The 144179-nt window shown below is 44.3% G+C and overlaps 3 protein-coding genes and 2 long non-coding RNA genes across 7 annotated transcripts in view; 3 read left to right on the top strand and 2 right to left on the bottom strand.

Annotated features, from left to right (window-relative positions):
* The window catches only part of LOC138755044 (uncharacterized), a 16789-nt gene extending 13336 nt beyond the window's left edge, over positions 1–3453 (top strand). Inside the window, exon 3 of the long non-coding RNA XR_011352007.1 lies at positions 2374–3453. This is a non-coding gene — a long non-coding RNA (uncharacterized lncRNA). The remainder of the gene's footprint in view (positions 1–2373) is intronic.
* Positions 3454–24943: 21490 nt separating this feature from the next.
* LOC138755024 (zinc finger protein 229-like) lies at positions 24944–38799 on the top strand. 3 transcript variants are annotated; one of them, XR_011351995.1, is made up of 3 exons: positions 24944–25035; positions 29952–30065; positions 36836–38799. XR_011351995.1 is itself a non-coding variant. In XM_069920174.1 (3 exons), the coding sequence occupies exon 3, from the start codon at positions 31808–31810 to the stop codon at positions 33320–33322; it is 1515 nt and encodes a 504-aa protein (XP_069776275.1). In that variant the 5' UTR covers positions 24944–25035; positions 29952–30065; positions 31293–31807; the 3' UTR covers positions 33323–33424. The 3 variants fall into 3 exon arrangements, 2 of the variants coding, with proteins under 2 accessions (XP_069776275.1, XP_069776276.1); XM_069920174.1 differs by lacking the exon at positions 36836–38799 and adding an exon at positions 31293–33424; XM_069920175.1 differs by lacking the exons at positions 29952–30065; positions 36836–38799 and adding an exon at positions 31293–33424.
* Positions 38800–61791: 22992 nt separating this feature from the next.
* Positions 61792–95904, bottom strand: LOC138755034 (zinc finger protein 678-like). The gene is made up of 2 exons (XM_069920207.1): positions 95791–95904; positions 61792–63385 (listed from the first exon to the last, which is right to left on the bottom strand). The coding sequence occupies exon 2, from the start codon at positions 62959–62961 to the stop codon at positions 62035–62037; it is 927 nt and encodes a 308-aa protein (XP_069776308.1). The 5' UTR covers positions 62962–63385; positions 95791–95904; the 3' UTR covers positions 61792–62034.
* On the top strand, positions 95895–99617 carry LOC138755042 (uncharacterized). Its single transcript, XR_011352005.1, has 2 exons — positions 95895–97623; positions 98655–99617. It is a non-coding gene; the product is annotated as an uncharacterized lncRNA (long non-coding RNA).
* A 30342-nt stretch (positions 99618–129959) lies between these two features.
* Positions 129960–135312, bottom strand: LOC138755032 (zinc finger protein 135-like). The gene is made up of 2 exons (XM_069920201.1): positions 135204–135312; positions 129960–131175 (listed from the first exon to the last, which is right to left on the bottom strand). Exon 2 carries the CDS (start codon positions 131051–131053, stop codon positions 130043–130045), a length of 1011 nt encoding a protein of 336 aa, XP_069776302.1. The 5' UTR covers positions 131054–131175; positions 135204–135312; the 3' UTR covers positions 129960–130042.
* Between the last annotated feature and the right edge of the window lie 8867 nt (positions 135313–144179).

Below are 144179 nucleotides of genomic sequence, written 5' to 3'. Positions count from 1 at the left end.
TATCACTGACCATTAATTTCAGTTCCCAATTATATAACAATTTTTCTGCTTTTCTCTCTCCTATATTATTCAATTCTATTTTCACCCATGCCGGTTTTTCCCTTTCAAAAAAAAAGAAGCAAGAAATCTCATTTCTGCTGATCAATAATAATTTTTAAATTAGAAAGTTGGAGGCCTCCCAATTCATATTTCTATGTTAACTTCTCTATAGAAGCTTTTGACATTTTACCTTTCCAGAGGAAAACATTTTGAGGCATTAAAACAAGTAATGTTTGGAAAAGATATTGTATTCTTGGGAATATATTCATCTTAATACAGTTAAACCTTCCCACTAAAGTTGTAGGTAAATTAATCCATGTTTTCAAATCTTCAATCTTTTTTAGTAATGGCAAATAATTCAGTTTGTATATATTTTTTTGAATTATTATCCATATGAATACCTAAATATTTAATGCCTTAATGGCAACATTTATCCCAATTTATTTTATAACCCAAAAGCTTGGCATATTCTTCAAATTAGCATACAGTTTTTGTAAAGATGTCTCAGGTTGAGTCAAATATATTAAAATGCCATCTGCAAATAAGCTCATTTTATGTTCTTGATCTACCCTAAATCCCTTAATTTCCAACACACTCCGGCTTGAGCAAATGGATCAAGAGTTAAAATAAACAAAGCTGGAGATAATGGGCATCCTTGTCCACTTGATCTGGCTAATTGGAACAGTGCAGATATTTGTCCATTGGCCACTATTTTAGTTTCAGTGCCCTAATCCAATTTACAAAATTCAATCCAAATCCAAATTTTTCCAACATCCTAAACAAATAAAAAACTCATTCCAATCTATCCAACCCTTTTTCTGCATCGAAAGCCACTGCAATCCTCAAATCTCTGTGATGATTTAAAATATTTGGCAGTATACCATTACATATCTCCCTGCTGTGTCTATCAAAACATTTTGAATTTTAATTGGAAGATTCTTTTTTATCAAAATTACCACACGTCTTGTCTCAGAGTTAAATGAAGATACTATGTATCCAAGCCAATTCCTTTATAATACAGATGTTCTTCTTCAGTTAAATGTGTTTCTTGAAGAAAAGCCACATCTACTATCATTTTCTTAATATATATTAAGACTATCTCCCTTTTTACAGGTTAGTTTAACCCATTAACATTAAAATTTACATATGTCATTACCTTACTCATCTTGTTAAGATATAAACAATTCCCCACTATTACCACTTCTCTCATGTCTCGTATAATTCCAGTAAGTAATATTTCATGTGCCAGTACAATCCAAATAGAGGAAAAGGCAGAAATAAAAATAGAATCGACTTATACCATACTTATAACTGTATTCATATAAAAGAAAACACTCGCCTTAAGTGTTGTCTAAATGTACAACACTACCCTCTATTTTATGGGTTGTGACTAAAGGTAAATATGATGTTGATGGAGCTCAGGTACTGCCTTTAACATGTTCATGGCAACCATTTCCCTTCGTTGCCATATGGCAGCTCAACATTCCCAGAAACCTCTCCACAAAGAAAGCACCCTATCGGGGCTGAGGAATGAAGGACACATGCACCACATGCTGGCAGCAATGTCAAAATGTGGGGCAGAGCGGGGAGTGGGGTCACCTCCCTCAGGTACTGTCGCTTTATTGGTTGGAAATGGAGGCTGCGGTCGCCTTCTAACATCGGCCAGTTTGGGCCTCACTTCCCAATGGAAATTGGCCACTGCACCAGGAGTTGGGAGTCCCAGCTGGGGGAACGGCTCGCTGGAGTGGAGGTGACCCTTCAAGACCCTGGACACCTAGTCTTGGCCCGATAGAGCGCGTTCAGGAACGCAGGGCATTCCTGCACCTTTTACTGCACAAATATGCAGTAAAAGGGCAAGCAGACATCAATTATTATTGATCACACAGAAATACTGGAAAACTCAGCCGGTCTTGCAGTGTCCAAAGGAGGTACAGATATATTATCAACGTTTTGGACCTGAGCCCCCCTTAGAAACACAGAAGAAACAAAGAAACCCTACAGCACAATACAAGCCCTTTGGCCCACAGAGTTGAACCAAACATGTCCCTCCCTAGAAATTACTAGGCTTTCCCTCTATTTTTCAAAGCTCCATGTATGTTTCCAAAAGTCTTTTATAAGACCCTATCATATCTGCCTTCACTACCATTGCCTGCAGCCCATTCCACACACCCACCACTCTCTGCAGAAAAAAAAACATACCCCTGACGTCTCCTCTCTACCTACTCACCAGCACCTTAAACCCATGTCCTCTTGTGGCAATCATTTCAGCCCTGGGAAAAAGCCTCTGACGATTCACATGATCAATGTCTCTCATCATCTTATTTCTTCTTCAAGGAATAAGCAAAGAACAGGAAGGCGTCAAAATGAAGGCTGAAGAATGGCAGAGGGAGGATTCCATCAACAAAAGGTTTTAACTGGATATTGTTACGAGCCCAGAGGACCCCAAAACCCAGCAGCAATAGATATTCACCAAGTCCAATGGTTACTTAAACAAAAGTTGCTTTTAATTGTCTTTAAACATGAAAACAGGACCAAACTTTAGCTAATAAGTTCAGAAAAGTTCTTTGATTCACAGTCCAATCTCATTTCTCATTCTTCCAAGTTTACTGGTTGCAGGCAATTCTTATACTGTGAACAGAATTTAATATTTATAAAGTTCACCAGGCTTTGGTGCTTGAAAGGTAAATGGTTGCTGCTCAGGAAGGTTCTTGTCGGTTTTCAGAGAGAGAGATATTTGTTGTTCGCTGGACACCCACAACTGATTCCTTGTAACCAGCCTTGTGAAGAAAGGTTTATGTTTTATGTTTTCTGGGTTTTCCAGAGGATAATCTCTTTCTTTCAGGTCACCACAGAGTTCCTTTTTGTTTCTTTTATTTCAAATGAAACATTAGGCAGCCAGTCCTCTCCTCAGGCTGAACTAAGAACTCACAACCCGTCTTCCAAATGGGATTTTCCACAAACTTGCCAGCTTGTCCTGTTCCAGTCCCAGCTTCTGCTGAACTGTAAAATTGCAGAATTGAATCCTCTCTTTCTCTCTTAGAGAAAAGCCTGCTTTACTCTCTCTGCTTGCAAAACCACATGACCCTCTTAGAACAGCAAGTTCCACTCCAGACAGCCTGTGACTCAGGTGAATTCTTTCCTCCTTTGCCTTTTTGTAAACAACAATAGTGAAGTCTCTTGGACACTCTCCATAGTTTTTGCAAAGGCTCTTGGAGCCGGCCTGTCTAGCATGAGCAGAGCTCCAGTACTTTATATAAAATCTATTTTGAAGTGCTTGAATGTGACCCTCACCAAAAAACAACCTCCACACTATCTCCCAAAATCATATCTATTTACAATATAAAAATAAACATATTCTGTCACAATAAGAGAGGTGATCATTGGTTTTACCTCTGTGGAAAGAGATGGGGAAAAGGGGAGAGCAAGAGACAGAGTGGGGGAAGGCAACAGGGGGAAGAAGAATGGGGTAACAGAAACTGGAGAAGCCAATGTTAATACCTTCTGGTTGGAGAGTGCCCAGATGGAAAATGAGGTGTCGATCCTCCAGTTTGTGGGTGGCCTTAGTCTGGCTGTGCATGAAACCATTGACAAACATGTAAGTGAGGGAGTGGGACTGGGAATTGAAATGGGTGGCTACTGGGAGATCTATGTTATTGCAGTAGACAGAGCCAAGGTGCTCAACAAAGCGATCTCCCAGTCTGCATCGAGTGACTCTGATGTAGAGGAGACCACAGCGGGAGCACCAGATGTAGTCGACAATCCCTGCAGGTGAAATGTTGCTTCACTTGGAAGGACTGTTTGGGGGACCGAATGGTGATGAGGGGTGTGAGCGCAGGTGAAGCATCTCCTGTGGTCACAGGGGTAGGTAAAAAGGGGATGATTGATGGGGAGAGAGGAGTGGACAAGGGGGTCGCAGAGAGAGTGTTTCCTGCGAAAGGCGGTGAGGGGAGGAGAGGGGAAAACAGTTTGTGTCTAATGGTGGGATCACATAGTAGGTGGCGGGAAATGGCAGAGGGGATACAAGTGGACACAGGTGGGAGGGTAGGAGAGAGAAACCACTGAGGTGTGTAGTATGAATAAAAGCTCTCACAACTGAAGGGAGAATAAACGCTTTATTAGCTTATAACGATGGGGAGAGTTTCACAGTTGTTTTGGAAGGGTTCTGGGTTTAGGTGGGAAACTAGGGTTATATGTGAGCAGTTGAGGGTGGATGCAGGAGGTGGGGCCAGCCTCCACACCCTACCAGTGAACCTCAGTTCACTGCATTCACCCCTTCCTACAGAATTTAGGGTCTGTTAATGAAGACAGAGAACATGGATTCAGGAAAATAATTGAAAAATATACAGATATTTACAAATTTACAGATTTAAGTGGTCTGGGGGTCTGGAGATCCTGGTGGAGTGCCTTAGCACCAGGGGACCTTGGACTCCTTGGGCCTCTTATGAGGAGAGGCGGTCTCGGTCTCTGACTCTACGGTGGAGGGGGATGCACTTTCCTCCTGAACCGGATCCCCCAAGGACCTAACAGGGGGTGGTGAGAATGAGCTCCTTAGCTCCAGAGGCAATTAACCCTCTGTTCCAGTGAGTGCCAGGTCCCTGATGGAGAACGATGTCCTCCCTGCAATCCTTATACTCCACATAGGTGTACGTGGGATTGGTATGGAGCACCAGGTGGGTCGGTCTTGCTTCTCCAAATGAGCTTCCTGAGAAGGACTGGATCAGGAGTGGTGAGCCAGGTTGGGAGTGTAGTTCCCAATGCCGACCTTTTTTCGAAATTAAACAGGAGCTCGTGAGGAGTAGCAATGGTTAGTGTACATAGTTGTGACTGGATGGAATGGAATGCCATAGGAAGCACTTCGTGCAAATGTGAGTCTGGAAGCCCTTTTGACTTCAGAGCCATTTTGACAGCTATCAAGACTGTGGCATTCTCCTTTTCAACCTGCCCATTCCCCCAGGGGTTGGAGATAGTAGTCCTGCTGGGTGCGATGCCCCTCACCACCAGGTACTGACGTAGCTCATCACTCAAAGAATGAGCCCTAGTCACTATAAATATAGCCAGGATATCTGAACAGGGCAAAAATCTAGAGCCTTTATGACTGACGAAGTGAATGTGCCTGGACATGGGATGGTGAATGGGAAGCGGGAGAACTCATCAATGATAGAGAGGAAGAACATGTTTCCATTCGTGGAATGGTGTAATGGAAGATTAAAACCGTGTTTCTTACATTGGCAGCTTTTGCTTCTGCAAGGCTGAGAACCTGCTTGTTTTTTTAGAATCAGCAGATATAATCTAATTTACACCATGAGGCCCAGGATGCATATTTAGTAGACACACCTAAATTCCACCATGAGACCCAGAGATGCAGTTTTCTTTTGTTGGTTGCAGACTGTCAGGAGACCTTGAAGATAATTAAATCATTTGTTCAAAGAGATAAGATCTGAAGTAAACATTGTTTGGGTAATATAAGCCATGGTCCCACTGCTGAAGTTTGAGACTCTCCAAGAGGTGGCAACATCTCTCAGCAAGAAGAAGAACTTCAAGAGTCCAGCTAACGTCCCGGTCAAGGGAGGTAGAGAAGCTGCTACCAGCGCCCCGACAACCTACTACAAGTGTGCAGTCGTTGCCTCACTTCGGCAGTTGGGATCAGTCCAGGCGTTGATAAATATAATTGGGAAGGGCTTGCATATTGTAGTATGAATTCAGCTTTAGATTTAGTAATAAAGACTTGTATAAACTGAACTGCTGTCAGTGTGTGTGTGTCTATTTTCTTTCGGTCGCTCGAACACTGTGACCAATCTAAAACGAACAAAGTGAGAGGTACAAGTTTACCCAAGACAAATGGAGAGGTCCCATAAAATTGACACTGAGCCATTCGAAGGGCCTAGATGACTTGATCAGGTGTGCCTTTGCAGGGCAGTAGAAGTGCGGCTTACACTCCGCGCAGACCTGGCAAGACTTGGTCATTTCCCTGACGTCTTCCACAGAGTAGGGCAGATTGCGGATTTGACAAAATGAACCACGCGAGTAACCCCTGGATGGCAGAGCTCATTATGCAGAGACCACAGTTGACCAGTGTGTGCAGAGGCACAGCTTCCTTTGGATAAGGCATCTGGAGGGTCATTATGGGCTCCTGCCCAATAGGCAATGTCATAATTGTAGGTGGAGAGCTCGATCCTCTGCCTAGCAATTCTGCCATTTTTGACTTTTCCCCTCTTGACATTATTGAAAATGAATGCAACTGAGTGCTGGCCAGTGAGGAGCGTAAATTTCCTACCAGCCAGGTAGTATCTCCAGTGCCTCATGGCTTCTACAATGGCCTGACCCTCCTTTTCCACTGATGGGTTCTGGAGCTCGTGGCCTTGGAATGTTCAAGGAAAAATGCAACCGGCCTGCCCGCTTGGTTGAAGCTAGCGACCAGGGCTACGTCTGAAGCATCACTTTCCACTTGGAAAGGTACATTCTCCTCCACCATGTGCATGGCGGCTTTTGCAATGTGATTTTGGAGGTAGTTAAAAGCCATTTGGGCTTCAGCCGAGAGGGAGAAATTAGTGGCTTTTAAGAGAGGGCAAACCCTATCAGCATATTGAGGTATCCACTGGGCATAATATATGAAAAACCCCAAGCATCTCCTCAAAGCCTTTGTAGTCTGGGAATGGGGAGCTCTAACAAGGGGCACATCCTATCGGGTTTGGGGCCAATTATGCCATTCTCCACCATGTAGCCAAGGATAGCCAGACATTTAGTCCTGAACACTCACTTGTCAGAGTTATAAGTGAGGATCAGGGCTTTCTCCATATGAAGAAAACTCTGGAGGTTGAGGTCATGGTCTTCTAAGGTATAGCCACAGATGGTGACATTATCGAGGTAAGGGAAGGTAGCCTTCAATCCATACTCATCCACCATTCTGTCCATCTGTCTCTGAAAGATAGAAACTCTGTTAGTGATACCGGAAAGGACCCTCTGGAATTGATAGAGATGACCGTTAGCTTCAAATGCCATATATGGACGGTCCTCAGAATGGATTGGCAGCTGGTGATAAGCAGCTTTCAAGTCAATGGTTGAATAGACCCGATACTGTGCAATTTCATTCACCATATCCAAAATTCAAGGGAGGTGGCATGCGTCCAGGAATGTGTACTGATTAATGGTTTGGCTATAGTCAATTATTAGCCTGAACTTGTTTTCCCATTTTACCACTAGCGTTCTCCATGGGCTGGTGCTAGGTTTGATGATACCTTCCTCGAGTAGATGTTGCGTCTCAGACTTTATGAAATCTCGGTCTGCTGCGCTGTACCTCCTGCTCTTGGTAGCAATAGGTTTGCAGTCCAAGGACAGATTCTGGAAGAGAGGTGGGAGAGGGGGGATCGATATTCAGTGTGGAGAGGTTGCATGTGGGTTCTGATTTAGGGGCCCTCTGTTCTGAACCGCTACAGGGGGGAGAGGACCAGAATACTCCAAGGTCATTCTTTTAAGGTGACACAGGAAGTCCAGACCCAACAGCATCGGAGCACACAATTCATCAAGTGTATACAGGTGAATCTTACAGAAATCCACACCCCCAATGAAAAATGTACTATACAATGTTGCTGAACATGCGTAGAATACGAATGAGACACAAGGAATATGCAGTATTTGGAAGGATGCATCTTTAGGCTGTATTTCTGCACAGTCCGTGAGTCTATGAAGCTGTCGGTAGAGCCTGTGTCAATTAGGCATTTAGTGGAATGTCCATTTATCTTCACAGACACTATGGAGTTTCTGAGCTGGTGAGGTCTGTCCTGATTGAGAACCATCAAGGCCAGGACTCCGGAGACTCCATACTCCTCACTCAAGTGGCCCCCACCATCCTGGGTTGACATGGGCAAGATAGCATTGACCTTGTGGCATGGCAAGATGGCTGCCCTCATTTCTCCTCTGATGATGGTGGCAGCAAGTTTGAATTTGAATCACGGTAAGATGGCTGCTGAGCTTTTTTGAGCTGTTTCCTCACTGCCCCCCTCTGTCAGTATGTTGTGCAGCAAGTGGGTTCGGGTGAATTCAGGGTAGACGGCTTGGGGTTGGAATCGGATCCAGGAGTGGTGCAGGCTGTGGACTTCCCCCAGGCTTCCCTTCATGCAGCAAACCTTCCCACAGCTGAAACACACTGAGTCTTTAGCCGGGTAACGAGATTGGGGATGCTGGCTCACAGCAGTAAAAGCACTCCCTAGCACAGGATAGCATGGGAAGTGGCAGCCATTAGGGCTGGGATAGCAGGAGTAGCTGGTTCTTGGAAGGGGTCACCTGGGTGAATGAGCTTGCTGGTTTCGAGGTCATAGTCCTTGAGCTTGGCCTGTTCCTATGATTTGGTCAGTTCAATATGGCTAGCCAGGTCCTTCTAACCCGACTTGAGCAGTTGCTGCCTCATATATCTCAAGCGGATTCCCGCAACTAGAGTGTCCCAGATCTGATCTTCCTCACGAACAAGGCTCGTAGCCACTTCATACCTGCACTTCTTGGCAAGCGTCCACAGATCCAGCAGGTAGTCATCAGTGGTCCCTCCTGGCCATTGGTGATGTAGAGCAAGTTGGTGCCTCGCTTGCGACCTCAGGTACTGAGCCTTCAATGCCTCGATGGCAGCATCACATGAAGAGCAGTCCCTAATGACTGAATACCCTTTCATTCCTACCCTCAAATGAGTGTGGACCTGCTGAGTTCATCAGTGTGGAAGACGTCTCTGGTCAAGCTCAGGTGGGCCTGGAAGCAGTCTAGCCAGTACATGAACTTCTCAACCACGTCGGGGACAAAGGGTCTATCAGCAGCATCCCTGGCTTGAGTAGTGCTTCCATCATTTAGGGAATCCCAGGGTCAGGGATGCCTCTGATCAAGTTCATAGGATTCTGGAAGGGGAGCAGCTGGATACTGTGGACTTTGTGGGGACCAATGACATACAGTAGATAGGAGTGGGGATGGGGTCCTGAAGAGGGAATATGGGGAGTTAGGAAGGAAGTTAAAAAGCTGGACTTCAAGAATGGTAATCTCAGGATTGTTGCATGGCACACACGCCAGAGAGGGTAGGAACAGGAAGTTGTGGCAGATGAATGTGTGGCTGAGGAGTTGGTGTAGGGTGCAGGGGCTCAGATATATGGATCAGTGGGATCTCTTCTGGGGAAGGTCTGACCTGAACTGAAGGAGGTTTGCTAGAACTGTTGGGGAGGGTTTAAAGTCGTTTGATGTTGGGGAGGGGATGGGAATCCAGGATGTGAGTGCAGAGATTAGGGTAGAAGGACAAAAGCATGATGCTATGTGCTCTGAGTTGGTGAGGACGGACAGGCAAGGGACAAAACATAAAGGTAGACACTTAGAGGGGTTGAAATGTGTCTATTTCAATGCTAGGAGTAAAGGGGATGAACTTAGAGCTTGGGTCAGTACATGGAACTGATGACTGTTACTGAAACTTGGCTGGAGGAAGGGCAAGATTGGCTGATACAGGTTTAGATGTTTTAAAAAGAATAGGTTGGGAGGTAGAAAACGGGGAGGGGACTAGCATTACTGGCCAGGGATATTATCACAGCTGTAGAAAGGGAGGACACTGAGTCAGTGTGGGTGGAAGTCAGAAACAGGAAAGGAGCTATCACTGTGCTGGGAATAGTCTATAGGCCCCCAAATAGCCCTGGAGATACCAAGGAACAGATAAGAAGGCAGATTTTGGAATGGTGTGGGAAATATTGGGTTGTAGTTATGGGTGATTTCAACTTCCCTAATATTGACTGGCACCTACTGACAGCAAGAGGCTGAATTTGGCAGGTGTGTACAAGAAGGATTCCTGACCCAGTATGTGGATCGGTCGACTAGAGGAGAGGCCAGACTGGATCTGGTTATGGGGAATGAACCTGGTCAGGTGGCAGATCTCTCGGTGGGAGAGCATTTTGGTGAGAGTGACCACAGCTCCCTTAGCTTCAACGTAGCTATGGAAAAGGATAAGTATAGTCAAAATGGGGAAGTGCTTAATTAGGGAAGGACTAATTATAAAGGGATGAGGCAGGAAATAGTTTGAATAAATTGGAAACAGATGTTTGAGGGTGAAAGCATAGACAGAAGTAATGTGGAGAAAATTTAGGGACCACTTGGGCAGCGTTCAAGCATCCCACTGGGACAAGGAAAAAAAATGGAGGAAAAGGGGACCATGGCTGACGAAAAAGTTCAAGCAGGAAACACGAAGGGCTCATGAGAATTACTTAGGAGGAAGATCTCTGGGTTTTTTGGTATATTGCTTTTTGTGATTTTATTTAGTATCTGGTTTAGATCTTCCCAAAATTTTTTCACTTTCTCACATGTCCAGTTTGCATGAACTGTTGTTCCCGTTTCCTTATTACAGCAAAAACATCTGTCTGATACTGTTGGGTCCCATTTATTTAACTTTTGAGGTGTAATGTATAATCTGTGTATCCAGTTATATTGTATCATACGTAACCTCGTGTTTATTGTATTTCTCATGGTTCCGGAGCATAGTTTCTCCCATGTTTCATTCTTTATCTTTATGCTTAGATCTTGTTCCCATTTTTGTTTGGTTTTACCATTTGTTTCCTCGTTCTCCTTTTCTTGTAGTTTAATATACATGTTTGTTATAAATTTTTTGATTATCATTGTATCTGTAAGCACATATTCAAAATTACTTCCCTCTGGTAACCTCAGACTGTTTCCCAATTTGTCCTTCAAGTAGGATTTCAGTTGGTAGTATGCCAACCTTGTATTGTCAGTTATATTATATTTATCTTTCAATTGTTCAAAGGATAATAGTTTATTTCCTGAAAAACAATTCTCTATTCTTTTGATCCCTTTTTTCTCCCATTCTCTAAAGGAAAGGTTATCTATTGTAAAAGGGATTAGCTGATTTTGCGTCAGTATTAGTTTTGGTAGTTGGTAATTTGTTTTATTCCTTTCTACATGAATCTTCTTCCAAATGTTGAGCAGGTGATGCAATACCGGAGAATTTCTATGTAGTACCAATTTTTCATCCCATTTATATAATATATGTTCAGGTATCTTCTCCCCTATTTTATCTAGTTCTAATCTAGTCCAATCTGGCTTTTCTCTTGTTTGATAAAAATGTGATAGGTATCTTAATTGTGTGGCTCAATAATAATTTTTAAAGTTTGGTAGTTGTAAGCCTCCTTGTTGATACCATTCTGTTAATTTATCTAGTGCTATCCTCAGTTTCCCCCCTTTCCATAAAAAATTCCTTATTATTTTCTTTAAATCCTTGAAAAATTTCTCTGTTAATCGAATTGGTAATGTCTGAAATAAATATTGTATCCTTGGGAAAATGTTCATTTTAATACAGTTTATCCTTCCTATCAGTGTTAGTGGTAAATCTTTCCAATGCTCTAAGTCGTCTTGTAATTTTTTCATTAGTGGATAATAATTGAGTTTATATAGATGGCTGAGGTTTTTATTTATTTGTATACCTAGATATTGCATTGCTTGCATTTGCCATCTGAATGGTGATTCTTTCTCAAATTTTGAGAAATCCCCATTATTCATTGGCATTGCTTCACTTTTATTTGCGTTAATGTTGTACCCCGACACATCTCCATATTCCTTCAATTTCCTATTGATATTTCTGGTTCTACTAAGTATATTATAGCATCATCTGCAAATAGACTGATTTTATATTCCTTGTCTTTTATTTTTATCCCTTTTATTTTATTTTCTGTTCTTATCAGTTCTGCCAGTGGTTCTATGGCTAATGCGAACAATAAAGGAGATAGTGGGCATCCCTGCCTTGTTGATTTGCTTAAGTTAAATTGTTTTGATATATATCCGTTTACTGTCACTTTCGCCAATGGCTCCTTATTCAATTTAATTCAATTAATATATTTCTCTGGTAAACTGAATTTTTGTAGTACTTTGAATAAATAATTCCATTCTACTCTGTCAAAGGCCTTCTCTGCATCTAAAGCAACCACTACTGTTGGAGTTTTATTTCCTTCTACTGCATGAATTAAGTTAATAAATTTACAGATATTGTCTGTTGTTCGTCTTTTTTTAATAAATCCAGTTTGGTCTAGATTTACTATTTTTGGTACATACTCGGCTAATCTGTTTGCTAATAGTTTAGCTATTATCTTGTAATCTGTGTTAAGTAAAGATATTGGTCTATATGACGCTGGTATAAGTGGATCTTTCCCTGTCTTTGGTATTACTGTAATTATTGCATTTTTACATGACTCTGGTGAGCTTTGTGTTTTATAAATCTGGTTGACTACTTCCAGAAGGGGAGGAATTAATAAATCTTTAAATGTTTTATAGAATTCTATTGGGAATCCATCCTCTCGTGGTGTTTTATTGTTCAGTAGTTTTTTTATTATCTCCTGTATTTCTTCTATTTCAAATGGTTTTGTTAATTTATTTTGTTCCTCTGTTTGTAATTTCGGTAGTTCAATTTTAGTTAAAAATTCATCTATTTTATCTCCTTTCCCTTCATTTTCAGTTTGATATAGTTGTTCGTAGAATTCTCTAAAGTTTTTATTAATCTCTGTTGGATTATATGTGATTTGCTTGTCTTTTTTCCTTAATGCCAATACCATTCTCTTAGTTTGTTCTGTCTTGAGCTGCCACGCTAGAATTTTGTGCGTTTTTTCTCCTAGTTCATAATATTTCTGTTTTGCCTTCATTATGTTCTTTTCCACCTTATATGTTTGTAGTGTTTCATATTTTATTTTTTTATCTGCCAATTCTCTTCTTTTAGTTGCTAATTCTTTTTCTATATTTGCTATTTCCCTTTCCAACTGTTCTGTTTCCTGGTTGTAGTCCTTCTTCATCTTGGTTACATAACTTATTATTTGCCCTCTGATGAACGCTTTCATTGCGTCCCATAGTATAAACTTATCTTTCACTGATTCCGTATTTATTTCAAAGTACATTTTAATTTGTCATTCAATGACTTCTCTAAAATCCTGCCTTTTAAGTAGCATGGAGTTTAATCTCCATCTATACATTCTTGGTGGGATGTCCTCTCACTCTATTGTCAATAACAGGGGTAAGTGGTCTGATAATATTCTAGCTTCATATTCCGTTTTCCTAACTCTCTCTTGCATGTGAGCTGATAACAGGAATAGGTCTATTCTTGAGTATGTTTTATGTCTGCCCGAATAATATGAATATTCCTTTTCCTTTGGGTGTTGTTTCCTCCATATATCCAAAAGTTGCATTTCTTGCATCGATTTAATTATAAATTTGGTTACTTTGTTCTTTCTATTAATTTTTTTCCAATTTTATCCATGTTTGAATCCAAATTAAGATTGAAATCCCCTCCTATTAGTATGTTCCCTTGCATATCTGCTATCTTCAAAAAGATATCTTGCATAAATTTTTGATCTTCTTCATTAGGTGAATATACATTGAGTAAATTCCAAAACTCCGAATATATCTGACATTTTATCATTACATATCTCCCTGCTGGATCTATTATTTCCTTTTCTATTTTGATTGGTACATGTTTACTGATTAATATAGCTACTCCTCTAGCTTTTGAATTATATGATGCTGCTGTTACATGTCCTATCCAATCTCTCTTTAATTTCTTGTGTTCCACTTCGGTTAAGTGTGTCTCTTGTATGAATGCTATATCAATTTTTTTCTTTTTTCAGTAAATTTAGCAGTTTCTTCCTTTTGATTTGGTTATGTATTCCGTTAATATTTAAAGTCATATAGTTCAACATAGTCATTTCATACTTTGTTTATCTTTCCTTTCCGTTTCCTCATCATCACCTTTCCTTCTTATCCATTTCTGCTTTCTTGTTTTGAACACTTTATAAGACAACATTTCTAAAACATCAAACATTTCCCTTATTCTCCTATCTAAAATTTCTTTAACCCCACTATCCCCTCCCCTTCCTGAGTTGCCCTTTATCCCTTGTCGGGCAACCACATCTCCCCTCTCCATTTGGATTTGCGAATTCACTCGAAAGCGTCAACTGATTACGCAGTGACTGTAATTCTTCCCCACCCAGCCCCCCCCAGAAAAGATTTTGATCTTCATATATAACAAAGGTCACTCTCTTAATTCCCTCCTTACTTCCTCTCTTCCCTTACTTTCCCTTATTAATTCTTATCTATACTCTATATATTTTCTTTTAAATATACATACACACATGTACACACATATATACATACACACACAAATATATATATATATATATATATATATATATATACCCATATACACACATACGTATAGTTTGTGGTCATTTTTGCTCTCGTTACATGTCTTCATGTCTAAGCTCAGACGGCAAAGTCCTCCTCAGCGACAAGATCTCCATCCTCAACCGATGGTCAGAACACTTCCAATCTCTTTTCAGTGCCAACCGCTCAGTCCAAGATTCCGCCCTGCTCCAGCTTCCTCAACAGCCCCTAAGGCTAGAGCTGGATGAGGTTCTCACCCTGGATGAGACATATAAGGCAATCGAACAACTGAAAAGTGGCAAAGCAGCAGGTATGGATGGAATCCCCCCAGAGGTCTGGAAGGCTGGCGGCAAAACTCTGCATGCCAAACTGCATGAGTTTTTCAAGCTTTGTTGGGACCAAGGAAAACTGCCTCAGGATCTTCGTGATGCCACCATCATCACCCTGTACAAAAACAAAGGCGAGAAATCAGACTGCTCAAACTACAGGGGAATCACGTTGCTCTCCATTGCAGGCAAAATCTTCGCTAGGATTCTACTAAATAGAATAATACCTAGTGTCGCCGAGAATATTCTCCCAGAATCACAGTGCGGCTTTCGCGCCAACAGAGGAACTACTGACATGGTCTTTGCCCTCAGACAGCTCCAAGAAAAGTGCAGAGAACAAAACAAAGGACTCTACATCACCTTTGTTGACCTCACCAAAGCCTTCGACACCGTGAGCAGGAAAGGGCTTTGGCAAATACTAGAGCGCATCGGATGTCCCCCAAAGTTCCTCAACATGATTATCCAACTGCACGAAAACCAACAAGGTCGGGTCAGATACAGCAATGAGCTCTCTGAACCCTTCTCCATTAACAATGGCGTGAAGCAAGGCTGTGTTCTCGCACCAACCCTCTTTTCAATCTTCTTCAGCATGATGCTGAACCAAGCCATGAAAGACCCCAACAATGAAGACGCTGTTTACATCCGGTACCGCACGGATGGCAGTCTCTTCAATCTGAGGCGCTTGCAAGCTCACACCAAGACACAAGAGAAACTTGTCCGTGAACTACTCTTTGCAGACGATGCCGCTTTAGTTGCCCATTCAGAGCCAGCTCTTCAGCGCTTGACGTCCTGCTTTGCGGAAACTGCCAAAATGTTTGGCCTGGAAGTCAGCCTGAAGAAAACTGAGGTCCTCCATCAGCCAGCTCCCCACCATGACTACCAGCCCCCCCACATCTCCATCGGGCACACAAAACTCAAAACGGTCAACCAGTTTACCTATCTCGGCTGCACCATTTCATCAGATGCAAGGATCGACAATGAGATAGACAACAGACTCGCCAAGGCAAATAGCGCCTTTGGAAGACTACACAAAAGAGTCTGGAAAAACAACCAACTGAAAAACCTCACAAAGATAAGCATATACAGAGCCGTTGACATACCCACACTCCTGTTCGGCTCCGAATCATGGGTCCTCTACTGGCACCACTTACGGCTCCTAGAACGCTTCCACCAGCGTTGTCTCCGCTCCATCCTCAACATCCATTGGAGCGCTTTCATCCCTAATGTCGAAGTACTCGAGATGGCAGAGGTCGACAGCATCGAGTCCACGCTGCTGAAGATCCAGCTGCGCTGGATGGGTCACGTCTCCAGAATGGAGGACCATCGCCTTCCCAAGATCGTGTTATATGGCGAGCTCTCCACTGGCCACCGTGACAGAGGTGCACCAAAGAAAAGGTACAAGGACTGCCTAAAGAAATCTCTTGGTGCCTGCCACATTGACCACCGCCAGTGGGCTGATAACGCCTCAAACCGTGCATCTTGGCGCCTCACAGTTTGGCGGGCAGCAACCTCCTTTGAAGAAGACCGCAGAGCCCACCTCACTGACAAAAGGCAAAGGAGGAAAAACCCAACACCCAACCCCAACCAACCAATTTTCCCTTGCAACCGCTGCAACCGTGTCTGCCTGTCCCGCATCGGACTTGTCAGCCACAAACGAGCCTGCAGCTGACGTGGACTTTTTACCCCCTCCATAAATCTTCGTCCGCGAAGCCAAGCCAAAGAGAGAAGACATGTCTTCATCTCTCTGTCTGTTTTGTAGTTGTTCTGCAAATTTTCGTGCCTCCTCCGGATCCGACAATAGTCTGTTTTGCTGCCCTGGAATAACTATTTTAAGTACCGCTGGGTACTTTAGCATAAATTTATATCCTTTTTTCCATAGGATCGCTTTTGCTGTATTAAACTCCTTCCTCTTCTTCAGGAGTTCAAAACTTATATCTGGATAGAAAAAAATGTTTTGACTTTTGTATTCTAGTGGCTTTTTGTCTTCTCTTATTTTCTTCATTGCTTTCTCCAATATATTTTCTCTTGTATATCTTAGGAATTTTACTAAAATGGATCTTGGTTTTTGTTGTGGTTGTGGTTTAGGGGCTAATGTTCTATGTGCCCTTTCTATTTCCATTTCTTCCTGTAATTCTGGTCTTCCTAGGACCCTGGGGACCCAATCTTTTATAAATTCTCTCATATTCTTGCTTTCTTCATCTTCCTTAAGGCCCACTATCTTTATATTATTTCTTCTATTATAATTTTCCATTATATCTATCTTCTGAGCTAACAGCTCTTGTGTCTCTTTAACTTTTTATTAGGTTCTTCTAATTTATTTTTTAAGTCCTCTACTTCCATTTCTATGGCTGTTTCTCGTTCTTCCACCATGTCCACTCTTTTTTCTATATCTGACATGACCATCTCTAATCTATTCATTTTTTCTTCTGCACTTTTAATTCTTTTTATTTCACTAAATTCTTGTAATTGCCATTCTTTCACTGATTCCATATATTCTTTAAAAATATATATATCCATTGTCTTGCCTTTCCCTTCTTCTTCCATTTCTCTATGTTCTTCTTCTTCTTCTTCCTCTGAGTTGGTCATCTGTTGTTTCCTTGTTTTCTTTTTACTCTCTTCTTTCTTGTTCTCGTTGTTTTCTATGTTCTCTTCCTGTTGTTGTGTTGCAGCTGTCATTCTTAGCTGTGGAGATCGACTCCTCAGCTGGTCCCCCCTCCCGCCAGTGTTTTTTTTCATGCGCATCGCGCATGCATGACTCCGCACGCATGCGCGGTTGCGCACTTTTACTTGGCTCCGTGAGCCATTTTTGTAGTCCCGAGCTTGGGACTTCAACTGACCTTAGGGAGCGGGCTTCTCTCTCTGTGGCGGGCCTCCTCGGACAGGTAAGGCCTTCACCTTCTTCTTCCGACGTTCTTTCCTCTTCTCTTCTTCCCGTTGCTTTCGACTTTTCTTTCTTCGCTGCCATTTTCTTCCCTCCTTTACTTTCACTTTGTTTTAATTTTTATGTTTGTGCCTTTGTGTTTTGTGTGTTTTTTTAAAACTTTTCCGGAGTGGGCTGGAGTTCCCCGACCGGCCACTACTCCATCACGTGACTCCTCCGAGAGGATTCTTAAGGATGGGATCTATGAATATTTGGAGAAGTTCAGTCCACTCAAGGATAGTCAGCATGACTTTGTGAAGGGAAGGTCGTGCCTAACAAGTCTAATCGAGTTTTCTGAGGAGGCAACAAAAATAATTGATGAGGGTAGCGTGGTGCCTTAGCAAGGCATTTGATAAGGTCCCCCATGAGAAACTCATCCAGAAAGTCACAAGTCATGGGATCAGTGAAAAATTAGCTGTGTGGATGAAAATTGGCTTGTTGGAAAATAGCGGAGATTAGTAATGGGATAAAAGTATTCTGCCTGGAGGTTGGTGACTAGTGAAGTGCCACAGGGATCTGGAATAAGTGTGTGTTGATGCATTTTGGAAGGACAAACCAGAAGGCTGAGTACAGGGTTAATGGTCGGTTACTTAAGTGTGTGGATGAACAGTGGGATCTTGGGATTCAAATCCATACATTCCTCAAGGTCACCACACAGGTTGATAAAGTAGTTAGAAGGCCTATGGGATACTTGGATTCATTAATAGGGATTGAATTCAGGAATGGAGAGGTCATGTTACAACTCTACATATCTTTGGTCAGATCACACTTTTTGTGTTCAGTTCTGGTCACATTATAAGAAGGCTGTGGAAGCTATGGAGAGAGTGCAGAGGAGCCTGGATTTGTAAATAATTCTTATGAAGTAAGGTTAGCAGAGCTGGGATTCATCTCTTTGGAGCGTAGAAGGATAAGAGGAGACTTGATAGATTGAGAGGCATAGATAGGGTTGGCAGCCAGCGCCTGTTTCCTAGGGTAGGATCAGGAAACATCGGACATATGTACAAAGTTAAGGGAGAAGTTGAGGGGAGACATCAGGGATAAGCTGCTTTTTTAAAATATAAACACAGGTGCCTGGAATGCCTTGCCAGGGATGGTGGTGGAGACTGAAACATGAGGGGGGGGGGGTCAAAAGCATGATAGTCGGTGGTCTGAATGTGTGAGGAAGGACAGGCAGGGGAGGAAGCATAAATGTCAACATTTGGAGGGTCATGGGTGCACAGGTGAATCTGCAGTGGCAGCAAGACAATGGAAGCTGCAGCAGCTGGACTAGCCATCAGTATCAACCTGGCATCGAGGGCTGCTGTTTGGAGTTGACTACCAGAAGCAGAAGGAAGGCAAGTCAGCAACTGCCATCATCATTTGAAGGCTATTCACCTGCTAACAGTTTGCAGGAAAGATGCTTTCTTTTCTCTAATTAATAGTTTAGCTTCTTCATGATTTCTCAGCTTGTTTGGTTGGAATTCATTTGTGCTCTTTCTGACACAGTTGACAATGGATAATTACTACACGAAAGTTGCAATCAGGAAATCAATAATCCAATTTAGATTCTGCAGTTGTACCTTTTTAATCTTTCTATTGTTTAACATTCCCAAATCAACTCACCGACCACCATTTTATGTTACTGCAATCACTCCACTGTAGCGGCGGCTACACTGCTCCTGCAATAACACACTCAACCAGACGGGTTGAGCTCAGTGAGCAGACTGGTTTATTGCAGGCTGCTGGGCTGCACTTATACTCCCAGCCCGGACCTGGCTGAGAACCACGCTGGAGGATGCTGACATCACCCAGGTGTCACGTGGTCCCCAAGTGCGGGTTTCTGAGCCCCGAGCTGGAAGGAAGGTAAACCCCTGATGGCGCCATTTTGGCCAGCTGCCCCGCCGCATGGCTTACAAGCGGGGCCGGTTCACCTGCCTTGTGGTGAGCCACCACACAGCCCACACCACAAGATCCGGCGCCAACGTCCTTTTTTGCCGGGCGGCCTCACTTATTGGGGTGGGCAATGACCACGGGCTCAGTGGGATCGAGGTGCACTGGCTTCAGCCTGTCCACGATAAACAGCTCATGCCTGCCGCCCAAATCCAGCGTGAACTTTGAGCCGGAATGCTGTATAACCCTATACGGCCCCTCGTACAGTCGTTGCAGAGGTGCTGCGGTCGGCACCCACCAAACGAAACTGAATTCCACAGAAAGCACCTCACCAGGAATGTGAGTCAGGCAGGTGCCATGCCTGGGCGGCAGTGGGGGTTCAAAGGAGACCAAGTGTGCCCTGAGGTGAGGAAGTAGTTCATGCAGTGACCGCTGGGGATTGTGAGGTGCATTCACGAACTCACCAGGTAGTGCCAGCGGTGCACCATAGACCACCTCAGCTGATGACACCTGCAGATCTTCCTTAGGAGTGGAGCGGATGCCCAGGAACACCCAAGGCAGTTTTTCTATCCAGTCGGGACCAGTGAGGCAGGCCATGAGCGCCAACTTAAGGTGGTGGTCAGATGTTCGACCAGTCCATTGGCCTGCAGGTGGTAGGGCGTGGTGTGATGTAGATGTATCCCCAACCTGTTGATGAACTGTGCCCAGAGCGCAGATGTGAACTGAGTGCCCCGATCACCGGTGAGGTGAGCCGGGACACCGAACCGGGTAACCCAACCATGCAACAGGGCTCGGGAGCAGGAGTCGGTGGAGGCGTCTGGCATCAGGATCGCCTCGGGTCAGTGAGTGATGCGGTCCACCACCGTAAACAGGTAACGGTTGCCCCAGGAAATGGGTAAGGGCCTGACGATGTCCACGTGAAAGTGGCTGAACCATTCCCGGACATGCTCGAAATCCTGTATGGGCGCCCTGGTCTGCCTGTGCACCTTGAATGTCTGGCAATGGGTGCATGTTCTGGCCCAGCCCACGATTTGCTTCCGCAGCCCATGCCATACAAACTGCTCGGCCACCATCCGGACTGTGGACCTGATGGATGGAAGTGAAAGGTCGTGGATGTGATGGAAGACCTACCTGCACAGACATCACACAGGATGGTGCCTTCGCCGCTCAGAATCGTGATGTCTCGGAACGGTAGGCCGGTGATGGCAGTCTTGAAGGCCCTCGTCTCTTCATCAGCTTCCTGGTCCTGGGTGAGCTGGTCGAAGTAGAGGCCGGGCGTCAGCGCGCAGATGGCCGGTCGCGAGAGTGCATCGGCAACCACATTGTCCTTCCCTGCCTTGTGCCGAATGTCAGTGGTAAACTCTGACATGAAGGAGAGGTGATGCTGCTGGCAGGCTGTCCAGGGATCCTTTGACATCACGAGCACCTGGGTGAGGCGTTTGTGGTCGGTGAAGATGGTAAAAGTCCTCATCTCCAAACAATAGCAGAAATGCCGCACCACCAGGTACATGCCCAGTAACTCATGGCCAAAGGCACTATACTTGTGTTCCGGCGGGTGGAGCAGGCGGCTGAAGAATGCCAGCGGCTTCCAATGCCCATTCACCTGCTGCTCCAGGATGGCACTGATGGCTGTGGCAGAGGCATCAACAGAGAGTGCCATATGCAGGTCGGTATGCGGGTGGGCGAACATGGTGGCCTTCACGAGGGCATCCTTGGTGGCCTCGAATGCGATGCAGGCTTCTGGGTTCCAAGCAAGCATCTTGTGCTTGGCTACAATGAGGTCGAACAGCGGCTGCATGATGCACACAGTTCCTGGGATGAAGCGGTTGTAAATGTTGACCATACCTGCGAACTCCTGCAGCCCCTTGAGGCGGTTCGGGCTTGGGAACTCCCTGATAGCGGCAACCTTCGCAGCGGCGGGCGTGGATCCTTTGGCCGTGATGTTATGGCCCAGGAACTGCATGGACTCTTTTCCGAACTGGCACTTGGCCGGGTTGATGGTAAAGCTGAAGTCGGCTAGCTGGGAGAAAAGGGCATGTAGGTGGGCCTTGTGTTGCGCTCAGTCCTTGCTGGCAACAAGGATGTCATCCAAATAAATAAAGATGAAGTCCAAGTCCCTGCCCACAGAGTCCATGAGGCGATGGAAGGTCTGAGCAGCGTTCTTGAGTCCGAATGGCATGCGCAGGAATTCAAACAGGCCAAAGGGGATGATGATGGCCGTCTTGGGTATGTCCTCAAGGTGCACCAGGATTTGGTGATATCCGCGCACCAGGTCAACCTTGGAGAAGACCTTCGCGCCATGCAGGTTGGCCATAAAGCCCTGGATGTGAGGGATGGGGTAACAGTCAGGAATGGTGGCCTCATTGAGCCGTCGATAGTCTCCACAGGGACGCCAGCCTCTGGAGGCTTTCGGGACCAAGTGGAGCAGCGAGGCCCACGGGCTGCACTTATACTCCCAGCCCGGACCTGGCTGAGAACCGCGCTGGAGGGCGCTGACGTCACCCAGGTGTCACGTGGTCCCCAAATGCGGGTTTCTGAGCCCCGAGCTGGAAGGAAGGGAAACCCCCAACGGCATCATTTTGACCGGCTGCCCAGCTGCATGGCTTAAAAGCAGGGCCGGATCGCCTACCTTGTGGTGAGCCCCCACACCACATCCGTTATATGGTGAAACATCCACCAGCCGACTGCAGGGGGTGATCTCTGTACCTGCAGGAAGACCACCTAAGGGGCTGACTCCGCCTGGCTAGCTGTCAATCAGCCGGCCTGACTATAAACCTGAGCCAGTCACACGGGGAGCCACCAAGGCTTGAACTGGTGTTCAGATGTTTACTGGAATAAAGCTTTTTGTACAGTCTTTTGAGTTTTGTGCTTGCTTGCTGCTAGCTCAGCACATCACAATTTATTCCAGTAAAAATTTTAAAGAGAGACCATGGAGAAGTTTCTGATGATTGACCCCCCCCCAACACCGGTATGCCCAGACATGCTTCAAGTTCTGGAAGCACGCGATTGAGGCGATCATCCTAACACAGACTGAGGTGATCAACACCAACCAGAAATGGCCCACACCAAGCTGGGCCCATGAGCTTTCCAGGCCATCAAGGACTGCACAGACTACAAACCTGCGATGGCCATCCTGGAGAGCATGTACAAGCCCCTGACAAATGTGGTCTATGCCCAGTACCTGCTCAGCATCAGGCCCCAGCAGCCAGGTGAGATGACAGATGCCTATCTGATGGCCTTGCATGAGCTGGCCTGCCTGTGCTTGGCTGAGACCGGGATGACTGAAGGGGAAATGAGGTACTGATCTGGGACACCTGCGTGCGAGGAGTGCCTGACAAAAGCTGCTGGAGGAAAACATTGCCTCATTTACCAGGAGAATGGAGGTAGTCCGCTCCCTGGAGGCTGCAGCTCATCATGCAGAGGTCTTCAATGCCTGACTGCCCCCAACCTTTAGCCTGGCAGATGCAAATGACCGCCGTTACCGAAGGGCCCTACGTGGAGGCACCACCGCCAGTGCAGCTTGCCTCTGTAAGTATTGAGGGTCCCAGTGTGGGTCAGACAGATGACCCTGCAAAGGCTGCCTGACGAGGAACTCGCATTGCTTCTGATGTGGGAAGAAAAGCCACTTAGCTAAGGTATGCCCTTCCAGGCCCGTCGGAAGCACTGCGGCCCTCTGTGACCAGCTGGGAGCCCTCCTGAATGCCACCACATGTGAGGATCGGGCAACGCCATTACTCGCCCCGCCATTTCCGCCCTCACCGTTGATGTCACTTCTGGCCCAGCGTGGTGATGTTACTGCCAGTGTGGGGTGGAGCTCATGCTGGCCCTTAAAGGGCGCATGCAAAAATTCAAATAAAGCAGTTCAACTGAAACCTGTGATGTGTTTCAGTTGTTGTAGCTACTGCTACACCTGGGGTTTTACTCGTACGATGCCCAGTGGATCCCTAATTATGCCAACGAGGCCCAACCCCTGGTGAAAACCATCACTTTTCCCCTGTTAGAGGAGGCCTGTAAGGATTTCAAGAGCATTAGGATGAGATTGTCAAGACACCAATGCATGCCATTGATGAATCCGTCCCATTCCAAGTGGAGAGTGAGGCCACTGACTTTGTCCAAGCAGGTAGGCCAATGGAATTTTTCTCCCGAACCCTCCACCATTGAAAAGGAGGCACAGGCTATAGTGGAGGCCGTGTATCACTGAAGGCACTATATGGCTGGTAGACTGTTCACCCTGCTGATGGACAAGAGAGCCATCATTTTCATGTTTAATAATAAAGTGGGAGAAAATCAAAAATTCATGAGATGGAGAATTGAGCTCTCCTATAATTATGAAATCTCGTATCAGCCAGGCAAGCTCAATGAGTCACCTGATACCCTGTCCAGGGGAACCTGCGCCAGGGCACAAGTAGATTGCCCCCATGCTCTCCACGATAGCCTCTGCTACCCCAGGGTTACAAGACTCTACCATTTTGTGAGGGCCCATAACCTCCCCTATTCAGTAGGGGAGTTGACTCGCAATTGCTCCATCTGTGCAGAATGCAAACCAGTTTTACTGACTCAAAGCCATCAAGGCCATTCGCCCCTTTGAATGTCTCAGTATGGACTCCAAGGGGCCCATCCCCTCCCAAATCGCAATGTGTACTCCCTGAATATCTTGGATGAGTACTCCCACTTCCCATTCTCCAACCCCTGCCCAGACATGACCATGCCAATGGTCATTAAAGCCCTCCGCACCATCTTTACCCTGTTTGGATACCCCAGCTACATCCACATTAATTGGGGGTCCTCATTCATGAATGAGGAGTTGCGGCAATATTTCCTGTCCAAGGGCATAGCCAGGATTGGAACTATCAGCTTCAACCCCTGTGAGAATGGGCAGGTGGAGAGGGTAAATGGCATGATCTGGAGGGCTCCTCGTCTACAGGGATGCCCATCTCCCAATGACCAGGTCCCGACTCTGCACTGTGACTAATGCCACCCCACATGAAAAATTTCTCCCCTTCCCTAGGAGGCTGGTGTCGGGAACCACGCTGCCGGCCAGTGCTTCACCCAAAGCACGTTAGAACCCACAAGGCTGGTTAAGGAAATACACCTCCTGTATGCTAACCCACAGTATGCTCTGGACGGATGGGTTGACACAGTGTCCATCCGAGCTGGAGCCCTGGCATGGGAGGTGCACTCAGTAGCTCCCGTCAGCGATCAGTCGGTCCCTGGGATCACCCTGACAGGTGACGAAGTGAATCCACCACCACGGCCCCTCAGGGTTCCACCCCCCTCAGAACCGGTAGACACAGACACAGTTCTCCCCTCCAACACCAAGCCCGCCGAACAAGCCACAGGAACCGACACACAGCCAGGATAAAACCACCGATCAGCTGAATCTCTGGACAACACGACAAGTGTCAATGGGACACCGCCCTGCGTCACCCCGCCAGACTTCATCCAAATAAAGGAGGGGTGAATGTGGTGAGGCATGACCTCGCTGGGCTGGTCCCTGTAATATCCCTAATAAAGGCTGAGAGGCCTCGTCTCCCCTCCAGACTTGGCGTGGACATGCTCTGGACAGGTGGCTGCAAACTGACGTCATGAGGTGACGTCATTTCCCTCCTCTCGGTGCAGCGTCTCCCAGTGTCGTTGCCATAGCAACGGCCTGGCCCTGGACGGGAGTCTCGGCAGCTGGTTCATGGAGGAGGCAGCGGCTTGTGTCCAGGCCCGGAGGTGAGATGCGGTGAGGGCCCCGTGTGTTCGGTTCCCGGAGCCGGGCCTCGGTGGAGCGGGACTGCCCGGGGGGGAAGGAGGGCGGGCAGCACCACGGGCAAGGGCGGGGCTTCACTCCCCACAGTCGGCCCGTTTATCACCTGGAAGTCGTCATGAGAGGAGTTGTTGGCCTTCATGGTGCCCAGTGTTGTAGGGACACTGAGGCCAAGATTGGGGTAGGGGGGATGGTGAACACTATCACTGAGGCCAAGGTTGGGGATGGGGGTATCACTAAGGGCAAGGGTGGGGAGTGAGGTGGGTATCACGAGGCCAAGGGATTCCAGGCACCAATTACTCTTGGTTTTTCTTTAAAAAAAAATTACCCCTGATATCTACAAAATGTAGATGCCACCCCACAAGAAAATGCCAAACTTGCAAATACCAGAAAATTTGAGTTTTGTGTAAGTTGCATTTAGTAAGAAACAGAAACTGCTCAGATGATGCAAAATATCGATCAATGAACAAGAAGCTCCAACACTTTCACTTCTTTAAACTCCATATTTTCCAGCACATAGGCCTGTTCATTTTCAACCTCACCGTGATTATGGTCCTTTTGTGAATACTGACACAAAGTGTTCATTTAGGACCTTCCCAACTTCCTCTGCCTCCAGGCACCTGTTGCCTCCTTTATCCTTTCACAGCCCCACCTTCATTCTCATCATCCTTCTGTTCTTCACATATGCACAGAACTCCTTAGGGGTTCTCCTTAATACTAAGACATTCTCATGCCACCTTTGAGCTATCCTAAGCTCCTTCCTGACTACCATATACTTCTCATTAGCCCTTCTGGTTTCCTGGTTCCTATATGTAATGTATGTTTCCTTCTTCCTCTTGACTAGTTGCTTCACCTGTTTCATCAGCCAAGCTTCTCTTTTTTCTGCCATCTTTTCCTTGTCCCAGTGGGACAAACCGAACTTGAACTCTGACCAAGTGGTCCCTAAACTTACTCCACATTACTTCTGTGCTTTCACCCTTAAACATTGGTTTCCAATTTATTCTCTCCAGTTCCTGCCTCATCCCTTCATAATTAGCCCTTCCCCAGTTAAATTGTCCCATTTTGACTATTCTTATCCTTTTCCATAGCTATGTTGAAGGTAAGGGAGTTGTGGTTGCTCTCACCAAAATGCACCCCCACCAAGAGATCTGCCACCTGACCAGGTTCATTCCCCACAACCAGATCCAGTCTGGCCTCTCCACATACTGTGTGGATTCAGTAATCCTTCTTGTACACACCTGACAAATTCAGCCCCATCTACCCCTCTTGCAGTCAGTAGGTGCCAGTCAATATTAGGGAAGTAGAAATCACTCAAAACTACAACCCTGTATTTTCCACACCATTCCAAAATCCTCCTGCTTATCTGCTCCTTGGTATCCTGAGGGCTATTTGGGGCAGATAGACAATTAGCTCCCTTCCTGTTTCTAACTTCCACCCACACTGACTCAGTGGACGCTCCCTCTGCAGGGTCCTCACTTTCTATAGCCATGATAGTATCCCTGACCAGTAATGCCAGTCCCTCTCCCTTTTCTACTCCCATCCTTTTTTTAAAATTACCTAAACCCTGGAACCTGCATCAGCCAATCTTGCCCTTCCTCCAGCCAAGTTTCAGTAATGGCCACAACATCATAGTTCCATTACTGATCCAAGCTAAGTTCATCCCCTCTATTCCTAGTGTTGAAATAGACACATTTCAACCCCTCAAACTGTCTACCTTTATGTTTTGTCCCCTGCCTGTCCTTCCTCACCAATTCAGAGCACATAGCATCATGCTTTTGTCCTTCCACCCTAATTTCTGCCCTCTCATTCTGATTCCCACCGCTTTCCCTCCTTCCGATTTCCCTCTCCCCCCCCCCCCCCACATCAAACTAGTTTAAACCCTCCACTATGGTTCCAGGAAACCTGCCCACCAGGATATTGGTCCCCCTCCAGTTCAGGTGCAGCCTGTCTTTTTTGTACAGGTCAGACCTTCCCCAGAAGAGATCCCAATGATCCACAGATCTGAACTCCTGCCACCTGTTCCAACTCTTCATCCATGCATTCATTTGCCACAACTTCCTGTTCCTGCCCTGTCTGGCACGTGGCAAAGGCAGCAATCCTGAGATTACCACCCTTGATGTCCTGCTTTTTAATTTCTTACCATAGCTCTCCCCTTCTGAGCCGGGGGGGTAAGCGCATCTCTATGCCAGAGACATGACCACCACAACTTGTCCCTGGTAAATCATTTCTCTCTTCACCCCCCTCCCCCAACCAAACAGTTTGTTGTTGAGGAGGATGGCCACAGGGGTGCTCTGCTCTTTCTGCCTCTTCCCATTACCTCTCCTGATAGTCACCCAGTTGCCTGTCTCCTGACCTTTTAGGGGTGACTGCCTCCCTGAAACTCCTGTCTATCACTACCTCTGCCTCCCTTAAAATCTGCAGTTTATCCAGCTCCAGTTCCCTAACTCAGTTTGTCTGGAACTGCAGCTGGATGCAGCTTTTGCTGGTGTGGTCATCAGGAATAAATGTGCTGTCCCTGACTTCCCACATTTTACAGCCGGAGCTCTGGACTTCCCTAACTACTGCCTCCATACCCTACTCCAAAGTTAATTAAATTTATTTTAAAAACTTACTGGCCCTTCCTCTCTGGAGCAATCTCTTCCTCAGCCTCTGCTTGCCGAAGCCTCTCGAGCCAAACCCTCAGATCTCCACTTCTCCCCTGAGCCACACATACTATGCCACTCCTCTTTAGCTACCCCTCTTATTTGTCCCTGCAATCTCAATTACTCACTCCCACAAATCAACACTCTGCTAAACCCTTTGCCCTCTGTACCCTTTTTAAACAACCTCTCTAGCACTCATCACTTCGCCAAGACTTTTGTTCCTCCTCCAACGTTCCCACTATCCATAAAGACAGAAATTAGATCCCTTTGTACGTGACAAACGTGCTGGAAGTAAAAAGGCGAGCAATTTTTCGGGCCTGTTCAAGGGACAAGGAAAAGCAGGCAGACCCCTGAGTCAAAAGATTTTGGGAGTTGTGTTGGGATGGTGGAGGAGCTCAGGCTAACAGGTCACAAGTAAAAAAAACCCACAGAAGTACTGGAGGAACTCAGCCGGTCTTGTAGCGTCTAAAGGAGATACAGATATATTACTGACGTTTCGGGCCTGAGCCCTTAGAAATATAGAAAACCTACAGCACAATGCAGGCCCTTCGGGCCACAAAGTTATGCTAAACATGTCCCTCCCCACAGCCCTCTATTTTTCTAAGCTCCATGAACGTTTCCAGAAGTCTCTTAAAATATCTTATCGGATCTGCCTCCACTACCGTTAATGGCAGCCCATTCCACACACCCACCACTCTCTGCATAAACAAATGTACCCCTAACATCTCCTCTGTATCTACTCCCAGCACCTTAAACCCTTGTCCTCTTGTGGTAACCATTTCAGCCATGGGAAAAAGTCTCTGACACAATAGCCTCTCATCATCTTATTCTTTTTTCAAGGAATAAGCAAAGAACAGGAAGATGTCAAAATAAAGGCTGACGAATGGCAGGGGGAGGATTCCATCAAAAAAAGTCTTAATTGGATATGATAAGAGGAAACGGGATAGTTGGTTTTGGCTGTGGGGAAGGAGATGGGGAAAAGGGGAAACAGAGCTGGGGGAAGGCAACAGGGGGAAGAAGAGGGTGGGGAGGTTAATGGAAACTGGAGAAGTTGATGTTAATACCATCTTGTTTGAGGATGCCCAGACGGAAGATGAGGTGTTCCTCCAATTTGCGGGTGGTCTCAGTCCGGCCATGCATGAGTCCATTGGCAGACGTCAGCAAGGGAATGGGACTGGGAATTGAAATGGGTGGCCACTGGGAGATCCATGCTATTGCAACAGACAGAGCCGAGGTGCTCAACAAAATGATCTGAGTCTGTGTCCATTCCTTAATGTAGAGGAGTCCACAGTGGGAGCACCAGATGCCCCCTACAGATTCACAAGTGAAATGTTGTTTCACTTGAAAGGACTATTTGGGGCCTGAATGGTGGTGAAGGATGAGGTGTGGGTGCAAGTGGAGCATCTCCTGTGGGCACGGGGATAAATGGTGGGGAGGGAGGAGTGGACAGTGGAGTCACAGAGGGATTGGTCCCTACGGAAGCCAGTGAGGGGAGCAGAGGGGAATTCAGTATGTGTCTAGTGGTGGGATCACGTAGCACAGGGGTGTCAAACTCTAATTCACGGAGGGCCAAAATTAAAAACTTGGACTAAGTCGAGGGCCGAACTAAATATTTATTGAAAATTTTCAACAACATCTGCATGTTTTCTCTTCTTTCAACATATGTAATGTTAAACTTTAGGATATAACTTTAGGAGGATAATGTTATAGGTCAGGAGTAGGTAGCTCAAGTTCACCCTTTGCTTGACCTGAGGGAAACCTATTTGGTCCCTGTGGAGATGTAGTCAGCATTCACAGGCTGTGTCCATTTTGGCCTGTATCAGGACTCAACATTTCCTGCTCACTCCTCAGGCTCTAGGCCTCTATTCACCCTCGACCCACCATCCCTCTACCTGACCAGGCCTTTACCCAACCTCACTCCACTCGCTCTGCCTCTACCCACCCCATCCTATACACGCCCCTCTACTGCCTCTCCCCTCAACCTGTTTCTCCCTCTACCCGTCTCTCACCCTCTAATCACCCCTCCCCTACTCGCCCTGCCCCTCCCCTTTTACCTCTTCCCTATCCACCCCTCCTTCTACTCATCCCTCCCTCTAACTGCCCCTCGCACCACCATAACTTCCCCTGCCCATTACTCCTCACCTACACCCTCTGCCCACCCCTGCTTACCCACCCACTCAGGTCCAGCGCGCTGCCGATCAGCCTTTACGGACAGCCACCATCTCTCTCTTCACATGCAGGGCCGAACCAGTCGCACGGGGCTCGCGCTGCCCGGGGGCCGTGTGCAGCCTGCCATGCCCGTCACGCCGACAGGAAATCACAGGCGCTCGCCAATCCGCTGTACCGCTCGACAGGTGGGAGAAGTGACTGGTTGTGCGGGGAGCCTTCCAATGGCTTGCCGGCTGATGACATCGACAGACTTCTCGTTACAATTTCTCGTGTTACAATGGGGAAGGATGTGCAATGAAGGGGGAGGATGGTGGGGGTGACATTACCAAAAAACAGCATCGGCTCTCGCTGCAGGGCGGGCCACCTCTAATACATTTTTGAAATGATCTTGCAGGCCAAATATAATTATATCGCGGGCCAAATTTGGCCCGCGGGCCAGAGTTTGACATGTGTGACGTAGCAGATGGTGGAAATAGTGGAGGTGGACACAGGTGGGAGGGTAAAAGAGAAAAAGAACTGAGGTGATCTGGGAAAGAGTAATTCTTCGATTGGAGCGGGAATGCTATCTGATTGGAAAGGGCCCAGACAGAATACAAGATGTTGTTCCAACAATTTATGGGTGGCCTTGTTTGGCACCTTCCCCCACCCCCACCTTTTTATTCTGATGCCTACCTGATTTTGCTTATAACTGAGCAAGGGCGTAGGCCAGAAAAGTTAACGATTTAAAAACACACAGAAATGATGGAGGAACTCAGCCGGTATTGCAGTGGTCATAGGAGGTAAAGATTATTACTGTCGTTTTTGGCCTGGCCCCTTTATTTCCCATGGATGCTGCATGACCTGCTGAGTTTCTCCATCAGGTTTGTGTGTTGCACTCAACCTCAGCATCTGCAGACTTCCTCGTTTAACTCCATTGGTTCCACACGCCAGTCGCACTCTCCCTGTCAGTCAGCCGAGCGAATTGAAAAGTACATGCAGATGGATTTAAAGATGATTGGCTTTCCAGACCTTGCTGATATCTATATTGTTGAGGGAACAACTTCAGTTGAGACTGAACTTAAAAGCAGTCAGTGTTAAATTTAATTCCCAGTAAATAAAACTGTGGAAGAACACAAAAACTGCAGATGCTGGAATTTTGAGGGAACAATGGAAAACCGCAGGGAGTTAGTGGGTCGGGTCACATCCAAGGCATTTCAGGTTGGGACCCTTTACAAAACTCTTATTACCTTTATGACTCAATTAACTTCTTGGCTCAATTAATGCCTGTAAAGCCCCAACTTTCTGACTGAGATGGGAATACAGCCTGTATTAGCTGTATTCACAGAGAGAATAGCTGACCACTGAGACCAAAGTGACTTGTTCTACCTTGCCATGTTTCTCTGAATAATGACATGGTTACACTTGTTTTGCAGGGTAATAAAAGCAGAGGAGTTGTGGATGGGAATCAAGGGCAAAATTTAGCACCAGTCACTTCAGCGAAGCTTGTGTGTTTTATTTCTGAGAGAGATTACAAGCCACAGTGTGACTGGCAACACCCTGAATAAGAGTGTTAAGGACCACTGACTCTGTAAGGAATTTTGGCCAGTTGCACAGAACGAATCACCGAGGAAAACACAAGCACATCCTCTGAGGGGCTTTGATGAGCTAAACAGGAGTGAAGCCAAATAATTTATTTTTCACATCGCTGAAGGAATGAGCAAATATTTACCTGTTTAAAAATGATCAATCGCTGTTGATGCTTGAAAAACAATTTTCTGTCCCAGACTAAAATTTGTGCTTCAGAATTAGCTGGACTTTACCTGGAAGTAGTTGGGTGAACCTGGAGAAAATACCATGTTCTTTCCACCGATGATTTGGGGCATTGAGAGAACATCCTAACCGAAGCCTGGTCCCTCAGCTGTTGTGAGTGAAGGGATCCACTTCCGAAATGAGTGCCCACCAGCGGACCCGCAGCGGAAAGCGGCTGTTCACCTGCCCTGAGTGCAGGAAGGGCTTCACTCACTCCTCTAGCCTAAAGATCCACCGGCGTCTCCACACTGGAGAGAGGCCATTCACCTGCCCTGAGTGTGGCAAGGGGTTCACCCAGTCCTCTAACCTGAAGACCCACGAGCGGATCCACATCAGGGAGAGGCCCTTCACCTGCCCCGAGTGTAGCAAAGGGTTCCGTCGATCATCAGACTTGCTGATCCACCAGCAGGTTCACACTGGCGAGTGGCCCTTCACCTGCCCTGAGTGTGGTAAGGGCTTCACTCAGTCCTCTAACCTGAAGTCCCACCAGCGGATCCACACTGGGGAGAGGCCCTTCATCTGCCCTGAGTGCAGCAAGGGCTTCACCCAGTTCTCTAGCCTGAAGACCCACCGGCGGATCCACACTGGGGAGAGGCCCTTCATCTGCCCTGAGTGCGGCAATGGATTCAATGTGTTCTCTAGTCTGAAGACCCACCAGCGGATTCACACCAAGGAGAGGCCCTTCACCTGTTCTGAGTGCGGAAAGGGGTTCACCCAGTCCTCTAGTCTGAACACACACTGGCGAATTCACACTGGGGAGAGGCCTTTCACCTGCCCCGAGTGTGGCAAGGGGTTCAGTCGATCATCAGACTTGCTGACCCACCGGCAGGTTCACACTGGTGAGTGGCCCTTCACTTGCCCCGAGTGCGGTAAGGGCTTCACCCAGTCCTCTAACCTGAAGTCCCATCAGTGGATCCACACCGGGGAGAGGCCCTTCACTTGCCCTGAGTGTGGCAGGGGCTTCACCCAGTTCTCTAGCCTGAAGTCCCACCGGCGAATCCACACTGGGGAGAGGCCCTTCACCTGCCCTGAGTGCGGCAATGGGTTCAATGTGTTCTCCAGCCTGAAGACCCATCAGCGGATCCACACCAGGGAGAGGCCCTTCACCTGCGCTGAGTGCGACAAGGGATTCACCCAGTCCACTCACATGAAGGCACACCAGCAGATTCACACCAGGGAGAGGTCATTCACCTGCCCTGAGTGTGGAAGGGGGTTCAGTCGATCATCAGACTTGCTGACCCACAGGCTTGTTCACAGTGGTGAGTGGCCCTTCACCTGTTCCGAGTGTGGCAAGGGCTTCAGTCAGTCCTCTAACATGAAGTCTCACCAGCAGATCCATACCAGGGAGAGGCTGTTTACTTGCCGCAAGTGTGGCAAGGGCTTCACCCAGTCCTTTAACCTGAAGTCCCACCGACATATCCATGCTGGGGAGAAGCACTTCACCTGCCCAGATTGTGGCAAAGGGTTCAGTCGATCATCAGACTTGCTGACCCATCGGCTGATCCACACTGGGGAGAAGCCCTTCACCTGCCCTGAATGCGGCAAGGGGTTCAATCAGTCCTCTAACTTGAAGACCCACCAGCGGATCCACACCGTGATAGGTTCTTCACCTGTGGAGTGTGTGGGAAAGGATTCTCTCGGTCATCATACTTGATGAACCACCAGTGGAGAAATGTTTAAATCTGTCATATATTAAACATTTAAGTGTGTTTACATTTTTAAACAAATTAAATTTAGCAACGTGGGTTTGAACTCACTGCTGTTTGTCAGGAGTTTGTATGTTCTCCCCGTGACATATTTGGGTTTCCTCTGGGGGCTCTGGTTTCCTCCCACTCTCCAATAATGTACATGGATTGTAGGTTAATTGGGTGTATTTGGGCGGCATGGGGTCGTGGACCAAAAGGGCCTGTTACCGTGCTGTATCTCTAAAGTTAAAAGAAATGTATTTTAATAATTAAAACCTCTGGAATTTCATGCTCCATTGGATAGTGGAGGCCAGATCATTAGGTCGAATTAAGGTGAAGATAAAAATGCATTTACCAGATTGAAGAGTTAAAAGGTGTCACAGAAGAGAAGAGGATATACAAGTTTACAGCAGGATGCAGATCAGTTAGGAAGATGGGCCAAAACTGGCGGAATTTAACTCTTCACATGAAGGTTGGAGGTATTGTGGACAGTTTAGAACAGGGTGGGCGACCTTTTAATTTTGATATATAGCACGGTAACAGGCCATTTCGGCCCACAAATCTGTGCCATCCAATTAACCTACACCCGATATGTACTAGTGGGCCAAAATGGCCTGATAAAAGGTTGGCCGACCTTGGTGTAGGGCATTGTCATAGCTTTCAATGGCATATCAACGGATGCAGAGTTGGGTGGAAAAGTGCCAGATGGAGTTCAATCCAGATCAATGTGAGATGATGCATTTTGAAGGTCAAATGTACATGGTTAATGGCAGGATTTGAAATGTGGAAGAACAGAAGGACCTAGGGGTCCAAATCCATACATTACTCAAGGTTGCTGCGCGGGGGGAGGAGTCACGTAATGGAGTAGTGGCCGGTAGGAGAATACCACCCCTCTCCAGAAAAGAAGAAATAAAGTGAAGAAAACACAAAGTTCAAGAAACACAAAACACAGCAAATAAAGGATAAAGTTGTGGAGAAAAGAAAGAAAATGGCACCCAAGAAGGAAAAATTAAAAACAATGGGGGGAAAAAAAAGAAAAGATGCCGGAAGAGAAAGGAGAAGGCCTTATCTGTATGAATAAACAGAGAGCAGTCGTGGAGAAAAGAGCCCGTTCCCCAAGGTTGGTGACGACCCTGCAGAGTCGCAACCCCCCCACCCGACCGCTGGCCTGCAAAAATGGATCTCTGAGCCAAACAGAAGTGCGCAATGCACACACTAAGGAAAAATAAAACACCGACAGGAGGGGGGCCCAGCTGAGGAGTGAACTAACACATCAGGGCTCTCAGCTGGAAGAAGAGGAAAGTGACAGGAAAGGGAGTGATATGAAACCAGCAACAGGAGGCCCAACGGATAACTAGCCCAGAAGAAGAGGACCAACAGCAAGAAGCCATGCAAAAAAAGCCCAGCAAAGTGAGGCAAGCAGCTCAACAAGAAAGTCAGAAGAGACACAGATACAAGGAAGAGAAATAGAAGACACAAACACAGGTGCAGACACAGAAGAAGAGGAAGAAGAAGACCAATCTCTTCACAGAGGAATAAAGGTAAAACAGATGGACAATATATAGATAAAAAAATATTTTCAAGAACAAATGAGAGCAAATGGTTGACATTAGAATTTAGTGAAATTAAAAGTACAGAAGAAAAAATTAGGACAGAAATAGTGAAAAGATTAGAAAATGTGGAAGAACGAGAAATGGCTGTAGAAATGGAAGTGAATGACTTAAGAAGAAGATTGGAAGACAGTGACAAAATGTTAAGAGTCACAAGAGTTAGCTCAGAAGATGGATATAATGGAAAACTATAGTAGGCGAAACAACATAAAGATAGTGGGCCTAAAGGAAGATGAAGAAGGCACAAATATGAAGGAATTTATAAAAGAATGGATCCCAAAGGTCCTGGGAATGCCAGAAATACAGGAAGGAATGGAAATAGAAAGGGCACACAGAACACTAGCCGCGAAACTACAGTCACAACAAAAACCAAGATCCATTTTAGTAAAATTTCTGAGATACACAAGAGAAAATATACTGGAGAAGGCAAGGAATAAACTTAGAGAAGATTTAAAAAAAAACCATTGGAATACGAGGGTCAACATTTTTTTTTACCCAGACATAAGTTTTGAACACCTAAAGAACACCTAAGCAAAATCGATCCTATGGAAAAAAGGCTATACATTTATGTTAAGATATCCAACTGTGCTTAAAATATTTATCCCGGGGGAGCAAAACAGACTGTTCTCGGATCTGGAGAAAGCACGAGAATTTGCAGAATGCCTGCAGGACAGAAGGAGAGATGAAGAGATGTAACAAGAACAAAGAACGACAAACTACATATAAAGATGTAAAAATAATGTATAAGTAAGAACTAAAGAAGGGAAAGAAAAGGGAAGGGGGGAAAAAAGAGGGTGAGCTTTGTTATATGTGAAAAAAGTTCTGGAGGGGTTTGGGTGGGAGAGAATAACAGTCACTGCGAAATCAGTTGACGCTTGTGAGCAGGTTCGCAATCCAAATGGAGAGGGGAGTTGTGGTTGCACTGCAAGGGAAAAGGGGCAACTCGGGGGGGGGGGGTGTCATTTGGGGTTAAGGAAATTTTAGATGTGGGAGTTGCAGTATTTTATGTTTTAAAAGTGTTGTCATACATTGAGTTCAAAAAGAAAACTGAGAGATGAAAATGGAGAAAAGGGGGAAGATGGTGGTGAGGAAGCAGAAATGAGGTGTAAACAGAATATGAGATGGCCATGTTGAACTATATGACTATAAATATTAATGGAATACATAACAAAATTAAACAAAAAAGGCTATTAAATTTCCTGGAAAAAAATAGACATAGCATTTTGCAGGAAATGCATCTAACTGAAGTGGAACATAATAAATTAAGGAGAGACTGGGTAGGGCATGTAACAGCAGCATCATATAATTCAAAAGCCAGAGGTGTAGCTATATTAATAAATAAAAATGTACCAATCAAAATAGAAGAGGAAATAATAAATCCAGCAGGGAGGTATATAATGAAAAGTGTCAGATCTATTCAGAACTCTGGAATTCGATCAATATATATGCACCTAATGAAGAGGATCAAAAGTTTATGAAAGATATTTTTTTGAAGATTGTAGATACGCAGGAGGGGATTTTAACCTTAATTTGGACAAAACAGGACGAAAGACTAGCAAAAAGAAAGTGGCCAAATTTATGGTTAAATCAATGCAGCAAATGAAACTTACAGATATATGGAGGAGGCAGCATTCAAGGGCATAAAACATACTCAAGGATTGATATGTTTTTGTTGTCAGCCCATATTCAAGGGAGAGTTAGGAAAACTGAATATAAAGCTAGATTGCTATCTGATCACTCACCCCTGTTATTAGCAATAGAAGTGGAGGACATCCCACCAAGAACATAGATGGAGATTAAAAGATGGGGATTTAGAGAATTTATTGAATGCTGTCCTGGGTAAACTTGTACCTCTCACTTTGTTCGTTTTAGATTGGTCACAGTGTTCGAGCTACCGAAAGAAAATAGACATCCACACCGAGAGCAGTTCAGTTTATATAAATGTTTATTACAAATTCAAAAGCTGATTTCAAACTACAATATGCAAGCCCTTCCCAATTATACTTATAAACGCCTGGACTGGTCCCAACTACAGAAGTGAGGCAATGACCGCACACTTGTAGTAGGTTGTCGGGGCGCCAGTAGCAGCTTCTCCACCTCACCCGACTGGGACGTTAGCTGGACTCGAGAAGTTCTTCTTGCTGAGAGACGTTTCCACCCCTCTGAGAGTCTCCACTTCAGCAGTGGGACCATGACTTATATTACCCAAAAAATTGTTTACTCATAGCTTTTCTCTTTGATTAAATTATTTAATTATCATCAGGGTCTCCTGACAGTCTGCGACCAACGAAAGGTAACTGCATCTCTGGGCCTCATAGTGTAAATAAGATTATGTCTACTGATGCAACTGCATCCCTTCTTGCACGAGCTGGTCTAAATCCTCCATTACATTCCACCCCTTGGTCGCAGCCTGTCACTTACATACCTTACAAGCATTTGAGAAGAGGAGCGAAAAAGAGAAATTAAAACTATAATAATCACAAAAATATGCAATAATGTGAGCAACCAACGGAGAATATTGTAGTCCAATCCCCCAAATGTACCATCTAACCATGAAAAAGGATTCCAATCAAGGTTCAAACTATCCTTGTGGGCCACAATACCCAGACACTGAAGCTCACAAACAGATTTTGAAACATGCTGAACAATATCAGATATATTAGTGGATACATCGGGCCGTGACCCCCATGGGCAACTCCCTCGGAATGTCCTCGACATTACAAATCCAATTGCTGGCATCAAAGCAGCTGTTAAACCAGATCAGCAGGAGCACAAGATGGAGGACCTGGAAAAAGAAGCCTGACATGTCTCTCACGATGCCGTAAGCGTTCAGAATTTGTTTCCAGGCTCCAAAGGCAAACAAATAATGTTTTAACCCTTTGCACTAACAAGTTCTCATGATGAGCTACTCTTTAAAGCAGAGGAGTGTTTCTGAGCATTGGATAAAATTTAAACAGAAAGCCAGTCATGGTCCCTCAGTGTGTGGGTGGTGCTGCCTGCCACATTTGGTCAGGAACCACTATTTAAATGACATGCTTTTACCTGAAAATGCCTGGACATTTTGCAGAATAGATTTTTTTAATAGCATCGACACATTTACATGGAAGAGTATTACAGGCAAAATATAAAGGTAGGATTATATTGGACTATTCTTTACTTTTTCTCTTATGTAAGTTATATGGTTAGGAGCAAAGAATGGTGTTGATATATAGTAGACATCATAAACTTTTAATTTATTTGTATGTGTGTAATCTGAAAAGGGCACTGATCACACACACAGGCACAGAATCTCACAACACTTAATTTTAAGACTCATCCTTTAACTCCCTTGTTTGCTACTGTTAGAGAGAGTGGCATAACTTTAATGGCAACTGGCTTGCATATACTAGCCTTCATTTCTCTTATGGCTAGGCAGGCAGTGATGCTCAAATGGAAGGATGTTGCTCTGCCTTCTCCTACTCAATGGTTATGTGACGTTGTGTCATGTTGAAATTTAGAGAAGGTTAGATGCTCAATTTCCAATTTGAATTTAAAATTTCAAACACTTGCAGGACCCATTTTGAATTACTTACAAAATGTTTGATTTGGTATTAATGCAGAGATGTTGACTAGTAACATAACTTATTACCCTGATAAGGAATTTTTTCCCCCCTCTCTGTCAAACAGCTTCGTTTTTGATAGTGGGCTTAGATTTTCTTTTTATCGTAAAATTAAAAATTATTACTATAATATAATTTGTTTGATTGAGAATGCAGGATACCTTGGATGAAATGGTGTGATCTATTGAATTGTTTTTTGACTTTTAATATGTATCTTTATGTACTCTGTATTTTTCGATGTAGAATTTCAATAAAAATAGTGAAAAGGAAAGCGTTCAGTATTTAAACGAACTAAACCATCCTGTCCCTACCGAGTATTACCCTGGGCAGGTGTCACTATTTCCCCTTTTATAGGAGGGCCACTACCTGGTAGTGCCACCCATACCTTTTGTCTGGCATTCTCTGGCTCGGGAATGGGGGGCAATGACTGTTTTTCCTATGGAATAGGCTATAGTTCAGAAGCTTGAAGAAGTAGATGGAAAGGTGTACCTCCCTTTAAAGAGCGATGATTCAAATTGTTGACTGCATGCTGCAGCATATGACTCCACCCCTTCAGGGTACCCAGTGGTGTTAACAAATGAATTTGTTCCATCAGTAAGCCATTCATTTGTTCAACCGGCAGCCTGCGTGCAAGTAATAAGGAATATGGTGGACCCATAAAATACTGTTGTCAGCTGCCCAATCACAGATTGCCTTCCCAGAGAAGTGCGAGCCATTATCAGACTGAATCACCTCTTCTCCTCTGGTACATCATAGCAAGAAATTAAATGGTTTAGTCCTTGGATAGTGCTAGCTTGGTCAGCCATCTTGGTGGGAAAAGAAAAAACCAGGCCCGAAAAGGTGTCAACCATTACTAGGACGTTTATCCATACAGGTTGGCAGAGGACCTATGTAATCAATTTGCCAGACCGCAGCTGAGCGAGCTCCCCGTCTTATTCGGCCATGCGGACCAGGAGGAATGGTGCGGGACTTCACAAGCTGGCATCCTGGGCATGTATGCACAACCATATGGACATCATCCTGATGGATGGGTAAGGCATGTGTATGGGCCCACATAGCTGATCCCTTCTCCCCCAAATTGCCACTCTGTTCATGTACCCATCGATCCAAGGGGATGGTATCAGCATGGCTGATAGTGGCAAGCTGATCTGCTACTGCATTATGTTGTGCCATGTACGTCGTTGCATTGGTATGGGCATCCTTGGCTAGTATTAAGGGCCGTACCGGGCAACATATTAATACCCAGGCTACACTTGTCAGTAGCAGCCACCAGGGCATGTAACCATATAGGGGAAGGGCCATCACCCACCGCTGCATGGACTTTTATTTCCTTCGCCAAGGTGTACACTCCTCCCATCCCCTGTATTCGAAATGTCAGTCTAGTCCAGAGGTCGGGGTTACCTGGAATAACCAAGTGCTCCGCACCGGTATCGAATAAGACCAAATATTGGCGGTCATTACCCCCACCCCAATGGACTGTTAATAGTATGTCGGGCCATGGGTTCCTGTGTATCCGCCATATCTCAATGGAGTAGACGTGGGGGCCCTGCCCACACCCTCACGCTTTAGTAGGGTTTGGGGGCTTCCAGGCCCACATGCCACTATTATCCATGAGACTTTTTAACCATTTGTTGTATCTCATACGTTTGTAATGTTTCATATTTTTTTGTCTGCCAATTCTCTTTTTGTTATATCTTCTCTTGTTGCTAGTTCTTTCTCTGTACTTACTATCTCCCTTTCCAACTGATCAATTTCCTGATTGTAGTCCTTTTTCATCTTAGTTACATAACTTATTATCTGCCCTCTAATGAAGGCTTTCATTGCATCCCATAATATAAATTTGTCTTTCACTAATTATAGCAAAAGTTTTATGAGCTAGGAGAAAAAAAGTGCAAAATATTAGCCTGGCAACTTAAAACAGAACAAGCTAAAAGAAACTGGCATTACAGAAAAAGGACAAACAAATTACATATAATCCAATGGAGATTAATAAGAACTTTAAGGAATTTTATGAACAATTATACCAAACTGAGAATGAGGGGAAAGAAGACAAAATAGAAGAGTTTTTAGCTAAAATTGAACTGCTGAAATTGCAAGAGGAGCAAAACAAGCTGATAAAACCATTTGAAATAGAGGAAATACAGGATATATTAAAAAAGCTGCTGAACAATAAAACACCTGGAGAGGATGGATTCCCAATAGAATTCTATAAAACATTTAAAGAGTTATTAATTCCTCCTCTCCTGGAAGTATTGAACCAGATAGAAGAAACACAAAACTTACCAGATTCATGTAAGACAGCAATAATTACAGTAATACCAAAGATGGGGAAGGATCCACTAAGACCAGCATCCTATAGACCAATATCTCTAATTAATTCAGATTTTAAGATAATAGGAAAATTATTAGTAAATAGATTGGCCAACTGTGTACCAAAAATAGTAAAACAAGATCAAACTGGATTTATTAAGAAGAGACGAACAACAGATAATGTCTGTAAATTTATTAATTTAATTCATGCAGTTCAAGGAAATAAGATACCAACAGTGGCGGTTGCTTTAGACGCAGAAAAAGCCTTTGACAGGGTAGAATGGAATTATTTATTCAAAGTATTAGAGGTTCAACCTACGAGAAAAATATATTAATTGGATTAAAGCATTATATAATGGACCGTTGGTGAAGGTGGCAGTAAATGGATATGTATCAAACCAATTTAAATTAAGTAGGTAAACTAGGAGGGATGTCCACTATGTCCCTCACTCTTCGCTTTAGCAATAGAACCAATGGCAGAAGTGATAAGAACAGAAAATAAAATAAAAGGATAAAAAATAAAGGAGTAGGAGTATAAAATCAGTTTATTTGCAGATGACGTCATAGTATACTTAACAGAACCAGAAATATCAATAAAAGAACTACATAGGAAATTGAAGGAATATGGAGAAATATTGGGGTACAAGATCAAGACAAATAAAAGTGAAATGATGCCAATGAGTAATGCGGATTATACAGAATTTTAAAAATAATCACCATTTAAATGGCAAACACAAGCAATCTGATACCTAGGTATTAGATTAGATAATAATTTAAGCCACCTGTACAAATTAAATTATCAGCCATTAATAACGAAATTACAGGAAGACTTAGAACATTGGAAAGAATTGCCACTAACATTGATAGGGAGGGTAAATTGCATTAAAATGAATGTCTTCCCAAGGATACAATACTTATTTCAATCGTTACCAATTCCCTTAACAGAGAAATTCTTCAATGAACTAAAGAGAATAATAAGGAAATTCTTATGGAAAGGGGGAAAACCAAGGATAGCATTGGATAAATTAAAGAGTGGTACAAACAAGATGTTCTGCAGTTACCAAACTTTAAAAATTATTATAGAGCAGCACAATTAAGGTATTTATCAGATTTTTATCAGACAAGGGAAAAACCAGATGTCACTTAGAAAGAAAAAAAAACAAATTGCCAACTTCCAAAATTATTATTGATGCAAAATCAACTAATCCCTTTTTCAATATATAGCCTTTCCTTTGAGAATGGGAGAGAAAAGGAATTAAAAGAATAGAAAATTGGTTTTTGGGAAATAATTTATTAACTTTTGAACAAATGAAGTACAAATATGGAATAACTCATGGTACAATGTTTGCAATACCATCAACGGAAAGCCTACTTAAAGGACAAATTGGGAAGCAGACTGAGATTACCAGAAGGAAGCAGCTTTGAATATGTGATTACAGAAACAATGATAATAAAAAGATTTATAACGAACATGTACATCAAGCTGCAAGAGAAGGAAAATGATGAAATAAGCTATAAACCCAAACAAAAGTGGGAAAAAGATTTAAACATAAAGATAAAAAATGAAAAATGGGAAAAGTTATGCTCTGGAACTATGAAGAATATAATAAACACAAGGTTATGCATGATACAGTATAATTGGTTACACAGGTTATATATCATGCCCCAAAAGTTTAAAAAATGGGATCCAACAGTATCAGATATATGTTTTTGCTGTAAGAAGGAAATGGGAACAACAGTTCATGCAATTTGAGAATGTGAGGAAGTGAAAAAGTTTTGGGAAGATCTAAATCAGGTATTAAATAAAATCACAAAAAGCAACATACCAAAAAATCCAGAGATCTTTCTTCTAAGTAATATAAGAAGCAAAGAATTAGGCCTCAAACTGGATAAAGCACAAAAAAGTTTTATGATGATAGTCTTAGCTGTAGCAAAAAAATGTATAATGTCAACTTGGAAATCAGAAGAGAGCCTGAGAGTACAACAATGGTAGGTACATGGAAATGAATAAATGTATTCCATTGGAAAAAATATATAATTTAAAAAATAAAGACACATTATTTGAACAAATTTGGGAACCATTCATTGAACACAACATGGTGACCAGCTGGCTAGGTCCAAATGTGGTTTGAGATGGTCGATCATGAACATCTCCTCCCTGCCTCCGATGTCTACCCCATAAGTGGTCCCATTGTGCCTGAGCACCCGTTAGAGTCCTTCGTTAGGCCATTAAAGCAGCACTCAGAGAGCTCCTTGTCTCACAAAGACAAGTCTGCAGTCCTTTAAGTCTTTAGGGATGATGTTTTTGGTTGGTTGTGCTGGGACCAACATGTCAAGTTGTTCTCTTTGGCGAGTCAAAGTCACTGCTGGCGGTTCATCCATTTTTGGAATTTGCTAGGGATAACCAGGATCATCTCTGCTGCTGATACATCAAAATCCGCTTTGGGAGTGGTGTGAATACCCAGGAGGACCCATGGGAGTTCATTGGCCCAGTTAGGGCCTATGAGGTGGGCCATGAGTGCTGCCTTGAGGTGCCTGTGGACTCTTTCCATCAACCCATTGGCCTGAGGGTGGTACGGTATGATATGGTGGAATTGTGTTGTCAGGGTGTTGGCTAAGGGGCTGAGGTGAACTGAGCCCCTCTGAGGTCAGATGCTCTGGGATCCCAAACCATGCCACCCAGTAGGGCTCTGGCACATGCTTCTGTGGAAAAGTTCTGCCAGGGGAGCTGCTTCCAGCCATCTAGTTAGGCAGTCCATCATTGTCAAGAGGTATTGTGCTCCTTTTGATATCGGTAGGGGGCCCACAATGTCAATGTGCATATGGCTGAACCTCTGTCCAGTCTAATTGAAAGATGGGGGGGGGGGGAAGTGAGGGGCTTTGATGTGTGTCTGCATTTTTTATGCCTGGCTCACTGACTGACCTCTTTGCAGAGACCATGCATATCTGTTGGCCACCATCTTGACTGAAGTTCTGATGGCTGGGTGTGGAGGTTGTGGACTGCATTGAATACCTGTTTCCTCCATGCTGCCGGCTCCATAGGTCAAGGTGTTGCACAGAAGTCTGTTCCCCTGGGCTGATGCATATGTCCTCTAGCTGGAGACTGGTTATTGAAAGTCCTGTATGCGGGCATGTCGGGGTCTGATTGTTGTGTCTCTTCCAGTGCTTGTATTTCCAGTGTGGATGGCCGTGATAGTTCATCGGTTACCACATTTGTTATCCTGGTGATGTATTTGATGTCTGTGGAAAACTCAGATATGTAGGACAGGTACCTTTATTGCTTGGCTGACTGTGGGTCCGACACTTGGCTGAAAGTGAGCAGCTTGTGGTCCGTAAACATCAGGAACTGTCTTCCCTCCAGCAAGTACCCGGTGTTGGACCACCAGGTATAACACCAGGAGCTCTCCATCAAAGGCTCAGGTGGTCAGAAGTGCCTGCTGAAGAAAGTTAGAGGCTGCATTGTCCTTCGACAAGTTGCTCAAGTACTTCCCCCAGCCGCAGTATTGGAGGTGTCCACAGTGAGGGCGGTTGGACGTCTGTTCTTGGATGCACCAGGAGGGAGGCATTGTTCAGGGTGTCTTTGGTTTTCTGGAAAGCCTCTGATGCTTTCGGAGTCCATTCAATTTCTCTCTTTTGACTTGCCATAAGGGAGAATAAAGGTTGCATGATGTGGGCTGCCGCTGGTATGAAGCAGTGATAAAAGTTAACTATACCAGCGAACTCTTGAAGGCCTTTGTAAAAGACCGGATGGCCTCCACCTTTTTGGGCAAAGGCCTGGCCCCATATTTAATTATTCTGTGCCTCAGGAAATTGATTTCCTCTTGCCCAAATTGGCACTTGTTTGGGTTGATTGTCAAACCAAATATACTCAGGCAGTGCACAATTGCCTTAAGTGGGCAGCATGCTCGGCACAGTGGAGGCTAGCTGTCAGAATATCATCCAAGTATATGAATGTAAACGAGATCCTGGCCCACAGTGTCCATCAGTATTTGGAAGGTTTGAGCAGTATTTTTCAGACCGAAAGGCATTCTGATAAACTCAGTCTGAAAGGGCTGATAATTGCAGATTTGGCAATGTCCTCTGGGTGGACTGGAATCTGGTAATAGCCCCTGATGAGGTCAATCTTTGAGAAGATTCATGTCCCTTGCAGGTTGGCGATGAAGTCCTAGATATGAGGCACTGGATATCTGTCCAGCATGGAGGCCTCATTGAGTCGGCAGTAATCCCTGCAAGGTCTTCAACCCCCTGTGCCATGGGCATCATGGGGGGTGGGAGGCCCAAGAACTGTCAGAGCACTGCACAATTCTAAGCTTTTCCATTTTTCAAAACATCTTTGTGAGGATAAGTTTTTCAGGGGGAAGGCAGTGTGCCCTGTTGTGAAGGGGCGGGCCCTCCATGAGGATGCGGTGCTGCACCCTGTGCTTAGGTTCTGCGGAGGTAAAGTGAGGGATTGTAACGGAAGTGAATTCGGTCACAATCTGAATGAACTCATTAGTGTTCTTCGTTACTGAGTGTAGGTGGGGGGTGGTAAGCTTAGTTCCCGAGAGAGAGAGAGAGAGAGAGAGAGAGAGAGGGTGTGAAAAGTTTTGGCATGCACCAGTCTATGCCCCTTGACATCCACAAACAGGGAGTGCGCCCTGAGGAAATCCGCCCCTAAGAGTTCATAGTTCTTTGAAGCCCACATACTTTCCTTGCTCTGGAGCAGGGGTGGCCAAACCATGGCTCGCGAGCCACATGCGGCTCTTTGACCATTAATATGCGGTCTGCCCAGCTCATGCTGCCGGTCTCCCCCCTTGCCTGCCTGGCTCACGCTGCTGGTCTCCCCCTTGCCCACCTCGTACTGCTAGTCTCTCGCCCACTGCCCGAGTCGCACTGCCAGTCTCTCGCCTGCCCAACTAATTTTGTACAGTGGAAATCTGATTAAAATATCTCTAATTTTTTGGTTTACCTTTTACATATTTGTGTCTTTGTGATTACTGAAATTAATACAAGTTAACAGTTTTAAAACTGCATGCATGAATAAATATTGCATTTAATATGCATTTCTTAAAATTTATATAAATTTTTTGTAACAAAATGTGCATGTAACAATAAAAACATGTGTGAATTTTGTTCCTGTCCTGTGGCTCTCAAGCATCTGAGCTTTATAGTTTGTGGCTCTTATATTAAGCAAGCTTTTCATACCTCTCCCATTCCTCTACCCATCCAAATTTCTCTTCAATGTTTAAATTGAGTAGCATTCACCACTTCAGCTGCCAGCTCATTCCACACTCCCACCACTCTCTACGTGAAAATTTTCCCGACTCTTCGTAACTATATCACCTTTAATCTCTATCCCCTCATTTTTGTCTCACCTAACCTCTCCTTAGAGTTGTCCCATCGATAGACCCCTCATAATCTTTTACTAGAAGCTCTCCTCATTCTGATTCTCCAGGGAATAAAGTCCCAACCCATTCAACCTATTAAAGAGTTTGGCACGTCGCTTATTGAAGTTGAGAAGAATGTTGACATTGGTAACAAGCTGAGCGAATGTTTCCTCTAACTCGGGGTGGCCAAAATTGCTTAACACAAGACGATACACTTCAGATGTTTGAGAATGGCAACAATCACACAAGCCACGTCCGCTAACAGTCTCAATGTGAGCAGCAGATCGAACCATTCCTGTCGCAGTCAACAAGTTGTATGTGCAGTTGTACAGGACGACCTGGAATTTCCACCTAAAATGTTGGTTTTCAACAAAACCCTTTGTATAAGACACTCCATCCCCACAAAAAATCTGGCACTGACCACTACTGTTAAAAGCAAATCACAATATTTAATAACAAATGATTATTTAAACCAATGGGTTTCAAACATTTTCTTTCCACTCACATGTCACCTTAAGTAATCCCTATGCCATAAGTGTTCTGTGGTTAGTAAGGGATTGCTTAAGGTGAGATGTGAGTGGGAAGAAAACATTTAAAAACCATTGTTTTAGTTGTACCTAATTGTTTCATTATTTGCACAGTTTCATAACTCCAAGGGGAATGGGCCAATGACAATTTTTCTCAAGCCAAATATTTCAGAAACAATTGGGTCAAGGCTTGTGGTTCTTAAGCATTTTTCCCCATTCACCGACCACCTTAAGTAATCCCTTACTAATCACAGAGCACCTACGGCCTAGGGGTTACTTAAGGTGGTCGGTGAATGGAAAGAAAACGTTTGAAAACTACTGATTTAAAGGCTTAAATTTTATTTGAATATTTTAAAATAAATGACTGTTTAAGCCATTTAAGCCTGAACAGAGCTGACAGCAGTCCGACAGGGTGGGTGGACCCCACGGGGGAGTGCTGAACTTCACAAATAATTAACAGGGCATGTGTGAAATGGTGTCGGAGCCAACAGGAAGATGGTGGCAGTGTTAGGACTTTGTCTTCAAGGTCAGGACGACGATGATTTTAAGGTGAAGATTTTACTGATTGTCCTGTCAAACAGCATATACGGTATTTTGACAAAACAAACATTACACGTCAAAGAGCCATGTGTGGCTTGCGAGCCGCAGTTTGGTCGCCTCTGCTCTAACTGGAGGTGGACAAATCATGGGAGGAAAAGACAGGAATGACCAGAGGACTTGTGTACAGAGTGAAAGGTGGGCAGTTTAGGGGAGACATCAGGGGTATGTTTTTTTACACAGAGTTATGGGTACCTGGAATGCTTTGCCAGGGATGGTGGAACGATAGGGGCACTTAAAGGAACTTTTAGCAGCCACATGGATAGAATAAATAGAGGGTTATGAGGTTGGGATGGTTTAGTTATTTGGGTGGATATTTATGGGTTGGAACAATATTGTGGACTAAAGGGCCTGTAATGTGGTGTATTGTGCTATATTCTTTTGCCCAGTGTAAGGGAATCAGTAGCCAGGGACATAGGATTAAGGTGGGGTGGGGGGGGGGGGGGGCTGGGGAACCTGCAACAGGAACCTGAGGGGTAATTTTATTCTTACACAGAGGGTGGTAGGTGTATGGAATGGACGCCAGAGGAAGTGGTTGGCACAGGCACTATTGCAATGATTCAGTAAAGGATTGGTTGGCTCCATGGATAAGGCTTGTTTAGAGGGGACTGTGCACAATGCAGGCAGGTGGGACTTATGCAGGGGCATTTGGGACAGGGTGGGTGATGGGCTAAAGCGTCTGTTTCACAGCTGTATGACTAACTAGAGGATGTGATTTAAGAATAAACAGGGCATTCCATTAGAATCAGCATCGGAATTTATTGTCATGAACAAGCCATGAAATTTGTTGTTTTATGGCATCACAGGGCAAATATTCATATAAATCACCTCACAAAATGAAATTAAAATAGTGCATGAAAAGTCAGAGTAAGGTAGTGTCTTTGGTTCATTGATTATTCAGGAATCTGATGGCAGCGGGGAAGAATCTGTCCTTGTGCTGCTGAGTGCTCATCTTCAGGCTCCTGTACCTTTTCCCCTGATGGTAGCAGAGTGAAGAGGGCATGGCCTGGGTGGTGAGGGTGTTTGAGGATTGTTATGTACTAAACCAGCAGTGATGGAAATTCTCCAAGATGATGGTATTTTCAAAAACAATTATTATGAATAACACCACACTTCTTACTTAACTCTAAACTTAACCCCATTATGCACAAATGTGTGTGTGTGGCAAAAAAATCAAAACCATTCGTTTAACCTTAATTCTGGAGATGATTTTAAATTTCAGTCAAAGGAAACTTTTATGTTGAATCTCAATGTCTTTACTGTTGTTCAAATGCAATTTGAACAAGTGTGAAGCATTAGACCTCAAAACTCACAAATATCTTGTTGAGTTGTTTTCAGAGAATTCTTTCGTCATACGAATGTTTCCCCCTCTTGCATGGAGGTTTCAGAATTTGTTTTCCTTCCACGGTGATTTCACAAATCCAGGAATGGTTCCACAAAGTGCCATGTGGAAATGGATACAGCAAAACAGCCCTCTTTTGCAGAGACAGTGAAGTGACTTACTTGTTGCCACTGATTTTGTCTATCTCCCATGATATGGAGAATACAATATAGAACAGCACCTCTCTCTCTCTCTCTCTCGTACAGGCTGGCCAAGCAACTGCTTTAATCCTTTATTACCTACAGGATGGGCCAGAAATCTTCTGGCTTCAATTTGAAATTAGTTCTTTCATATTCAAAAATGCTTTTTGTTTTGAAATGTTTTTACCACATGACATGACATCATGGCTTTAGCTCTTCCAAAATTTTGAGTCGATCTGGCTCTGAATTGTCTGTTAATCATCCGGCAGAATGGCTGTGTGTGTAAACAGATGTTTCTGAGCAAACACCAATTGGTTTGAGTTCTCAATGAAGAACAGTTGTGAGACTTTTTATGACTGCAGTTTTGAATTACCAGTCCCTTAAGCTAACAGACTTCCAGAAAAACAATGGCTAAGCAGACTATTCAACTTCCAAAATGGATTTTCTCTGAGTGTAATTGTGTCTCTGTAAGTGTGCTCTGTCCACCCTAAAACTAACTTTACTAAGAAATATCGATAATAGCTAAAGATTCTGTCACATCTCTTTCCAACAAGGAAATTTTTGAGCTTTTTAAAGGTCAAAAATTTAAACTGCAATCTACCATTTATCTGGTAGGTTTTACATACAATGCAAAGATAACATTTTTTCAACATTGCAAATTCAACATTTAGAAATGCAATCAGCAATCTCATTATCCTTGCCTTTAATATGAGTCATAATTAAATCATATTCTTGCAAAATTAAACTCCAATTTAACAATCATCTATTTTAAGTTCCTTTTTACTCTAAAGCACTAATGGATTATTCTCAGTGTAAATCATAATTGGTCCCATAGCTTTGCAAATGTAAATCTCAAAATGCTGCAAAGCCCATAAAAGTGACAATATTTTTTTCAACAATAAAATAATTATTTTGATGTTGATTGAATTTCTTAGATACATAATCCACTGGATGTTCACAGTGAATGTTTTTGGTAATAAAACAGCTCCTGTAGCTTCATCACGAGCATCTACTGCTAAAGAAATCTCCTGATTTAAGCACAGGTTTGTGACATGAAATGACTTTCAGTTTGTCAAATCCTTCCAATCTGAAATAGAACATCTAATAATATCATTTTGTAACAATTTCTTGATCTATCAGTTTACACTATGGATGCTCTTTGATAGGTTTTGCATCTCCCACATCAGCATCATGACAAGCTCTGTGGGACATCTAGAAACAAATTCCTAAATTTTAAAATTAACCTTTTCAGTTGTTCCTTTTTCTGGATCTTAACATGAGCCAAATTAGAGAGATGAACTGAAACAATATTCACAAGAATCAGCTTGTAATGTTTCATGATCCTTAAACTGTTCAGTTTTCTCCATAACCAATCCCTCTGGTGAAAAATGCTTCTTGTTAACATCCAAATTCTCAAAATAAGGTTTTAACATGTTGACATGGCAACTCTGTTTTATATCTCCAATCAGGTGTTTTAACCATGTAATTGACTTAATTCACCTTGGATTGTATTTCATATGGTCCTGAATTTTTTTCCTCTGAGGATTAGAATTTATTGGGTACAAAATTAACACTTTATCCCCTGATTTAAAAATTCTCTCGCATGCCTTTTTATCATACCAGACCATAATTTTGTCTTGAGCTGTTTTCAAATTCTCTTCAGCTATCTTATACACTTTTTTTCCAAACAATCTTGAAGCTTTGAAACTTAACGTAACAAATTTAACTGCACATCCTTATTAACCCATTTTTCCTTTAACAATATTAAAGGGCCCCTAACTTCATTTCCAATAGGACTAAAATCTAATGATTCTTGTACAGACTCTCACTGCAAACAAAAGCAAATGTACACCCTCATCCCAGTCCTTCTCATTCTCGAGACAATAGGTCCTCATCATGGTGTTTAGGGTTGAATGGAATCTCCTTCAGATTCTGGATGATATGCAGATGATATGATCTGTTTATCTCTCAATTTATAAACTAACTGCTGAAAACATTCCTGACAAAGTTACTCTTTAGACAAACCAACTAAAGTGAAAATTTCATAAGACCACTTGACACAGTCTTAGCTTTAATATGTTGAGTGGCATGGCTTCTGGAAACCTGGAACTTGTATACATGATAGTTAACAAATATTAATTTCCCGTTTTTGTCTAATTGGCCAACACAGTCCACAATAACTTTTAAAAAGGGTTCTCCACAAACAGGAATAGGTTTTGAAGGGGCCACTGTGGGACCTTGGTTTGGTTTCCCTACAACCTGACAAGTGTGACAGGTCCAACAAAATGTCACAATATCGTTTCTTAAACAAGGCCAATAAAATGGTTTCATAGTTTTATAGATAGTTTTCTTTACCCCAGGATGCCCACCTTAGGGCTAAGGTTAAAACCTCATTCCTTTAGGCTTTAGGAACTACAACCTGATGAACTACTTCATTGGCAAGAATATCAGGTAATCTCATAAACAAACCTTATTTAAAATAATATCCAACTGGTACATTCTTAATTTTGTCAGCAGAGAGAACCTTGTCTTTATCATCAGCAAGATCAGGATCTGTGTCTTGCCTCTCTATAAACTTCGTGGATAATGACAAATCCTTTTGCAGCTGCTGTGCACTGTCACAGACGGCTGATCCTTTTCACTCATTTTGTACAGCTCTGTTTTCACTGGCAAGCTTTTTCACCATTGCTCTCATTACTGCACAAGCTGGGTATATAATCCAAATCTGTCTCTGTTTCATCAATGACTAGCATATCTGTGAACTTCACTGCAGGGACAACTTTACCCTCTGCCACAAAAGGTGTGAATTCTTTCTTAATTTTACCAGAAGAACTGGTCCTTTGTTTACATCCATATGTTTCATCTCTTTAATAAAAGCATCTGATGCTGCCTCCTTTTCCTTTTTCTTTAACAAGGGACTGTGTACTTTTTTCTGACCAGGTTTCTTACAATATTTGCACAGTGAAGCTAAAGGTTTTTTATTTTTCTTGTCTCCCTTCTTCTTTACCTCCCATTTATTTTCCACCTTAATTGGGCACTCCATACTGCCTTTTGAAAAGGTCTATTGGGCACAAATCTCACGAGTTCAAACAAGCTCATCTGCAAATGTAGCAGAATCTTGCCAAGTTTTCCTTTCTCTCTCAAATTCCCTTTGTCTCTCTTGTCTCTGCTGTCTGTTTCTCTAATTCTAGCTCAAACTGCTGTTACAAGTCCAGAGGACCCCAAAACCCAGCAGCAATAGATATGCACTCCTCAATATAAAGGGTTACTTAAACAAAAGTTGCTTTTAATTATCTTTGAACATGAAAACAGAATCAAACTTTAACATCTCCGCAGGTGTATATAATGTGTGTGTAAGGCAATTCTTGTACTGTGCACAGAAGTTAACATTAATAAAGTTCACAGGCTTTGGTGCTTAACAGGTAAATGGTTACCACTCAGGAGGATTCTTGTTGGTTTTCAGAGAGAGAGCTTTCTCATTCCAGGACAGCCACTCGCGTCTTGCTGACAAAACTTGCACCTTTTCAGGGTTCTCCAGAACCTCTTTCTTTCAGGTCACACAGAGTTCCTTTCTGTTTCGCTTATTCCAAGGGAAACATCAGACAGACAGTCCTCTCCTTTGACCACGCAGTCTTCCAAAGCTTGCCAGCTTGTCCCTCTGGAATAGGTCTCTGTCTCTCTTCTCTCACTCCTCACCCCCTCCCACTGTTCTGCCTCTGCCTGCAAAGATCACATGCTCTTCCAGATAGCAAATTGTTTTTCAGACAAAGCTGCTGCTGTATGTTGCTACATTGTTGCCTCTTGCAAACAGTCCATCATGAGTCTCTTGCAAAAGCTCCTGCAAAAATTCTGTTTTAAAGTGTGTGTGACCTGCTCTAACAAACCACCCAATTTATCTCCCAAACACCTCTACCTACTCTGTCACACTACCTTTGACTTTCTGCTTCTTTCACCTGACTTCAAAGTATTTCTAACTCTTACTGTTCTTCTTCTTCCTCAATCTCTTCCAACTCTTGAGTGATAAGCAACAACTCAGCTTTTTCCAACCCCCCCCTTCAAATCTGCAAAGATTGGTGATTCCAAAAACTTATTAAATCCCATTGCTGCTGTTGTAGTATCTGCTAACGGCAGCGCTACTGAAATGAGAGTCGTCCACACAGCACGAGGTGAACCAGTAATTGAACTTTATTTGGAATTCCTGGTGCTGCTTGAGGAGACGGCCCACTTGCTGTGAGGAGCGCACTGGCCTTAGGAAGTGAAGTCAGCACATCGTGGCATCACTCTCTGTCCAGCAGGATGAGGCGGCGCTGTCCCCCGAGCAACACGTGTCGCCAATCGGAGTCTTCTCCTCTAAAGGGAAGGGGGGCCTGTGCCATCTTCTGTCGGATGACTGGGGTGGTGATTCGGCCCATCTAACCATGCGATTGCTCAGCCTGCCACTCCATCTCCTCTCTCCCCACCTCTCACCTCCCACTCCGTCTCCACTCTTCCTGTTACCCAACTCCCACCCACTGTCTCCACCCTCCCTGTCTCCCACCACCCACTCCATCTCCACCCTCCCGATCACCCACCTCCAACTCACTGTCTCCACCCTCCCCATTTCCCACCGCCCACTCTGTCTCCATCCTCCCAGTCTCCCATCACCCACTTTGTCTCCACCCACTTCATCTCCACCCTCCCCAGCTGCCACACCCTCCACTATATCAACACAGCACCTCACTATCTCCACCCTCCACCTTACCGTTATCAACTTCCCCTTCAGCATCCCCACCTTCCCTATCTCCCCCTCCCCATCACCCTCCTTCCCTTTACACTCATCTCCCTCCTCTCCCATTTCTCCCCTTCCATGGTTTGGATCATCTTGCTGCTGTTACAAGCCCAAAGGACCCCAAATCCCAGCAGCAATAAACATTCACCAAGACATTCTGTTTATAAAACAGAAGTTATTTTTAATCAACTTTAAACATGAAAATAGAATCAAAATTTAACTTAACTCTATTAGCAGTATTTGGTTCAAAGAAAGGAATTCCAATTTACATGGCAAACTGACTACAAAATTGGGTAACCATGCATCTTGTTCAGATACACACGTATCGCTGAGACATCTAAATTCAAAATTAAATACCTGCCAACTACAAGTATCGGACAACCTGATGCATTGTCGTGACTCATTAGTGAACAAGAAACAGAGCCGGAAGATATTCTTGTTGTGGAACTCTTGGTAGAGGCAGAAATCAACCAAGTATTTAAAGATGTTATTAACTCACTGCCTGCCACATTGAACCACTGCCAGTGGGCTGTTATCGCCTCCAACCGTGCATCTTGGCGCCTCACAGTTCGGCGGGCAGCAACCTCCTTTGAAGAAGACCGCAGAGCCCACCTCACTGACAAAAGAGAAAGGAGGAAAAACCCAACACCCAACCCCAACCCCAACCAACCAATTTTTCCTTGCAACACCAGCAACCGTGCCTGTCTGTCCCGCATCAGACTTGTCAGTCACCAACGAGCCTGCAGCAGACGTGGACCTACCCCTCCATAAATCTTCGTCCGCGAAACCAAGCCAAAGAAAAATAAAAGAATTACAGCAGAGTCTGACAAGCATTGAGAGAAGATGACATTCTTTAGGAGATAATGCATTACCATCGTACAGGGTGGCCAAAAACTTGTCCAGGAATGGAAATTATTTTTTCATTGGAATTTCCATTTCAATGGAAATCCATTTTTTAAAAGACAAGGATCATTAACAATCTCTAATGGTGTGTTTTTGTTTTGTTTGCAGAAAGGATTGAGATACCACAAACTCTGCAATCAGCAACCCTAAAACAGTTTCACAGGGGACATCTTGGAACAAATTGTGGAAAAGCCCTTGCATAAAGCTATGTTTATTGGCCTCTGATGGATGACCAGATTGAACAACATGTATCAGATGTGCCTCAGTTGCAAAATTCCTAGTCAAGACGAATTTACATTCCTGGCCACAACCAAGTGGGCCATGGAATCGACTCCATGTAGATTATGTAGGACCAATTAGTAGGGAGTACTATCTAATCGTAGTGGATGCATGCTCCAAATGGCTGGAGATCATCAAGGTAACCCGACCAACTGCATCGGCTACAATTATGGATCTCAAGTCCATGTTCAATCATTTCGTGCTCCTGCAATGTTAGTTTTGGACAATGGGATGCAATTCTCAGTAGCCAAATTTGATTTATTTTGCAAACAATATGGCATCACTCATATTTGCTCACCTCCATACCATCCACAGTCCAATAGTCAAGTAGAACGCTTTGTGGATACATTCAAAAGGGCTCTAAACAAAGGCAAGGGGGAGGGTCCAACGGAGATCTTGCAGACATTCTTGTTAAATTACAGGATCACTCCAAACCCACAAAGTCCTGGTGGTACTTCGCCTGCGGAAAACATCTTCAGTAGGAAAATTAGAGCACCATTTGACATTATTTTCCCACTAAAGTCAGAACCTGGAGGCAGAGATTTGTATATGGAAAGACGGTTTAACTGCCAGCATGGATCAAAACAAAGAATGTTTCAGGATGGACAAAGTGTTGGTGCGAGACGACAGGGTGAAGTCAGGTGAGTGACAGCTGGGGAGAATCCTGAGGAAGATCGGGGAGGTTCTCTATCATCTGCAGGTTGGACCAGACAGATGGACTAGACATGCCAACCAGTTATGACCAACTGAATGTAATCTCGCTGAGACATCTGAACAACTCAACTTGGATGCTCTGTTGGAAACTTTTGAACTGCAGAAACCAGTGACCAACCAAGAACAATCATCACAGGAAAACAAAATTTTACCTGCTGCATCACAGGAACCTGTACAAACTTCACAAAGAGTTTGCCAACCAGTAAAGCCCTTCCAAGTAGACCCAAGTCTACACTCGTATGAGCAACTCAAAGGGGGAGGTGCTAGGGAATACTAATCAGAGTGACCCACAGTCACCAGGAGTGGGTGTTACCATATGAGCCATCCATTAACTAAAGGACTCACGAGATTGCCTTGTGACTTGAAGTCACAAGTTTGTCTAAGTACTATAAATAGTTTACGCCATTTTGTGTAAATAGTCTTGTCTTGAGAAACATAGTAAAGAACACGGTGTTTTTGTCTGTCATTCCATTACTCTGGATAACCAAGAGTGGGAATTCGGTTCCTCATTTAACATTTCTGGCCACGGTTACAACAGATGCTGAAAAGGCATTTGATAGATTAGAATGGAAATTTTTATTTAATGTGCTAGAAAAATTTGGATTTGGGTCAGTATTTATTAATTGGATTAAAACTTTTAGATAAAAATCTGTATGCTAATGTAGTGACAAATGGACAAATATCTTCGGCCTTTTCGTTAACTAGATCAACTACACAAGGATGTCCTTTGTTTCTAGCTTTATTTGTTTTAGCTATTGAACCTTTGGCACAATAAGACAAGATGTTACTATTAAGGGGATTAAGGTTAATTTTGACAAATTTAAGATTAATTTATTTGCTGATGATATTTTGATTTATTTGACAGACGCTGAAAATTCTTTACATTCTTTGCATATAAGATTAAAAGAATATAGTGAAATTGTGCCTTTAGTTGAGGGGCGTTATACTCAGTGTAAAAAATTGTTCAATTTAAATGGTAAAATAATGGAATATTTGGGTATTAAAATTTTAAAAATAATAATTTATATAATTTGAATTATTTACCATTACTTAATAAAATGAAAGAAGATCTGAATAAAGGGAATGATTTATGTATAACATTAATAGTTAGAGTGAACTGTATTAAGATAAATATTTTTCCAAGGATTTAATATCTTTTTCAATCCATTCCTTGTAGTACACTTCAAAAATTCTTTAAATTAGATTTAAATTTAGTAATTAGGAAATTTTTTATGGAATGGTAAAATGGTAAGCGTATCTTCAGAGAAATTACTTGAAAATTTGAATTAAGAGGTTTGCAGCTTCCACATTTTAAAAATTATTATAAAGCTGCTCAATTGAAATTTATTAATGGAATGTTTGATTTAGATATGGAGTGAAATGGGAATTAAAATGACAGAAGATTGTTCTGAAGTTGGTTATTTTATTTCTTTTCAACGAATGAAAGAGAAATATAATGTTTCAAATTAATTGATGAATTAGGTCAAAATTTAAAATTACCTAGACAATCTGAGTTAGAATTTTTTCTTACAAAAGGGGGTATTAATAAACATTTCAGAAATGTATAAATTACTTCAAAGAAAAATGTCTAAATTGGATTTACATAAATCAAGATTAAAGTGGGAGAATAATTTAGGTAGAATAGATCAAGATGTATTATGTAAGGATATTATGACTAAAATCCTCAAAGATTAAAAATATTTAATTTGATTTCTTCATATTTATGTTTTAGATGTCATAAAGAAATAGGTTCTTTTTCCATTCAACTTGACAGTGTATTAAAGTTAGGACTTAGTGGATACAAATTAAATTATTTTTAGAAAAACTGTTAAAGGTTATATTTTTATCAGATCCGATGTTAATTTTATTAGGAAATATTAAAATGTATTGAATTTTTATGACTGGCGTTGGCTGTTGCAAGGAGATGCGTAGCCATTACATGGAAATCTGTAAGATTTAGGGATGGAAAGATGGCATATTGAAATGAGATCTTATATCCCTCATGAAAAAATAGCATAATTTACGAGATAAATATCACTCTGTTTTGAAAATATGGAGCCCATATTTACGAGTAGGATTAAAAATCTCAATTCTCATGGCTCGTTCTGGATGGTAGTCGGCTCCACAGCAGTAAATAAGAATTTATATATTCATTGATAATCTCTTCTCAGAAAGAGAAGAGATTGTTGGAGGGAGGTGGGTGGTGGGTAAGGGAGAGTGTGGTGGGGAGGGAGGGTGGATATACCACATGTATGCTTTTGATTTTGAGGTGAATTTAAAGTCTCAAAAGTATATCTGGCATATAAATTGACCACCATTTTTTGAGGGTTTTTTTGGGTTTCACAACTAGACATGCCAAAATATACAGTAATTATGGTTGCCATAGATCATATTATCACATTAGACAGCTATTACTCTGTGTTATGGCCAAGGATTGGTATAATGTAACTCAATTGGTTTCTATCGAGAATTATTTTTAAGAAATAATGTTAAATCAACAAATATGGATGGATTTTAATTACATTTATATTAATTTGTCATATGTATATATGAAATGCTTTTTTGCTATATTAGTATTCTTTGAATGTAGGATTAATATGTTAAGCTGAATAAAAATATTTTTTTTAAAAAGCACACCACAAGTCCTTGAGCCTATGATGTTATGCTGACCTAAAGAAACCTACTGAACAAACGAAACCTTCCCTACCTCACACCCATACACTTTATTTTCCTTGCATCCACATGTCTAAGTATTTTAACTATCCCTCTTGGCCTACCCCGGCAATGAATTCCAGACCCCACCACTCTGTGTTTAAAAAAATCTTACCCGACATCTCCCCTGAATATTTCTCCCCTCACCATGTACAGATGTCCTTTGGTGTTTGCTCATGTCAACCCACCAAAAATGTTCTGGCTGTCCACCCCAACTCTGCCTCTTATAATCTTGTAGACCTCTCTCAACCCTCTCTGCTCCATAAACAAAAGCCCTGGTTCTGGCAATCTTTTAAAGACATGTTCTCCAATCCGGGCAACATCCTGGAAAATCTACTCTGCACCCTTTAGAGCAGGGGTGTCAAACTCAAATTCACGGAGGGCCTAAATTAAAAACGGACTAAGTCGAGGGCCGAACTAAATATTTATTGAAAATTTTCAACAACATCTGCATGTTTTCTCTTCTTTCAACATATGTAATGTTAAACTTTAGGATATAACTTTAGGAGGATAATGTTACAGGTCAGGAGTAGGTAGCTCAAGTTCACCCTTTGCTTGACCTGAGGGAAACCTATTTGGTCCCTGTGGAGATGTAGTCAGCATTCACAGGCTGTGTCCATTTTGGCCTGCATCAGGACAGCATTTCCTGCTCACTCCTCAGGCTCTAGGCCTCTATTCACCCTCAACCCACCATCCCGCTACCTGACCAGTCCTTTACCCAACCTCTACTCACCCCTCACTCCACTCGCTCTGCCTCTACCCACCCCATCCTATACATGCCCCTCTACTGCCTCTCCCCTCAACCTGTTCCTCCCTCTACCCGTCTCTCACCCTCTAATCACCCCTCCCCTATTTGCCCTGCCCCTCCCCTTTTACCTCTTCCCTATCCACCCCTCCTTCTACTCATCCCTCCCTCTAACTGCCCCTCGCACCACCATAACTTCCCCTGCCCATTACTCCTCACCTACACCCTCTGCCCACCCCTGCTTACCCACCCACTCAGGCCCAGCGCGCTGCCAATCAGCCTTTGCGGACAGCCACCATCTCTCTCTTCACGTGCAGGGCCGAACCAGCCGTCACTGGGGTCCGTGCGGGTACAAACACTGAAGGCCGTGGCGACCGGGAGAAGTGCGCTCGCGCTGTGGAAGGGCCGTCCGGTACCAGTCACGCGGGGCTCGCGCTGCCCGGGGACCGTGCGCAGCCTGCCATGCCCGTCGCGCCGACAGGAAATCACAGACGCTCACCCATCCTCCGCACCGCTCGACAGGTGGGAGAAGTGACTGGTTGTGCGGGGAGCCTTCCAACTGGCTTGCCGGCTGATGACATCGACAGACTTCTCGTTACAATTTCTCGTGTTACAATGGGGAAAGATGTGCAATGAAGGGGGAGGATGGTGGGGGTGACATGACCAAAAAACAGCATCGGCTCTCGCTGCAGGGCGGGCCACCTCTAATACATTTTTGAAATGATCTTGCGGGCCAAATATAATTATCCCCGCGGGCCAGAGTTTGACATGTGTGCTCTAGAGCTTCCACATATTTATTGTAATGAGATTATGAGAAATGAACACAATATTCCAAGTGAGGTCTAACCGGAACTTTCTAGAGCTGCAACATTATCTCATGATTCTTGAACTCAATCCTCTAACTAATGAAGACCAACACACCATAATCCTTCTTAACTGTGCAGCAATCTTGAGTGATGTATGGATTTGGACCCCAAGGTCCCTCTGTTCTTCCACACTGTTAAAAATCCTGCCATTAACCATGTTCTCTAACTTCAAGTTTTACTTTCCCAAATCCATCACCTCACACTGATCTGGATTGAACTCCATCTGTCACTTTTCCACCCAACTCTGCATCCTGTCGATATGCCGTTGAAAGCTATGACAACGTTCTACATCAGGGTGGGCAACCTTTTAATTTTTAATTTAGATATACAGCATGGTAACAGGCCATTAAGACCCGCAAGTACATACTAGGGATGTAGGTTGAGTGGCACAGACTTGTGGGCCAAAATGGCCTGTTACCATGCTGTATGTCTAAATTACAAATTAAAAGGTTGCCCACCCCTGTTCTACACTGTCCACAATACCTTCAACCTTTGTGTTGTGACAGATTATGTTATATTTTATATTGCATATAGATATGTTTTAAAAGGAGATAAATTGTGGCAGTTTTTTTTTAGTGTAGGTCACATACAAATACTTCAAAACAGATCTCATTTAAAATGCCAGAGCTCTGCCCAAGTCAGAAAGTCCAGGCTCTGAGTGCCTTTGTAAAAACTTTGAAGGATGCCTAAGGAGTTCACAAGTAGGTGTTAATTGGACATGCTGTGGAGTAATGGATTATTGTTTTGGAAAGCAACAGATGAATGAACTTGGAAGATTAGGTCCGGAGCCACTGACTGAGTGCATTTGGCTATTCTAAGAGGGTCACGTTGTTTTCTCTCAGTGAAAGAGAGAGAGAGAATTCAGTTCTACAGTTCAACAGCAGCAGCTGGGACTGGAACAGGACAAGCTGGCAAACTTGTGGAAAAACCCCATTTTGAAGACGGGTTGTGAGTTTTTAATTCAGCCTGCTCAAAGCCCTTGTGGTCTATACAAGAGGAAAGGACTGGATGCATAATGTTTCATTTGAAATAAGGGAAGCCAAAAGGAACTCTGTGGTGACCTGAAAGAAATAGGTTATCATCTGGAGAACCCTGATGGGGCAAGTTTCTTTGACAAAACACTAATGTGCTGATCAGAAAAAGTCAATTTGAGTCCAATGAGTAACAAATCTCTCTCCAAAAACCAACAAGAACCTTCCTGAGCAGTATCCATTTACTTTTCAAGCACCAAAGCCTGGTGAAATTCATAGAAGTTAAATTCTGCGCATAGTATAAGAATTGCCTGCAACCAGTGAACTTGGAGAAGTGAGAAGTGAGATTGGACTGTGAATCAAAGAACTTTTTTTGAACTTATATACACTACATACCCGTGCGCTTAGAATTAGAAGGAAGTTGTTAGATTGTTAAAATAATAGAAATAAGATAAAGTTTGATCCTTTTTCTTGATAAAGAAAATTAAAAGCAACCTTTGTTTAAGTAACCATTTGTCTTGGTGAATATCTATTGCTAGTTGGGTTTTGGGGTCCTTTAGGCCCATAACAATGTTGAGAGTTAAATTCCATTTGCCAGTTTTGGCCCATCTTCCCAACTGATCTGCATCCTGCTGTAAACTTCTCTTCGGTGACAGCTTTTAATTCTTCAATCTGGTAAATGCATTTTTATCTTCACCTTAATTACACCTAATGATCTAGCCTCCTCTATCCTATGAAGCAGGAAATTCCAGGATTCAATTTTTAAAATGCATTTCTTTTAATTTTAGAGATACAGCACGGTAACAGGCCCTTTCGGCCCACGAGCCGGTGCTGCCCAAATACACCCTATCAACCCTATGTTCGTTACTGGATAGTGGGAGGAAACTGGAGCACCCAGAGGAAATCCAAATGTGTCAAGGGGAGAACAAAAAACTCCTTACAAACAGTAGTGGATTCAAACCCACATCGCTAAATTTAATTTGTTTAAAAATGTCAACACACTTATTGCTTAACAGATTTAAACATTTCTCCCATCAAGTAGGATGACCGAGTGAATCTTTTCTCATACATTGCACAAGTGAAGGGCCTTTCACAGTGTGAAAAAGCCAGTGGGTCAACAAGTCCGACAATCAATTGAACTCTCAGCTGCACTCAGAAGGGCCTCCTGCTGGTGTGGATCTGCCGGTGGGACTTCAGACTAGAAGAGTGGCTGAAGCCTTTGCCACACTCGGTGCAAGTGTTTGGCCTCTTATGGTGTGGATCCGCCGGTGGGTCTTCAGGCTACAGGACTGATTGAACCCCTTGCCACACTCGGGACAGGTGAAGGGCCTCTCCCCGGTATGAATCCGCTGGTGGGACTTCAGGCTAGAGGACTGGGTGAAGCCTTTTCCACACTCGGTGCAGGTAAAGGGCCTCTCCCTGGTGTGGATCCGCTGGTGGGACTTCAGGTGAGCGAACTGGGTGAAACCCTTGCTGCACTCAGGGCAGGTGAAGGGCCTCTCACTGGTGTGGATCCGTCGGTGGGACTTCAGGCTAGAGAATTGGGTGAAGCCCTTGTCGCACTCAGGGCAGGTGAAGGGCCTCTCGCTGCTGTGGATCCGCTGGTGGGTCTTCAGGTTAGAGGACTGATTGAACTCCTTGCCACACTCATGGCAAGTGAAGGGCTTCTCCCCCGTGTGGATCCGCTGGTGGGTCTTCAGGTAAGAGGTCTGGGTGAAGCCTTTACCGCACTCAGGGCAGGTGAAGGGCCACTCGCCAGTATGAACCTGCTGGTGGGTCAGCAAGTCTGATGATCGATTAAACCCCTTGCTGCACTTGGGGCAGGAGAATGGCCTCTCCCTGATGTGGATCCACCGGTGGGTCTTCAGGTGAGAGGACTGAGTAAACTCCTTGCCACACTCAGGGCAAGTGAAGAGCTTCTCGCCGGTGTGGATTCGCCAGTGGGACTTCAGGTCAGAAGACTGGGTGAAGGCCTTGCCACACTCAGGGCAGGAGAAAGGCCTCTCCCCAGTGTGGATCCGCCAGTGGGACTTCAGGCTGGAGGATTGGGTAAAGCCCTTCCCACATTCTGAACAGGTGAATGGCCGCACCCCAGTGTAGGCTTGCTGATGGGCACTCATTTCAGAGGGCAGAATGGACCCCTTCAGTGTTTGCTCCAGGTTCACCAACTACTTCCAGGTAAAGTCCAGTTGATCCTAAAGCACAAATTTCAGTCTTGGACAGAAAATTGTTTTTCAAGCATTAACAGCGATCGATCAGTTTTAACAGACAAATATTAGCTCACTCCTTCAGTGATGTGGAAAATAAATTATTTGGCTTCACTCCTATTTAATTCATCAAAGCCTCTTACAGGATATGCTTGTGTTTCCCTCAGTGACTCTCTCTGTGCAACTGGCCAAAATTCCTTACAGAGTCAGTGGTCCTTAACACTCTTATTTGGGGGTATGAATCTCACTGTGGCTTGTAATCTCTTCTCAGAAATAAAACACGCAAGCATCTCCTCTTCGCTGACGTGACATCCACAACTCCTCTGCTTTCATCACCCTGCAAAAACAAGTGTACCCACATCATTATTCAGAGAAAAGCAGCAAGGTAGAACAGGTCACTTTGGTCTCTGTGGTCAGTTACTGGCTGTATTCCCAGCTCAGTCAGAAAGTTGGCACTTTATAGGCATTAATTGAGCCAAGAAGTTAATTGAGTCATAAAGGTAATAAGATTTTTGTAAAGGGTCCCAACTTGACCCACTAACTCCCTACGGCTTCCCATTGTTCACTCAAAATTCCAGCATCTGCAGTTTTTGTGTTTTTCTGGAGAGGGTTTTATTTACTAGGAATTAAATTTAGTTCTTTATCAGTTTTTAATCTCAGACCCAACTGAAGCTGTTTCCTCAACAATGTGGATGTCGGCAAGGTCTGGAAAACCAATCAGCTCCAAATCCATCCGCATGCATTTCTCAATTTGCTCAGCTGACTGACAGGGAGAGTGCGACTGACAAGTGGAACCAATGGAGTTAAACAAGGAAGTCTGCAAACACTGAGGTTGAATGTTACACACAAACCTGCTGGAGAAACTTCAGCCGGTCACACAGCATCCATGGGAAATATAGGGGAAGGGCTCAGGCCCAAAACGATGGTAATAATCTTTATCTTCTATGGACACTACAAGACCAGCTGAATTCCTCCAGCATTTCTGACTATTTCCAGCCTGGCCCCCTTCTCAAGTATAAGCAAAAAAAAGGTAGGGGTGGGGGAAGGTGCCAAACCGAAGCCACCCGTAAATTGGAGGAACAATTGGAGGCCCTCTCCAATCAGACAGCATTTCTACTCCTATCAGAGTTACTCTTTTCCCCCCATCACCTCAGCAATTTTTCTCTTCTATCCTCCCATTTGTATCCACTTGTGTCCCCCTCCGCCATTTCCACCACCTACTACGTGATCCCACCATTAGACACAAACTGTTTTCCCCTCTCCTCCCATCACCGCCTTCCACAGGGACCACTCCCTCTGTAACTCCCTTATCCACTCCTCCCTCCCCAACAATTGTCCCCTTGGTACCTACCCCTGTGACGGCAGGAATTGCTCCTCTTGTGCCCACACCTACCCCCTCACCACCATTTGGGCCTCAAACAGTTCTAAGTGAAGCAACATTTCACTTGTGTATCTACAAAGGTCATCCACTGCATCCGGTGCTCCTGCTGTGGTCTCCTCTATATCAGAGAGATTGGACGCAGACTGGGAGATCACTTTGTTGAGCACCTCAGCTCTGTCTGCCGCAATAGCGTGGATCTCCCAGTAGCCACCCATTTCAATTCTCAAACCCAATCCCTTGGTGACTGTTAATGTGTCTGTCTGTGGTCTCATGCATAGCCAGAATGAGACCACCCGCAAACTGGAGGAATAACACCTCCAGTCTGAACACTCTCCAACTGGATGGTATTAACATCAACTTTTCCAGTTTCCATTTCCTTTCCCCCTTCTTCCCCATTGCCTACCCCCAGCTCTGTCTCCCCTTTTCCCCGTCTCCTTCCACAGAGCCAAAATCAATTATCCCCTCTCCTCTTATCATATCCAGTTAAGACCTTTTGTGGACAGACCCCCTGCCATTCTTCAGGCTTTATTCTGACACCTTCCTGTTGTTTTCCTATTCCTTGAAGAAGGAATAAGATGATGAGAGACATTGGTCATGTGGATAGTCGGAGGCTTTTTCCCAGGGCTGAAATGGTGGCCACTAGAGGACACAGGTTTAAGGTGCTGGGGAGTAGGTACAGAGAAGATGTCAGGGGTAAGTTTTTTTTTTACAAAGAGTGGTGGGTGTGTGGAATGGGCTGCAGGCAACAGTAGTAGAGGCGGATATAATAGGGTATTTTAAGAAACGTACGTTAGAAAAATAGAGGGGTAAGGGTTAGCCTAGTTATTTCTAGGGAAGGACATGTTTAGCACAATTTTTATTGTGCTGTAGGTTTTCTATGTTTCTAAGGACTCAGGACCAAAATGATGGTAATATATCTGTACCTCCTTTGGACACTGCGAGACCAGCTGAGTTCTCCAGTATTTCTATGTGTTTATTTCACGCAACCTGTTAGCCTGAGCTCCTCTGTCTTCTCCCCCACCCCCCCCCCCCCCGCCCCCCAAGCTTTTTATTCAGGTGTCTGCCTGCTTTTCCTCATCCCTTGACAAAGAGCCCAGGCCCAAAACGTTGCTCGCCCTTTTACTTCCAGGATGTTAGTGCACTGCAAAGAGAACTAATGTGTGTTGTGGGAACATATTATGTAATCACGAAGTGTCATGGGTTTACGTAAGCAACATGGTAAGGGTACGGTTCAGTTTTGTGTGTGCAACATTTTGTTTGAGAATAAAGTCTGCAAAATGCTCAACAAAGAAGTGTTTAAATTAATGTGGACATGACAGATAAAATATCCGAACTCCAGACAACGGAAGCTACAAGGTTGCAGCTAGAAAGAAATCAGGAGTGAAGGAATTTTAGTACTAATTTCAAAAGACAACAAAAGGAAAGCAAGTATTCAGCAGCTAGAGAAAATGGTAGGAGGAAATTCTGGTAATATAAAGAGACTGAAGAGTGGCTTGATTATGTGGATAAATTTGATCTGCACTGCATAGCCCATGATGTAAGTGATACTGAGATCTGTAAGAAAAACCTGGCACTGTTTTAAAGTGAAGTGGGAAGCAAAACATATAGTCTGATCAAGACTTTAATGACACCAAAAAAAACTAAGAAAGGATGATCTCTCTATATTGTATGGGCGAAAGGACCTGCATTGTTGGGAAGAAATTGGTTGGACACTAGATTGGTAGGGAAATTGGGCCGTGAAATAGATAATGAGAAATGAAAGTTACAAGTGCTTCGCAAGTACCAATTCGTGTTTGGAAAGAGCCTGGGAAAAATTCAGGGAGTCCAAGTAAAACTTGAAGCAAAAGCTAAGTTTTTAAAAAGAGGCTAGTGTAGCGGCGGCTACACTACTGCAATATCACACGCAACCAGAAGGGTTAAGCTCAGTGAGCAGACTAGTTTATTGTAGGCTGCTGGGCTGCACTCATACTCCTAGCCCGGACCTGGCTGAGAACCACGCTGGAGGGTGCTGACGTCATCCGGGCGTCACGTGGTCCCCAAGAGCAGGTTTCTGAGCCCCAAGCTGGAAGGAAGAGAAAACCCCGACGGCGACATTTTGGCCAGCTGCCCCGCCGCATGGCTTACAAGCAGGACCGGTTCGCCTTCCTTGTGGTGAGCCGCCACACAGCCCCCCCCCCCTCCCCAGAACCGGCGCCAATGTCCTATTTTGCCAGGCGGCTTCGCTTCATGGGATGGGCAACGACCACAGGCTCAGTGCGATCGAGGTGCGCTGACTTCAGCCTGTCCATGGTAAACAGCTCATGCCTGTCGCCCAAGTCCAGAGTGAACGTTGAGCTGGAATGCTGTATGATCCTATATGGCCCTTCATACGGTCGCTGCAGATGTGCCACGGTCAGGCCCAGCCAAACGAAAATGAGCTCCACAGAAAGCAGCTCGCCAGGAATGTGAGTCGGGCGGGTGCCATGCCTGGGTGGTGGTGGGGGTTCGAAGGAGCCCAAGCATGCCCTGAGGTGAGGAAGTGATGAATGCATGGCTAAAGAGTTGGTGTAGGGGGCAGGGTGTCAGATTCCTAGATCATTCAGATCGCTTCTGGGGAAGGTCAGACCTCTATAAAAAGGTTGGACTGGACCTAAACTAAAAAGGGACCAATATCCTGGCAGGAGGGTTTGCTAAAGCCGTTGGTGAGGGTTTAAACAAGCTTTACAGGGGGAGGGAAATCAAAATGAGAGCAAAGAGAATAGGATAGCAGCGAGACAGGGAGTTACAACAGAGGAAGGAATTAATAGAAAAGAAGTGGTCAGTAACGACATAAAGGCAGGTGAGCAAACAGAAGAAAGAGCTGTTCATCAGGAATACAGCACAAACGACATTGATAACGGGCTTACGGGCACTATACACATACATGTAGCATTAGAAACAAAGTAGATGACCTGATTGCTCAGATTCAACTAAAAAGGTATGACATTGTGGCCATTACTGAAACATGGCTCAATGAGGTGTGCAAGGAATATTGTGCAAGATCCCATTGGATCAATATCCAAGGATACACAGTCTATAGGAAAGATAGGCAGGAGGGTAGAGGTGTAGGGATGGGTCCGATGATAAGTGATGTCATTAAATCAATAGAAAGAAGGGACATAGGGTCTAAAGTGATAGAATCAGTATGGGTTGAATTAAGAAATACCAAGGGTAAAAAGATCGTATTAACAGTTATATACAGCATCCAGGAAGTGGACTATGAGATACAGACATAAATACAATGGGCATGTCACAAAGATAATATCAAAATAATTATGGGAGATTTTAACATGGCAAGGGATTGGGAAGGACAGGAAATTACTGGATCACAGGAGAGTAAGTTTGTAGAAAACCTAAGAAATGGCTTTTTTGAACAGCTTGTTGAGAAGCCCACCAGGGGATCTGCAGTTCTCAATTGGGTCATGTGCAATGAACCTGGGGTCCTTAGGGAGTTAAAGGTCTTAGAACCTCTAGGAAGCAGTGATTACAACATGGTTGAATTCAATTTCCAATTTGAAAAGCTAAAAATGTTATTGGATGTATCAATTTTTTAGTGGAATAAAGGAAATTATGAGGTATCAGAAAGGAACTGGCTCAAGTTGACTGGAAAAGCAAACTAGTCGGAGGAACAGAGCAGGATTGGAAGATATTTTTGCAAATAATAAAAGGCATGCAGGATAGATATATTTCAAGGAAAAGGAAATTAGTCAAAGGAAAGATGGTACCAATGTGGCTAAAAAAAAGGTGAGGGCTAAGATATAAGCAAAGGGGAGGGCATACAAAGAAGCTAAAATTAATGGGAAATCAGAGGACTGGGATTCCTTTAAAAACTTACAGAAAGGAATAAAGAAAGTCATAAAGAAAGAAGATGAGTTATGAAAGGAGATTGGGAAACAATATAAAAAAAGTACTGAGTTTTTTTTTAGAATAAAAAAAGACATGTTGACATGGGACTTATAGAAAATGATGCTGGGGAAATTACAATGGGTTATAAAGAAATGGAAGAATGAAATCAATATTTTATGTCAGTATTCATTATGGAAGACATTAATAATATCCCTGACAAGGCTTCAGAGAAGAGTTGGATACAGTTAAGGTTACTAGAGAAATTGTGCTAGGTAAATTGAATGGAATAAAGATAGATAAATCTCCCAGGTTTTGAAAGAGGTGGCTTTGGAGATTGTGGATCCATTGGTGACAATCTTCCAGAAATCAATAGACTCTGGAGTGATTCCAGGGGATTGGAAGATTGCAAATGTGGTTCTGCTGTACAAGAAAGGTGGGAAACAGAAAAAAGGAAACTATAGACCTAAAAGTCTGATGCTGGTGGTTGGGAAGATATTAAGAGTCAATCCTCAAGGATGAAGTTATTAAATTCCTGGAACCATCCAGTTTGTGTCTCATTATAATCATCAGATGCAAGGATCGACAATGAGATAGACAACAGACTCGCCAAGGCAAATAGCGCCTTTGGAAGACTACACAAAAGAGTCTGGAAAAACAACCAACTGAAAAACCTCACAAAGATAAGCGTATACAGAGCCGTTGTCATACCCACACTCCTGTTCGGCTCCGAATCATGGATCCTCTACCAGCACCACCTACGGCTCCTAGAACGCTTCCACCAGCGTTGTCTCCGCTCCATCCTCAACATCCATTGGAGCGCTTTCATCCCTAACGTCGAAGTACTCGAGATGGCAGAGGTCGACAGCATCGAGTCCACGCTGCTGAAGATCCAGCTGCACTGGATGGGTCACGTCTCCAGAATGGAGGACCATCGCCTTCCCAAGATCGTGTTATATGGCGAGCTCTCCACTGGCCACCGTGACAGAGGTGCACCAAAGAAAAGGTACAAGGACTGCCTAAAGAAATCTCTTGGTGCCTGCCACATTGACCACCGCCAATGGGCTGATAACGCCTCAAACCGTGCATCTTGGCGCCTCACAGTTTGGCGGGCAGCAACCTCCTTTGAAGAAGACCGCAGAGCCCACCTCACTGACAAAAGGCAAAGGAGGAAAAACCCAACACCCAACCCCAACCAACCAATTTTCCGCTGCAACCGTGTCTGCCTGTCCCGCATCGGACTTGTCAGCCACAAACGAGCCTGCAGCTGACGTGGACTTTTTACCCCCTCCATAAATCTTCGTTCGCGAAGCCAAGCCAAAGAAGAAGAATTTCTCTGACACCATTTTTTTTAGTTGTCCTATATCTACTCTCACCGCTTTTTTATTCTTCATGTAATTGAAGACTTTTGTATCCTCTTAGATATTATTTCCTAGCCTACTTTTATTCTTCATCTTTTGCCTCCTTCTGTGTTTTCTCGTTACGCCCCAATCCTCGATCTTCCCAAAATTTTTGCTTCTTTGTATTTCTTCATTTGCTTTCACATTCACTTTGACTTCCCCAGTAAACCAACAGTTGTGACATATTTCCATTCGAATTTTACATTTTAAATTTAGTAGAGTAACAGGCCATTTCGGCCCATGGGTCCATGCCGCCTAACGTACCCCAAATTAGCCTACACCCCCAGTATGTTTTGAGCAGTGGGAGGAAACCAGAAGTCCCTGGCGAAAACCCATGCAGACATGGGGAGAACATACAAACTCCTTACAGACAGCATGGGATTCAAACCCCTGCTCCTGATTGTTGGTGCTGTAAGGTGTTGTGCTAATCACTGTGCAAACCTTCCCCATCTCTTGCAGAAAATCCATCCATTGCTGCTCTGGCATCTTCCCTACTAGTGTCCCCATTTCAATCCACTTTGTCCAGTTCCTCTCTCATGCCACTGTAATCCACTGCAACATTAGCCTATCTGTCTGGTGTTTCCACACAAACTCCCTACTAGCTGTCTCTACTTGTGCACCAACAGCCCCTTCCTCTTTTTTCCCTTATGTTCCTGTAATGGAGGATTAAAACCATGTACCCAGATGCTTTTTGCTTATGTGGAACTGACGACACTGGGTCCACACGCAGGTCACCTTACTTTCAGAACTAGCAGATGTAATTAAACTCAGCCATGGGGACTTATCTGAAGATACACTTTGAAATGGAATTCCACTGTGAGGCCCAGGGAAAGCAGTTGTCAAATGCAACACTCTGAAATTGACGAATTGGTCACAACCTGTCTTGCTCGAGAAGTTTTAATAAGTCTTTGCATCTACGAGATAAACCAGGAAATTATAACATCCTGGTTCCATAATAATTAATCTTCTAAATTGTAGAATGTAATGTTCAGTTTTGATTTTGACTGACAAATATTAGAAGGAGTAGGCGCATGATTAATTGTTTTTGGGGTATATAAGCCTGTGGTCCTGCTGCTGAAGTTTAGATTCTCCGAGGGGTGGGAACACCCCTTGTCAAGAAGGAAGAACAGCCAGAGTCCAAGCAACGTCCTGGTCGGGGGAGGTGGAGAAGCTGCTACCAGCGCCCTGACAACCTACTACAAGTGTGCAGTCGTTGCCTCGCTTCGGCAGTTGGGACCAGTCCAAGCGTTGATAAGTATAGTTGGGAAGGGCTTGCATATTGTAGTGTGAAATCAGCTTTTGAATTAGTAATAAACATTTGTATAAACTGAACTGCTCTCGGTGTGTGTGTCTATTTTCTTTCGGTAGCTCAAACACTGTGACCAATCTAAAATGAACAAAATGAGAGGTATAAGTTTACCCAAGACAATTGGCGCAGCGAGCAGGGTTGGTCTCAAGATGTTTCGCCGAAAGAAAGAGGTGAGCCCTGAGCAGTTCTTGATTCCTGGATGGACTTCCAAAGACGATGGGTTTGGCATGTTGGCCAATACCCTGTCTTTGTTGGGACCACCCATTAGTTGGGATGAGAAGTTAGACTCATCAAGTGCACCTCTGGGAGAGCGGGTTGCCACTCTCCTTCGAGAAAGTAAATTTCCTGATAAAAAGGGAATGCTGACGAATGGTTTTTGGTTGCTGGCCACAGCATTACGCCACTCCGTTCAGCGTGAAGCAGAATTAATTCAAAGAGAAGTAGAATCTCAGTGCAAAAGAAAGCAATTAGAGGAGGAGCTAGAAGTCCTGCGACAATGCTGTTCCATGATGAGCGAGATTGTTCGCACCAGTCAGGACAGAGCCAAAGAATGGGAAGATAAGCATGTCCAAATGATTTGCCGTAATATTAAACTCCGGCAGCAGCTCTGTGCAGATAAGGAAAGGCATGGAGTAGAACCCGATCCATATCGTATTCATGCCATGATAAGGAATGGTAACGATCCTGATGTAATTGAGGATTGGGATGGGAATATCTGGAATGACAATGGTAATAATGCAGATACTCCTCAGCATGTGTCTAACATACTACCCTCTCCATCTGCTGTTCACGCCCGCCCTATAAGGCAGCAGATTTCCCAAACAGACAGAAGGGGGGATGATGTAAGGGTAGAGATGGAAGGGATAGATACCCCGGTTTCCCATGTGGACCCAGGGGAAAATACCCAAACCCCTGCTTATACTCCCTCTGTTGGATGGCCTCCACCTCCTCCCCTAGACTGGGTGGAGGACCCTGTGAGTCAAAGTGGGAACAGGGGTCAGAAGGAGTCAATGATCCGTGATTTCTCTGTAAAAGAGCTGGCTGCCATTGGAGATCGATTTAGGCAAAAAGCAGGGGAACATCATCCCCAGCTGCTGAGTCCTCCTGGCCCAGCTGTGCTTTCTGCTCCCACTGCTGCTTCTATCGAGCTGGCTTCTCCTGCTCCAGTTACTCATGATGAGGTAAAACAATGGGTTAAACAGGCTCTTAAAGATAACAATAGCATGTGGTCCTGGAAGCCCCCGAACCCTTCTGAAGCCTCAAGGTGTGGGCAGGATTCCCGTGTCTACTCCATCGAGACACGGCGCACACACGGGGATCCGCGGCCCTACATACCGTTAACAATCCACTGGGGTGGGGGTAATGATCGCCAATACTTGGCTTTGGTCGACACCGGTGCAGAGCACTCGGTGATTCCTGGTAATCCCGACCTCTGGACTAGACCGGCCTTTCAAATAGAGGGGTTGGGAGGAGCGGTCACCCTGGCAAAGGAAATAAAAGTCTGTGCCATGGTGGGTGATAGCCCTTCCCCTGTCTGGTTACATGCCCTGGTGGCTGCTACTGACGAGTGTATCCTGGGTATTAATATGTTGGCCGGTATGGCCCTTAATACTAGCCAAGGGGGATTTGAATTTGGAATTCGAACTATTACAAAAAAACTAGTAGTGGGTCAGGTTAAGTGGGATCCTGTGATGGTGCCAGCCCCCATGAAACCAGTGTGCATTCCACAATATCGTCTCCCTGGGGGGCAGGAAGAGATTACTGCCACCATCGATGCTCTGCAAGAAGAAGGGGTAGTGAGGCCCGCAACGTCGCCCTTTAATAGCCCTGTTTGGCCGGTCCAGAAGCCAGATGGCTCCTGGAGAATGACAGTTGATTATCGTTTTTTGAACAAACATGCCCCACCACTTGCTTCAGCAGTTCCGGACATTGTCACCCTTATTGAAAACATTGCTACTGGGAACTCAGGAACATGGTATGCTGTCATTGATCTCTCTAACGCCTTCTTCAGTATTCTTATAGCTGAGGATTCACAGGATCAGTTCGCCTTTACCTGGAAGGGGCGCCAGTATACCTTCATCCACCTTCCAGTATCGCCTTCCCTCTCAATTCACCATTACATTGATGATGTGGCCTCCTGGAGCCTCTGGCAGAAACAAGAGGGTCGCCGAGTCCCACTGGGATTCTGGTCACGTACCATGCCCGAGGCTGCCACTCGTTATTCTGTTTTTGAACAACAGTTACTAGCCTGTTACTGGGCCCTGCTAGAGACTGAAAGAATGACAGGTGATGCAGATGTTCAATTGCGACCTGCACTTCCTATAATGAATTGGGTCCTGGCTAATGATGCTAATCTAAAGATCGGGCGGGCTCAGCAGTCTTCTATTGTTAAATGGAAGTGGTATATTCAGAGTCATGCGACCAGAGGGCCTGAAGGGGTGGGCCACGTACACGAACAGGTGGCTTACCATCCCAGGTCAGGAACTCACTTATCGGAGGAGGGGGATGGTGGCTCCAGTCAGTATGCTGAGTTGAAGGCAGTCACTTTACCACTAGATCCCCATGATCACCCTCTTCGCCTGTTTACTGATTCCTGGGCTTTGGCTAATGGACTTGTGGTATGGATGCCTGATTTGCAAAAGAACAACTGGATGATACATGACCGCCCAGTATGGGGCAGAGTTGTGGCAGCTGTTGTGGGATGCTTCCCACCATCGTGAGATAACCGTTTATCACGTTGATGCCCATACCAATATGGCGACTAACATGGCTCAACATAATGCAGTAGCAGATCAGCTTGCCACTATCAGCTGTGCTGATACCGTCCCCCTGGCTCGATGGGCACATGAACAGAGTGGTCATTTGGGGGAGAAGGGATCAGCTATGTGGTCCCGTACACATGCTTTATCCGTCCATCAGGATGATGTCCGCATGGTCGTACGTACATGCCCAGAATGTCAGCTTGTGAAGTTCCATACCATTCCACCTGGTCCACATGGCCGAATAAAATGGGGTGCTCACTCAGCTGCGGTCTGGCAAATTGATTACATAGGCCCCATGCTAGACTGTATGGGTAAATATTATATCCTAGTAATGGTTGACACCTTTTTGGGCCTGGTTTTTACTTTTCCCACCAAGACGGCTGACCAAGCTAGCACTATCCAAGGACTAAACCATTTGATTTATCGTTATGATGTTCCAGAGGAGATTCACTCTGATAATGGCTCGCACTTCTCCAGGAAAGCAATCTGTGATTGGGCAAATGACAACGGTATTTTATGGATCCACCATATTCCTTATTACCCGCAGGCTGCCGGGTTAGTTGAACAAATGAACGGCTTACTGAAGGAACAAATTCGTTTGGAAACATCACTGGGGACCCAGAAGGGATGGTGCCATGTGCTGCAGCAGGCAGTCGACAATTTGAATCATCGCCCTTTAAAAGGATGATTCCACCGACTTCTTCACGCTCCTGAATTACAGCCTATTCCAGAGGAAAAACAGTCAATGCCCCCCATCCCCGAACTAGAGAATGTTGGACAAAAGGTATGGGTGGCACCACCAGGTAGTGGCCCTCCTGTAAAAGGGGAAATAGTGACACCTGCCCAGGGTAACACTCGGTGGGTAGCTATTGAGGGACAGGATGATTTAGTCTGTTTAAACACTGAACGCTTATGGTATCATGAGTGACATGTGTCAGGCTTCTTTGTTCCAGGTTCTCCATTTTACACTCCTGGTGATCTGGCTTAACAGCTGCTTTGATGCCAGCAATTGGATTTGTAATGTCGAGGACGTTCCAAGGGAGTTACCCGTGGGAAACACGGTCCGATGCATTACACCAAGGAAGTCCTCGGTCACCAGCCTCAAGTGCAGCTTATATAAATATGTTATTGTTCAGCATGTTTCAAAATCTGTTCGTGAGCTCCAGTACCTGGGTATTGTGGCCAACAAGGATAATTTGAGCCTTGGTTGGAATCCTTTCTCATGGCTAACTGCTACATTTGGGGGGGTGGGCCACACTATCCTCCGTTGGTTGCTCGCGTCATTGCTTATCTTTGTAATTGTTGTTTTGATTTCTCTTTTTTCGCTCCCTCTGTACTCAAATACTGGTTAGGCCTCGCAAATGACAGATTGTGACCAAGGGGTGGGATGTAATGGAGGATTAAAACCATGTACCCAGATGCTTTTTGCTTATGTGGAACTGACGACACTGGGTCCACACGCAGGTCACCTTACTTTCAGAACTAGCAGATGTAATTAAACTCAGCCATGGGGACTTATCTGAAGATACACTTTGAAATGGAATTCCACTGTGAGGCCCAGGGAAAGCAGTTGTCAAATGCAACACTCTGAAATTGACGAATTGGTCACAACCTGTCTTGCTCGAGAAGTTTTAATAAGTCTTTGCATCTACGAGATAAACCAGGAAATTATAACATCCTGGTTCCATAATAATTAATCTTCTAAATTGTAGAATGTAATGTTCAGTTTTGATTTTGACTGACAAATATTAGAAGGAGTAGGCGCATGATTAATTGTTTTTGGGGTATATAAGCCTGTGGTCCTGCTGCTGAAGTTTAGATTCTCCGAGGGGTGGGAACACCCCTTGTCAAGAAGGAAGAATAGCCAGAGTCCAAGCAACGTCCCGGTCGGGGGAGGTGGAGAAGCTGCTACCAGCGCCCTGACAACCTACTACAAGTGTGCAGTCGTTGCCTCGCTTCGGCAGTTGGGACCAGTCCAAGCGTTGATAAGTATAGTTGGGAAGGGCTTGCATATTGTAGTGTGAAATCAGCTTTTGAATTAGTAATAAACATTTGTATAAACTGAACTGCTCTCGGTGTGTGTGTCTATTTTCTTTCGGTAGCTCAAACACTGTGACCAATCTAAAATGAACAAAATGAGAGGTATAAGTTTACCCAAGACAATGTTCCAACCCCACACTCTCCTGCTCTCCCCGCTCCCCCTGTAAGAGCTTTAGCAAACCTTCCTGCCAGGATATTGGTTCCCCTTGAGTTCGGATGGAACCTTATCCTATTTGTACAGGTTACCCCTTCCCCAGTGACCATCCACCTTATCCATGCCTCTTGTGAGTTTATGAGCCTCCAGAAGGTCGCCCTCATCCTCTCACGTTTGAGGATGAAAGAGGCCAGCCTCTCCTTCTAACACAAGACCCTCCAGTCCCAGGAACATCCCGGTGAAACTTTTCTGTTCCCTTTCCAGCTCAGTGGTACCCTTCCGAAGGTGGAGATGCAGCTGGAGAACTCTGACGGGGTGTCGGACAGGAGTCACAAGGAGGCAGTCATACCAAGGAGGCACAAAGAAGGTAGCTCCATGAATGTCAGCAGAAGGAAAGGGCAGTCAGCCCTGGGTACCCCATGACCATTCCCCTCAATAGCAAGCGTACCATTTTGGATGTTTTTAGGGAAACAACCTACCAGGGACGAGCTATAGCATTCAGGCTGCTGGCATGGAGTCTGGTGCTGTGATTCAGGAGAGAATAGTAGATGGGAGGAGAGTGGCAGGGGATTCATTGCTGAGGGGATCAGACAGGATAAAGATCAAGATTCTCAGATGATATGTGGCCCAACAGGTGCCATGGAAAGACCTGTCTCTGAGAAGAGGTCCTAAAAAGTGAGTACAAGCAGTTAGGTAGGGAGTTAAAAAGAAGGACCGCAAAGGGGGTAATCTCTGGATTACTCCCTGTGCCATGTGACAGTGGGAATAGAAATAGAATGGGGTGGAGGATTAACACGTGGCTGAAGGGGTGGAGTAAGGGGCAGGGTTTCAAGTTTCTGGATCACTGGGACTTTTTTGGGGAAGATGTGACCTGTACAGTAAGGACGGGTTACACTTAAATCCCAGGGGGACCAGAATCCTGGCAGGGGTATTTGCTAGGGCTACTCAGGATCCTTTAAACTAGAATGGTTGGGGGGAGGGAGCAAAATAGTACAGAGCAGTAAGGAGAAGGTTAGAATGCAAACAAAGAAAGTTTGTAGTAAGTATTTGAATATGGATGGGCAGGTGATAGAGAAAGGAAATGCTCTGGAAGAAGATGAAGGGCAATTGGCATGAAAAGGAAATAATGTTGTTATTAAAGATGAGGGAAAACAGGGATTAAGAATTGGGAAATCTCTGAAATTCATATATTTTAATGCCAGGAGTATTGTAAAAAAGGTGGATGAGCTGAAGGTGTGGATTGATACTTGGAAGTATGATGTGGTAGCGATTAGTGAGACATGGTTGCAGGAGGGATGTGATTGGCAGCTGAATATCCCTGGGTTTCGTTGCTTTAGGTGTGATAGAGTTGGAGGGGCAAGAGGAGGTGGTGTTGCATTGCTTGTCAGGGAGAATATTACAGCGGTGCTTAGGCAGGATAGATTAGAGGGCTCGTCCACGGAGGCTATTTGGGTGGAACTGAGGAGTGGGAAAGGAGAGGTTACACTTGTAGGGGTGTATTATAGACCACCCGGAGGGGACCGAGACCTAGAGGAGCAAATCTGTAGGGAGATAGTGGATATATTTGTGATAAGCACAGGGTTGTAATTATGGGAGATTTTAATTTTCCACATATAGATTGGGAAACACATTCTGTGAAAGGGCTGGATGGGTTAGAGTTTGTGAAATGTGTGCAAGATAGTTTTTTACAACAATATGTAGAGTTGCCGACCAGAGAAGGAGCAGTGTTAGATCTACTGTTGGCAAATGGGATGGGTCAAGTGACGGAGGTTAGTGTTGGCGAGCACTTCGGGTCCAGTGATCATAATGCCATCAGCTTCAATGTCATTATGGAAAGAGATAAGTCAGGGCCAAGGGTTGAGGTTTTTGATTGGGGAAAAGCTAGATTTGAGGAGATGCGAAAGGACTTACAGGGTGTGCATTGGGACAATTTGTTTTATAGGTAGGATGTAGTAGAGAGATGGAAGTCTTTTAAAGATCAGATTTTGAGAGTGCAAAAGCTTTATGTTCCTGTTAGGTTAAAAGGAGGGGCAAAAGGTTTGAGAGAGCCGTGGTTTTCAAGGAATATTGGAAACTTGGTTCGAAGAAAAAGGGAGGCGTACATTAGGTATAAGAAGCATGGAATTAAGGAGATGTTTGAAAAATACATTGAATGTAAGAGGAATCTTAAGAGAGGAATTAGGAAAGCTAAAAGAAGGTACGAGGAGACTATAGCAAGCAGGGTGAAAATGAATCCAAAAGGGTTCTACAAATATGTTAATGGTAAAAGGAAAGCGAGAGACAAAATTGGTCCCTTAGAGAATCAGAGCGGAAAACTGTGTGTGGAGCCTAGAGAAATGGGGGAGATATTGAACAGTTTCTTTTCTTCGGTATTCACCAAGGAGAAGGGTATTGGGATATGTGAGATAAAAAAAGCAAATTGGGTAAATATGGAGAATATATGATTATGAAAGATGTAGTGTTTGGGATCTTCCCCAGGACATTGAGAGAAGTAAAGGAGGAAATAGCAGAGGCTCTGACGGTAATTTTCCAAATGTCATTAGAGATGGGGATAGTGCCGGAGGATTGGCGTATTGCGCATGTGGTTCCGTTATTTAAAAAGGGTTCAAGGAGGAAGCCTGGCAATTATCGGCCTGTAAGTTTGACGTCTGTGGTAGGTAAATTAATGGAAAAAGTTCTTAGAGATAGTACTTATAAATATCTGGATAGACAGGGTTTGATCAGGAGCACTCAACACGGATTTGTGGGCGGAAGGTCCTGTTTGACTAATCTGATTGAATTTTTTGAAGAGATGACTAGGAATGTGGATGAGGGTAGCGCGGTGGATGTTGTCTATATGGACTTCAGTAAGGCCTTCGATAAGGTACCACATGGAAGGTTAGTTAGGAAGGTGCAATCTTTAGGTATAAATTTTGAGATAGTCAAATGGATTGAACATTGGCTGAAAGGGAGAGTCCAGAGAGTGGTAGTGGAAAATTGTCTGTCAGGTTGGAGGCCGGTGACCTCAGGGATCTGTATTGGGCCCATTGTTGTTCGTTATATAATTAATGATCTAGATGATGGGGTGGTGAATTGGATTAGTAAATATGCAGATGATACTAAGATAGGTGGAATAGTTGGTAATGAAGAAGGTTTTCAAGGATTGCAGAGGGATTTGGGCTGCTTAGAAAATTGGGCTGAAAAATGGCAGATGGAATTTAATGCTGATAAGTGTGAGGTGCTTCATTTTGGTAAGAAGAATCAGAACAGGACATATGTAGTAAATGGGAGAGCATTGATGAATACAGAAGAGCAGAAGGATTTAGGAGTAATGGTACATCGTTCCCTGAAGGTAGAAACTCATGTGAATAGGGTGGTGAAGAAGGCTTTTAGTATGCTGGCCTTTATCAATCATTACATGGAATATAGGAGTTGGGAAGTGATGTTGAGATTGTATAAGGCATTGGTGCGGCCAAACTTAGAGTTCTGTGTGCAGTTCTGGTCGCCTAATTATAGGAAGGATATAAACAGAGTGGAGAGAGTGCAGAGAAGATTTACCAGAATGTTACCTGGGTTTAAGCAAGTAGAGTACAGGGAGAGATTGGGCAGATTAGATCTTTATTCTTTGGAGCGTAAAAGATTGAGAGGGGATTTGATAGAGGTATTTAAGATTATGAAAGGGATAGACAGAGTAGATGTGGATAGACTATTTCCGTTAAGAGTAGGAGAGATTGAAACAATAGGACATGAGTTAAGGGGCAGAGGTTTAGAGGTAACATGAGGGGGAACTTCTTTACTCAGAGAGTGGTAGCGGTGTGGAACGAGCTTCCGGGAGAAATAGTGGCGGCAGAGTCAATTTTATTATTTAAGAAAAAGCTGGACAGGTATATGGATGAGAAGAAGGTGGAGGGTTATGGACATTGTGCAGGTAGGTGGGACTAGAGGAGTATTTGGTTCGGTGCGGACTAGAAGGGCCTAATGGCCTGTTTCCATGCTGTAATTGTTATGTTATATGTTATCATATGCACAGCATTCTTCAGCGGGAGGTTGTTCAGCCAGACGTCATGGTAAACTTTGGCACCCATGACATAGATAGGAAAAGGGATAAAGTCTGAAGAGTGAATATAGGGAGTTAAGAAGGAAGCTAAAAAACAAGATTGAGTTTTTCGAGGGGGTTACAAAAAAGGTTGATGAAGGGAAAGCTGTGGATGTTGTCTATTTAGACTTTAGTAAAGCTTTTGACAAAGTTCCCCACAGGAGGTTAGGAAAAAAGGTGGAGGCATTAGGTATAAATAAGGAGGTAGTGAAATGGATTCAGCAATGGTTGGATGGGAGGTGTCAGAGAGTAGTGGTAGAAAATTGTTTGTCCAATTGGAGGCCAATGACTAGTGGAGTTCCTCAGGGATCGGTCCTGGATCCACTATTGTTTGTTATATATATTAACGATCTGGAAGTAGGGGTGGAGAACTGGATAAGTAAGTTTGCGGATGATACAAAGATTGGTGGTGTTGTGGACAGTGAGGAAGATTACCGTAGATTAAAAGGTGATTTAGGAAGGCTGGAAGTGTGGGCTGAGAAATGGCTGATGGAATTTACTACAGATAAGTGTGAGGTGTTATATTTTAGAAAGGCAAATATAAATAGGTCATATACATTAAATGCTAGGCTATTGATATGTGCAGAGCAACAAAGGGATTTAGGAGTTATGGTAAATAGTACCCTCAAGGCTGATACTCAGGTAGATGGTGTGGTGAAGAAGGCATTTGGAATGTTGGCCTTCAAAAATCGGAGTATTGAATTCAAGAGTAGGGAGGTTATGATGAAATTGTACAAGGCATTGGTGAGGTCAAATTTGGAGTACTGTGTACAGTTTTGGTCACCAAATTATAGGAAAGATATAAATAAAATAGAAAAAGTGCAGAGAAGGTTCACAAGAATGTTGACAGGATTTCAAGGTTTGAGTTACAGGGAAAGGTTGTGCAGACTGGGGCTTTTTTCTCTGGAGCGTAGAAAATTGAGAGGGGACTTGATAGAGGTGTTTAAGATTTTAAAAGGGACAGACAGAGTAAACATGGATAGGCTTTTTCAATTAAGAGTGGGGGAGATTCAAACAAGAGGGCATGGTTTAAGATTGAAGGGGGAAAATTATAAGAGGAACATGAGGGGAAATTTCTTTACGCAAAGGGTGGTAGGGATGTGGAATGAGCTTCCGGCAGACGTGGTTGAGGCGGGATCATTGGTTACATTTAAGGAAAGACTGGATAGTTACATGGAGAGGAGAGGACTGGAGGGGTGTGGACCGGGTGCTGGTCAGTGGGACTAGGAGGGTGGGGATTTGTTACGGCATGGACTAGTAGGGCCGAACTGGCCTGTTCTGTGCTGTAAGTGGTTATATGGTTATATGGTTAAGAGCTCAAGGGTAGTGATCATCGAAGGGCGTGGTGTGATGGCATAGGTGGGAGACATTGGAAGACAGCTTTCCCAACAAAATTGTTAAAAACACGACGATAAAATTTTTTCAGACAATAAGAAGTATTTTAAAAGTTATAAGAATTTGTAGTGGCAGCTATACAGCTCCTGCAATAACACACGCAACCAGACGGGTTGAGTTCAGTGAGCAGACTAGTATATTGCAGGCTGCTGGGCTGCACTTATACTCCCAGCCCGGATCTGGCTAAGAACCACGCTGGAGGGCACTGGTGTCATCCGAGCGTCACGTGGTCCCCAAGCGCGGGTTTCTGAGCCCCGAGCTGGAAGGAAGGAAATCCCCTGACTGCACCATTTTGGCGGCTGCCCCACCGCGAGGCTTACAAGCGAGGCCGATTCACCTGCCTTGTGGTGAGCCAGCACACAGCACCCCCCACCCCCAGAACCAGCGCCAATGTCCTTTTTTGCCGGGCGGCCTCGCTTCATGGCATGAGCAACAACCACAGGCTCAGTGGGATTGAGGTGCGCTGGCTTCATCCTGTCCATGGTAAACAGCTCATGCCTGCTACCCAAGTCCAGTGTGAACGTCGAGCCGGAACGCTGTATAACCCTGAACAGCCCCTCGTAAGGTCACTGCGGAGGTGCCGCGGTCAGGCCCCGCCGAACGAAAACGAACTCCGCGGAAAAAAGCTCGACAAGAACATGAGTCGGGCGGGTGCCATGCCTGGGTGGCTGTGGGGGTTCGAAGGAGTCCAAGCGTGCCCTGAGGTAAGGAAGTAATTTATCCAGCGACTGCTGTGGATTGTGCGGTGCTTTGACAAAATCACCAGGTAGTGCCAGCGGTGCACCATAGACAAGCTCAGCTGATGACGCCTGCAGATATTCCTTGGGAGTGGAGCGGACGCCCAGGAACACCCAAGGCAGTTCGTCCGTCCAGTCGGGAGCAGTGATGGCAGTGAGCAGTGCTGACTTAAGGTGGCAGTACAGACGTTCGACCAGTCCATTGGCATGTGGGTGGTAGGCCGTGGTGCGGTGTAGCTTTATCCCCAACCTTTTGGCGAGCTGTACCCAGAGCACAAATGAGAACTGGGCGCCCCGATCGCTGGTGAGGTGAGCCGGGACGCCGAACCAGGCGACCCAACCATGCAACAGGGCTCGGGAGCAGGAGTCGGTGGAGGCGTCTGGCATCGGGATCGCCTTGAGCCAGCGAGTGGTGCGGTCCACCACCGTAAACATGTAATAGATGCCACGGGAAACACGTAAGGGCCCGATGATGTCCACGTAAATGTGGCTGAACCATTCCTGGATGTGCTCAAACTCCTGTACGGGTACCCTGGTGTGCCTGCGCACCTTAGACGACTGGCAATGGGTGCATGTTATGGCCCAGCCCGCGATCTGCTTCTGCAGCCCATGCCATACGAACCTGATTGAAGGATGTGAAAGGTCGTGGATGTGACGGAAGACCTGCCTGCACCACTGCTGAGGAACCACTGGCCACGTGCTACCCAAGGAAATATCGCACAGGATGGTGCCTTCGTTGCTTGGAGTCAGGAGGTCTCAGAACCGCAGGCTGATGAAGGCGGTCTTGAAGGCCCACGTCTCCTCATCAGCTTCCTGGTCCTGGGCGAGCTGGTCGAAGTCGAGGCCTGGCGTCAGCGCACAGACGGCTGGTAGCGAGAGTACATCAGCAACCACATTGTCTTTCCCTGCCTTGTGCCGAATGTTGGTGGTAAATTCTGACACGAAGGAGGTGACGCTGCTGGCAGTCCGACCAGGGATCCTTTGCCATCGCGAGTGCCTGGTTGAGGGGATTGTGGTTGGTGAAGATGGTAAAAGTCCTCCCCTCCAAAAAATAGTGGAAATGCCACACCGCCAGGTACATGCCCAGTAACTTGCGGTCAAAGTCACTATACTTGCATTCTGGTGGACGGAGCAGGCAGCTGAAGAGTGCCAGCAGCTTCAAATGCCCATTCACCTGCTGCTCCAGGATGGCACCGATGGCTGTGGCAGAGGCATTGACAGAGTGCCACATGCAGGTCGGTGTGCAGGTGGGCGAGCATGGCGGCCTTCGCGTGGGCGTCCTTGGTGGCCTCGAATGCGGTGCAGGCTTCTGGGTTCCAAACGAGCGTCTTGTGCTTGGCTGCGATGAGGGCGAAAAGTGGCTGCATGATGTGTGCAGCTCCCAGGATGAAACGATTGTAAAAGTTGACCATACCTGCGAACTCCTGCAGCCCCTTGAGGCTGTTCGGGCATGGGAACTCTCTGATTGCGGCAACCTTCACAGTGGCGGGCTTGGCTCCTTTGGCCCAGGAACTGCATGGACTCTTTCCCAAACTGGCACTTGGCCGGGTTGATGGTCAGGCCGAAGTCGGCCAGCCAGGAGAAAAGGGCACGTAGGTGGGCCTTGTGTTGCGCCCGGTCCTTGCTGGCGACAAGGATGTCTTCCAAATAAATAAAGATAAAAACCAAGTCCCTGCCCACAAAGTCCATGAGGTGCTGGAAGGTCTGAGCGGCGTTCTTGAGCCCCAATGGCATGTGTAGGAATTCAAACAAGCCAAAGGGGGTGAAGATGGCCATCTTGGGTATGTCCTCAGGGTGCACCGGGATCTGGTGATATCCGCGCACCAGGTCAAACTTGGAGATGGCCCTCGCACCGTGCAGGTTGGCCATGAAGTCCTGGATGTGAGGGATGGGGTAACTGTCAGGAACGGTTGCCTCGTTAAGGCATCGATAGTCTCCGCAGGGACGCCAGCCGCTGGAGACTTTCGTGACCAGGTGGAGCAGCGAGGCCCATGGGCTGTCAGACCGCCGAAGGATCCCCAGCTCCAACAGGTGCGAAAACTCCTCCTTCGTTATCAGGAGCTTATCAGGCGGGAGCCAGCATGTCTTCGCGTGAACCAGCAGGCCCTGGGTGGGGATGTGGTGGAACACCCCGTGGCGTGGTGAGGCAGCAGAGAACTGTGGCTTGAGGAGTGTCGGGAACTCGTCCAGGATCTGCTGGAACTCGTCACTGGGCGTGCTGGTCGTGGCCATCTGCAGTTGCTTCGAGCAGGAGGCATCAAGGCGAACAGCCAGGAAGGTACGGGCGCCACCAGGCGCCTACTTTGAATGTCCACCAGAAGACCATGTGCAAGGAGGAAGTCTGCACCCAGGATGGCAGTTGGGAGGGACGAGACGGTGAACCTCCACGTGAAATTCTGTTGGCCAATCTGGAAGTGGACTGTCTTGTCTCCATACGTCCAAATTGCCATTGCATTGACCACACAAAGGGGAGGTCCACGAGGTCGGTTCCTGGATTGGATGGCTGTCGCCGGTATGATGCTGATCTGGGATCCATTGTCAATGAGGAACCGCCGGCCGCTGACTGAATCCCGCAGGTAGAGAAGGCTGTGTCCTTGGCCAGCCTCTGCAGCCATTAACAGCGGCCAGCCTGGTCATTTTCCTGGAACGAGCAGGGCTGATGACACTTCCGAGCCTTGGCTCCCCAGCGCTGGTAGCGCTGGTGGTAGAAGCAGGGGCCTGAAGCGGGTGCTGTGGCCTTGGTTATGCTCTTGGTGACCCTGCATTCTCTACCGCAGTGCTAGGGGTGGGCTTGGCGAGGTCGTGCCCATGCCCTGCTGGACCACTGAGCCTTCCTCAGGTCAGTGAAGCTCTCCTGAACCAGCAACAGGTGGATGTCCCCGGGCATATGTTTTGAGGAAGATGTGCTCGAAAAGTGAGCAGTTGATGTGCTCACCCATGAGCGCGAGCATCTCGTCCATCAGTTCCATCGGGGACCTGTCCCCCAGGGCGTCATGGTGCAGCACCCAAACAGCACGCTGGTGTCTGGATAGTCCGAGGGACCCAGTAAGCACTCGCTTGATGGTCTCGTACTTGTCCTCGGTGGGTGGGTGCTGAACAAGGTGCAGCATGCGTCTGGTGGTGGCCTGGTCCAGGGCAGCGACCACATGGTAGAATCGGATGAAATCTGGTGGAGGTGAATCTTGGCCTCCGCGTGGACGAACCAGGTCTCCAGCTCCTGAACCCAGAATTCAGGCAGTTTCACAGCTATAGCGCTGATCCCAGGCTCACTCATAATGGGTTCAAACATGTTTGAACCAGTCTGGGACACCAATTGTAGTGGCAGCTACACTGATCCTGCGATAACACACGCAACCAGATGGGTTGAACTCAGTGAGCAGACTAGTTTATTGCAGGCTGCTGGGCTGTTCTTATACTCCCTGGCTGAGAACCTTCTCCAGGAAACAATAGGAGCCAGCCTTCTCATTCATCTGTTGCTTTTAGGTAAACAAGAACCCATCAGTGACCTCTCTGAGCACTCTTCAAAGCTCCTGCAAAAAGGTGTGAGAAGCCACTATTCCTCTGTAGCTTAAAAGACAATAGTCCATTTATTCCCACAACATCAGTCCAATTAATACCTACTTGTGAAGAAGTCTCCATAGGGATTCTTCAAAGTTTTTGTAAAGTAACTGTGGACATGAAGTCTCCAGTATTTCAAATAAGATTTGTTTTAAAGTATTTGTATGTAACTTACTCTAACCTTTCCCAATTTATCTCCCAAAAATATTTCTATATACTCTGTCACACCAGGAAAGAATTTTTTCTGATCGCTCAATGAGCTTTATCCAATTCCAAACCATTTGGAAAATACTCCTTCCCAAAACATTAGCTCCCTGGCGCTAACGTCATCCGGGCGTCACGTGGTCCCCAAGCTGGAAGGATGGGAAACCCTCGACGGCACCATTTTGGCTGGCAGCCCTGCCGCGTGGCTTACAAGCGGGGCCGGTTCGCCTGCCTTGTGGTGAGCCGCCACAATGTATTATTAAAACTATCAACACTCAAAATGACTATGAAAAAAACGAACCAGAAACAACTAACCAGTATGGAAGAAGTGAGGCCTACCTTTGCATCAGAACCTAGCAACTCAACTCCAATCAACCCGAGACCCCAGATGACTCCCCGGAGCACTGGCCCGAAGACATCATCCTCCCAATCAGGAGGAAAAAATGCACATTCCACCCTATGGGGTGGGGCGATCTCTCCTGATCCAGCAACCCTGGGTCATTGAGGGAGAGGGCCAGAACCTGTGGACAAGTGGACCTGTCGTCTTGGTCTACAGAGGAGAATGAAGGAGACATCGCTGGAGTTGAAGAGGAAGATATTTTCCTGGCTACAGAAGAAGAGAAAAAAACGGTAATATATCAAGGTAGGCCTACATCTAAACAACCAAAAGAAAATCTGACTGATTATTTAACCAAACAGGTTCAAACAAATGAGTCAAGGTTTTTTTAAATCAATGAAACAGCAATTTCTTAATGTGAAAGAAGAAATTTCAACTATGAAAGCTGATGTGGTAAAATATGGGAAAGTAGTGGATAAGGTGCTGGATAAAGTTAAGAAGATTGAGGGTGGGACTTTATGATTGTCGTGATGAGGTTGAACAATACAAATTAAAAATGAACACGATGGAGGATTCTTTCACTGGCTGGGAAATTCAAAGAAATTATTTTTTAAAGAAGACTGACGATTTAGAGAATTAGAGCCGTAGAAATAATGTTAAAATTGTTGGATTTCCGGAAGATTTTGAAAATACTGATCCAGTACAATTTTTTCAAAAATGGATCTTCAATGTTTTGGGAAGGAGTATTTTCCAAATGGTTTGGAATTGGATAAAGCTCATTGAGCGATGTTAGGTCTGCTTTGTCCACGAATGAGTGAGACAAACACCAGACTGAGTCGAAATCAGGGTTCTTTGTTCTTTATTACCGGATTGTAACACTTGCAACTAACAATGTTAGTCGGAGAATGCATTCTGCCGTTATCAGCAAAATGGTGATTTTTTATACCCTTGGATACGTGCTTAGAACATCATCATATCATTACTTATCCAATGACTAAAACTGTTGCTATCCTTTCCCTGCTAGCTTCCTGCCTCTCAATCCATCAATGTCTCTCTTATCTTGTAAGTACAAGGATGCATTCACATCTTGTTACAGCCCTGCACAGGGTAACTCCTTACACATTCCCATCTCATGATGTTTTACCTAACAGGAGTACAAGGACACCTCCCCTTCTTGTTACAGCCCTGCACAGGGTAACTCCTTACACATTCCCATCTCATGATGTTTTACCTTACAGCGATCAGAAAAAATTCTTTCCTGGCGTGACAGAGTATATAGAAATATTTTTGGGAGATAAATTGGGAAAGGTTAGAGTAAGTTACATACAAACACTTTAAAACAAATCTTATTTGAAATACTGGAGACTTCATGTCCACAGTTACTTTACAGAAACGTTGAAGAATGCCTATGGAGACTTCTTCACAAGTAGGTGTTAATTGGACTGATGTTGTGGAATAAATGGACTATTGTCTTTAAAGCTACAGAGGAATAGTGGCTTCTCACACCTTTTTTGAAGGTGAGCTTTGAAGAATGCTCAGAGAAGTCACTGATGGGTTCTTGTTTACCTAAAAGCAACAGATGAATGAGAAGGCTGGCTCCTATTGTTTCCTGGAGAAGGTCATGTGGTTTTGCAAGCAGAGAGAGTCAAACAGGCTGTCTCAGTGTGTGTGTGTGTGTGTGTGTGGGTGTGTGTGTGGGTGTGGGTGTGTGTGTGTGTGGGTGTGTGTGTGGGGGTGTGTGTGGGGGTGTGTGTGTGTGTGTGGGTGTGTGGGTGTGTGTGTGGGTGTGTGTGTGGGTGTGTGTGTGGGTGTGTGTGTGGGTGTGTGTAAAAGAGAGAGCAGAAGTCAGATAAATGAAATAGGAAAGGCTAGCAAGAAGCTCCAGTGTGGAAGATGGCCTGGTCACAGTTTTGTGGTTCATGCAAGAGGAGAGGACTGACAGTCTAATGTTTCCCTTGGAATAAGAAAAACAGAAAGGAACTCTGTGGTGACCTGAAAGAGGTTATCATCTGGAGAATCCCTGATGGGGCAAGTTCATCAGAAAAACACTGAGGTGACAGAGGGAAGTACCTCAGTTATGGATGTCCTGGAATAACACATCTCTCTCTGAAAACCAACAAGAACCTTCATGAGTGGTAACCTTTTGAGCACCAAAGCCTGGTGAATTTTATGCATGTTAAATTCTCCAGAATGGAGGACCATCGCCTTCCCAAGATCGTGTTATATGGCGAGCTCTCCACTGGCCACTGTGACAGAGGTGCACCAAAGAAGAGGTACAAGGACTGCCTAAAGAAATCTCTTGGTGCCTGCCACATTTACCACCGCCAGTGGGCTGATATCGCTTCAAACAGTGCATCTTCGCGCCTCACAGTTCGGCAGGCAGCAACCTCCTTTGAAGAAGACTGCAGAGCCCACCTCACCGACAAAAGACAGGAAAAACCCAACCAACCAATTTTCCCTTGCAACCGCTGCAACCGTGTCTGCCTGTCCCGCATCGGACTTGTCAGCCACAAATGAGCCTGCAGCTGACGTGGACATTACCCCTCCATAAATCCTCGTCCGCGAAGCCAAGCCAAAGAAAAAAAGAAAGATAAGGATTGCCTGCAACCAGTGAACTTGGAAGAATGAGAAATGAAATTGGACTGTGAACCAAAGAACTTTTCTGAACTGACACATGCACTTAGAATTAGAAAGGGGTTAAGATAGGCAAATAGCGCCTTTGGAAGACTACACAAAAGAGTCTGGAAAAACAACCAACTGAAAAACCTCACAAAGATAAGCGTATACAGAGCCGTTGTCATACCCACACTCCTGTTCGGCTCCGAATCATGGGTCCTCTACCGGCACCACCTACGGCTCCTAGAACGCTTCCACCAGCGTTGTCTCCGCTCCATCCTCAACATCCATTGGAGCGCTCACACCCCTAACGTCGAGGTACTCGAGATGGCAGAGGTCGACAGCATCGAGTCCACGCTGCTGAAGATCCAGCTGCGCTGGATGGGTCACGTCTCCAGAATGGAGGACCATCGCCTTCCCAAGATCGTATTATATGGCGAGCTCTCCACTGGCCACCGTGACAGAGGTGCACCAAAGAAAAGGTACAAGGACTGCCTAAAGAAATCTCTTGGTGCCTGCCACATTGACCACCGCCAGTGGGCTGATAACGCCTCAAACCGTGCATCTTGGCGCCTCACAGTTTGGCGGGCAGCAGCCTCCTTTGAAGAAGACCGCAGAGCCCACCTCACTGACAAAAGGCAAAGGAGGAAAAACCCAACACCCAACCCCAACCAACCAATTTTCCCTTGCAACCGCTGCAATCGCACACTCCTGTTCGGCTCCGAATCATGGGTCCTCTACCGGCACCACCTACGGCTCCTAGAACGCTTCCACCAGCGTTGTCTCCGCTCCATCCTCAACATCCATTGGAGCGCTCACACCCCTAACGTCGAGGTACTCGAGATGGCAGAGGTCGACAGCATCGAGTCCACGCTGCTGAAGATCCAGCTGCGCTGGATGGGTCACGTCTCCAGAATGGAGGACCATCGCCTTCCCAAGATCGTTTTATATGGGGAGCTCTCCACTGGCCACCGTGACAGAGGTGCACCAAAGAAAAGGTACAAGGACTGCCTAAAGAAATCTCTTGGTGCCTGCCACATTGACCACCGCCAGTGAGCTGATAACGCCTCAAACCGTGCATCTTGGCGCCTCACAGTTTGGCGGGCAGCAGCCTCCTTTGAAGAAGACCGCAGAGCCCACCTCACTGACAAAAGGCAAAGGAGGAAAAACCCAACACCCAACCCCAACCAACCAATTTTCCCTTGCAACCGCTGCAATCGTGTCTGCCTGTCCCGCATCGGACTGGTCAGCCACAAACGAGCCTGCAGCTGACGTGGACTTTTTACCCCCTCCATAAATCTTCGTCCGCGAAGCCAAGCCAAAGAAAGAAGATAGGTAAAGTAAGTTACTAGTGATAAGTTAAAGTGTAATTCTGTTTTCATGTTTAAAGGTAATTAAAAGGAACTTTTGTTTAAGTAACCATTTGTCTTGGTGAATTTCTATTGCTGCTGGGTTTTGGGGTTGTCTGGGCTCATAACTCATGAAGGGCCAGAGGCTGGTCAATGCACGCACTTTCCACTCTGTGCGTTTTTTTTACTTTGTATTAAGTGTTGATCCTAAATGTGATACTGTGGCGGTGAACTCTCTCATTGCGAACCAGCCCTGCGTGTAACGCCACGTGACGGGGCATCCATGGAAAGATGGCACCGTCAGGGGTTCTTCCTGACTCAAACCTCCCTCTCAGCGCGCACCTCGGGCACCGATTATCACATCACCATGCACATGGTGACTGAACCAGTGCTGCCCTTAAAGGGGCGCGCGCTAAATTCAAATAAATATTCGTTAACGATCCTCAACGTGGTGGCTGTGCTTTCTTCAACTGCGTAGAGTGCCAAAGTGGTGACCCCAACGAGCCCAGAGACCTTTCTGGGCTCAGAAATATGGCTGAGGTTAACGCCATAGCAGTCAAGCTTCCCTTCTTCTGGACCCATCGCCCACATGCCACGATGTTCCACCATGTTGTGAGCATGCTGGACCAGGACACAGCAGCCAGGGTGGACGACCTCATCCATCATCCTCCAGCTAAGGGTAAATATGCTGCCCTCAAGAATTTGCTCTTGGGGACATTTGGCCTCACCCCCCAGCAACAGGTTTTCAGGCTCTTGCACTTGGACAGGCTTCTGGACCGCAGCCCATCGGCATTAATGGACGAAATGCTGGCCCTGGTGGAGGATCATAAGCCTTGCTTCCTCTTCTGTCAAGATTTTCCTCGAGCAAATCCCAGAGGATTACAGCTGAGGATGAGGATGAGGATGAGCAGATGAGGATTTCATGGACCCATGTAAGGTCGCAGCACGAGCAGATGCCCTCTGGCGCACGAAGAGGAAGAACAAGGCCACCCTTAACCAGGTTTCAAGACCGGGAACCAGTTGACCGCAAGCCGCCCCCAAGCACAAGCCAAGAGAGCCATCCGACCTGGTGCTTTTACCACCAGTGCTGGGGACCACAAGCCCGTAAGTGCTGCCAACCCTGCAACTTCCAGGGAAATGACAAGGCCATCCACCATTGTTGGCTGCGACGGCTGGCCACGTGAACAGACTCTTTCATGTCACCGATAAATCCACTAGCCGGCGATTCCTGGTGGACACAGGGGCTGAATTGAGCGTCCTACCCCCTACAGCACTAAAGACTCGCACCCGATCTCCCGGTCCAACCCTGCAGGCAGCCAATGGTTCCACTATCAAGACTTACGGCACCCGCAGGGCGCAGATCCAGATCGGCAAAGAAAGATTCCACTGGAGGTTCGTGCTGGCCTTGGTGGGCCCTGCGCTGTTGGAGGGTGACTTCCTGAGGGCTCACGACTTGCTGGTCAACATGAAGGGCCAGAGGCTGGTCAATGCACACACTTTCCACTCTGTGCGTTTGGCCACCGTGGACGCCTGCAGACCCGAGATCGCCACCATTAGGGACAAGTACATCGAGATACTCCACGAGCCACACTTCAATACCGCCTTCCACCACATGGAGTTTTCCACCACATTGCCACGGAAGCCCAAACGGCTGCCCCCCGAAAAGCCAGGCGAAGGAGGAATTCTCAAGGCTCCAAGAGTTGGGGATCGTCCGCCGTTCAGACAGCGCCTGGGCCTCACCACTCTATATAGTCCCCAAATCGTCTGGAGGCTGGAGACCCTGCAGAGACTACCGACGGATTAAACCCCACATACAAGATTTCTCAGCCAATCTCCACGGCGCATAGCTCTTTTCCAAAGTTGACCTACTGCAGGGATATCACCAGATCCCAGTGCACCCTGACGACGTTGGAAGGACTGCGATCATCACCCCATTCGGCCTTTTCAAATTCCTCCATATGCCTTTCGGGTTAAAGAATGTGGCCCAGACGTTCCAGTGCCTTGTGGACACAGTGGGTAGGGACTTGGACTTTGTGTTAATCTACTGAGATGATATCCTGATCGGCAGTCGCAACCGCGAAGAACACAAGGCCCATCTCCACACCCTGTTTGCCCGGCTGGCGAAGTTCGGTCTCATGGTCAACACGGCCAAATGCCAGTTCGGCAAGCAGTCGTTGCAGTTTCTGGGGCATACTATTTCGGCGGTGAGAGCTTCTCCGGCACCAGAAAAAGTGGATGCCATGTTTCCCCAATACCCGCCACCCTCAAAGGGCTGCAAGAGTTCGTGGGGATGGTGAACGCTTACCATCGATTCATCCCCAGCGCCATTCGTACCGTGCGTCCACTGTTTGCACTGATTGCCGTGAAGGAAAAAACTTTATCCTGGTCGGAAGAGGCGGACAAGGTGCGACGTTGTTGGTGCACCCATGCCCAGAGGCACACACAGCACTCTCAGCTACGACAGTTGGGGAAGTGCTAGAGCAATGGCTTGATGAACAATGGTGCCCTCTGGCCTTTTTCAGTAAACAGCTGCGCCCGCCAGAGCACAAGTATAGCGCGTTCGATCTGGAGCTCCTGGCACTATACTTGGACATCCGCCATTTCCGGCAGATCCTTCATGGTCTTCAAGGACCCACAAGCCCCTCACCCAGGCACTCGCCATGGCCACCTCTCTTACATGCTGGAATTCACTACCAACATCCTGCACAGGGCAGGCAAGGACAACGTGGTACCGGACGCACTCTCTCACCCATCCACCCTAGCCCCTGGCCTGGACTATAAACAGGCCCAACAGCATGACACAGAGAAACAAGCCCTCTGGTCCGCCATCTCAGGCCTCAACCTCAACCTCCAGTTGCCCAACAGGCCAGACATGCTGTTCTGCAACATCTCCACAGGCTCACCACTTCGGGTAGTTCCGGCACTGTGGAGGGCGAGTCTTTAGCCTAGTCCACGACCTTGCTCATCTCTCGGTGAAGACGACCATGCAGATGGTGGTGGAGCAGTGTGGCATGGACTCAAGGAGGTAGCGGAGTTGGCTAGGAATTGCACCAGGTGCCAGACCTCCAAAATCCACAGACACACGCAGGCCCCAATCCAACTTTTTGACTCGTCAGCATGGAGATTCCAGCACATCCACGTTGATGTTGTCGGCCCCTTGCCAGAATCCAGGGAGGCACGCTACCTCTTTGTGGTAGTGGACCGAGCCAAGAGATGGCCCGATTGGAGAGGCTTCAGTGGAGACATGCACTAGGACCCTGGTCAGTCCGTTTTGGCAGGCCAGCGCAAATCACCAGCGACAGGGGCTCCGCGCTATGGGCTCAGCTGCCGAGATTCTTGGGGGTTAAACTCCACCACGCCATGGCCTACCACACTCAATCCAATGGTTTGGTGGAGAGGTTTTACTGGCACCTAAAGTCCGCTCTCATTGCCTGTCTCACCTGCCCGGACTGGGCAGACGAACTGCCCTGGGTCCTTCTCGGGATCAAGACTGCACCCAAGGAGGACCTGCAAGCCTCGTCAGCGGAATTGGTATTCGGAGCGCCACTCTCCCTGCCCAGCGATTTCTTCGGCCCAGAAACCGACATAGCACCCAAGAACCCAAACCTGCTGGCGGACCTCCACAGGAAACTGGCCTCTCTGGCCCCATCATGCCACGGCACCCGGCCATCCCACCGCCCCAAGGAAATGGGATCATCTGGAGAGGACCGCAGCGGGCACCGTTACAGCGCCCGTATGAAGGTCTGTTTTAGGTCCTCCAGCAAAACTTTCACTCTAGTCATGGGAGGGAACGAGGAACTTTTTACAGTGGACCGCTTGAAGGCGGCCCATCTGGACTTGTCGCAGCCGGTACAGACGGCCGTACCCAAGTGCCGAGGCTGTGGGCGGGACGCATAGCCAGTTCTGGGGGGGGGGGGGGGGGGGAGTTGTGTGGCGGCACACTCTCTCATGGCGAATCAGCCCCACGTGTAACGCCATGTGGCAGGGCAGCCATGAGAAGATGGCGCTGTCAGGGATTCTTCCTGACTCAAACCTCCCTCTCAGCACACACCTTGGGCAGCGATTATGATGTCACCATGCACGTGGTGACTGAGCCAGTGCTGCCCTTAAAGGGGTGCGCACTAAATTCAAATAAACAGTCGTTATTCCAGCACATGCTTTCTTCAACTGCGCAGAGTGCCACAATACATGGTTTTTTATTTGTTATATATGTGTTGATCCTAAATAAAATATTTGAGGTGGAGAAAAAAGGAGACTTGACAGAGGTCTACAAGATTGAGAGGCACAGATAGGGTGGACACCCAGAATTGGCAAACACCTGAGGACATGTGTACAAAGTTAAGGAAGGGACGTATAGAAAGGCATCGTGGTAATTTATTTTTAAACATAGTGAGCTGTGGATTGCTGGAATGCCTTGCCAGGAATGGTGGTGGAGGCTGAAACATTAGGTGCATTTAAGAGACTCTTAGACACATGGATGGGGAGGGTTTGGTACTTTTTTTAGGAAGCAATATATGGGTCAACCTTACATTGAGAGTCAAGGGCCTGATTGCGCTATATTGTTCTATGTTCTATTGAGTAGCTTCTCTGCATTGCCCCAACACAAACTGATCAATGGTTCATCTTCCCAACCCATGGGGTCTGATTCCACTGTGTGAAATAAAACCCCAAGGGCCTGCATTCTCAGGACAGAAATACACACACACACAAACACAGCCCAACCAATATTTGATCAACTTGTCCTATGTTCTTGTTGCTCTTCTCTCTATTGCCCAACCACATCTCCCTTCATGGTCATTGAGTCATGGAGTGAACTGAGTATGAAATTCCCCTCTACATTCTCACCAGTCTGCGTGTTAACGTTATCCTAAATGTTCCCTTTAAACTTTTCCCATTTCACCCAGGTCCTCTAGTCTCATCGAACCTGCTTGCTCACTCTATACCCCTCATAATTTTAACCACCTCTATCACATCTCCCCTGACTCTCTGATGCTCCAGGGAATAAAATCCTCCCTTTTCTCTGTACTCAGTCGCTCAGATCCTGGCAACATCCCGGTAAATCTTCAACTCTTTCGACCTCATTGATACCTTTCCTGCAGTTTGGTGACTAAAACTGCACCCAATACAACCTTGGCCTCAGTGATAGTGTTCACCTTCCCCATAATCCCACCACCCCCAAATCCCCTCCCCTGGCTTCAGTGATACGAAGTTCACCTTCTACCCCGCACCCCCCCCCCCCCCCAATCTTGGCCTCAGTGATACAATGTTGACACCACCCTCGAATACCCAACCTTGGCCTCAATGTTGACCCATCCCTACCCCTCTATAACACTGGGCATCAAGAAGTCCAGCACCTCCCCTCCGGTCCCGTCCCCCGATGAGACGTCTTCCAGGTGATTAACCCTGTGATAAACAGGCCATCTGTGGGGAGTGAAGCCACGGCCTTTCCCGTGGTGCTGCCCGCCCTCCTTCCCTCCCTCCTCTTCCCCCCACCCCCCGCCCCGTAGTCCCACTCCACCGAGGCCCGGCACCGAACACTGCGCCGGGGCCACCCCGCATCTCACCTCCGGGCCCGGACACATGCCGCTGCCTCTTCCGTGAACCGGCTGCCGAGACTCCCGTCCAGGCCCAGTCCAGCCCGTCGCTGTGGCAACGCTGGGAGACGCCGTACATCCTCTGACGTCACCACGCAGAGAGAGAGAGAGAGAGAGAGAGAGCGCGCGTGCACGTCATGGCGTCAGTAAACAGCCACTTCCGTCTGGACCCCGGGATTGCGCCGATCAGGATACGACCTTATAATTGCCGAGGTCCCACTGCCCTCTTTCCCACTTGCAGATCCACACCCACTTCTGGTGTTTACCTTCTCTCACTTCTGGATGCATGGGGTCATGCAGCAGGGTAACAGACCGTTCGGCCCATCGATCCTCTGCCGGACCTCTGCGCAGTTTTCTCGGCCTTGGTGATTCGGTCCCCATTTCACAAGGGCAGGAGTACCTGCTGTAATGATAATGATCATGGTTGCAATGTCATAGCTCTTGTTTGATTATTTGTTTGATACTTGGCTGCTACCAGGGGGCTGACACACAGCAAGAGACTGTAATGGAGGCTTGCAGCCTCATGGTGTGCTGTTTACAACAACTTTAAAGAACCTTTTCCTTCATCCATGTGTTGTCTAAGAACACACATACGAATACAAGATGAAACATGGTGTCAGAAATGGGATAAAGGAAATACTTTATAAGGAAACCTCCAAAGTCAGCAACTGATCAGTGAAGAGAAGCTAACGAAGAGAAAAATGCATCCACCAGTAAAACCAGTTGACAGGTAATGTGGCTGCAAACTGGAACAAATTTAAACAACGTTTTGGATTGTATTTAGTGGCAGTCGGAGCTGACGGGAAAAGTGATAAAGTGAAATGGTCAGTTTTATTGCATTTCGTGGGTGATGAAGCCCTGGAGGTGTATAATAACTTCACATTTGCTGCTGAAGGAGACAAAATGAAACTGGAAAAAATAATGGAACAGTTTGAGGCACACTGCATAACCTAAATTTAACACGACATTTGAGAGGCACATATTTTTCACATGTATACAGAAAACAGAAGAAAGTATTGATCAATATGTGACTTAATTGAGAAACAGAAGTAAAACATGTGAATTTGGTGGACTGACTGATAAAAGATAGACTTGTGTGTGGTATTCCAGATAATAGTCTAAGGGAAAGACTGCTAAGAGAGCAAAATCTAGAAAATCTGGAAAAAGTCATAGCACTCTTGGACTACAGAAACTGTAAACATGCAGACAAAGGAGCTGTTCAGTGAAACTAGCTGCAACGTGGATGCGGTGAGCAAGAACAGACATAAATCATTTAACAAGTACGCCAAGGTGGAAAGAGAGGCATGGCCAGCGAACAAATGAAAGGGACAATCGAAAGCCATGTCATCAATGCAGTGCTCAACACCTACCAAAAAATTGTCCAGCATATGGTAAAACATGGAATATTTGCAACAAAAGCAACCATTATGTCTGTTGCTGTAGGAACCAAGTGCAACAAAGCAAGGTTCATGCAGAAAATGTAGATGTTATGACTGAAAACAAGAAAGAAAACAGACTGGATGTTGAGAATAAAAGTGAATGGCATATACATTTCAGTTATATTGGATACTGGAGCACAAATTAATGTAATATCAGAGACTAATTTTAAGAAGACTAGACCCAGACCAAGGATGTATGGAACAAAAGTTAAGGTGACAGGATATTCAGGTACCGATATACCAGTGCAAGGAGAATGCATGGTCAAAGTGAAACAAGGACAAAGAGCACATGCTAGCATTCATCGTGGTACCAAAAGATCTACAGGCCATACTAGGTTTAACATCCTGTGAGAAATTGAACCTGGTAAGGAGTTCTCGTGGAAAGTGAAGGAAAGACAGTCTTAAGATGAACTCATGAAAGAGTACAGTGACTTATTTCAGGGTCGAGGCTGCCTTTCAGGAGAACACATGATCAGAGTGGATAAACGGTGACCTTGGGGGATGGATAGACTTGGACCCCAAAGAACCTCTGTTCATCCACACTCTTAAGTAACCGACCATTGACCGTGCATCACCTTACACTCCAACTACATCTACCACTCTACCCTTATCAATTTTGTTACCTTATCAAAAAACTCAATTAGACTCATGAGGCAAGACCCACCCTTCACAAAAGCCATGCTGACTATCCTTGTACTTCTCCAAATGCTCTCCGATTCAATCCTTAAGAATCCTCTTCAATAGTTTACAAACCACTGGTGTAAGACTCACTGGTCTATAATTCCCAAGATTATTAAAAAAATTGAGGGGGCATTTCATGACTGTAGAGACCAAGTGAAATGGAATAGAGAAAAAATAAAAAAAGTGGAAGATTCTTTTGTAGGAAAATCTCTTATAAGACTCTTTGGAAAATCAAGGTTGACGGAATAATGTGAAAATAGTGGGACTTCTGGAAGATATTGAGGGTTCAGACCCAGTTAATTTTTTTTTAATGGATCCCAGATGTATTGGGTCCTGAATTTTTCCCAGATGGTCTGGAATTGGATAGAGTGCTGAGGAAGAAACCTTATCTGGGTCAACCACCTCAAGCAGTTTTACTTCATGTTTGAGATATCAGGATAGAGAGATGATTTTATGGATTGCTATCCATAAGGCTCGACGAAATCAAACTCCAATGATGGTTCAAGGCAGTAGAGTGTTTTTTTTATGCTGACCTGAGTCAGGAGATTATCAAGAGGCATAAAGAATTTAATTCAGCAGAAGAGGTGTTGTGGAGAAAGGGATACAAGTTTTCCTTTCGATACTCCTCCGTGTTGAAAGTTTTGTATGGGAACTTTCAATCTCAGTGTTTTGAGAGTGATCATGATGCACTAATCTTTGCTAATTCTTTGCCAGATATATGGGGAGCTGTTCAGCCATTGTCACCAAAGAGGAAGATGTCTGCTAAAAGAATGGAAGGAAGGGAGAAATGTCAAAGAGCCTGATTGATATTGAAGATCCGGAATAAACTTTGGGGCTAAAGTCACTTGAAGTATGATATGATTGAGATGGATATTTGTTGAGAAGTTTGACTGGGGTGGGGAGGTGGGGTGGTGGACGACCCTGAAACTTTCGAAAGTCATCTGCCACTAGTGGGTTTTTTTTACCACACCCAGTTAATTGGGGAGTTACTACATTTTGGGGAAGAATTTTTTTTCTTGTGTGTTTTTTATTGCAGGTTTTTTTTTATTTGAGCAAGGGGAACTTTTTTTCTTTATACGTGTGAATTGTGAAAATAATCATTTTTTTTAGTACAAGATGTCTAATTTGAATTTTGCAACTTTTAATGTACAGGAATTAAATAATCTGATTAAGCGTAAGCGTGAGTTGGCTTATATTAAAAAGATGAAGGTTGACATAGCTTTTTTGCAGGAAACACATTTAACTGAAAAAGAACATTTGAAATTGAAGAGAGATTGGGTAGGACATGTAATTGCCTCTTATTTCTAAGGCACGAGGAGTGGCGATTTTGATCCATAAGAAAATACCATTTGAATTGGAATCATTTTCTGAAGCAGCTGGTCGAGTTTTAATGGTGAACTGTAAGCTTTTGCAGAATCATGGACATTGTTGAATGTATATATGCCTAATGTAGATGATGAACGATTTATATTTGAAGCTTTTTTGACGTTAAATCAGGCTAAAGAAAACAATTTAATTGGAGAGGACTTTAATTGTGTTTTAGATCTTATTGGATAAATCTCCAAAAAGTATAAAGAAATCGAAGGCGGCTGTGTAAATGGTGTCTTTGATGAGAGATCTGAATTTAGTTGAGATTTGGAGAAGATTAAATCCAACAGAAAAAGATTTTTCATTTTATTCATCTCGACGTGATTCATTTTCCAGAATAGATTTGTTTTTGGTATCGGCTCATCTTCAAGCTCGAATTATTCAGGCTGAATATAAGAGCAGGATTGTGTCCAATCATTCTATATTATTTATTTCTTATGCTGGATCTGAAGTTACGCAATCAACTTATCGTTAGAGATTTAATGTGATGTTATTGAAGAAACCCAAGTTTGTTAGTTTTGTCAAAGAGCAAATTGCTTCTTTTTTGAGTACAAATATGGAGCGATTTCATTTTATGAGATGCTTTGAAGGCATATTTATGAGGCCAAATTATTCGTTATTCGGCAAAAGAAAAAAAATGAAATATTTGGCAGAAAGTTTGGCATTGGAGAAACAGATAACTGAGTTGGAAAGAGTTTCAGAAAAATTGTATTGAAGATAAAAAGATAGCATTAACTAAATTGAAATTATGTTATAATACACTGCAACCATACCAATATGAGCGTCTCATTCAAAGATCTAAACAGCGTTATTATGAATTAGGTGATAGAGCTCAAAATTTTAGCCTGGCAACTGAAAACAGAACAGGCTTCGAGAACTATTAATGCTGTGAAAAAGAATTCAACAGTTACCTATAAACCCCAAGAAATTAATGATCAATTTTCTTCATTTTATCAGAAATTATATACTTCTGAGGGGGTTCGAGATGATGATTCTATTGAATCTTTTTTATCTGTTTTAGATTTACTAGTGTTAGGAGAAGATGATCTGAAAGAATTGGAGTCTCCATTTACAGATTTTGAGATTAAGGAAGCGACAGAGGAGAGGCCAAATGGGAAATCTCCAGGAGACGATGGATTTACTGTTGAGTTTTATAAGGCGTTTTATGAAGATTTTTCTACTGTATTTTTGGATATACTTCAACAACTAACACTGGAGCAATCATTACCAGAATCTTGTTCAAGTGCAATAATTACAGTAATACTAAAGAAAGATAGAGATCCGTTGAATGTGGCCTCATATCGACCAATTTCTTTATTGAATGTAGATTATAAGGTAATAGCTAAAATATTGGCAAATAGACTTGCTAAATATTTACCTCAATTGGTACATACTGATCAGGCAAGTTTTTTGAAGAATAGATATGCTTCTGATAATATTCTTAGAATGATTACGTTGCTCAATACGTAGAGTCAACAACCCAATGGTGGTCGCGCTTGAGATGGAAAAAGCATTTGACCGAGTTGAATGGAATTTTTTATTTAAAGTGTGAGAAAAATTTAAGTTTGTACCATTTTTTAATGGTTGGGTTAAGGCATTATATAAAAATCCATTTGCTAGGGTGGTGACAAATGGCCAAATTTCTTTGTCATTTAAGTTAACACGATCAACACAACAAGGCTGTCCATTGTCGCCAGCCTTGTTTGCATTGGTCATAGAACTGTTAGCTCAGGCAATCAGACAAAATTATAATATTAAAAGGATAAGGATTGTAGATGATGAATATAAATTAATTTGTTTACTGATGATGTATTGATATACTTAACACATCAGAACAATCTTTAACACATTTGCAAAAAATGTTTGGAGCAATATGGTGTATTATCTGGGTACAAAGTAAATTGGGACAAAAGTGAAATATTGCCAATTTCAGTCGGGGATTATAGTGAGTGTAAACAGATTACAAAATTACAATGGTCTGATAAAATTGAATATTTAGGAGTAATGGTTGATGCAAAATATCAATGGCTTTATAAATTAAATTATGTGCCATTAATGAGAAAGATTAAGATGGATTTGATTAAATGGAAAGATTTACCGTTGACATTAATAGGTCGGGTAAATTGTATCAAGATGAATATTTTTCCACATATTCAATATCTTTTTCAATCGATTCCATGTTTACTTCCAAAAGTATTTTTCCAAGATTTGAATACAGTAGTATGGAAGTTTTTATGGAAGGGGAAGTTAGCGAGAGTAGCATTGCAGAAACTGACGTGGAAATATGCTTTAGGAGGACTTCAATTGCCTCATTTTCAAAATTATTATGAAGCCACACAATTAAAATTTATTAACAGAATTTCAAATGTTACACAGCCCCCAAGTTGGGCTAAAGTGTTTCTGAATCTCAGGTTCATCAGTTTATATTTAAGTGGGATTCTGGCTGGGGGGCGTGGCAAGATGGCGTAGGGAACAGACGTGCCTTCCAGACCTCTCCTGACTCTGATTTATTGTTTTGTCTTTAAGTGCCCGTTAAAGTTCTTTTAAAAGTTTATAAATAATAAGAGGTGTTGGATTAGTGCCTAATGGTTTATATGCAAAAAAAAAAGGTAAAAGAAAATATCAACACACTGTTAAAAAACTACATTTTCCGAAATTGTCTGAGCCTACTTGTTTACAAGAAGCCAGGTCTCAACGTAGAATGGATCCAGAGGAGGACGTGCAGAGTTCGGCATTGAAGCTTCGTTTTAAGCCTGTGAGGCTCTCTGAAGGTCGCACTCAATAGCTTTCAGAACAAGGGGCTGGACGGGTGCCAGTGTTTCGCACGGTGGCCACTGCAGGTGTTGTTGCTGAGGCTTTGACAGTTGAATCAGCTGGGGCGCCACCAGCTGGAGAGTTAAAGAGTTGTCATTCGACTGCTATAGTGGTGGCACTGCAAAATGCATCTTCAATTACAATGGTTTTTCCAGACATCGATTCAGTGAAGATGATTAAAGAGATTTGGCTTAAAGATAACCCTGATCTTCAGTCTCCTGGCATTGCTGGTGGGACTTTGAGAGGGATTTTTATACAAAGTCAAACTGCTAGAAAAGATACTAAATTAAGGGAAGGGACAGAAGATCCTGTGGTCTCTAAGGAACAGCAAGACCCCATTATGCCTGAATCTACTTCTGTTGAAATGTCTGTTAAGGATCTTGAAGATAAGATATATTCTGTATCGAGTCACTTAGCTAATTTTATGAACCTGTTTATTTCCAAGATTAATGCGATGGCGGAAGTCATTAATGGAGCATTTAAGCTTGAAACCATTGAAAGATTTGAAATGTGTGATCAAGGTTTAGTCGATGCACAGGATCAATTGCAAGATGAAAATAGAATAATTGAAACATTGCAGATCCAAAATAAAAATTTAGCAAAAAAGGTTGATTATTTGGAAAATCAATCTAGACGGAACAACGTGAAAATTGTTGGTTTGCCAGAAGGCATAGAAGGACCAGATCCAAGAAAATTTTTTACTGAATGGATTCCACGAGTGTTAGGACAGGATAAATTCCCCGAAGGTTTAATACTGGAACGTGCTTATAGAGTTTTAAGAAGAAAATCTTTTTCAGGACAGAATCCAAGATCTGTTTTGATCCGTTGTTTAAACTATTGTGACAGAGAGACAATTTTACGTACGGCTATTAGAAATGCCCAGCAAAAGAGATCTCCTTTGATGGTTCAGAATAATCCTGTTTTCTTCTATCAAGATTTGAGTCAAGAAATTATGTTTCAACGATGAGAATTTAATTCTGTGAAAGAACGGTTGTGTAAAAAAAGACATAAGGGAACATTCAGGTATTCTGCAGTACTGAAGATTTTTTAGGATGGAAATTAGCCAAAGTTCTTTGACAATCCGAAAGAGGTTATGGACTTTGCTCAGTCTCTACCAATCATGCAGTTTCAGGGACGATGTAGTCCTTCAAGGTCTCCAAAGAGAGTAGAGATGTAAGGTGGGATCTAGTTTTTTAAAAGAAATGGAAGCAATGGTGACCGAAGTGGTAACGTTGATTTAAAAAAATAAATCTTTTATCTTTTTTTGAGAAGAGTTTAAATAGTTTAAATAATGATGATAGTTTAATGAAATGGGAGTTGGGAGAGGGAACTGGGTGGGCACTAGTTTCCAGAAGTCATCAGCTACCTGTGAGTTATCTCACACCCAATATTTTGGGGGAGTTACCGCTTTGGGCGGTTTAAACAGGAGAAGGTAGTTGTGACCTCCGACCTGTTTTTTTTTTCTTTTTAATTTTTGGGTTAAGAAGTGAAGGTTTTTTTATTATTATTTTTTTTAAATAAATAATTTTTTTTAAACTCTTTTTGCTTTCTGATTGTAATTGAGAGGGAATTAGGAGGTTTTTTTTCTCTTTTTTCTTTCTTTTTTAAGAGGATGATGTCACAGAAGATAATAAGTCAAAAATTGAGGATGTTGAACTAGATGAAGAGGAAGATGAGGGGAAAAGTGATTAGAAGAAAAAGAAGAAAATTAAGTACAAATACATTGAGGGAGAAGAGTTTAATAAAATTAAGTTAATTTCGATAGAGAATTTTGAAGATGTTATAAATGAAGAATATGGAGAATTTTATAAGAGTTTGAACTTTTTTCTTTTTTTTTCTTTTTTTTATATAAGGGGAGGGGAAGGGAATAAAAAGTTTATCTGATTGTTTTTCTAAGGGATGTTTTTGTTCTCTCGATGAATTATAAAGGAAACTTGGTATTAATGGAAATTCTGTATTTATGTATTATTAATTATGATTTTTTTGAATAACAGATATGTGGTTGATATATGATTTTAATATTTGAACTTAGTTTTAAAGTGGATTTCATTTGTTAAATACATGAATTTTGTTTGATTTCTTCTTTGGCTTGGCTTCGCGGACGAAGATTTATGGAGGGGGTAAAAAGTCCACGTCAGCTGCAGGCTCGTTTGTGGCTGACAAGTCCGATGCGGGACAGGCAGACACGATTGCAGCGGTTGCAGGGGAAAATTGGTTGGTTGGGGTTGGGTGTTGGGTTTTTCCTCCTTTGCCTTTTGTCAGTGAGGTGGGCTCTGCGGTCTTCTTCAAAGGAGGTTGCTGCCCGCCAAACTGTGAGGCGCCAAGATGCACGGTTTGAGGCGTTATCAGCCCACTGGCGGTGGTCAATGTGGCAGGCACCAAGAGATTTCTTTAGGCAATCCTTGTACCTTTTCTTTGGTGCACCTCTGTCACGGTGGCCAGTGGAGAGCTCGCCATATAACACGATCTTGGGAAGGCGATGGTCCTCCATTCTGGAGACGTGACCCATCCAGCGCAGCTGGATCTTCAGCAGCGTGGACTCGATGCTGTCGACCTCTGCCATCTCGAGTACTTCGACGTTAGGGATGTAAGCGCTCCAATGGATGTTGAGGATGGAGCGGAGACAACGCTGGTGGAAGCGTTCTAGGAGCCGTAGGTGGTGCCGGTAGAGGACCCATGATTCGGAGCCGAACAGGAGTGTGGGTATGACAACGGCTCTGTATACGCTTATCTTTGTGAGGTTTTTCAGTTGGTTGTTTTTCCAGACTCTTTTGTGTAGTCTTCCAAAGGCGCTATTTGCCTTGGCGAGTCTGTTGTCTATCTCATTGTCGATCCTTGCATCTGATGAAATGATGCAGCCGAGATAGGTAAACTGGTTGACCGTTTTGAGTTTTGTGTGCCCGATGGAGATGTGGGGGGGCTGGTAGTCATGGTGGGGAGCTGGCTGATGGAGGACCTCAGTTTTCTTCAGGCTGACTTCCAGGCCAAACATTTTGGCAGTTTCCGCAAAGCAGGACGTCAAGCGCTGAAGAGCTGGCTCTGAATGGGCAACTAAAGCGGCATCGTCTGCAAAGAGTAGTTCACGGACAAGTTTCTCTTGTGTCTTGGTGTGAGCTTGCAGGCGCCTCAGATTGAAGAGACTGCCATCCGTGCGGTACCGGATGTAAACAGCGTCTTCATTGTTGGGGTCTTTCATGGCTTGGTTCAGCATCATGCTGAAGAAGATTGAAAAGAGGGTTGGTGCGAGAACACAGCCTTGCTTCACGCCATTGTTAATGGAGAAGGGCTCATTGCTGTATCTGACCCGACCTTGTTGGTTTTCGTGCAGTTGGATAATCATGTTGAGGAACTTTGGGGGACATCCGATGCGCTCTAGTATTTGCCAAAGCCCAAAACATGAATTTTGTTTGATTTAAATATATGTTTAAGGGTATTATTTAGTATTGATATTTTTTTTTGTTGTTAGTAATTTTTTTTGTTGTTAAGTTTTATGCTTTTTTTGTAAGTGGGGTTTTTTCTATTTTATTTACAATATTGTTAATTAATTCTTCACTCTTTATTTTGGGGGGGAAGGTTGGACTAATTTTAAATTAGATGATTAATGTTGTGTTATAATTATTGGGGGGGGGGTTAATTTGTGTAGTTTAATGATGTAGTATTCTAATTTTTATTATCTTATTTTTTATTATTTCTTTAAATGTAATTTTTATTTTATTCATGTCATAAAATGTTAAATAAAGTTTAAAAAAAAAGTGGGATTCTGGCTTATTACATATATAATATGCCTGTTTTAAAACATTTATTAGGGATTTGGACTAAAAGGAATTTTATTATAGGTACGAAAGGTAAGATATCAGTTCAAATTTCATTATGTCAAAATAGGGTTATTCCTTTTTCAATGAAATTCAGCTAAAATTCTTTATTTGTTTATTATCAAGTTCGAGCTTCGGTAAGGGATAATTATGAAAGAGAAATGAAATTACTTGAACTAACGAAATTTGAATTTCTGATTTCACACAAGATGTGCCAAATTCAGATGACTAAATTACTTAATGTAAGATATAGTTTGATTAATTATAATTTTTTACATCAGTTGTATTTGACCCCTGAGAAATTGAAAAAATATGTATTTAGTAATTCAGATTTATATTTTGGAAGTGGACTGCACACTGGAACATTTTTACATTCAGTTTGGCTTTGTGATAAAGTCCAACCATTTTGGGAAAAAATTAGAGTATTTTTTGAAAAATTATTCAAGATTAAATTGCCACTAGATCCAGAATTTTTTTTAACTGGGTTATATTGTTTCATTGACTGGTTTAGGGTTGGACAAGTTTCAGATAGCTTTTGTTCATCAAGCATTGGCGGTAGCATGGAAGTATATTGCAATTACTTGGAAAGATGATGTAGAAGTAAATATGGCTCGTTGGCACAATGAATTGAGATCTTGTATTTATATGGAAAAAATAACATAATTTGCATGATAATTATTTTTTTGTTCAAATGTGGTCTTATTTGGAATGTATGGGTTTAGAAAGATACTATATAGTTTACGTTCTTGTTTTTCCTGGAGGAGAGGCCAGTACCTCTTCAGTGGATTGCAGTATGGTAGTCTTCAACTGATCCCAGAGGGTTTCAGGGGACGGGTCCGTGAGGTTTGCCTGGAAGTTTCCTCTCGCTTTGTCTGACTGCAGGTTTCCAACATTGAACCTCTTTCTGGGGGCTTTATTGTTCCTGGGCTTTGGTTTGAAGTGAAGGTTGAGCTTGCAGCGAACCAGCCGGTGGTCAGTGTGGCATTCCGCGCTAGGCATGACCCTGGTGTGGAGCACATCTCGTTTGTCACTTTCTCGCACGAGGATGTAGTCCAGGAGGTGCCAGTGTTTGGATCGGGGATGCATCCAGGTGGTCTTAAGGCTGTCCCTCTGCTGAAAAAGGGTGTTTGCACATCTCCATCGGGCACACAAAACTCAAATCGGTCAACCAGTTTACCTATCTCGGCTGCACCATTTCATCAGATGCAAGGATCGACAATGAGATAGACAACAGACTCGCCAAGGCAAATAGCGCTTTTGGAAGACTACACAAAAGAGTCTGGAAAAACAACCAACTGAAAAACCTCACAAAGATAAGCGTATACAGAGCCGTTGTCATACCCACACTCCTGTTCGGCTCCGAATCATGGGTCCTCTACCGGCACCACCTACGGCTCCTAGAACGCTTCCACCAGCGTTGTCTCCGCTCCATCCTCAACATCCATTGGAGCGCTTACACCCCTAACGTCGAAGTACTCGAGATGGCAGAGGTCGACAGCATCGAGTCCACGCTGCTGAAGATCCAGCTGCGCTGGATGGGTCACGTCTCCAGAATGGAGGACCATCGCCTTCCCAAGATCGTGTTATATGGCGAGCTCTCCACTGGCCACCGTGACAGAGGTGCACCAAAGAAAAGGTACAAGGACTGCCTAAAGAAATCTCTTGGTGCCTGCCACATTGACCACCGCCAGTGGGCTGATAACGCCTCAAACCGTGCATCTTGGCGCCTCACAGTTTGGCGGGCAGCAACCTCCTTTGAAGAAGACCGCAGAGCCCACCTCACTGACAAAAGGCAAAGGAGGAAAAACCCAACACCCAACCCCAACCAACAAATTTTCCCTTGCAACCGCTGCAATCGTGTCTGCCTGTCCCGCATCGGACTTGTCAGCCACAAACGAGCCTGCAGCTGACGTGGACTTTTTACCCCCTCCATAAATCTTCGTCCGCGAAGCCAAGCCAAAGATATAGTTTACGTTTGTATTTAGATTTTTTTTGCTCCCCTTGCGGTGGGTTTATGTTTTAGATTATTTTGATATTATTTTTATGTTTGTTTATTTGTAATTTGAAAAAGTTTTTTTTTAAAGTACATAAGAAATAGGAGCAGGAGTCGGCCATCTGGCCCGTCGAGCCTGCTCTGCCATTCAATAAGGTCATGGCTGGTCTGATCATTGACTCAACTCTACATACCCCTGCACTTTCCCCATATCCCTTAATTCCTATCTAATTGAACCTTAAATATGTTTAATGAAGTAGCTTCATCGACTTCCCTGGGCAGAGAATTCTACAGATTCACTACTCTCTGGGAAAACAGTTTTTCCTCATCTCCATTGAATATCTACTCCCCTGAATCTTGAGGCTATGTCACCTAGTTCTGGTCTCACCTACCAGTGAAAACAATTTTTCTACCTTATCTATCCCTTTCATAATTTTATACATTTCTGTAAGATCTCTCATTCTTCTGAATTCGAGTGAGTATAATCCCAGGCAATTTAATCTCTTCTTGTAGGTCAATCCCCCTTATCTCTGGGATCAACCTGGTGAAACTCCTCTGGTTTGCCTCCAAGGCAAGTAATGGAGACCAGAACTGCACACGCTACTCCAGGTGCAGTGTCACTAGTACCTTGTACAGTTGCAACATGACCTCCCTGCTCTTGAATTCAATTCCTCTAATGACGAAGGCCAACATTCCATTTGTGTTCTTAATAACCTGTTGTACCTGCAACCCAACTTTTTGTGATTCATGCACAAGCATTCCCGAGTCCTTCTGCACTACAGCATGTTGCAGTTCTTCACAATTTAAATAATAACCTGTTGTTCTATTTTTCCTACCAAAGTGGATGACCTTGCATTTACTAATGTTGTTCTCCATCTGCCAGACCACTCACCTAACAACTCTATCCTTGTACAATTTGCTTTTCCACTCAATTTAGTATCATTTGCAAACTTGGCTACACTACACTCTGTCCACTCTTCCAAATCATCAATGTAAATGGTGAACAGCTGCCTGCCCACCACCAGCTCCTGCGGCACCCCACTTACCACTGTCTGCCAATCAGAAAAACACTCATTTATCTTGACTCTGTCTTCTGTCAGTTAACCAATCCTCAAACCATGCCAATATGGTTCCCCTGACTCCATTCATCTGCATCTTATTGATGTCTCTTGTGTGGCATCTTCAAACGCCTTCTAGAAATCTAAATATACAACATCAACCTGTTTCCCTCTATCTACTACACCCATTATATCCTCAAAGAACTCCAACAAGTTTGTCAAACAAGACCTGCCCTTTCTGAATCTATGCTGCGTCTGCCTGATGGAACCCTTTAGTTCTAAATGTCTCACTATTTCATCCCTAAATGATAGCGTCATGCAGTTTCCCGACGACAGACATTAAGCTAACTGGCCGATAGTTAACCGTCTTCTGCCTACATCCCTTTGTAAAAAGTGGCATGGCATTTGCCGTCTAATCTGCCAAGACCTGCCCAGAATCCAGAGAAATTTGATAAATGACTACCAATGCTTCGACTATAACTCCTGCCATTTCCCTCAGTACCCTGGGATGCAATCCATCAGGACCAGGGGGTTTGTCCACTTTCAGTCCCATTAGTTTTCTCATCACTATCTCTTTTGTAATAATTATTTTATTGAGGTCCACACCTCCCTTTGCATCCCTATCACCACTCTTTGGCATGCTGGTCATGTGAAGACTGAAATAGAATATTTGTTCAATGCCTTGGCCATTTCCTCATTACTCAATATCAATCTCTCTTTCTCATCTTCCAAGGGACCTATGTTGACTCTAGTCACCCTCTTCTGTTTTATATATTTATAATTTTGTTTGCTATCTATTTTTATATTTTGTGTTAATTTACCTTCATAATCTTTCTTCCCTTTCCTTATTTCCCATTTCCTTATTTGCCTTTTAAAGTTTTCCCAATCCTTCAGTTTCCCTCTGCTCTTGGCTATTATGGAATTTTAAACATGAGCTTTTAATTTTATACTTTATTTCCTTTGTTAACCAAGGCTGACTCTTCCCTCTCTTATTTTAACAGAAATATATTTTTGTTGAGCACTATGAAAAATCTATTTGTCAGTCTGCTAGGGAGTCCTAATCAGAATGACTGACAGTCACCAGAAGTGCCATGGGAACAATCCATTAACTAAAGGACTCACGACCCTTGTGACTTGTGTAAATACAATAAATAGATCACACCATTTTGTGTAAATAGTCCATGTCTTGAGACTCGAAAACCTCTGGGAAACCTCTGCGTTTGTCATTTCATTACTCTGGGTAACCAAGAGTGGGAGTTCAGTTCCTCATTTAACATTTTTGGCCATGGTTACAACATAGTTTGGCGACGAGGACCTTGGATAATTGAATTTAACAACAAATGTCAGTAACAATGGAACAGCTCAAGGCCACCCTCAAACAGCAGTGTAATGATTATAATATTTTAGGGAATTTGATAAGATTTAGAGTAGGTTACATACATACACACATTTTAAAACAGATCTTATTTGAAATATTTAAAAAATATTGAAGATCTCTGGAGAATGTTATGCACCTTTCACAAGTAGGTGTTAATTGAACTGATGTCATAAAATGAATGATCATTGAACTGGTGCCAGGATGCTACAAGTACCTTTCTGCAGGGTGCTTACAGGAAGATCACTCCTGGGTTTTACTTATCTAACAACAGCTTGAGCAGAAGAAAGTACTCCTGTTGTTTGCTGAAGAAGTTGGGGGTTTGCAAGTGAGTCACATGGGCTTTCTGGAAGCCAGTTGGAGAGAGAGGGAGGGAGAGAAGAGAAGCCATCTCGGCTTATGTGTGTGTGACACTCAGCTGCTGAACAGTGCAAGCCAGGAAGAGCTGGTTGAAACTGATGAAAAGTTCCAAAACCAGTGGATGGCTGGAAGTGCCATCTGTCTGATGTTTCTCTTGGAATAAGAGGAATGGAACTCTGTGGTAGCTTGAAAAAAGAAGTTACCATCTGGAAAATCCTGATGGGGCAAGTTTCATCAGCGAGACATTGAGGTGACTAATGGTGGTACCTCCGTTGTGGAAATTCTGCAACAACAAATCTCTCTCTGCAAACCCTACAAGAACCTTCCTGAGCAGTAAACATATACCTTTCAAGCACCAAAGCCTGGGTGAACTTTATACATGTTAAATTCTGTGCCCAGTATAAGAATTGCCTGCATCCAGAGAACTTGGAAGAAGTGAGATTGAACTGTGAACCAAATAACTTTTCTTAAATTTACACACACACATACACATGCACTTCGAATAAGAAGGGGGTTATTTGGGTTAGTTAATATAGAGTTAAGTTAAAGTTTGATTCTATTTTCATGTTTAAAGTTGATTAAAAATAACATGTTTTATAAAACACTTGTCTTGGTTAATGTCTATTGCTGCTGGGTTTTGGGGTCCTTTGGGCTCATAACATTTTATGAGGGATCATCCAGTCGATTGAACACAAGTTTTGTGAGTTATTACTCATTTTTTTCCCAAGCTAATTTAAAGCTTGAGAGTGAAAAACAGCAGCAATGGATGTTGATGTTTTTGCCAGAACCGTAACTAGCAGAGCTGAAAAGCAAGAGAAAAGAGGAACTGATGGTTATTTCTAAGGCATTAAAACTGACTGAAGTTAAATATTGAATGAGGAAAGTACAAATTCAGAGGATTATAGTGAAATATATAGATGAGGGTAAATTTGTTCAGAAGGACTTAGAAGATTTTCCAGAGGATAGATCTTGTGAGTTGCAATTGGAATTGGAGAAATTGAGGATAGAAGAAGCTAAAAATCAAAGAGAGGAAGCCAAAAGGCAAAGGGAAGAAGCTGAAAAACAGAGGATGTATGAGTTAGAGTTCACTGAAAAACAGAATCAATTAGAGAGGATAAAAACTGATAGGGAGGAAAGAAAGAGAGCTGAAGATGTAACTCCTGCCTAGTAGAGAGGTAAATCTAGTGCCTCCTTTTGATAAGGGAGATATAGATACATATTTTCAGCTTTTTGAAAATGTTGCTGAGAGCTCAAAATGGCCAAAAGAAAAGTGGACTTTAATGCTCCAAAGTGTATTGAAGGGAAAAGCACAAATTGCATACTGTAGCTTGACTGCACAAGTGGCAAATTATGATACTGTTAAAAAAGCTATTTTGAAAGCTTATGAGTTGGTTCCAGAAGCATATAGACAAAAAATTTAGGAGTTTGATAAAAATATGGAATCAATCTTATATGGATTTTGCTTTGAAGAAATCTGTATGGTTTGACCATTTGTGCGCCTCCAAAGGAATAAATAATGATTTTGACAGATGAGAGAATTGATGTTAATTGAGGAAATTAAAAGGTCTGTTCTGAAGGAGATTAAATTATACCTGGATTAGAAAGACATGGCTACGTGGCAACATGCAGCTAGATTGGCAGATCAATTTGCATTAATTCATAAAAATACATCTCAAAATGGCAGACATTTTCAAAAAGTTAACGTGGAGCAGAGTAATAAGCCTGTTCAGAGGATTAATATGGAGCAAGATAGTAAGCCTGAAATTAAGTCTGGAGAGAAGGTTGGAAAGGACACAACTTCTGAATTTGTATGTCATTTTTGTAAAAAAAACCTGGTTATGTTATTGCAAATTGTCTAGTATTGAAAAACAAAAAAGAGAAGGTTTTACCAGAGCATGTATTCAAACAGTTGAATCGAGACAGAGCAAAAAGATTCTAAATCTGATAAGGGTGTCATGGATGTTTTCAAACCTTTTGTTTCAGTAAAGGAGGGAGAATCACAGATTCCAGTTAAAATTCTTAGGGATACTGGTTCAGCACAATCATACAAGGAGTATTATCTCTTGATCAAACAACTGACACAGGGGAGACCACTTTGATTAAAGGTGTTGGAGGTGAGGTGGAGTCGATATCTCTTCACAAAATAGTGCTAAATTCAGAGTTAGTTAAAGGAACTGTTGAGGTAGGAGTAATTTCAAAGTTACCCATGCAGGGTGACTCTATTTTGTTAGGGAATGATTTGGCAGAGGATAAAGTTGGGTCAGTTTTGAGATTAACAAGCAGGCCAAGGAAAGATGAGGTGGAAGAGAATTGTGAGATATATCCTGCGCGTGCAGCAACAAGGTCCATGTCTTAGAAATTACTGAGAGATGAGGATGATCCAGTTGACAGAGATTTGCCAGGTGCTTTTGAAATGGTTTTGAAAGAGAAGGGTAATTGTGAGAGCAAGGGTTTTTCTTTGTCAAGGAAAGAGTCAATTCGGCAGCAGAGAGCAGATACAAGTCTTCTTGACTTAACAGGCAAAGCTGTAACTGAACAGGAGATTGGAGAAATGGCTTGTGGTTATTTTTTAAAAGGTGATTTGTTAATGAGGAAATGGAGACCTCTTGATATTCCTGCTAATGAAGAGTGGGGGCGGGGGGGGGGGGGGGGGTGGTTGATTCATCAGGTGATAGTTCCTAAAAATCACCAAAATGAAATTTTAAATTTAGCCCACCTTTAGGTGGTCATCTTGGTGCAAAGAAAACTATGAATAAGATTTTTTGAAACAATTTTTCTGGCCTGGTTAGAGGAAGGATGTTGTAAACTGGTGCAGGACATGTCATTTTTATCAGGTAGTGGGGAAACCTAAGCAGAGTCTTCAAGTGGGCCTATTACAACCTATTCCTGTGTGTTGGGGAACCTTTCACCAGGGTTATTGTGGATTGTGTAGATCCCGTGCCAAAATCTAAGTCGGGGAATCAATGCTTGTTAACAATTATGTGTACAGCATCAAGATTTCCAGAGATTATACCATAAGAAATATTAAAGCCAAAATGGTGGTAAAGGCTCTGGAAAGATATTTCACAGTGTTTGGATTACCTGAAGAAATTCAGAGTGATCATGGATCTAATTTTATGTCTGGGTTGTTTCAACATTTAATTTATGAGTTGGGAATAAAACAGACCACTTCATCAGCATATCATCCTGAAACTCAGGGAGCTTTGGAAAGATTTCATTCTACTCTTAAAAATATGATGAGGATTTATTGTTTGCAGAATGGGAAAGATTGGGATGAAGGCATTCATATATTGTTATTTGCATCAGGGAGGCTGTGCAGGAGTCAGGTTTCAGCCATTTTAAAATTGTGATTGAACATCAGGTTTGAGGGCCTTTGATGTTGATAAAAGAACAATGGGTTAATGTGCAGTTGGATTTACTGGATTATGTTTCTAAATTTAAGGATAGGCTACAAAAAGTGTGGACTTTAGCTCAAGAGAATTTAGAAATGGCTCAGGGTAAAATAAAGCGTTTATTTGATATAAAAGCTCAAGTGAGAAATTTTAAGGTAGGAAGTAAAGTTTTGATTTTATTTCCAACACCTGACAATCCTTTGAAGGCTAGATTTTCTGGTCCATACACAGTTAAATCAAAATTGAATTATGTTAACGATGTTGTTAACACTCCAGATAGAAGGAATAAAACTCAGGTTTGTCACATAAATATGTTGAAACCTTATTACGAGGATAAGGGTAGTGGAGAACAATCTGTATCAGAGGTGTTGGCTCAGAAATTTTGGAAAATTTAGAGGAAAAGTTGGTTCATCTTAAGTCACAAGAACAGATGCAGTTGAAGAAATTAATTTTAAAGTACACAAGTCTGTTTCCCAACGTTCCAAAAAGGACATCAGTGATTTATCATGATGTGGACGTCGGAGAAGCAAGTCCCATTAAACAACATCCATACAGAATAAACATTCAGAAAAGTGGATCAGGAGGTGGAATATATGTTGAGAAATGATATTATTAGACCTTCAAACTCAGATTGGAGTTCTCCTTGTATTCTGGTACCGAAACCAGATGGAACTGTTAGGATTGTTCAGATTACAGGAAGGTTAATTAAGTAACTAAAACAAATGCTTATCCTATTCCAAGAATAGATTATTGTATTGATAAAATTGGAAAAGCTAAATTTCTTACTAAGTTGGATTTGTTGAAGGGTTACTGGTGTGTGCCTTTAACTGAGAGAGGAAAGAATATTTCAGCTTTTGTTACTCCATCCAGCTTATATGAGTACAATGTGTTAACTTTTGGCATGAAAAATGCCCCTGCAAGATTTCAAAGTGTGAGAGATGGGAAAATTGATCTAAAATTATGAACATGGAAGAAACTAAAATTCATCAGTTAATGGCTGTAACCAGGATAAGCTTGGGGGTTAGGATGCAGGAAAGCAGAGTCACACGATTAACATAAGAATCTTCTAGTCTTTGTGACAAGACCATAAGACAAAGAAAAGGAATGGTAAGGTACAATAGAATGTAGGAAGTTGAGGTAGTCTGGATCAGATAAAGGTCTCCTAGCCCTGGACAGAAGTACCAAGTCCTACATATCTAATTAGCTAACCATACACAGATTTATACATATGAAATTAGCCAACCCTAGATAGAATGAGTCAACTCCGCATACCAAGAGATTGTAGCCCCGAGAATCAGGAAGGTGTGAATAAGGACAATGACATGATGGGACACCCACAGGATACCCCCTGGTCCTCCAAGTGTACTGAAACTGCACGTAGGCAGGAAGGATTACCTATGCCAAACCCATCCAGGGGGCAGAAGAATGTAAGGGGGAGGGCACTCTGATACTGAAATTGACTGTATAAAAGTTGGGTGAGCCCCAGTATGTGTGTGTATTCCCAGGGTAAGGGGAAGCACCCAACTTTGCATTGTTGTAGTAATAAATGTTCTTTGTTCTCAATTTTTGTCTCGAGCAATTTCTTTAAAGGTACTTTAATTTCTAACAAATGGGGGCTCGTCCGGGATCACACGCCCTCCACTGACAGAGTGCCCCGACGACGAGAGTAGGTGCACCCCGGCTGATTCAGCTGGACTCACGGGCGACGGGTGGCTGGTCAGTGGAAGAAGCGAGTGATATCCGAGAAGAGGCATTGAGAACAAACGACGGAAGGAAGCGCGCTAGAGCATTACTACTGGAACTCGGTAAGAGTAATTTTACTTGTTTATAAGTATGGGAATAATGAGTAGCAAGGAAGAGAGTCCTGGTTCAGGATGTGAACACCAGATAGCTACGTACAGCCCGCTTGGGTTGATGTTATCTGAGTGGGGCACAGGAAAGACCCGTGGGAAAGACAAACTGACAATGGTCAGGTATTGTTGTATTGAATGGGTTAAATACCCGGTTAAAGGGAGCTCCGTGTACTGGCCAAAGTTCGGATCCGAGGATGAATGGATGTGTCAAGCTTTGAACATCTGGCTCTATCAAAACCAGAAAGACAATGTTGAGAGCAGGGAATATGCAGCCTGCTGGCTCAAGGGACCCATTGAACAACTGGTTTTGAATGAGAAAGAATTCAGGGATAAGAGAGAGGAGGAACCTTTTGTCCCTGAATCACAGGGGTGGGATGTGTTACATTCCCTCCCTCCACCTTATGTTCCTCCTATGCCGGCTCCTATCTTTCCTTCCCCTCCTATGACCTACCCTTCTGCACCTCCCCCTCCTCCCCCACCACTAGAGAAGAAAGAGGAGAACCGGAGTGGTATGGTAACTCGCTCACAAAGCGCTCGATTACCACCTCCGTTGACAGTAGAGGTAGAACATTGTAATTCAGAACAGCGTGAGATCCCTCAGGAAGAAGTGCCAGAACCCTGAGATTCACTTCTCAGGGAACAGGAACACAAATCTAAGAAACCAGAAATTAGCTGGATGCGACCCCTGCGGGAGGTTCCCGTGGGAGAAGGTCTTGGGTTCGTAAATGTGCCCCTGACCAGCACTGAAGTACGTAATTTTAAGAAAGAACTGACCTCCCTGATAGAAGATCCCCAGGGATGTGCCGAACAGTTAGACCAATTTTTGGGACCAAATATATATACAATATGGGGGTCTCGACATAGAATCCCCAGCAGGGGAACAATTGGTACTAACAGGTTTTGTTACCAACTCAGCCCCAGACATTAGGAGAAAATTACAAAAGACAGAAAATTGGCATGAGCAGGGAATAACCCAGCTTCTACAGATCACACAAAAAAGCATTTGTCCAGACATCTGAGGATAAGCAGAAAGCAAAGGCTAACATTTTGATGCAAGCAGTTAAAGGAATAGTAGATGAGTAACATGAAAAAGGCAGGGACTGTGTGCCAGCTCCTGAATGTTGGGAGAAGCGTCGGGAGTGGGAAAGTAGAGACCAGAGATAATTTCATAAATCACGACTTCCCACTTCAGTCACTGACCAATATTGATTAAAATTCATGCTAAAAATTAAATGTCATAAATGATCGTTTTTCAATACTGTAGAATTAGCGAATTTAACTACCAGTTAATTCCAATTTATGAAATAAATTGTATTCAAATGTGATTTTGCACAGGGAGTACCTGAGAGTTGTGATGTTATAACATTTGCAGGGAGAAATGTTTGCGCAAATAGGGTGAGTTCGACACATCTTATTTTAAGTGTATGTAAGATAAAGAAAGGATCTGATGTGTAAAGTGGCTGGATCAGCCAGTTGAAGGGGGAGTGTGCATGTCCCTTTAAGTGCACTGTGGCACTTGAAATTGAGGCTTCAGGCTCTTGTCTTGCAGTTAGAGGTATTTCTTCTACACATTCACCAGTCAAGGTCCGTGAGTTTAAAGATCACCCACCTCTGGAGAATAAAGATACCTCTGGGGATTCCTATGGGGATTCCTATAAGTTTAATCATTCATTTCTCTGGTGCATTTTCCTCCGGAGTGAAATTAATGCCTCAGCACAATTTCTCTGTATTGCCGCTGTTATTTAATTCATGATAACTTTCCCCCATTCATCAGGTTTATATTTAAATCCGGTAGTGCAGAAGTTACATTGTAAATAATCACGGAGGTAAACCCTGCGCGACTGGATTCAGCTTAATGGAGAAATAAACCTGCGAACTGGTCTATGGTGGTGTGTGAGTACTGCAATAGGTGGAATATGATTTAAATTGGTGGCATCGTTCAGAACAATTGGGCGCATAGGAATAATAGCATTAATTACTCACAGATCTTGTACCTGATACTATTCACTACGTCCCGGCTTCAGGACTGGAAAATTGGCATGGTACAGAGAAATTGGCATGGCACCAATATTTCTTGATTCACTAATGACTCCACAAGCTCCAGGATTCATGCAGCTAAACTTTAAGTGCAATATTATAGAAACTAGCTGGTACTTAAATGATTGTGTGTGCAATCAACATTGGAAAAATATGAAAGGTAATACAGGTGCTCCCCTACTTATGATTTTACGATGACACAATAGCATGACTGTCATTTACTTTCATATAATGTGTTAAAGGTCATCACAAGCATCATTGATTTTTCCAATAAACTTTGATAATTCCTCTAAGGTGAATTTTTTTGTAGCCTCGTTGATTAATCACATTTTCGGAAAGCTTACAGGGACTGTTGGGAGAGAGCAGGGCAGCGGGGTCCGTATGGGGACTGATACAGCGCTGTCGTTAGAGAGTGGGGCAGTGGGATCAGTATGAGGACTGATACAGTGCTGTCAATGTTAGACAAGGTACGTCTCCAATTAAGATTTTTTTTCAACTTATGCTGGGTCTGCTGGAACGCAACCCTATCGTAAATTGAGGAGCACCTGTGATGTTCTTCTATCTACAGCCAGCTTTAGATAAACTCTCATCATTCTGACAAATCTAGGTCTAAGTCTAATTTTCCTCCAGCCTTTGAGCAAGCGCTTCCACTGCTGCATCTTACTGATCACCTCCTCACCAATGAATCAGAAGACCATGGTGTATGGCACTCACTGCACAAGCAGTCTGAAAATGTATACAAGCCTGTTCAACTTCATTTTACAAAATCAACAATCGGTTCCAGGCTCCCCAATGCTCTCTGTGGAGAGAAAATTGCCAGATTTTTACCCTTTTAATGCCCTTGGTTATGTTTGCCTCTTCTCAAAGATTACATGGCTGCACAGAGGAGCAAGGCTGAAAGTGCCTTGAAGTAATCTGTTGGCTGCACTTGTGACCTTTAGTCAGAAAATGCAAGGGCTCTTGTCTCACTTTGGGTAGTGTAGCGGTTAGTTCAACTATATTACAGTGGCAGTGATGAGTAGATGGATGTGAGGGGGTTGGAGGGTTATGGGCAGGGAGTAGGTAGGTGGAACTAGTTGGAGTTTCATGTAAATCGGTGCGGACTAGAAGGGCCAATATGGCCTGTTTCTGTACTGTTATTGCTATATGGTTATTATATGGAATATGGTTGTGAGCTGTGGCACAAGGCATTTTACTTAAGGCAGAACTAAAGGTTGAATATGTTTCAAGTTCTCTTGCAGAGGCTCTTGTGCTACAATGTCTGTTATGTACTCTAACAAATTGGAGGGTTGTGCCCCATACAGACAAGCAGCTCCAACTGCATTTTAATAAGGTCTAACATATTCAAAACCCATGCAAATATGGTTTGTGTTTCATTTTACAATTTTTACACTAACACAAAGGAAAGTCAGATTGTTATTCATTTTATTAAAATCTAGTGATTGGTTATATGTAAAAGCATGGCAAGAGGATCAACTAAAACCTGCCTGGGATGGTCCCTTCTGTGTACTTTTAATTAAAGACACCGCAGTAAGAACAAGAGAGAAAGGCTGGACCCACATTCAAAGAATTAAACCAGCTTCTGAACCACAACATCACGACACATAGATTCAACCCTCAACCTGGCGTGCAGTTCCTCATCCTTCAGACCTGAAACTTACACTGCGCCGTGACAAAGTGCCGTAATGTTACATTTATTGTTGTATTTTTTTAACTGTTTATACATTTATTGTTGTATTTTTAACTGTTTATTTTTTTAACTGTTTATTCATTTATTGGGGTATTGTTTGTTAACTGTTTATGTCACTTCATTACTCGCTATGTTTTAAGTCTTCCTGGAATAGGGGCAGCAGAGGTTACAATTGTGCTCCTTTAGAATGTAGACAGGGCATAGATTTAATGTATAGTCATAGTGGGATATGGGTTAACAAGGGATTCCAATACGGACCAGGGGAACTGAACAGCTTTAGTGGAGTACATCTAATTTGTATCTTAGCCTACACAGGTATTAAAGACAGGAGTTTTAAAGCGATAGCACAAAGGACATGGTGGGACAAAGACAGACAGAATGGTAGTCAGGATTGTACATGTCGCAGAGAGAGAGAGTTAATACATATGCTAATGTACACAGACAGGCTGCAACTCACAAGTTCAATGATACCCATGCTAATGTTAGCAGACAAGCTGCAACACAGTTAAATCACAAGAAACAATCCCCCCCCCAGCTTGGTCTCTTTTCATCACCCCGTGAAGGGGAGCACCAGTTACCAACAACGTGACCTGCTTGACACTTTAATATCAGGCTCCAGACAGCCTTCGGAGATCGGTGGCCCTAGGGTTCGGGGCTGAAGAGGACATCAGATACTAGCCACAATTCAACGGAACCGCCTGACTACTGCTACTCGTTCGCTGCTGAAGGCAGCGTTTCTCACAGACTGCTACTTGTTCGCTGCTGAAGGCAGCGTCTCTCACAGACTTCGTCAGGACAATGCTTACAAAAGTCGGGTGGTTAAAAGACACTGCTTCAATGTTTCAACGTGAATCTGCCCATGCCCATGTTCAGACGTGGCAACTTCGGACTGATGTGGGATGGACTAGACTCTTTACTGAGAACTGGAGCCTGATACTCGCAACCCTAATAAGCAGCTGGACTCGCTACTCTGACCTTCATGGTGCTCCCCTACCTAAAGACTTTACACAGGTATTACAATTCGGTTATTGACCAGCTGGGTAAAACAACACCTTACACTTGAAAGATCAGTATTACTGATCTAAAAGAAAAGTGAGGAGGGGGGGGGGGGATCAGTCACACTGACACTAGTAACCAAAGATCAGTAACACTGATCATGGTGAAAGATCAATATTACTGATCTAAAAGAAAAGTGAGGATTGTGAGAGATGGGAAAATTGATCTAAAATTATGAACATGGAAGAAACTAAAATTCATCAGTTAATGGCTGTAACCAGGATAAGCTTGGGGGTTAGGATGCAGGAAAGCAGAGTCACACGATTAACATAAGAATCTTCTAGTCTTTGTGACAAGACCATAAGACTAAGAAAAGGAATGGTAAGGTACAATAGAATGTAGGAAGTTGAGGTAGTCTGGATCAGATAAAGGTCTCCTAGCCCTGGACAGAAGTACCAAGTCCTACATATCTAATGAATTGGAACGACAGCAACATAAAGGAGTGATTGAACCAGTCAACTACTCATCATGGCTGCACCTATCGTGATGGTGAAGAAATCGAATGGATCCATCTGTGTGCTGATTTTTCAACTAGTTTGAATACAGCATTGGATGACCATCAATACCCACTGCCATTGCCTGATGACCATTTCGCAAAACTGAATGAGGGCAAATGCTTTGCGAAGATCGACTTAACAGAGGCATATCTACAGGTGGAAGTTGATGCCGAATCCAGAGAATTGCTGACCATCAACTCTTATCAAGGACTGTTCAGATACACACGTCTTCTATTTGGAGTGAAGACTGCTCCAGCTATCTTTCAACAGGTCATAGAAACAATGCTGAATGGTGTTCCAGGAGATTCAGTGTATCTAGATGATATTCTGGTCATGGGAGCACATGCTCACAAATTGTTTGATCGTCTTGATTGCATTTTGTCCTGCATTAGAGACTATGGGCTTTGAGGTGCGTCCAGAAAAAATGCATATTTTTCATGAAATCAGTAAAATATCTGGGTTTCATCATTAATGAAGATGGACAACGGCCAGATACACAAAACACTGATGCTATTAGGCACATGTCTACATCCACAGATGTGATTACGCTATGTTCATTTTTGGGTCTATGAGTCATTATAGTTCGTTCCTGCCGGAGATGCATAAACTCCGTGATCCACTCAACAAGCTTCTTACACAGGGAAGCAAATAGAATTGAACTCCAAATTGTCAAGAGTCATCTAATTGAGTTAAGACAATGTTAAAATCGAATCTTCTTTTGACGCACTACTATCCAAACTTGGGAGAATGTAGTTTCAGATGCATCACAGTCTGGGGTGGGTGCAGTCATTTCACATATATTCCCAGATGGGAAGCAAAAAGCCATAGCACATGCAGCACACTCTCTACCCGCTGCAAAGCGTAACTATGGTGAAATTGAAAAGGAGGCTCTAGCAATTTCCATTCTTTCCATTATGGAAAGAAATTCCATAAAATGCTCTATGAATGGCAATTCACTCTTCTGACAGATCACAAGCTACTATTAGCAGTATTTATTTGGTTCAAAGAAAGGAATTCCAATTTACATGGCAAACTGACTGCAAAGATGGGCAACCATACTCCTTCGGTTTAATTTTAAAATTAAATACCTGCCGACTACAAGTATCAGACAAGCTGATGCATTGTCACGACTCATTAGTAAACAAGAAAAAGAGCCGGAAGATATTCTTGGTAGAGGCAGAAATCAACCAAGTATTTAAAGATGTTATTAACTCACTGCCTGTTACAGCAGAAAGAGTCATACAAGCAACAAGCGAAGATGACATTCTTCAAGAGATAATGCATTGGTGGAGTCACGTGATGGAGTAGTGACCAGTAGGGAAAAACCAGCCCTCTCCAGAAAAGAAGAAAAAGTCAAGACAAAGTTAAAAAAAATATAAAATATAAGAAATAAAAGACAAAGTTGCAGAGAAGAGAAAGAAGATGGCACCTAAGAAGGAAAAAGTAAAAACGGGGAAAAAAGAAGACACCAGAAAAGAAAGGAGAAGGCCTTACCTGCACAAAGGAACAGGGAGTCATGGTGGCAAAGAGCGCCCGATCTCCGAGGTTAATGTCAGCCCTGCGGAGTCACGACCCCCCCTCCCCCCGCCAACCAGTGGACTGCAAAAATGGCTCTCTGAGCCAAATAAAAGTGCGCAACTGCATGCATGAGGAGTCTTGCATGAGCAGTGCGCAATCTAAGGTAAAGGAAAACACCGATGGGAGGGGGGCTCAACTGAGAAGTGGGCAATCACGATGTGACCAGCTGAGGGATGACCGACACCAAGGCTCTCAGCTGGAAGATGAGAAAAGTAGCAGGAGAAGGAGTGATAAAGAAAGTTGACGGGGTGAACAGCAGGAGGCTCAACAGATGAGCACCTCAGGAGAGCACCAACAGCAAGAGGCCCAGCAAGAAGAGGCCTGACAAAGTGAGACAAGCAACTCATCTGAAAAATCAGATTAGCCCCGAAACCACAGCCACAACAAAAACCAAGATCCATTTTAGTAAAATTCCTAAGATGTACAACAAGAGAAAATATATTGGAGAAAGCAATGAAGAAAATAAGAGAAGACAAAAAGCCACTGGAATACAAAGGTCAAAAATTTTTTTTCTATCCAGACATAAGTTTTGAACTCCTGAAGAAGAGGAAGGAGTTTAATACAGCAAAAGCGATCCTATGGAAAAAAGGATATAAATTTATGCTAAAGTACCCAGCGGTACTTAAAATAGTTATTCCAGGGCAGCAAAACAGACTATTCTCGGATCCAGAGGAAGCACGAAAATTTGCAGAAAAACTACAAAACAGACAGAGAGATGAAGACATGTAACAAGAGTAAAAATGACCACGAACTATATGTATGTGTATATATATATATATATATATTTGTGTGTGTGTGTGTATGTATATATGTGTGTACATGAGTGTATCCGTATTTAAAGGAAAATATATAGAGTATAGATAAGAATTAATAAGGGAAAGAAAGGGAAGAGAGGAAGTAAGGAGGGAATTAAGAGAGTGACCGTTGTTATATATGAAAATTAAAACCTTTTCTGCGGGGGCTGGGTGGGGAGGAGTTACGGTCACTGCGAAATCAGTTGACACTTGCGAGTGAATTCGTAAATCCAAATGGAGAGGGGAGATGTGGTTGCCCGACAAGGGATAAAGGGCAACTCAGGAAGGGGAGGGGATAGTGGGGTTAAAGAAATTTAGATAGGAGAATAAGGGAAATGTTTGATGTTTTAGAAAAGTTGTCTTATAAAGTGTTCAAAACAAGAAAACAGAAATGGATAAGAAGGAAAGGTGATGATGAGGAAACGGAAAGGAAAGATAAACAAAGTATGAAATGGCTACGTTGAACTATATGACTTTAAATATTAACGGAATACATAACCAAATCAAAAGGAAGAAACTGCTAAATTTACTGAAAAAAGAAAAAATTGATATAGCATTCGTGCAAGAAACACATTTAACTGAAATGGAGCACAAGAAATTAAAGAGAGATTGGGTAGGACATGTAACAGCAGCGTCATATAATTCAAAAGCTAGAGGAATAGCTATATTAATCAGTAAAAATGTACCAATTAAAATAGAAGAGGAAATAATAGATCCAGCAAGGAGATATGTAATGATAAAATGTCAGATATATTCGGAGTTTTGGAATTTACTCAATGTATATTCACCTAACGAAGAAGATCAAAAATTTATGCAAGATATTTTTTTGAAGATAGCAGACAAGCAAGGGAACATACTAATAGGAGGGGATTTCAACCTTAATTTGGATTCAAACATGGATAAAAATGGGAAAAAAATTAACAGAAAGAACAAAGTAACCAAATTTATAATTAAATCGATGCAAGAAATGCAACTTTTGAATATAGGGAGGAAACAACACCCAAAGGAAAAGGAATATTCATATTATTCGGGTAGACATAAAACATACTCAAGAATAGACCTATTCCTGTTATCAGCTCGTATGCAAGACAGAGTAAGAAAAACAGAATATAAAGCTAGAATATTATCAGACCACTCACCCCTGATATTGACAATAGAGTTAGAAGACATCCCTCCAAGAATGTATAGATGGAGATTAAATTCCACGCTACTTAAAAGGCAGGATTTTAGAGAATTCATCGAAAGACAAATTAAAATGTACTTTGAAATGAATACGGAATCAGTGAAAGATAAGTTTATACTATGGGACGCAATGAAAGCGTTCATCAGAGGGAAAATAATAAGTTATGTAACCAAGATGAAGAAGGACTACAATCAGGAAACAGAGCAGTTAGAAAGGGAAATAGCAAATATAGAAAAAGAATTAGCAATGAAGGAAGACACAACTAAAAGAAGAGAATTGGCAGATAAAAAAATAAAATATGAAACACTACAAACATATAAGGTGGAGAAGAACATAATGAAGACAAAACAGAAATATCATGAACTAGGAGAAAAAACGCACAAAATTCTAGCATGGCAGCTTAAGACAGAACAAACTAAGAGAATGGTATTGGCATCAACGAAAAAAGACAAACAAATCACATATAATCCAACGGAGATTAATGAAAACTTCAGAGAATTCTACGAACAATTATACCAAACTGAAAACGAAGGGAAAGAAGACAAAATAGATGAATTTTTTACTAAAATTGAACTACCAAAATTACAAATAGAGGAACAAAATAAATTAACAGAACCATTTGAAATAGTAGAAATACAAGAGATAATAAAAAAACTATCGAATAATAAAACACCAGGAGAGGATGGATTCCCAATAGAATTCTATAAAACATTTAAAGATTTATTAATTCCTCCCCTCCTGGAAGTAATCAACCAGATTGATAAAACACAAAGCTTACCAGATTCATGCAAAACAGCAATAATTACAGTAATACCAAAGACAGGGAAAGATCCATTCGCACCAGCGTCATATAGACCAATATCTTTACTTAACACAGATTAAGATAATAGCTAAACTATTAGCAAACAGATTAGCCGACTATGTACCAAAAATAGTAAATTTAGACCAAACCGGATTTATTAAAAAAAGACGAACAACAGACAATATTTGTAAATTTATTAACTTAATTCATGCAGTAGAAGGAAATAAAACTCCAACAGTAGTGGTTGTTTTAGACGCAGAGAAGTCCTTTGACAGAGTAGAATGGAATTATTTATTCAAAGTACTACAAAAATTCTGTTAATTGGATTAAAGCATTATATAAGGGGCCATTGGCGAAAGTGACAGTAAATGGATAAAAATCATAGCAATTTAACTTAAGCAGATCAACAAGGAAGGGATGCCCACTATCGCCCTTATTGTTCGCGTTAGCAGAATTGATAAGAACAGAAAATAAAATAAAAGGGATAAAAATAAAAGACAAGGAATATAAAATCAGTTTATTTGCAGATGACGTTATAGTATACTTAACAGAACCAGAAATATCAATAAAAGAATTAGATAAGAAATTGAAGGAATATGGAGAAGTGTCGGGATACAAGATTAACGCAAATAAATGTGAAGCAATGCCAATGAATAATGCGGATTTCTCAAAATTTAAGAAAGAATCACCATTCAGATGGCAAATGCAAGCAATACGATACCTAGGTATACAAATAAATAAAAATCTCGGCCATCTATATAAACTCAATTATTATCCACTAATGAAAAAATTACAGGACGACTTAGAGCATTGGAAAGACTTACCACTAACACTAATAGGAAGGATAAACTGTATTAAAATGAAAATTTTCCCAAGGATACAATATCTATTTCAGGCATTGCCAATGCACTTGACGGAGAAATTCTTCAAGGAGTTAAAGAAAATAATAAGGAAATTTTTATGGAAAGGGGGGGAAACCGAGGATAGCACTAGATAAATTAACAGAATGGTATAAACAAGGAGGCTTACAACTGCCAAACTTTAAAAATTATTATAGAGCCGCACAATTAAGATACCTATCACATTTTTATCAAACAAGGGAAAAGCCAGATTGGAGTAGATTAGAACTAGATAAAATAGAGGAAAAGATACCTGAACACATATTATACAAATGAGTTGAAAAATTGCTACAACGTAGGAATTCTCCAGTATTACATCATCTGCTCAATATTTGGAAGAAGATTCATGTAGAAAGGAATAAAACAAATTACCAATTACCAAAACTGATACTGACGCAAAATCAGCTAATCCCTTTTACAATAGATAACCTTTCCTTTAGAGAATGGGAGAAAAAAGGATCAAAAGAATAGAAAATTGCTTTTCAGGAAATAAATTATTATCCTTTGAACAAATGAAGGATAAATATAACTCAAGATACAGTGTTGGCATACTACCAACTGAAATCCTACTTGAAGGACAAATTGGGAAGCAGTCTGAGGTTACCAGAGGGAAGTAATTTTGAATATGTGATTACAGACACAATGATAATCAAAAAATTTATAACAAATATGTATATTAAACTGCAAGAAAAGGAGAATGATGAAACAAATGGTAAAACTAAACAAAAATGGGAACAAGATCTAAACATAAAGATAAAGAATGAAACATGGGAAAAGTAATGCTCTGGAACTATGAGAAATACAATAAACACGAGGTTACGTATGATACAATATAACTGGATACACAGGCTATACATTACACCTCAAAAGTTAAATAAATGGGACCCAACAATATCTGACAGATGTTTTCGCTGTAAAAAGGAAATGGGAACAACAATTCATGCATGTGAGAAAGTGAAAAAATTTTGGGAAGATCTAAAGCAGATATTAAATAAAATCACAAAAAGCAATATACCAAAAAACCCAGAGATCTTCCTCCAAAGTAACATAAAAAACAAAGAATTTGGGCTTGATTTGGATGGTGCACAAAAAAGATTTGTTAGGATAGCCCTCGCTGTAGCAAAAAAATGTATTATGTCAGCCTGGAAATTAGAAGATAACTTGAGAATACAACAATAGTATATAGAAATGAATAAATGTATTCCATTAGGAAAAATAACATATAATTTAAGAAATAATATTACAATATTCGAACAAATATGGGAGCCATACATGACACACAATAGAGAAAACCTACCGGGGACATCTACCACCTAAAATGACAGAAGGAGAAGGAAATGAAAAGAATTGACTCAGTGGAATTTCTTGTTTATTTTTATTGAGTGACAACATTGTTTGACGGGTTTAATGTATCTTAGATTCTGAACTTTAAATGAATGGGAGGGGAGGTAGGGAGGGTGGGATGGGAAGATGGGGTGGGGGGGAGAAAACGACACTGTATATATTTGAAAAGAAAAATGTTTGTATCTTGATCAATGTGGTTTATAGTGTGAAAAATAAAAAATTTAAAAAAAGAGAATGCGGGCTCGATCATGTATTTTAAGAATAAATTGGATAGATATATGGATGGGAGAGGCCTGGAGGGTTTTGGAATGGGAGCAGATCAGTGGGACAAGGGAGATGATGGTCGGCACAGATTAGAGAGGCAAAATAGCCTGTTTTCTGTGCTGTTGCATTTTATGGTCCTATGGTTCCTATAGCTGGGCAACCGGAACTGTGCACATCCTAGGAGCGGTTATGCCAGTGGCTGTATCAGGGGGTCCCATCTTTGTACTCGACACCGTGTCCAATTAAGGCCCACATTTCCAAACGCCAACTTCACCGCTCTGTCCACCAGAGTGACCACTTTCAAGGAACTATACTCCTGTCCCCCTACCCACATTTCCAAACGCCAACTTCACCGCTCTGTCCACCAGAGTGACCACTTTCAAGAAACGATGCCCCTGTCCCCCTGGGGCTCTTTATTCTGCATCACTCTCCAGAGCTGTGCCATTGGAACATCACAGCCCACCACAGGCCCTTCAGCCCACGATGAGGTGCTGACCTATAGATACAGACTGAACAAACTAAACCTTCCCCACCTCACACCCATAACCTTGCATCCATGTATCTTGCCCCACAAAAAAGGTGCTGTCTGTCCACCCCAGCCTCATAATCTTGTAGACCTCTATTAAGACACCTCTGCTCCACAAACAAAAGCCCTGGCTCTGGCAACTTTGCCTCCAATCCAGGCAACATCCTGGAAAATCTGCTCTGCACCCTTTCCATAACTTCCACATCTTTCTTTAATGAGACGATGAGAACTGAACACAATATTCCAAGTGTGGTCTAACCAGAGTTTTCTAGCACTGCAACATTACGTCATGATTCTTGAACTCAATCCTCTAACTAATGAAGACCAACATACCATAATCCTTCTCAACCATGCAGCAACCTTGAGTGATGTATGGATTTGGACCCCAAGGTCCCTCTGTTCTTCCACACTGTTCAAATCATGCCATTAATCATGAACTCGAACTTCAGGTTTGACCTTCCCAAATATCACATTGATCTTGACTGAACTCCATCTGTCACTTTTCCACCCAACTCTGCATCCTGTCGATATGCCGTTGTAAGCTACCACAATGTTCTACACCAGGGGTGGCCAGCCTTTTAATTTAGACATAGTGCACGGTAACAGGGCATTTCAGCCCATGAGTATTTACCAGGGGTGTAGGCTGAAATGGCCTGTTACCGTGTTATAAGTCTAAATTACAAATTAAAAGGTTGCCCACCCCTGTTCTACACTATCCACAATACCTCCAACCTTCGCATCAAGAGTTAAATTCCATTTGCCAGTTTTGGCCCATCTTCCCAACTGATCTGCATTCTACTGTAAACAGATATCCTCTTCTGTGACAGCTTTTATCTCTTCAATCTGATAAATGCATTTTTATTTTCACCTTAATTAGACCTAATGATCTGGCCTCCATTATCCTATGGAGCAGGAAATTCCAGAGGTTTTAATTATTAAAATACATTTCTGTTAATTTTAGATATACAGCACAGTAATAGGCCCTTTCAGTCCACGAGTCTATGCTGCCCAAATACACCCAATTAACCTACAATCCATTTACGTTATTGGAGAGTGGGAGGAAACCGGAGCACCCAGAAGAAACCCAAACATGTCACAGGGAGAACAGACAACTCCTTACAAAAAGCAGTGGGTTCAACCCATGTCTCAAAATTTAATTTTTTAAAATGTAAACACACTTAAATACTGAACATACAACAGATTTAAACATTGCCCCGACATGAACCCACTGGTGGGTCATTAAGTTGGATGACAAAGCAAATCCTTTGCTATACACTGCAGAGGCGAAGGGCCTCTTGCCAGTATGAACAAGCCAGTAGGTCAGCAAGTCTGATGATTGATTGAACCCCCAGCTGCACTCAAGACAGGTGAAGGGCCTCTCACTGATGTGGAGACACCAGTGAGTTATCAAGTGGGACAACTCTGCAAACCCCCAGCCACACTTGGAGCAGGTGAAAAGCCTCTCACAGTGTGGGTCCGCTGGTGGGACTTCAGGCTAGAGGAGTGGGTGAAGCCCTTGCCGCACTCAGGGCAGGTAAAGGGCCTCTCCGTGGTGTGGATCCACTGGTGGGTCTTCAGGGTAGAGGACTGATTGAACCCCTTGCCACAGTCGGGGCAGGAAAAGGGCTTCTCCCCAGTGTGGATCCGCCGGTGAGTCTTCAGGAAAGAGGACTGGGCGAAGCCCTTGCCGCATTCAGGGCAGATGAAGGGCCATTCGCCAGTGTGAACCTGTTGGTGGGTCAGCAAGTCTGATGATCGATTGAACCCCTTCCCACACTCGGGGCAAGTGAAGGGCCTCTCCCCAGTGTGGATCCGCCGGTGGGTCTTCAGGTCAGAGGACTGAGTGAAGCCCTTGCTGCAATCGGGGCAGCTGAAGGGCCTCTCCCCGGTGTGGATCCGCCGGTGGGACATCAGGTTAGAGGAATGGGTGAAGGCCTTACCACACTCGGGGCAGGTGAAGGGCTTCTCCCCAGTGTGGATCCGCCGGTGGGACTTCATGCTGGAGGATTGTGTGAACCCCTTGCCGCACTCGGGGCAGGTGAAGGGCTTCTCCCCGGTGTGGATCCGCCAATGGGACCTCAGGTTACAGGAGTAGTTGAAGCCCTTGCCACACTCAGGGCAGGTGAAGGGCCACTCGCCAGTGTGAACCTGCTGGTGGGTCAGCAAGTCCGATGATCGACTGAACCCCTTGCTGCATTCAGGACAGGTGAAGGGCCACTCACTAGTGTGAACAAGCAGGTGGGTGAGAAAGCCTGACGATCGACTGAACCCCTTGCCACACTGAGGGCAGGTGAAAGGCCTCTCCCTGGTGTGGATTTGCCGGTGGGACATCAGACTAGAGGACTTCATGAAGCCCTTCCCACAATCCGAGCACGTGAATGGCCTCTCCACGGTGTGGGCCTGCTGATGGGCACTCATTTCGGAAGGCAGAGTGGACCCCTTCGCTCACAGCAGCTTTGGTTAGGATGTGCTCTCGATGCCCCAAATCATCGGTGGAAAGAACTTTGATTCCCATCCACAACTCCCCTGCTTTTATCACCCTGCAAAACAAGTGTAGCCACATCATTATTCAGAAAAAGATGGCAAGGTAGAACAGGTCACTGTGGTCTCTGAAGTCAGCTATTGGCTGTATTTCCACCTCAGTCTGGAAGTTAGGACTTTATAGGCATTAATTAAGCCAAGATCTTCATTGAATCATAAACGTAATGAGAGTTTCGTAAAGTGTCCCAACCTGAAACGTTGGCCTTGGATGCAACCTGACCCACTAACTTCCTGCGGCTTCCCACTGTTCAATCAAAATTCCAGCATCTGCAGTTTTTGTGTTCTTCTACAGAGGGTTTTATTGTCTGGGAATTAAATTTAGTTCATTGACTGTTTTTAATCTCAGCCCCAACTGAAGCTGTTTCCTCAATAATGTGGATGTCATCAAGGCCTGGAAAACCAATCAGCTCCAAATCCAACCACATGCATTTCTCAATTCGCTCGGCTGACTGACAGGGAGAGTGCTACTGGCGAGTGGAACCAATGGAGTTAAACGAGGAAGTCTGCAGACACTGAGGTTGAGTGCAATACACAAACCTGCTGGAGAAACTCAGCAGGTCACACAGCATCCGTCGGAAATAAAGGGGAACTTATTCCTTGAAGGGCTCAGGCCTGAAACGATGGTAATGGCTGAGTTCCTCCAGCATTTCTATGTGTTTTTATACTCTTTCCCCATCACCTCATTGGTTTTTCTATTCTACCCTCCCCCCTGCGTCCTGCTCCACCATTTCCGCCACCTATTATGTGATCCCACCACTAGACACAAACTGTATTCCCCTCTCCTCCCCTCACTGCCTTCTGCAAGGTCTCCTCCTTCCCCGCCAGTTGGTACCGACCCCTGTGCTTGCAGGAGATGCTTCACTTGCACCCACACCTCCTCCCTCATCACCATTCAGACCCCCAAACAGCCCTTCGAAGTGAAGCAACATTTCACTTGTGAATCTGCAGGGGTCATCTTCTGCATCCTGTACTCCCGCTGTGGTCTCCTTTATATCGGAGAGACTGGACGCAGGCTGGGAGATTGCTTTGTTGAGCTCCTCAGCTCTGTCTACCACAATAGCATGGATCTCCCAGTGGCCATCCATTTCAATTCCCAGTCATTTGCTGACAATGTCAAGGTCTGTCTATGGTTTCAAGCACAGCCAGACCTCAGACCACCCACAAAATGGAGAATCAACACTTCATCTTCCATCTGGACATGCTCCAGCCAGATGGTATTAACAACAGCTTCTCCAGTTTCCAATAACAACCCCCCCCCCCCCCCCACCTTCTTCCCTCAGCTTCCCAGCTCTGTCTTTCGCTCTCCCCTTTTCCCCATCTCCTTCCACAGAGCCAAAACCAATGATCCCCTCTCCTCTTATCACATCCAGTTAAGACCTTCCATTGATGGACCCTTCCCCCTGCCATTCTTCAATCTTTAATCTGAGACCTTGTTCTTTGCTTATTCCTTGAAGAGGGAATAAGATGATGAGAGACATTGATCGTGTGGATGGTCAGAGAATTTTTCCCAGAGCTGAAATAGTTGCCAGAAGAGGACAAGGGTTTAAGGTGCTGGGAGTAGGTACAGAGGAGTGGTCCGGGGTATATTTTTTAAGCAGAGAGTGGTGGGTGTGTGGAATGGGCTGCCGGTGAGGGTAATGGAGGCAGATACCATAGAGTCTTTTAATAGACTTTTGGATAGGTTCATGGAGCTGAGAAAAATAGAGGGCTATGGGTAAGCCTTGTTAATTCTAGGGAGGGACATGTTTAGAATAACTTTGTGGCCCGAAGGGCCTGCATTGAGCTGTAGGTTTTCTATATTTCTAAGGGCTCAGGCCCGAAACGTCGGTAATATATCTGTACCTCCTTTAGACGCTACAAGACCGGCTGAGTTCCTCCAGTACTTCTGTGGGTTGTTTTACTTGTGACCTGTTAGCCTGAGCTCCTCCACCATCCCAACACAACTCCCATAATCTTTTTGCTCAGGGGTCTGCCTGCTTTTCCTTGTCCCTTGACAAAAAGCCCAGGCCCGAAAAATTGCTCGCCTTTTTACTTCCAGCACGTTTGTCACATACGAAGGGATCTAATTTCTGTCTTTATGGATAGTGGGAACGTTGGAGGAGGAACAAAAGGCGAAGTGATGAGTGCTAGAGAGGTTGTTTAAAAAGGGTACAGAGGACAAAGGGTTTAGCAGAGTGTTGATTTGTGGGAGTGAGTAATTGAGATTGCAGGGACAAATAAAAGGAGGGGTAGCTAAAGAGGAGTGGCCCAGTGTGTGTGAGACTCAGGGGAGAAGTGGAGATCTGAGGGTTTGGGTCGAGAGGCTTCGGCAAGCAGAGGCTGAGGAAGAGCTTGCTCCCAGAGAGGTAAGGCCATTAAGTTTCTTTAGTTAATTTAATTTACTTTCGAGTAGGTAATGGAAGCAGTAGTTAGGGCAGTCCATTGCTCTGATTGTAGGATGTGGGAAGTCAGGTACAGGACGTTTGTTCTTGATGATGACACCTGCAAAAAGTGCATCCAGCTGTCGCTCCTGACAAACCCAGTTAGGAAACTGGAGCTGGATGATTTTTGGATCTTAAGGGAGGCAGAAGTAGTGATAGGCAGGAGTTTCAGGGAAGAAGTCACCCCGAAAAGTCAGGAGACAGACAGTTACTCTCAGTAGAGGGAACGGGCAGAAAGAGTAAAGAGTAGAGCACTCCTCAGGCCATTCTCCTCAACAAGTACATACTTTTAAGATATTGACTGGGGGGGTGGGGTAGTAAATGATCTACCTGGGACAAGTTGTGGTGGTCACGTCTCTGGCACAGAAGTTGCCCCCACCAGCTCAGAAGGGAAGGGAGGAAATGAGGAGAGTGATGGGAATTGGAGAGCAGATAAGAGGTTCTGTGAACAAGATTGCGGCTACCAAATGGTATGTTGCTTCCCAGGTGACAGGGTCAGGCTCTTTGATCGAATTCATACCATTCTGAAGAAGGGGGGAGGTGTGGAGGGTGAGCAGCCAGATGTCGTGGTCTACATGGGGACCTATTACATACAGCAGATAGAAGTCGGGATGAGGTCCTGAAGAGGGAGTTAGGAAAGTTAAAATGCAGAACCTCAAGGACTTAAGAATGGCGATGAACAGAAGGACCTTGGGGTTCAAATTCATACATCCCTCAAGGTCACCACACAAGTTGATAAGTTAGTTAAGAAGGCCAATGGGATGCTGGGATTCATTAATATGGGGATTTAATTCAGTAGAGGTCATGTTGCAACTCTATAAATCTCTGGTGAGATGAGTATTGTGTTCAGTTCTGGTCACCTCATTTCAGGAAGGATGTGGGAGCGATGGAGAGGGTGCAGAGGAGATTTACCAGGACATTGCCTGGATTGGAGAGCAAGTTTTATGAGGCAAGGTTAGCAGAGCTGGGATTTTTATCTTTGGAGCGCAGAAGAATGAGAGGAGACTTGATTGTGGAATAGATAGGGTGGACAGCCAGCACCTGATTCTCAGGGCAGGATCAGAAAACACCAGAGGAGAAATGTACAAGTTAAGGGGCAAGTTTTTACGTTTGTTTTTTTCTTTTACAGAGTTGTGTGGGCCTGGAATGACTTGCTGTGGATGCAGGTGGACGTTGGAACATTGGGGGCATTTAAGAGACTCTTAAGACAGACATATAGATGAAAGGAAACAAGAGGGTTCAGGGGTAGGTGGGGTTTAGTATTTATTTTGGGAATGCACAGATAGTCTGGCACAACATTGAGGGCCAAAGTGCTGTATTGGTCTTTTTTTTTAAACTGCCCTCTCTCCTTAGCCCTGTATCAGTCCCCACACTGATCACATCCTGTATCAGAATCCGAACGAATCCCAGTCGCCAAGTGCTACGGGGTTGGGAGGGTTTAGTACTTTCTTTAGAAATATGGGTCTGGGCTATACTGTTTTATGTCCCAGAATGACCCGCGTTCCTGAGCCCGCTCTATCGGCCCCAGACTAGACGCCCGGGGCTTTGCAGGGCCGCCCCTGCCCGCCGAGCGAGCCCTTCCTACCAGGGCCAAGCCGTTCACCCACCTCCTGGCACAGCGGCCAATTCCCACGGGGAAGCGGGGACCGAACTGGCCGATGTTGGAATGCGGCAGCGGCCTCCACTTCCCTTCCCGCCCCCCGCTTTCTGACGTCACTGTCGGCCTGTGGCGCCTGCGTCCTTCGCCTCTCGGCCCAGATAGGGCGCTTTCTTCGCGGAGAGGATTCTGGGAACGTTGAGCTGCCATTGAAGGGAAACGGTCTCCATGAACCCGTTGAAGGCAGCGCCTGAGCTCATCAACATGATCTTCCCTTTTGGACGCGACCGGAGACCAACTGGAAGTCAACAACGCTTCGTGCAATAGCATAGAACAGGCCCTTCGGCCCAACTCAGCCAGACTCAACCCGCTGACACGCTGAGCTCGTCCCATTTTTCTGCATTTGGTCTCGATCCTTCTCAGCCCTTCCTGTCTAGAAACCTTGCCAAATGTCTTTTGAACGTTGTAATTGTGCCACCTTCTACAATTTTCTCACTCAACTCACTCCAGATACAGACGCCCCACACCCCCCCCGCGCGCGCGAATGAAAATGTTGCCTAGCGAGTTCCTCTTAAATCTCTCACCATAAACCATTTCTGCTGGGGTAAAAAAACTGAGCATTCACTTTATCCTTGTCCCTCCTGATTTTATAAAACTCTATAATATCTCAACCATCTTCATTCTAAAGAATAAAGGAACGACCCCCCACCGCCACCGATAGAACCCTGTAAAACTCAAGTCCCCCAGTTCAAACAACATCCGGGCGAACCTCAACACCCCTTCCAAAATATTGATGTTCTTCCAATAACTGGGCATCCATAATTGCACACAATGTGATTACACCAATCCCATGTCCAACTGAATCGGGCGTTAGGCCCTGATGGTGTACCTGGTAGGGTTGTAGTAAGGTCGCTATGGTTATAGTTCGCGGTTGAAAGAACACTTGCTCACCAAAGGAATGTAATCGACACTGGCTTCATTTGGCTGCAGCTCTGTCTTTTATAGGCAGCCCTGTGACAGGCCTGGATTGGACCCCTTGCGATCCGTTGGCGGTGATTGTTCAATTCAACTGCTATTCCTGCGGCCTATTGGAGCGGCATCACATCCCACGTGCTGTCTACCTGATCGTCATGTTCGACAGTCGTTTGCTGTGTTGGCCGCTACATGAAGCTCTGCCCCAGAACCAGTGATCGGGACACTGTCTTCTGGCGGCGACCCTTGCGACATGGCGCCAAAGTGGGCCGGTTTCAGCCAGTCGAGCATGAAGGACTCCTCTTTGCCGCATTGTCCAACATGCAGGTGGAGCCATTGTGCCTGACCATGCGGTAGGGTCCTTCTTAAGACAGTTGGAGAGGTGGCCGGTGGGCCCCGCGACAGACGAATGCATAGTGACAATCTGCAAAGTTCTTTGGGACAAAGGTGCTGGCTTGCCCGTGAGCTCTGGGCTTAACTGGGGTTAGTGAGCCTAGGCGCTCGCACAGTTGAGACAATATGGCTGTAGTGAGCTCTCCCAAGTCCTTAGAAGCTGCCTCAAATTTGTCCGGGATGATTAACTCAGCCTTGAGGTCCTCTTTCGGATGCCTAGAAGGACCCAAGGGAGTTCTTCTGCCCAGTTCGGTCTGGTGAATCGGGCCACCAGATATGTCTTCAGGTGCCTGTCGAACCTCTCCACCAACCTGTTGGTCTGCGAGTGGTATGCTGTGGTATGGTGGAGTTGAGTCCCCAGGGCATTTGCTAAGGCGGCCCACAGGCTGGAAGTGAATTGGGCCCCTGTCGAATGTTAAGTGTTCGGGGACCCTGAAATGTTCTGTAATACCAGTGCATGTCTCCGTGGAGCTTTCAGGTAGCGGCATCATCTCTGGCCATCTCGTCATCCGGTCAACCATGGTCAATAGATAACGTGCACCTCTGGATACAGGTAGGGACCCCACCTTGTCTATGTGCATGTCGCTGATATGGTGGCGTGCTAGTTCAAAAGGCTGCAGAGGGGCTTTAATGTGGGTCTGGACCTAGGATGCCTAGCAATGAGTGCATGTTTTGGGCCACTGAGTGATCTCTTTACGGAGTCTGTGCCAGACATACCTGTTGGCCACCATTCTAACTGTAATCCTGATAGCAGGGTGAGCCAAGTTGTGGACCAAATTGAAAACTCGCTTCCTCCAAGCAGCTGGAATGACGGGGTGTGGTTTACCAGTTGAAGTGTCGCAGAGCAGTGTGAGGTTACCTGGGGCAATCTGGATGTCCTCTAGTTTCAGGCCAGTAAGTGAAACTTATATCAGGGTCTGCCTGCTCTGCATCAGCCAGTCAATACTCGGGACGGGGTCGTGCACCACTAGGATAGCCGGACAGGATAGGGCATCGGCTACCACATTGGATATGTACCACACTGTCTGTCGAAAATTCAGATTTGTAGGACGGGCTGGCTGACCATGGGTCTGACACCTTGCTGAATGTAAAGGTGAGTAGTTTGTGGTCTGTAAATTTTGAACTTCCTGCCCTCCAGAAAGTAACAGAAATGCCATATTGCCAGGTATAACACTACAGCTCTCTATCAAAGGCACTGTACTTGAGCTCTGGTGGCCTGAGATGTTTACTGAAAAAGGCCAGCGGCTGCCACTGTCCATTAACCAGTTGCTCGAGTACACCCCCAACCGCTGTGCTGGAGATGTCTTCTGTGAGAGTGCACAAGGAGGGTGGCTTTGGCTAAGGCATCTTTGGATGCTTGGAAAGCATCGGTCGCCTCCTGTGTCCGGGGCCTTCTGTACTGGGCCCTCCCACAATAGGGAATAAAGGGCTCATGATGCGGGCCGCTGCAGGTATGAAGCGATGATAAAAATTGACCATACTTTTTTTTGGAAAATTTTATTTAAAGGTTTTACAAAGCATGATTTTTTTTAACAACAACAAAAAAACCTGACCTCCCCCCCCCCCCCCCCCCCACCACTTCCCACCTAAACTATCCCACCCCCACCCGAGCTAAAAAATATTTCCGGGTATTTAATGGTTACTGCTTGGTGTGCCAACCCTTTACATTTATTTAATATCCAAACCCATATATTACCAATATAAACTCCACATCTTAACAAAAAAAAATTGTTATTTCGCAAATTATGTTATCTTTTCCAAATACAAACACGATTGCAATTCATTATGCCATCTTTGTATATTCAATTCCACTGTGGCAGCGCACATTTCTGTGAGTGAACTGGCCCCGTTTGTGTGCTGGCGGGGCAGCTGCAGAAGATGGCACCATTGGGACTTACTCACTGCCTCGAGGCTTAGGCCACTGCTCGTGCCCCGGGCCACATGATGATGTCACCACTGTGTGGGGCAGAACACCTGTTGGCCTTAAAGGGGCGCGTGCGAAATTCAAATAAATAGTTCTTTTGGAAACCCCACCAAGTCTAGTGGTGTTTTTTATGTGTAGCAGCTGGGTGACCCTAACGAGCCCAGAATATATCTGGTCTCTAAACATGGACTCTTCGGCAATCAGCGCTGTTTCAGTGAAGCTCCCTCCCTTCTGGACCCACCGGCCCTGCACGTGTTTCGGGCAGATGGAGGCTCAGTTTGGACTCTGGCAGATCACCTCAAACTCCACGTTTTCAACCATGTGGTGAGTATCCTCGATGAAGAGACGGCGACCAGAGTGGATGACCTGATCCACAATCCCCCCAAGGAGGGCAAGTACATTACCCTCAAAACCCTCCTCCTAAGCACCTTCGGACTCTCCCGTCGGCAGCGCGCAGCCAGGCTGATGCACCTCGATGGCTTGGGGGACAGAGCACCGTCCGCGTTGATGGATGAAATGCTCGAACTGGTAGAAGGTCCCAAGCCCTGTCTGATGTTTGAGCAAGCCTACCTCGAACAAATGCCAGAGGTCATCCAACTCCTGCTAGCGGATGAGGGCTTCTCTGACCCCAGGAAGGTCACAGCCCACACCGACGTGCTGTGGTGGACAAAGAGGGAGAATGAGGCCACCATGAACCAGGTTTGTCTGCCCTGCACCCAGCCGACCACAGCCTGCCCCTAGACCAGGGGTGTCAAACTCAAATTCACGGAGGGCCAAAATTAAAAACTTGGACTAAGTCGAGGGCCGAACTAAATATTTATTGAAAATTTTCAACAACATCTGCATGTTTTCTCTTCTTTCAACATATGTAATGTTAAACTTTTTCTTATTAAAATAAATGTTTAATAATAGTTTTGGATAAACTCTTTCCAGAAGCATTAACAAATGAGAAATAAAATATTCAATAAATAATATTTTTCTATAGAGGATTTGTCAAATGTTGCTAGTGTGCTGTCGAATAGTAAAATCTGAGGGCTATTGAGAATGTGGGAGAATAACATGATTCCTGAAACAATCAAATGGGTGACTGATTGTGGGCATGAACTCTAGCAGGGTTATTTGCCATGCCCTTTTTCCATTGTACAGATATCCTTTGATTTACACACTTTTCAAGTTTTATGCCTAATGAGCTTGTATCCAGGTGCAGGACCATTTTTAACCAGGAATATATTTATCACTGTGACATGAAACTATTGGAAGATCGTTTTATCCTGAGATTAAAGTTCATAATACTCAGGCCTGTGTGTGGGAGGGCGGGGTTTGCGGGCGATTGGGTTGGACAACGACAGTGTGGGGGCATCGGCTATCGCTTCAGGGCGGCATCTCGGCGGATCAGCGGCCCCGTCACCGTGAGTCGCGGATCGGCCTGCGGCAGGGAGGGGGAGTGGGCAACGGTCCTGGCGAGGTCAGGCCCGAGGCCTCCGGTTCTGGACGCTGGGAAGCGGCCTTGGCTTCCCCTGACACCGGCCAGGCCCCAAAACCAGAGTCCATGGTGAGACCCTGCAACATAAACAGAGGAGGTGGGGGCGATTAGCAGGCTGACGCCAATGCATTCTGGGATTTGTTGTATTACTGTACATGCGCTATACTGGCGCGGCGGCCAGCGGGCCACCTCTAATACATTTTTGAAATGATCTTGCGGGCCAAATATAATTATATTGGCTCGCGGGCCAGAGTTTGACATGTGTGCCCTATGCCATCGGAACTCTGTAATTAGTAAGGGATTGCTTAAGGTGGGATGTGAGTGGGAAGGAAAGGGTGAGAATCACTGCTCTGGACCCAATTGTTACTGAAATATTTTGCTTGAGAAAAATTGTCATTGGCCCATTTCCTTTAGCGTTCTGAAACCGTGCACATGACGAGTCAATGAGGGATGATTAAAGCAGTGGTCTTCAAACTTTTTCTTCCCATCTACAGACCACCTTAAGCAATCCCTTACTAATCACAGAGCACCAATGGCACAGGGACGCGAGTGGAAAGAAAAAGGTTGAGAACTGTTGTATTGTGGTAACTCCACATCTGATTAGGTTAATTGTTAGGCAAGTGGTCAGAGAAGGACCCCCCCCCACCCCAAGAAAGGCTTAAATCACAGGAACAAAATAAGCTTCCGTCTCACTGCTCCCAATCTTACACACAGTCCTGATGTGGAATGTGGGGTCGCAGCTCCACGTTCACCCGAGTTCAGGTGCTGTCTGTGTGGAGTTTGTACGCTCTTCCCTTGTCTTGAACCAACAGGTCGGTCGCCTGACGAAGGCACCCGAACCCCCCGTTGAAACGCCGGCGTCCGGGGCGGTGAAGGAATTGGCTGAGAAGAGCGCGTTGCTCCCATCCCCCTCCCATGGTTGGAGAGGGATTAAACTGCGATCTAACGGCGCCGGGCTCGTCTCCAACAAAAGGAGCGGGAGGCAGGGTCCGCCGCGCACGGAGCGAGGGGGAAGGCATCGCCAACGAGACGTTCGGTCCGGCGTCGCCGCTGAAGCGCAGACCCAGTAAGGATGGTCCCCAACTCCAGCCACGTCTGTGTGCCCGGGAGCCGGGCGGGCTGAGTGCGGCGCTCCGATCCCCGGGATTCGGGACTCTGAGATCCCTCCACACCTCCGGCGTCTTCATTTTCACCTTCAGTGTGCATGCGCTATACTGGCGTGGCGGTCAGCGGGCCAACGCTAATATATATTTAATATGATCTTGCGGGCCAAATATAATTATATCGCGGGCCAAATTTGGCCCGCGGGCCAGAGTTTGACATGTGTGCCCTAGACAGAAGATCGAGGAGCACCAATCGACCTGGTGTTTCTGTCACCAACGCTGGGGAGCACAAGCTTGCAAACGCCGCCAACCCTGCTCGAACCAGGGAAACGACCAAGTCAAGTCCTCGGTGCGAACACTTCCTCTGACATGGATTGAAGAAACAAGTGGCTCAGATGGCGAGGAACTGCACATACTGCCAAGCATCCAAGGTACAGTGCCTTGTTTGAGCCCCAATACTACATTTCGACTCGCCGGCCAGGAGGTTCCACCATATCCACGTCGACATAGTGGGTTCCCTCCAGGGGCGCCCGCTACCTCCTGACCGAGGTCGACCAGATGATGAGGTGGCTGGAAGGCTTCCCATCAGGGACACTTCCGCCGAGTCCTGCACATGAACTGGGTCGCACGCTTTGGCATCCCAGCCCACATTACTAGTGACGGGTGCCCAGTTCACCTCCGCCCTGTGGGCACATCTAGCAAACCGCTTGGGGATTCAGCTCCTCCACCTTCCATTCCCAAGCTAATGGACGTAGAACGTTTCTACCGACACCTCACAGCGGCTCTCATGGCGAGAAATGAAGAAAGTCAAAAATGTTGGTTTTTAATGTGGTTGAAAAAAGTGAAGAAACTGGGCCTACCATACAGAAGAAGCACCAGGATCAATTTAATATGGATTCGAAGCCTCAGAGGATGTCTCCGGGGAAATCTGAAGGAAGATGTCTCTGAAGCAGAGATTGGCGCAACATGGCGCTGACGCATTTGTCCTGGCATCGGGCCAGGGCGTCCGTGGGTGCGAGGTAGCGGGCGTGATGTAATGTGCACGGCTGAGGGTGGCGAGATGCACGGGGCTGCATCAGGGCACAAGCGAAGGAGCGCGATCGGCAGCATGCTGATGCGCAGTAATGTGCTGCCTGACTACCATGCAAAGTTCACTCTAGGCATGCGCGCAGCCTCGCGCGTGTGTGAAGTCCTGGATCGGTTCACATCACTCTGACGAGTCCGGCCTGACGTGGAGTAGGGTCCAAACCCGTAGCCAGGCCGCCAGGGAGGAAATCTTGGTATCTGAAGAGGAGGAAGAAGAATATCTAGAATATTTAGATGAAGAAGAACAAGAGCTTTTATTGATGGCTGCAGAAGCAATAGAAGGTCGCCCAGAACTACAAAAATGGCTTCTCCTTTTAAATCTGTTATTTCACCTGTTTTAACAAGCCCCTCACCTGGACCTGATGTGGTTACTATGTTTGATGAATTATCAAAGCAAAATGAAAATATAATGGCTTATATGACCATTAGTTTTCATAATATAGAAGAACAATTTGCTGGTAAAAGGAAAAATGTATATGTGTGGAGAAATTGCATTTATGAAAGTGCTTGACAGCAATCGATGAAGTACAAGAGAAATTTAAGAAGATTGAAGACAGAGTGGATCAGATTGAAGAATCAGTAATTGAATGGGATGTTCAGAAGAATGCCTTTTTGCAAAAAAATGACTTACTGGAAAATCAAAACCGATTAAATAATGTAAAAAATAGTCAGACTTCTGGAAGATATTGAAGGACCAGACCCTACGAAATTTTTTCGTAAATGCATTCCAGAAATACTGGGGACTGAATCATTTTGTTAGGAATTAAAGTACCTTTAAAGAAATTGCTCGAGACAAAAATTGAGAACAAAGAACATTTATTACTACAACAATGCAAAGTTGGGTGCTTCCCCTTACCCTGGGAATACACACACACACTGGGGCTCACCCAACTTTTATACAGTTGATTTCAGTGTAGGAATACCCTCCCCCTTACATTCTTCTGCCTCCTGCTGGAGAGGTTTGGCATTAGGCAATCCTGCCTGCCTACGTGCAATTTCAGTATACTTGGAGAACCAGGGGGGGTTATCCTGTCGGTGTCCCTTCATGTCATTGTCCTTATTCACACCTTCCTGATTCTCGGGGCTACAGTCTCTTGATATGCAGAGTTGACTCATTCTATCTAGGGTTGGCTAATTTCATATGTATAAATCTGTGTATGGTTAGCTAATTAGAAATGTATGACTTGGTACTTCTGTCCAGGGCTAGGAGACCCTTATCTGATCCAGACTACCTCAACTTCCTACATTCTATTGTACCTTACCATTCCTTATCTTAGTCCTATGGTCTTGTCACAAAGACTAGAAGATTCTTATGTTAATCGTGCTGACTCTGCTTTCCTGCATCCTAAGCCCCAAACTTATCCTGTTTGAACTGGTTTCAGCCATTTTACTGATGAACTTTAGTTTCTTCCATGTTCATAATTTTAGGTCAATTTTCCCATCTCTCACAATCCTCACTTTTCTTTTAGATCAGTAATACTGATCTTTCACCATGATCAGTGTTACTGATCTTTGGTTACTAGTGTCAGTGTGACTGATCCCCCCCCCCCCCCCCCTTCCTCACTTTTCTTTTAGATCAGTAACACTGATCTTTCAAGTGTAAGGTGTAGTTTTACCCAGCTGGTCAATAACCGAATTGTAATGTCTGTGTAAAGTCTTTAGGTAGGGGAGCACCATGAAGGTCAGGGGAGTGAGTTCAGCTGCTTATTAGGGTTTGGAGTATCAGGCTCCAGTTCTCAGTAAAGAGTCTAGTCCATCCCATACGTTGAAATATGGAAGCAGTGTCTTTGAAGCACACGACTTTTGTTAAGTGTTGTCCCGACGAAGTCTGTGAGAGGCGCTGCCTTCAGCAGCGAACGAGTCGCAGTCTATGAGAAGCGCTGCCTTCAGCAGCGAACGAGTCGCAGTCTATGAGAAGCGCTGCCTTCAGCAGCGAACGAGTAGCAGTCTATGAGAAGCGCTGCCTTCAGCAGCGAAGGAGTAGCAGTAGTCAGGCGGTTCCATTTGATTGTGGCTAGTATCTGA

This window comes from Narcine bancroftii, chromosome 2 (assembly GCF_036971445.1).
Source record: "Narcine bancroftii isolate sNarBan1 chromosome 2, sNarBan1.hap1, whole genome shotgun sequence".
Taxonomy (NCBI): Eukaryota; Metazoa; Chordata; class Chondrichthyes; order Torpediniformes; family Narcinidae; genus Narcine; species Narcine bancroftii.
Note: the sequence above shows the minus strand (reverse complement) of the source record. Positions and strands in the feature narration are given on the sequence as shown.

Excerpts from the sequence above, each read along its gene's own strand:
- LOC138755034 (XM_069920207.1), bottom strand. The coding sequence starts at position 62,961 with ATGAGTGCCCATCAGCAAGCCTACACTGGGGTGCGGCCATTCACCTGT.
- LOC138755024 (XM_069920175.1), top strand. The coding sequence starts at position 31,808 with ATGAGTGCCCACCAGCGGACCCGCAGCGGAAAGCGGCTGTTCACCTGC.
- LOC138755032 (XM_069920201.1), bottom strand. The coding sequence starts at position 131,053 with ATGAGTGCCCATCAGCAGGCCCACACCGTGGAGAGGCCATTCACGTGC.